Genomic DNA, 144179 nt, shown 5'->3' with positions numbered 1-144179 from the left:
TGACCGAGTGTGGCATCAAGGAGCCCTAGTAAAATTGAAGTCAATGGGAATCAGGTGGAAAACTCTTCGAGGGCTGGAGTCATACCTAGCACAAAGGAAGATGGTAGTGGTTGTTGGAGGCCAATCATCTCAGCCCCAGGACACCGCTGCAGGAGTTCCTCAGGGCAGTGTTATAGGCCCAACCATCTTCAGCTGCTTCATCAATGACCTTCCCTCTATCATAAGGTCAGAAGTGGGGGTGTTCACTGATGATTGCACAGTGTTCAGTTCCATTCGCAACCCCTCAGATAATGAAGCAGTCCGAGCCCACATGCAGCAAGACCTGGACAACATCCAGGCTTCGGCTGATAAGTGGCAAGTAACATTCGCGCCAGACAAGTGCCAGGCAATGACCATCTCCAACAAGAGAGAGTCTAACATTCAACGGCATTACCATCGCCGAATCCCCCACCATCAACATCCTGGGGGTCACCATTGACCAGAAACTTAACTGGATCAGCCACATGAATACTGTGGCTACAAGAGCAGGTCAGTGGCTGGGTATTCTGCGGCGAGTGACTCACCTTCTGACTCCCCAGAGCCTTTCCACCATCTACAAGGCACAAGTCAGGAGTGTGATGGAATACTCTCCACTTGCCTGGATGAGTGCAGCTCCAACAACACTCAAGAAGCTCGACACCATCCAGGACAAAGCAGCCCACTTGATTGGCACCCCATCCACCACCCATGAAAAGTGTGAGAAAGTGAGAAGGAGGTCATTGTAACTTGGTTATTATTGGAGGATGTCTCCCTACTTCTTTAAGACTGCTATTTGGCTCCCCCTATTGGTTGAGCAGATACCGGCGTGGTACTGAGCCCAACAGACCAGGAAATCCCCAGGCTGATCTGTGCTGAATTAGCTGATCTCAGACAGGCAAGGGCCTGTTCTCCTCAGCACTTCTTGAGGTAGGGAAAGCAAATTCCAGTCAGGGCTCCTGCTCCCGTTTGCCGCCCGATGAACCCTGCTGCAAGTGCGTGCGGTCCTGAACGTCGAGTGAGGATGGGATTGGCTTTCAATCGCGAGGCCTGCTATAGACCACCTACTCACCCATGGCAAAGTACGGCAAGGCAGCCCACCTACACTCACCATCAAGACTCATGGATGGATAATGGGGCCTCTTGGGTAAGGTAGGGCAAGGCAAACACCTCCCGAGGAACTGTACCCGAGCAAGGAGCTACAGCCTGCAGGACAGTAGGAGGGAAAAAAAAACAGCTGGGGAAAATTGACAAGGAAAAAAAATATATACAATAGCTCCAATTTTAACCTAACCCGCCCGACATGAACAGGACTTTGTCGGGCCCGATGTTAATGGAGCATAAAATCAGACAGGGTGTAAATCAGGCGATTGACCCGAACCCAGCCCCATTCTCTCCGGGCGGGTTAGGTTAAAACGGGGGGCTTATACAATTTTAAATGTCTGCCGTCTAATCCATTAAACAGTGTGCTTGTTTTCCAAAAGTGGCGGAGGGATGAAGTCTGTCCTGAGTGGTTTTAATTTTTTTGTTTCAAAATATACTTTATTCCATAAAATTTAAAGGTACACATGGTTTACACATGGTTCAGATAGAGGGCACAAAATGCAGCACAGCATTCAAAGCAATACAGTGCAGATCGAACACACTATGATCTCATTATTACAATTTTAAAACATATCTTCTAATACATTCTGCACAATGCAAGGTGGGGTGGCCTTACACGCTGGCCTTTCCCCATAGAGCCTTTGCGTAGGCCGTACCTCGCTTCGGTGCGTCCCGCAGCACGTACCCCTGGACCTTGGAGTGCGCCAGTCGGCAACACTCGGTCGCGGGCAGCTCCTTCAGCTGGAAGACCAGCAGGTTTCGGGCGGACCAAAGGGCCTCCTTCACCGAGTTGATGGTCTTCCAGCCACGGGTGATATCTGCCTCGGTGCGCGTCCTGGGGAACAGCCCGTTGAGCACAGCGTCCTGTGTTACCGAACTGTTGGGGATGAACCGGGACAGATACCAATGCATCTCTCTCCACACTCTCTGCGTGACGGGACAGCCCATCAGGAGGTAGATGACGGTCTCCTCCCCGCCGCAGCCTCGAGGGCAGCTCGCAGAGGCGCTGAGATTCCGTGCGGGTTGGAAGGACCTTTCTCACCACCATCCAGGCTACACCCTGAGTGGTTCCACCTCCTGCCCCTCACCATTCACTGTCTGGATGTATCGTGAAGCTTTGGTCTCTGCGGGCTCCTAGTGGCTTCTAAGATGTCTCTGTACAATCAACACAAGGAGCCTGGAAGGAATCAGTGGTGTCGAGTGTCGGTGCCTCAGTGACCCTCGCGCCTACCGGCACTCTGAGAGATCCAGGATCATATACAACACACCAGCCGAGCCTAAAAACCATGTAGCACTAGTTTGTAAATGCCAAATGGTTGGCTCTCAGCCAATAAATTATCCTGAAAGGATAATACCCCAATTCCCAGAGTCTCCTGTCACTGCTCCCACCCTCTGCTGCTGTATACCAGCTGCTGCCAGAACAAACACTCAGTTCACCTGAGACATTCTACTCAGAGTTGGGGTTGGGGGAGTCTGAGTGTGTGTATTTAGCAACAACAACTTGCATTTATATAGCACCTTTAACGGAGTAAAACGTCCCAAGGCGCTTCACAGGAGCGATTATTAAACAAAGTTTGACACTGAGCCACATAAGGAGACATTAGGACAGGTGACCAAACGATTGGTCAAAGAGGTAGGTTTGAAGGAGCCTCTCAAGGGATGAGAGAGAGGGAGAGAGGCGGAGAGGTTTAGGGAGGGAATTCCAGAGCTTAGGGCCCAGGCATCTGAAGGCACGGCCGTCAATGGTGGAGCGGTGAAAATTGGGGACGCGCAAGTGACCAGAATTGGAGGAGCGCAGAGATCTCGGAGGGTTGTAGGGCTGGAGGAGGTTACAGAGATAGGGACGGGCGAGGCCATGGAGGGATTTGAAAACTGGGATGAAAATTTTAAAATCGAGGTGTTGCCGGACAGGGAGCCAATATAAATCATCGAATACAGGGGTGATGGGTGAACGGGACTTGGTGCGAGTATTTAACCCTATTTTTAACTATCATTTGCCCAAGTAACAACGTTGACGACATTTCATTGGCTGTGAAGCGGTTTGGAGCGTCCTGAGGACATGAAAGGCGTTAAATAAATACAAATTCTTTTCTTTCTTCATTTGAGGAGGGTGTGGATTATGTTGGGATTTGTTGTACTGAATGGCCAGTTGGTTTATTTTAATCAGGGTGACCCTATAGTAATTGGTTTAATTGGCATTTTAATCATTATGTGGTTCAGTATCATGGCCGTGTTTAATCACAAACTTGCCATAATCATGCGAAAAGAAGGGTTAATCCTGAAAGAACCATTCCACTGTAAGTGAGAGAGAGGACAATCCTACCTACAGAGAATCTACAGCACAGAAACAGGCCATCAGGCCCAACCGCTCTATGCCAGTGTTTATACTCCACACGAGCCTCCTCCCACTCTTAATTACCTCGTCCCACCCTGCACCCACCCCCCCCAATATCCCTCTATTCCCTTCACCCTCATGTATGCATCAAGCCTCCTTGTAAATGCATCAATGCTCTCTGCTACACCCTCTCCATGTGGCAGCGAGTTTCACATCCTCACCACCCTCTGTGTAAAGAAATTCCTCCTAAATTCCTTATTTCATCTGTTGGTGGCTATCTTATATTTATTCCCCCTTGTTCTGTTAAATGAAGGAACTAAAAAAAATGAATTCTTTCCCTTTTTCCTTCTTCTCCCTCTCTCCATTCCTTTATTTATTCTTTCTTTAATTTATTTTTCTTCATTCTCAAATCTGAACATCACCCCCAAAGCTAAAGGTGGGGGGGCAGATATGTGGAGATCTTTTTTATGTCCTTTTATGAATGGATCAGCATGGGGGTTGCTGGTCCGTGAATAGTGCCTGTCCCGACGAATTTATTATTTTTACCTTAATTTAAAGCTAAGAATTTAAACCAGAACATTGGAAAAGCAGCTGTCTGCTCAAACACAAAGTCAGCACAGCATCCAAAAAGGGGGAAATTGAGAACAGGCGACAGACACATGGAGCTCAGTTTTAAAATTAAATTGCGGGTGCATTGGGGGCTCGAAAATAGCAAAAATACCCAGCCGGTTCGGAGTCCGGCTCCAACCCCCTCGACTTCCGAGTTTCCCACAGACGCACCTGTGTGCGCGGGCGCTTCCCAAATCCGGAAGTCCCGCCAGCAATTAAAGCCGGCGGGATGATAGTTAAAGAACCAAATGTATCCCATTGAGGTACTGAAGGTACTTTACTTCTGACATATTAGGTAGTTAAAACGATTTTAAACTTGCCTGAGCGGCTTTCCCACAGCTTCCGATTCACGCCTGGTGAAACCAGGGCCCGATCAGGCAAAAACAAACAAAATAAATTAAATAAAAAACCATTGCACAAAGTTAAAAAACAAAATAAACCTACCTTTCCACCCTGCTCCGATGTCTGATGACTCCCTCTCCGATGTCCTTCCCAGCCCCTTCGCAACCCCTCAGAAAATGAAGCTGTCCGAGCCCGCATGCAGCAAGACCTGGACAACATCCAGGCTTGGGCTGATAAGTGGCAAGTAACATTCGCGCCCGACAAGTGCCAGGCAATGACCATCTCCAACAAGAGAGAGTCTAAACACCTCCCATTGACATTCAACGGCATTACCATCGCCGAATCCCCCACTATCTACATCATGGGGGTCACCATTGACCAGAAACTTAACTGGACCAGCCATATAAATACTGTGGCTACAAGAGCAGGTCAGAGGTTGGGTATTCTGCAGCGAGTGACTCACCTCCTGACTCCCCAAAGCCTTTCCATCATCTACAAGGCACAAGTCAGGAGTGTGATGGAATACTCTCCACTTGCCTGGATGAGTGCAGCTCCAACAACACTCAAGAAGCTCAACACCATCCAGGACAAAGCAGCTCGCTTGATTGGCACCCCATCCACCACCCTAAACATTCACTCCCTTCACCACCGGCGCACTGTGGCTGCAGTGTGTACCATCCACAGGATGCACTGCAGCAAATCGCCAAGGCTTCTTCGACAGCACCTCCTAAACCCGCGACCTCTACCACCTAGAAGGAAAAGGGCAGCAGGCACATGGGAACAACACCACCTGCACGCTCCCCTCCAAGTCACACACCATCCCGACTTGGAAATATATCGCCGTTCCTTCATCGTCGCTGGGTCAAAATCCTGGAACTCCCTTCTTAACAGCACTGTGGGAGAACCTTCACCACACGGACTGCAGCGGTTCAAGAAAGCGGCTCACCACCACCTTCTCAAGGGCAATTAGGAATGGGTTATAAATGCCGGCCTCGCCAGCGACGCCCACATCCCATGAACGAATAAAAAAAATGCCCCCAATGTCCCTCTCAGCCCCCGATGTCCCTCTCCGATTTCCCCCTCTTCCCTCCCCCAGTCTTTCCCTCTTCCCCCCTTATCTTCCCCTGTCCCCTCCAATCTTGCTTTCTTCCCCCCCCACCCCCCGATCTTCCGTTCCAGCACCAGATGACGTTTCTCTCTCCTTTTCTCTTCCCCCCGCCCCCCCCCCCCCCACAGCCGTTGCAGCTCCTGTCGGCAGCCAGTCTGCCAATCAGGGGCTGCCGGGCGTGAAACCCAGAAAGAACTTTAATCACCATCAATTACATCGCGATCGCGTTGGGAAAGGTAAGTTTTTTTCATTTGGGTTTGCCAAACGCACTGTCACCCCCTCCGCTGCCAACTCACCGCCATTTCAAAATTGAGCCCATGGAATGAACTGGTTTTGTCCAAGAGCTCCCTCTTGAGGTGAAAATGGCACTTTACCAGTGAAAGGAAATAAGAAAGACTTCAATTCCAAAGCGCCTTTCATGACCTCAGGACGTCCCAAAGCGCTTTACAGTCAATGAAAGACGTTTCAAAATGTAGTCACTGTTTTAATGTAGGAAACATGGCAGCCAATTTGCGCACAGCAAGGTCCCACAAACAGCAATGTGGTAATGACCAGATTATCTGATGTTGGTTATGGGATAAATATTGGCCCAGGACACCGGGGAGAACTCCCCTGCTCTTGCTTTGAAATGGGATCTTCTACGTCCACCTGAGAGGGCAGATGGGGCCTCGATTTAACGTCTCACCCGAAAGGCGATACCTCCGAAAGTGCAGCACTCCCTCGGTACTGGCACAGGGAGTGTCGGGCTAGATTTTGTGCTCAAATGTCTGGAGTGGGACTTGAATTTACAACCTTCTGAGGCACGAGTGTTACCACTGAGCCAAAGCTGACACCCCTCGAGCTGAGTGAAAGTTCGGCACCAGACAGGGAGGGAGGAGAAACATCAGAGTCCCAGTGGCTGCTTTTACACCAGTGGCTTCTTTGAGGACAAACAGGTTGAACTCTAAGAATAGCTCACCTGACTTCTGTCTCATTTGGGGGTATCTTGTGAATGAGAACTGAGATATCGGATTACAACCAGACTGCCGATGGTGCAGAACTGGGTGCTAGAAGTGAAACTGGGACCAACATCCTTAACCTTGAGAGATCAAAAAAATCCTTGAGAGCTACTTTTCTGTTGATTATTGAGGAGAAAATCCCTGACTGGGACAGATGGAAAAGTTATTACAAATTCAGAGAGACCCAACAAATCCAACTGTCCAGGAACAAGAGACAGAGGTTCAGTTTTATAAATTGAGAAACTTTCGTGAAAGAACGAAGGGCGAACAAGGTCAAAGAGCGGAGATAAATGAGACAATAGAGGTTAGGCGACTCCAAGTTTGGGTTTTTAGAAGCCTGTAGATTGAAGTCTGAGGGAAGGGGGGAGTTCCGTGGTTTTGTGTTCCTGGAAAAAAATTAATTGAGAGTAAGAGAGTGAGCAATGAGTCTTGACTTCAGTTGAGTTTTTAATTGTAAACAATTTTACAACACCAAGTTATAGTCCAGCAATTTTATTTTAAATTCACAAGCTTTCGGAGGCTTCCTCCTTCCTCAGGTAAATGTTTAATTGGAAGAGTGTTGTCCTTTTACACTTTTACACACAGCCCTGAGGCAGCCTGCAGTTGTGCATCTTTAGTGATATGGTTGCCATGGTGAAATCACCTTCAGAGTGTGCAAAAAGTGTCTGCTCGCTGCCACCTAATGGTGATTGTTGGAAATGGTTCAGTTTTAGCAAAAATGGAATTAAGCCTGGAATCCTGTTCAGTGGCCCCGTTGGCAAAGTCGGGAATTGGTCTCCTTTCACCAGATTACATCCGTGATCAGTTAATAGGGCAAACCAATATTAGAGCCCATCATTATGTGATTGATATTTATCTGCTGGCTTTGTGCCAAAAGAAAGTTAGTCGACAAATTTTGGAACGTGACTTGTTCTGGAATGTTCCAATCTGTGCGGGGGAGGGGAGGGGGAATTCGCTGTAGTTGGCTGTACGTAGCGAGATTGTAATTATATTTAGGAAGGGTTTCTCTGGTCGGTATTTCCAGCAAAATTGTAAATTCGATCAAAAGGAAGTACCAACCAGATGAAATCGAGTTGAGTACACGTACGATGTGGCTGTGGGTAGCGTCCAGTGCTCGTCTGCCCCTCACCATGATATGAACATGAGGCAAGTAACCATTATTATCTTTCACAAGCAATATCTGGGAATTGACTTAATGACTGACTTGCAGCATGTGCTGTCACTTTAAATATGCAAATGCCTATTGTTGATTAATTTTAACAAGCGGTTAATTAACTAGTTTTTCAAACATCTTACGACACGCTTCTTTGTAAAAAATGAATGACTATTTTGCTAAATAATAAATAAGCACGAATGGTATTATCAGTGTGATTAATATAATTACATCAGAGCCTACACTTCAAAAGTACATAATTGGCTGTAAAGCGCTTTGGGACGTCTTGAGGTCATGAAAGGCGCTATATAAATGCAAGTTCTTTCTTTCCTTCTTCCTTTCTTTCCAAAACAATGGTTATGGGATGCCCAGCTTGTGTGCCTGTCACTTATGAAAGGGAAATGACATACAATCAGACCATGGTACAACAGGCTAAAACTACTTGGTCAAATTTATTTGCAGAAGAAATAATATACAGAAGCAGAAAGATACCAAATGGTACAATTGCCAGACTTCAACAACAACAACTTACATTCCTAAAGCGCCCATTACATACAAAGAGTCATCTCTGAGTGTTTTGCAGGCAGCTGAATGTCAAGCAGACACCTAGTAGGAGGGAGACGAGGGAAGGTTCTGGAAGGAGCAAAAGGATAGCCAAAGAGTAAGGTCTTAAGGAAGTTTTCTGAAAGCAGGGAGGAAGGTGACAAGGCAGAGATACAACAACAACTTGCATTTATATAGCGCTTGAAAGGTAGAAAAACGTCCCAAGGCGCTTCACAGAAACGTAACCAGGCGTAAATTGACACAAATCCAAAGAAGGAGCTGTATGGGAGGGATGAATAAAAGATGCTGAGAGGGAGGGGGGAGTTCCAGATGACAAGGTAAAAAGTTTGAAGGAGCAATGCTAGTGCGGAGGGAGCTGGAAACAAGAAGTGGGCCAGTGTCAGAGGTCCTGAATCGTACACAATATCTAAACTGTTTGAAAAGAAATCGTTGTAGTTCTGTCACCCCTGGGTGACAGTCTCTGATGGAACTTACATGAGGGATGACACATAAAAGCCTGCTTAGCCCTCACATTGCAGAGATTCAGCAAGGCAGGGAACCTAGGACTCTGAGACCATTCTGGGATTATATATGGTCTATCCCTTTGATGATCAAATGATTTCTTCTCAATGGGTTAGCTCCCTTTCAACACTTAGGTAGACCAGGCATCAACTAAGGTTTCCTGGTCATTTAATAGTCAATTCTGCTGCCCGTATCCTAACTCGCACCAAGTCCTGTTCACCCGTTACCCCCTGTGCTTGTTGACCTACATTGGCTCCCAGTCTGGCAATGCCTTGAATTTACAATTCTCATCCCTGTGTTCAAATCCCTCCATGGCCTCGCCCCTCCCTATTTCTGTAACCTCCTCCAGCCCCACAACCCTCCGAGATCTCTGCGCTCCTCCAATTCTGGCCTCTTGCGCATCCCCGATTTCCTTCGCCCCGCCATCGGTGGCCGTGGCTTCAGCCGTAGGCCCTAAGCTCTGAAATTCCCTCCCTCATCCTCCCCGCCTCTCTAACTCTTTCTCTCTCTCCTCCTTTAAGACGCTCCTTAAAATCTACCTCGTTGACCACGCTTTTGGTCCTAATGTTTCCTTATGTGGCTCGGTGTCAAACTTTGTTTGATAATCGCTCCTGTGAAGCGCCTTGGGGACGTTTCACTATGTTAAAGGCGCTGTATAAATGCAAGTTGTTGTTTATTTCCAATGCTCAGCATAAACCAGCGCCTTCAGGAGAAAACTGGCAAGGAAAGAAAAATGATGTGAAAAGACACCAAAGTTCTGGCCCGTGTTATAAATGCTACGGCTGTGGTGCATCTCTGCTCCTTGTGTATTCCTGAATACACGTTTGGAAAAAAGCGGTGGTGTTGCACTGTGGTTTAAACAGAATGATGTAGCACTTTGGAAAGAAATATCCCACAGTGATGGTGTATGAATTTATAAGGATGACAGCAGCTTTGACGGCAGATGTGTAGCCGTCAGAACTGGAGAGGAGCACCAAGGTGAGGAAGACCCAAGAAATCAGGACCAGTGCCATGCTGAAGGCTATATACTTAGCCTCGTTGTAGTTTTTCGGCAGATCTTTTCCCAAGTAGGCAAACACAAAGCAAAGGAGGCTGAGAGAGAAAAGCTCAGTGACTGACAGGACAGAGAACGGGAGATTTGTACAACTGCACATCAGAATGACTTCACTTTTGGAAATATCATAATTCCTCTCCAAAACTTGATGCTTTGAGAATATCCATACGAAGGATGCAGATAACTGAATGACACTGGATATAAGCACAAAAATATACTGCCCGTTGTATTTAACCCAGTAATCATAGGCCTTAGGCAACTTGGTGGCCATTTTGAATATGACCACTAGCTGAAAGGATCTGACCAGCACACATGAGAGGCAGGTCGTGTAGCTGACCATGAATATTAGCTGCCCTGCGATGCAGATCCCAGCATTTAGCTCCCCAATAAAGAAACACACACTGCTGCAGCTACAGGCTAATGCCAACAAAAGGATAAAGCACAGTTTCCCTCCCGCAGCCTTGACGACAGGAGTGTGGAGGTAAATGGCAAAGATGACGCTTATCAGCACATTCAGTAGGAGTCCGAGTCCCGTTATCAAGGCTAACACTATCGAAAGGCTCTCGTCCCACCTGAGATACATTACAGATCTGTTATGGCAAACAGTGCTCTTTGAAGGTGACCACTGGTTTAAGTCGCAAGGTGTGCACTCTGCAAGAGAAAAAAAAATACCCATGGGAATTAGGGCATTGGCTTGGCCTCTCCCATTGTCTTGATTACAATAACTCACTCTCATATAGGACCTTTAACATAGCAAAACATTCCCAAGTTATTTTTACACCAAGCAGGAATTGAGAGAAGAGTTAGGGGAGGTGATGGTAAGTTAGGTTAAAGAGGGATTTTTTTGAGAAGAATTTGGAAAGTGGAGAGCGAAGAAACAAGGTAGGCGGTTTAGGAAGAGAATTCCAGAGGTCAAGGCTATGTTGGCTGATGACTCTGTCACCCCTGTGGAGTGGGAACGAATGAGGGGATGTACCAGATTCCAGTCCCAGAAGAGCGAGACGGTGCAAGCTGCGATGTAGGTCTGGACCAGGTCACAGAGGTAGAGTGAGACAAGCGCGGAGGGGATTTTAAAACCAATATATTGGAGATGAGAAGTCAGACAGAATTGGTGTAGATATGGGGCAACTGGATGTGGGAGTCAGAGTTCTGGATGAGTTGGAATCTGTACAGACGGGAGATCGGGAAGCCTGTGAGAAGAGTGTTGGAGTAATTGAGCCTGGAGGTGACAAAGGTGAGTTAGACAGTATTAAAAAAATGTGTTTCCTCTCAGCTTCCATTATTAGGGAACTTCCCTGGTGGTGTTAGTTGGTAAATACACTGCAAGTGTGGAACAGAGGCTGGTTTTGGCTGAAGAAAATTGGATAAGTATTTGAAAAGGATACAGAAGAGGGCTGGGAAATTGGATTGCAGTGGATTGCTCCAGTTAAAGAGCTAGTACTAGCACAGGCAAGGTGGACTGAGTGGACTCCTTCTATGCTGTAATTTCTGTATGATTCTGTAATCTTTTAAATTGGCGCTGGACACATAACAGGGAAATTGTTGATATATTCTGTAAACTAGTCAATGATGAGTATGTAAATGGTTCTCCCATTCTTCCTTCTATCAAGAAAAATCCATTGCTTCTACTCACTGCCTTCCCCAGGGGGACTGGCCAAGATTGGGAACTTGTCCTTGAGGCAATTTGAAAGCAAGACTGTCTGTCATTAACGCAGATCACCACTAAACCATCCTCATATTGCTTGCCCCCTCCCGTAAACCCTTTATGATGGAAGCCACCTTTGCAGAGTCGGCTTTATACAAACCATTTTCATTCTGGAAAGTTCCTTCACCGCAGTCCTTGCATATAAAGCAACACGGTTGGAAACCAACAGTAATTTTTATCTGACCGGGTTCACATTCGCTGGAACAGTTAGAAGTAGGAATCTGTTTAGATAAAGAAAGTAATAATTATAACCTTTAAAAAAAATGTTCCTTTTTTATAAAAAGGATATAGAGGCATTGGCGAACGTGCGAGAAAGATTCACAAGGATGATACCAGAACTGAGAAGATATACTTATCAGGAAAGGCTGAACAGGCTGGGGCTCTTTTCTCTAGAAAAGAGAAGACTGGGTCACCTGATAGAGGTCGTTAAGATATTGATAGGGTTTGATAGGGTAAACGTAGAGAAAATGTTTCCATATAAGGGGGAGACCAGAACTAGAGGTAATAAATATAAGATAGTCACTAATAAATCCAATAGGGAATTCAGGAGAAACTTCTTTACCCAGAGAGTGGTTAGAATGTGGAACTCGCTCCCACAGGGAGTAGTTGAGGCGAATAACATAGATGCATTTAAGGGGAAGCTAGATAAACACATGAGGGAGAAAGGAATAGAAGGATATGCTGATAGGGTGAGATGAAGTAGGGAGGGAGGAGGCTCGTGTGGAGCATAAACACCGACATAGACTCGATGTAGGAGAATATTTACTCTTTAAGGAGATATCAGCTATCCCAAAGGGTCGGTTGGTAAGGACAACACCATAGGGGACAAGACGGCCCCAGATCCCATTCCTGCTCCGTGTTGAGTTACATGACCTCAACTGAGGTGGCTTTTGGGTGGCAACAATAGTTCTCAGTATCTGTGGGCTAGGGAAGGGGAGAACAATCAACCAAGGTTCCTTGGTCCTGATGGCTCGTTGCTGAAAAGTGCAATGGGTGAGGATAGGATCTGGCTTTGGCTCCGATCTCTTCACGATGAGATAATCTCATTGTCTAGGCTGACACATGAAGAACGGCAACTTGACAAGGTCCCTGAGGGTAGGCAATGCCTCTGAAATCATCCCCCAGCAAGAGTCAGCTTCTTCAGGAGAAAGGAAAGAAAACGGGAAAGGAAACGTTTTTTTAAAAAGGGCAGAAATCAATATATTAAATGATAATTCAGGTAATTTACCTTGCCATCTTGTGAATTCCATTTGATCAAGGATTCATCAATTTGAAGCTGCCCTGGGTTAGGCTTGTATGACCCAATCACTTTGAAGAAAACAGTTTCATCCTTCCAATCCCAATGTATGATGTCGTATCTTGTCGGAGGGTTCCCATTCTCGTCAAAATAAATTGGAATGCCGTTAAGAGAAAAATTGACTCTTCTCAAAGTCTTAAGAAGCTGAAAAAAATACAAGAGACAGGATCACTGAAAGGCCCCCGAGCAACTGCGCCGAAAGTTGTTCTAAATTACACCTTCACGGTCACGTGGCTCGTGGGCTGCTACATGGACCAGGAGGGGAGCAATGCACGAGCCCTGGTTTGTGCCGACATACCTGTTCTCGAGAGGGAGCTCCAATTGATCTCAGCACCCCTGGGCTAGCGAGGAGAGAAAAATAAACCAATGTTCCCCTTCCCGATTGCTTCCCAGTGGGCCCCATTGGAAAGTGGATGTATTTGGACATCAGGTGAGGACTCGATGTCAGCCCGTGGCTCAGAGGGAGCAGAACTAAAACGGCTAAAGTGACAAAAGTGCGGATGTGCTCTGGGTTACTAACATAGGAACAGAAGGAGGCCGTTCAGCCCCTCGAGCCTGTTCTGCCATTCAATTAGATCATAGACTGATCTGTATGTTAACTCCATCTACCCGCCCTGGTTCCATAACCCTTAATACCCCTACCTTAAAAAAAACCTATTAATCTCAGTTTTGACATTTTCAATTGACCCCCAGCCTCAACAGATTTTCGGAGGAGAGAGTTCCAGATTTCCACTACCCTATGTGTGAAGAAGTGCTTCCTGACATCACCCCTGAACAGCCTAGAAGTAATTTTAAGCTGTGCCCCTAGTTCTGGACTCCCCCCACCATAGGAAATAAATCCAATAGGGAATTCAGGAGAAACTTCTTTACCCAGAGAGTGGTTAGAATGTGGAACTCGCTACCACGAGGAGTGGTTGAGGCGAATGACATAGATGCATTTAAGGGGGAGCTAGATAAACACATGAGGGAGAAAGGGATAGAAGGATATGCTGATAGGGTGAGATGAAGAGGGGTGGGAGGAGGCTCATGTGGAGCATAAATGCCGGCATAGACCAGTTGAGCCAAATGGCCTGTTTCTGTGCTGTTGACTCGAGGTAGGAGAATATTTACTCTTTAAGGAAACATCAGCAATCCCAAAGGGATATTAATGATGCAAAAATACTGTTTCTTGGAAAGAGGGAGTGGGCGCGGATGGGACATGAATTTCTGACGGTGGAGTGGGGGGAGCCTCTGGTCTAGGCTAACGCACAAAGAATGGCCACTTGGGTGAGGTACCAGAGGGCAGGTGGACTTTGTGGAACTGTAGCCCAGCAGTGACGTTTCAGGGACTAGCCTTTCAGGAGAGGTGGAGAGAATTGTCGGGGGAAAATGAAAAATACGTTTCGAGAAAAGCTCATCATGTTGGCTTTAATTCACCATTGCTAATCTTTAGTTGGAACGGAAATATTGAAGTCAATGGAAATAAAAATACCAGGAGAGATGTGAAATGGACAGCCGACTCGCTATTACCAGAATATTGTCCAGATCAAGGTTGCATTTGGTACTTTCCTAACCTGCCAGGGATAGATGCTTTCCTTGTTGCACACTCCTGAATCACACTGAAGTAACTGATGTAGACCATGGGCTACAGCGTACACAGCCGAGTACGCGTTAAATTCAACACGCCATTCCGAATGTTGCAATAGTGACCTAACACCATCAGAAGTGCATGGGACATGCTTGATGCAGACAGCTGTGCAGCTGTTGTCTGGGCTGTCTTGCCTTTCCTCCTGAAGACCAGAATATTTTACACTTTGATGGCTACCTGTGTTCCAAGCAGTGATATCCCTTAATACAAACTCCTCGTATCCTGACATTTTGCCCTGTTTGGCAGCAATCCCTAAGATAGTGCCAATTCTCTTAATGTTGGGGATTTCTGAAAGCATTCTCCGGACAGATATGGCTTCACTTAAAATCCACACTTTCCCAGTGACGTTCATGTCAATCACCACCCGGAAGAAATATTCTGCGTACTGAGCGTCAGCAAACACAACGATGACATTGACCTCATTGGTGGCGATGTTGTCAATGATGTTGATGATTTTTTGCTTCGACTCCGATACTTGTACTGAGATTGTGCCCTCAGAGGCCACACAGATCCCCTCCCCTGTGGCAAATGAAATCACTTTGTGTTTTCCATTCTCTCCGTATTCGTTCTTGCTCCCAATGACTGTGATCCAATTCCACCAAAACTTCTGGATCAATAGAATGATCGCTTCAATCTGGCTCTCATCACTTGGGATGGTTCGCATAAACGATGGATATTGTGTCTTGTCGCTCAGCTTCTCACTCGTGGCTGCATAACTGATCTGTAAAGGGAAGGACACAGACACTCATTCTATATCTCACTTACCCTCCAGTACTTTTAACACAAGTAACTCTGCTGCCCATATCCTAACTTGCACCAAGTCCCGTTCACCCATCACCCCTGCGCTCTCTGACCTACATTGGCTCCCAGTCCGGCAACGCCTCGATTTTAAAATTCTCATCCTTGTTTTCAAATCCCTCCATGGCCTCGCCCCCTCCCTATCTCTGTAACCTCCTCCAGTCCCACAACCCTCCGAGATCTCTGCACTCCTCCAATTCTGGCATCATGCACATCCCCGATTTCCTTCGCTCCACCATTGGCGGCCGTGCCTTCAGCTGCCTGGGCCCTAAGCTCTGGAATTCCCTCCCTAAACCTCTCCACTTCTCTCTCTCCTCCTTTAAGTCCCTCCTTCAAAATTACCTCTTCGACCAAGCTTTTGGACACCTGTCTCTTTAAGTTGCTTGGTGTCAAATTTTGTCTGACAACACGCCTGTGAAGCGCCCTGGGATGTTTTATTACATTAAAGGTGTTTCTATAGGTTGTTGTTGTTGTTGTTGTTGTTGTTGTTGTTGTTGTTGTGAGAGACAATCGGAGAGAGAAAAAAGAACAAGAAAATAATTGGTGAAAAATTACCTGTGGAATACAGAACAAATTGAGAATGTTTGCTGTGACGATGGCAGCATCTGATTTTGTTGGACCAATTACAGCTGTAACTGCAGGATGGTATCTTGAGACAAAAGCAAAAGTTCCTTGGAGATCAATGAAGATATCACAGTCATCAAATATCTCATACCCCAGGGTAACATTCGGCAAAAGGGAGCTCGAGTTGTTTATCTCTTCGACTGCGAACTTCATGGCTTGAAAATACAGATATCCTTTATCTGAAAATCTAGTGAGATATTTAAAGGAAAGGTGTTTTATTGGCAAATATTGTCATGAATGTTTTCAGCTGGAGATAGAAATAAAAAGCCAAATCCTGTAGTCATCATTTTTAGTGATGTTGGTTGAGGGATAAATATTGGCCAGGACACTGGAGAGAACTCCCCTGCTCTCCTTCGAAATAGTGCCATGGGATCTTCTATGTCCACCTGAGAGGGCAGACGGGACCTTGGTTTAGCGTCTGATGGTGCAGCACTCCCTCAGTGCTGATACTGGGAGTGCCAGTAGAGATTTTGTACTCAAGTCTGTGGAGTGGGACTTGAACCTCATGATCATTCGAGCATCAAAGGCAAGAGTACTACCCACTGAGCCACGGCTGACACAGACAATGGGTGGAGGTGACAACCTCTTTGTTCCATCCTATCAAGCTGTGTGAGAGCGAAGTGAGTGAAGAGACTCCTCACATGTCACAACAATGCACAAATTCCCCTGAGATTAGCCCTTTAGTGCTGGGATCAATACAAGGGTCCTTTCCCTGATTGGGGTAACTTCCTTTACGATTCTCTGCTTCTGACCCACAAGCTTGTAATTTTGTTACAATTCCTATTTCTTGGTGTGTCAGCTAACTCTGAACGTCTAATTGCTCCTTACCTTTTACACATGGGGGCCTCTACCTTTGAGACACTGCGGTACGATTCAACGTGAATCGGGAACAATCCTCCAATGATGTAATCCCCAGGCAACTTAAACTGTATCCGGCAACTTTCTGCATCCCGTCCGTCGACAAAGGTACCGCCTCGCGCCGAAAAGCACATCGCAAGTAACACAAGGTGGAACATCATTAATGTTAAGAAACATACTGTCAGTGTGAGCCACCCACATACTCCAAATAATGATACCAGGAGTTTTGTACCTATGCCAACATCAGCAAAGTATGAAAATACAAGCACACAAGAGTGTTAACATAAGGAAACTAAATTTGCATTAATTTGATATGAGGATGTTTGTGTATCATAATGCACTACTTTGAATGAAAATGAAATGGCCAAACCTCCATCGAAACCACTCTTTCAATGGTTGGATAAAATCAATGCTTGAGGTGGGAGCGTGAAGGAGGTTATTTATCCTGAGCTGTGATGAGAAGAGCTGAATTTATTTTCCCTGGTGTCTGTGTTCCTCTATGCGACTCTGAAACTTTTTGGGCCACCATTTCTCCTTCTCATCGCCTCTTGCGCCCACTATCTTTTTTTAAATTCGTTCATGGGATGTGGGCGTCGCTGGCGAGGCCGGCATTTATTGCCCTTCCCTAATTGCCCTTGAGAAGGTGGTGGTGAGCCGCTTTCTTGAACCGCTGCAGTCCGTGTGGTGACGGTTCTCCCACAGCGCTGTTAGGAAGGGGGTTCCAGGATTTTGACCCAGCGACGATGAAGGAACGGCCGATATATTTCCAAGTCGGGATGGTGTGTGACTTGGAGGGGAGCGTGCAGGTGGTGTTCCCATGTGCCTGCTGCTCTTGTCCTTCTAGGTGGTAGAGGTCGCGGGTTTGGGAGGTGCTGTCGAAGAAGCCTTGGCGAGTTGCTGCAGTGCATCCTGTGGATGGTACACACTGCAGCCACAGTGCGCCGGTGGTGAAGGGAGTGAATGTTTAGGGTGGTGGATGGGGTGCCAATCAAGCGGGCTGCTTTATCTTGGATGGTGTCGAGCTTCTTGAGTGTTGTTGGAGCTGCACTCATCCAGGCAAGTGGAGAGTATTCCATCACACTCCTGACTTGTGCCTTGTAGATGGTGGAAAGGCTTTGGGGAGTCAGGATATGGTACCAGCAAGTCCATTAAAAAAACGCCTGTAACGCTCACATTGTCATTATTCTCACTCATCTCTTCATTTTGGTTTTCCTCTCATTCCTTCACTTCTACTTCTCTCTCCTCCTCTCCTATTTCTCAGAAAGTTGTTGGTTCAAGTTCCACTCCAGAGACTTGAGCACATAATCCAGGCCGACACTCCCGGTGCCAGTACTGAGGGAGTGCTGCACTGTCGGAGGTGCCGTCTTTCCAATGAGACATTAAACCGAGGCCCCGTCTGCCCTCTCGGGTGGACATAAAAGATCCCACGGCATTATTTCAAAGTGCAGGGGAGTTCTCTCCGGTGTCCTGGCCAATATTTATCCCTCAACCAACATCACTAAAAGGGAGAGAGAGAAACAGAAGTGAAGAAGTGAAAGAAGAAAGAGAAAGCGCTTGCATTTATACCTCAGGATGTCCCGAAGTGCTTTACAGCCAAAGAAGTACTTCTGTAAGGACTTGCACAACACCAGGTTATAGTCCAACAGTTTTATTTTAAATCACAAGCTTTCGGAGCTTACCTCCTTCGTCAGGTGAGTGAAGGGATTCTAAAAACGCATAGCATATATAGTCAGAGAACAATGCCTGGTGATTACAGATAATCTTTCCAACTGCCCCCTGTAACACCTCGCCTGGGAGATAGGTTAGTCTGAACACCAACGACACCTTTGATTGCTGTGATTGTCTCCCAGGCGAGGTGTTATAGGGGGCAGTTGGAAAGATTATCTGCAATCACCAGGCAATGTTCTCTGACTATATATGCTGTGCGTTTTTAGAATCCCTTCACTCACCTGACGAAGGAGGTAAGCTCCGAAAGCTTGTGATTTAAAATAAAACTGTTGGACTATAACCTGGTGTTGTGCAAGTCCTTACATTTGTCCACCCCAGTCCATCACCGGCATCTCCACATCAAAGAAATACTTCGAAAGTGTAGTCACTGTTGTAATGTAGAAAATGCGGCAGCCAATTTGCGCACAGCAAGATCCCACAAACAGTAATGTGATAATGACCAGATAATCTGTTTTAGTGAAAGAGGGTTTAAATATTGGCCAGGACACTGGGGAGAATGCCCCTGCTCTTCTTCGAATAGTGCCATGGGATCTTTTACATCCACCTGAGAGGGCAGCCGGGGCCTACTGGAAAATGTTGTGAGCATGTCGAGTGAGATCAGTATCAGGTTCGACTATAATGAATTCTGTGCTAGAACAGCTTCCCGATACTCACTGGGGGTAACTTCAACTTTCTGCAATAGCGTAAAGACAGGCGATATTGGATCAGCCACCCGTCATACATCCTTGTCTAGGCTCACACGCGAAGCATGGGTGACGTGCCAGAGAGTGCCCAGCGCCCATGCAACTGTACCACATCAGGGGTCAGGTCCTTCAGGAGAGGAGAGGAGAACATCGAAGAAAAGAAACGCATTACATGGCATTTTCTCGATAAAAAGCCCTGGCGGCAACGCAGCATTAAACGGCAGTGAGGTCCCCAGACTGTTTGTGCCACTGTGATAAAAAATGATTGGAGTTAAACACAGAAGGCAGCTACATTGCACAGATACTGCAGCAGAATGTCTGGGTGGGTGACATAAGAACATAAGGAAAATCCAAGGGCTGGTCAGCCCAAGGGATCTCATCCATCGAATAGTCTAACGTCCCAGCCCAAAGTCCAACTGATTACTGAACACCAACACTGGCCCAGACTTTTCAATGGGTTTAATTTTAACGCCAGTGATAACCAGTTGATTTTATGTTTTTTTAAATTCATTCCCTGCATGTGGGCATTGCTGGCATTTGTTGCCCATCCCTTGAGAAGGTGGTGGTGATGGGCCGTCTTCTTGAACCGCTGCAGTCCGTGTGGTGAAGGTTCTCCCACAGTGCTGTTAGGAAGGGAGTTCCAGGATTTTGACCCAGCGACGATGAAGGAACGGCCGATATATTCCCAAGTCAGGATGGTGTGTGACTTGGAGGGGAACTCGGAGGTGATGGTGTTCCTGTGCACCTGCTGCCCCTGTCCTTTTAGGTGGTGGGGGTCGCGGGTTTGGGAGGTCCTGCCGAAGAACGATTGGAAAATCTTGATTTATGCTCCTCGGCCTGTCGGATTGTTTCAGAATTTCTCACCTTTTGTGTGAAGAGATTCTTTCTGATATCTGACTCATGTAATTTTCTCTAATTTATACTTAACCTTTAGTTCACTGTCCTGCCTTTTTTTAAAAAGTAATATTTGGGATTTTCCATCACTAAGGTTCTGGTGAAAGGAATCTGGAATATTTCTTTAAAATAAACCATTTGATATTTTAAATACAAACAGAAAATGCTGGAAACATTCAGCCTCTGTGGAGAGAGGAACAGAGTTATCGTTTCAATCGCCTTTCAACACATTCGATTTGCTCACGAGCCCACTGCGGGTGAGTGGAGCTAGTTTACACTCCGAGTTCACACTCAGTCTGCGATTCAGAGGCCGGTTCACAGACCTGAAGCGTTCGCTCTGTTTCTCTCTCTCTCTCTGCAGAGGCTGCCTGACCTGCTGAGTGTTTTCCGGCATTTTCTGCTTTTATTTCAGATTTCCAGCGTCCACAGTATTTTGCATTTGATATTTTATATACTTTAGCAAGGTTCCCTCTTAACCATCTTCCCATCTAGGCTTTAGTGATCTATTCTTTCTTCGTAGCTCACGCCCAGTACACTTGGGAATCATTGCAGTTGACCTTTGAACCCTCTCCAGCGCCTACATTTTCATTCTGTAACATGACGACCAGAGACTCCTAACTGGGATGGTTGGACGATTCACACAACCTAACCGGAGGGGTAGGGAGAGTCGCAGTGGGATACTTGAAGCATTTAGGGAGGAAGGTGGAGTGTCACGAGAATCGCTGGAAAGGATGGCGAACTCATCAGAATAAAAGCCTGGAATCAGATTTGAATTTGAGTTTGTATAACACTTCCCGTCTGACCTGCGTTTACCTATGCAAAGCTGCACACCTGCCGGCCATTTCGTTTGGTTGATTATTTCCTTTCCCAAGGAACCATTAAAGGAGGCAGGTTGTGGGCAGGGATGGGGACTGTGCGTCACTCAGTCCCACCTTGCAACAGGGAGCAATAATTTCAGACTATTAGCACTATGCTCGTGAAGTACATTAAGAGAGTTGTTATGCACCTGTACCAAGTGACATAACATGGCAGACCTGACTCACATTGTCATTTCATGCACGGCTCCGTGCCTTCAGTTGTCCAGGCCCTGAGCTCTGGAATTCCCTCCCTAAACCTTTCCGCCTCTCCATCTCTCTCTCCTCCTTTAAGACGCTCCTTAAAACCTACCTCTTTGACCAAGTTTCTGGCCACCTGTCCTAATATCTCCTTATGTGGCTCGGTGTTAAATTTTGTTTGATAATCGCTCCTGTGAACCGCCTTGGGACATTTTACTATGTTAAAAGCGCTATATAAATGCAAGTAATTCTTGTTGTTCTCGGGTCAACAGAGCTCTCAATGTAGCAGTCCACTCACTAGTATTCGAATGCCAGCTAGATTTTAATGTTAGCAGAGAGCAACATGATATGAGAATAATCCAAACCCTACCAGCTGGAAACAAGTAGCCCATTCACTGTTTCGGGCTAGTGGGTTGTGTGTTCCTAATATCAGTCAGTACATTCCTTTCAATATCCCTCCATTCCCTGTCCATAATTCCATTGTTTTTGTTTTCTCCTAATCTTCTCTCTGAAGGAGCTGACTCCGACTGCGGCTCAGATCCACAGACATCGATGCCTTCTGATACCCAGACATTCTTCATACATGCATCCAGATGTTGAGTCTCGTTGACCACAGGGGTGGGACGGGGGCATCACAGCTGAACCCCCAATCCTGTTCTGAAATGAAGGATTGAAAAAAGGGAAACACAGCCTTGTTGAAACGGCAGTGCAATTCATGACTATCCTCTAGCCCTTGTATTGAAATGAGCAACCATAGCTTGAAGGAATCCAGCTGTGAACGGAGCATTTTTATCACCACCCAGGCCGTGATACTTTGCATCTTTTCTGCTCGTTGTGGAATGGTTTCCTAGCAACAATAATCAAAGTACCTGACTGCAGCCCAGTATGTTGGAGAAGATATTCCACCTGGCACCCTGTTTTGTTATTAGAATCCTGCCAAGGGTTTAGCTCCAAACTCTAAAGACTTGGCCTGTATCTCGTCTCTTATGGTTGAGACTTTGGTACAAGTTGTAAGAAGGGACAGGTCAAGGAAGATTCGAGCAAGAGTCCGTGAAGAAATGGTGTACGCCAGATTTGTAATAAATCCGACCCTGACACCTTATGGGTGGTGACGAGATTCTTCATTGAGATGATTAAACTAAGCACAAATTAAGACAATTACAATGCTCGAGTGATAGTTATAAGCAGAGAACGATATTACCCTGTTCCATTCTTGAGTAGAGTCGTAACCTGACCGCTAGTCTCTTCTCCTCTGTAGCTTTACCTCTCCTGCTAACCTCTTACAATCACCTTATACTGGTCTTGTAATCGGTACAAGCCAGACCCTTGCACCTGGAACCTCGAAATGTGATGTCATTTTTCCAACATAACAAGATCAGGGAAAAGGATGATAGGTTATTTTCAGCTGGATGAGTTTAGACTGGAGGGAGACGAGGTCAATCAGCCATGAGCGGCTTACCTCAACAGGCTAATTTCTTTAAGAGACAGGACATTGTCCAGAGCTACAGTGATTAAACTAAGGCTAGTCGACCATGAGCAGCTTATTTCAACAAAGCATTCTTACCAAATTCTTTTAAAGACATTACCTCGGACTACAGCATTTTAGTTTTAACTGTTTCATTGCCAGGCAGCGTAATTAAAATTATTGTACACCATATCTTCATGGGCTCTTGCTCGAATCGTCCTAGACTGGTCCATTCTTACCAAGTCCAATGTCCAACTCAATGCAAAAGTTAATTCATATGAACTCATCTGTTTATTTGAGTTAGCTGGCGTCAGTTACCGCTAAGAGTGCAGTTATACTGCGCAAAGGTGCGCTGAGAGCTATTTGCCCGCGAGCTTGCTGCGGGTGAGGAGAGCCCGTTTACACTTGGTCTGCGATTCAGAGGCCAGTCCACAGCGCTGCTCATGTTAGAAGAAGAAAGAAAGAACGTGCATCTACATAGAGTCTCAGGATGTCCCAAAGCACTTTACAACCAATGAAGTACTTTTTAAGTGTGGTCACATTTGTAATGTAGGAAATGTGGCAGCCAATTTGCACACAAGGTCCCACACACAGCAATGTGATAATGACCAGATAACCTGTTTTTAGTGATGTTGGTTGAGGGATTAATATTGTCCAGGACACTGGGGAGAACTCCCCTGCTCTTCTTCAAAATAATGCTGTGGGATCTTTTATGTCCACCTGAGAGGACAGACAGGTTCTTGGTTCAACATCGTATCTGAAAGACAGCACCTCTGGCAGTGCAGCACTCCCTCAGTACTGTACTGGAGTGTCAGCCTGGATTTTGTGCCCAACTCTCTAGAGTAGGTTTGAACCCACAGCCGTTCTAACCCAGAGGGGAGCATGCATCTCACTGAGCCACAGCTGATACTTGTGTTCCTGTGTGCTTGATGTTGGTGTGATGATGTCACAACACTGTGCATTGAGGCAACTTTGTGCTGGGCACCTGAGACATAATTCGCCTGTTCCTTCATTGTCGCTGGGTCAAAATCATGGAACTCTCCACCTAACAGCACTGTGGGAGCACCTTCACCACATGGACTGCAGCTGTTCAAGAAGAAGGCCCACCACCATCTTCTCAAGTGCAACTAGGGATGGGCAATAAATGCCGGCCTTGCCACATCCCGAGAATGAATTTTTTAAAATGGTGCAACTCACCGTGTGGAAAATCTAGGCCAATGTGATGGCTCTTGATTTCAACACAGTGGGTAGAGGTGGGAGTGGTCATCCTGCTCCAATTGGGCTGAAGAGCTGGGCAAATAAAAAATGTTCAAATTTCTCATTCTACCTTCAGGTCACCTCGTCCAAAGTAATCCTCTGGAATCGATTATCACTCTCTTATTTTGTTTCGCTGCTGGGTCCTTCCTTCGGCCCACAACGGGATCCAATCCCGCTCTCAGCAAGAGTAGGTTCTGCGGGGCCGGTCAGGGACAAGGTGGGTGGGATTCCTCGAGTGGCCCCTGCCAATGCCCCCCAAAACTGGCAGTCAACGTATCAGGGTTGGCCCTAATGAAGCACCTGCCTCCCTGGGGAAGATGTGAGAGGCGGACCCAGGTTCTGCCCCAAATTGCACCCACCCCACCCCACCCCCCTCCACCAGGATCGTAAAGGAGGATCCCCCCTCCCATAGGCTGGGATTTCTATCCTAAAATAGAAGCTTTCTTTCTTTCCTAAGATTCAAAATGGAAGACATCTGATGTCTATGGGAAAGAGCAAGTACCTGTGTTCAGAAACCAATTAACTTACAGTTACTTTGAGCATCTTATTTTTGTAATGTTAATATATGCAGATTGACAGACAGAGTTGTGGGTTTTAACCTTGATCTGGTGTGAAATCAAGTCTGGGAGTTAAAGGGGGGATTTCAGGCCCATCACCACCTCCTCAGGGCAACAAATATCGGCGTTGTTCACATCCTGAGGTCAAATAAAAACTCCAAGGTGAGGAGTTCAGATAGTTTTAATAATTGAGTATTAAACACCTCACCAGCTTGCTAGCTAATTGAGTCGCTATTAGAAAAAGCTTTAAATCATTTTTATTGATAAACAGAAAGGGTTAGAAACGGAACACAAAAAGTAAGCAATGGGCTGCATCAATTACTATGACGTATATCAGATACATGGTCCATTAAATCACACAGTTGGACTTGGACGTGTGGAGTTACTTTTAGATACTTTCTACATTTGTACACTTCTGACCTTAAACCCAGAAATGATCTTGAAATGATGGGAATCGTTTTATCATTAGAGCCTGTGGATTGTGGTTGGGTCGCAGTGCTGCTGGAGGTGTGGTAAGTGGGACACGGTGCTCTCTCTGGGACCAGGGACAGAGTCATTGGTATAAATGGCCTTTGCCATTAATGATGCTCCCTGTGTGTCCACCTCGCAGGGAGGGCTGGAGTTCCACGGTTGAAGTAGCTGAAGAAAAGAATTCCGTATCGTATTGTGTCCAATTCCGGGCGCCACACTTTAGGAAGGACGTCAAGGCCTTGGAGAGGCAGCAGAGGGGATTGACCAGAATGGTACCAAGGATGAGGGGCTTCAGTTACACGGAGAGACTTAGAGAAGCTGGGATTGTTCTCCTTAGAGTGGAGAAGATTAAGAGTAGATTTGATAGAGGCGTTCAAAATCATGAAGGGCTTTGATAGAGTAAATTAGGAGAAACTATTTCCAGAGGCAGAAGGGTCGGTAACCAGAGGACACAGATTTAAGGTGATCGGCAAAAGAGCCAGAGGGGAGATGAGGAGAATTTATTTTAGGCAGCGAGTTGTTATGATCTGGAATGTGCTGCCTGAAAGGGCGGTGGAAGCAGATTCAATAATAACTTTCAAAAGGGAATTGGATAAATACTTGAAGGGGAAAAATTTACAGGGCTATGGGGAAAGAGCAGAAGAATGGGATTAATTGATTAGCTCTTTCAAAGAGCCGGCACAGGCAAGATGAGCGATTCTATGGTTCTATGATTTATTGCCGGGCTGCTCCGTATTGATGTTTCTTGCCCAGCACTAATCGACCTGTCTGGACACACAGGCGGGCTTTACGTTGGCCGTACGCTCGGTGGAAGTAGCCGGACCTCAGGCGGGATGACCATGGCCTTCCCGTCCTGCCTCTTACTGTGACGTCACAATGGGCAGGGGGTCAGGCTAATGAAGTGCCCCCCTCCATCAATCGCAGTTTTTAAAAGGGACAGATACCCAGCAGAAACGGGTTCGAGCCCAAATTCCTGCCTCTGCCTAGATTTCATAAAATTTGCATCAAAAAATGGGCCAAAATGTCTAGGCTAGGAATCCAGGTGTAGAATTGTGTGAAATGGGAGAGAAGGCATTATCAGGGATTTGGGAATGGAGGCCCATTTTTCATTCCCGCTGGGTTCGTTAATTTATAAAATTCACCTTTATAGTGGGTCATGTACCCTGTGCCCAACAGTGAAATACAACGAGCATCTCGCTGACAGTCACTGTGACTGACTCACAATCTTCCCAAGGTAGAATTACATAGAATGTACAGTACAGAAACAGGCCATTCGGCCCAACTGGTCCCATGCCGGTGTATATGATCCACACGAGCCGCCTCCCACCCAACTTCAGCTCACCCTAGTTTGCACTGCTTTAAAACCCACCAGAATCCCAAGTTCAATTTCTGTGTCTGATCTTATGATTCACAATTCCAGGAGCAAACTCTGCTGGTTCTGCACTGGATGAAAATGAGGTGTAAGTCAAATTTACAGGGATGGGCACAATTAAAGGGCAGTGTCGCACGGAGAAAAATTTAGAAAGCTTCTGGGGAGCAATGAAAGACATCTTACAACAGTGTGAAGAGGGTTTACAGGAACAAAGAACCAATTCTTGTTGGAAACCCTGTTCCACGAGGTTAATTTTATATTGGATAAACATATTGCTCCATGTTGTGCGAATTTTACTTAATGGGGTATATTTCCTGATCACTGAAATGTAGGTACAAATATGCTTTCCTACTTGAACCTCGCTGACCAGAAAATATACCGCACGACTATATCCCTCTGTGCACCATTATGAATCAGTGCCCACCTAGGACTTTGACTTCCAACCATTTATAGACAATGGGAGAGATATCTTGCTTTTAGCATAAGCACAGTAAGGGGGTGAATTCTCATGGGGAGTCTCCCGTTGTGACCCCATTTATGCATAATATTAGGACTCTGCTCAACTTCCGCCCAGGTTACGGAGTGACGGAGCAGGACATCCCCAGAGGAAATTAACCCCCCCCTCTAAGTGTTTGTAGCTGAACTCTGCTTATCGGAACATATATGCCCAATTTGTTTGAACTTTTCTCTCTGCTGTTTTTCCCTGACTGATATTCCACAGTTAAGGAGATGCCGTCACTCTGTCGGGACAGTTCCCAGTAGGGTTTATTCCCCCTTAAACATGCAAACATGCTGCTGCCATTTATTTCCATGTGAAACTTGTACGTGACTTGTTACTTTTGTCTGGCCAATCTTCTCTGCTCCTCTCCTGGAAGTCTTGACTCCTTGTAGGGGCCGTGTCTCCACAAGCAACGGACACTCTCTGATCAAGGAGTATGGGGAAAAAGCGGGAATATGGTATTGAGGTACAGGATCAGCCATGATAATATCGAATGGCGGAGCAGGCTTGAGGGGCCGAATGGCCTACTCCTGCTCCTATTTTCTATGTTTCAATGTTTCTATCTCTTGTCCAAACGTCTATTAATTATGCAGGGAGCAGGATCCCAGGCTGATTTCCTTCCCCCCACCCCCCCCCCCCGATCTTTAGTGCCCTGCTTTCCTGGGTCAAGGGTCAGCCACTCATTGTAGAAACTCACTCGGCCACCAGGGGAACTGCGAGACATTGTCTTGCAGGGCAAGTTTTTTTCCGATGTGATATTTTGTTTTGGGTGGGGCCCACAATCTTTTTTAAATGGACTTTTTAAGCTGCCCCAATGGCTTAATGCACTGCCCACTGTGGAGCTGAGCCATATGGACCAGGAAAGTCCCAGGTTCAATAGCCCTCCCCGGCTGTGCTGAGTCAACTGATTTGAGCCAAAATAGCAGTTGTGGCTACAATTATCCTCAGCAAAACAAAATAGGTCACCCAGCAGTCCTGCTCCCAATTGCCACCCAGTAGCCTTCATTGGTCAGTGTTGTGTGGACATTGGTCAGTGTTGTGTGGACATTGGTCAGTGTTGTGTGGACATTGGTCAGTGTTGTGTGGACATAAGGAAAATGGGTTTCAGCTGCGTAGCCCTCTCCCCCATGGTTGAATAGCCTAACTCATGAGGATTGTGCTGGAAGATGTCTGGTATATACACACAGACACACACACACACACACACACACGCGGAGGTGGGGACACACACACGCATGGACACACACGCGGACACGGACACACACACAGACACACACACGGACACACACTCTGCTCCAGCACGAGTCTGCACTTTCAGGGGGGGAGAAGAGAATGGAATTTTTCCTTAAACAGAGACACGTGACCGGTGTAATTGTATGGCAGCACCAGGTGTACAAACACTTCTCTTGGACCCCGATTTCTTTTTGGGATCTCACGTGGGCACCTGTAGAACTCATTGCAGCATCTGTCACTCAGTTTATGAGAAAAAGAAAGACATGCGTTTATATAACGCTTTTCACAATCTTAAGACGTCCCAAAGCTCTTTACAGCCAATGAAGTACTTTTTTTGAAACGTAATCACTGTTGTAATGTGGGAAATACGACAGCCAATTTGCACACAGCAAGATCCCACAAACAGCAATGTGATAATGAACAAATCATCTGTTTGTTAGAAATGTTGGTTGAGGGATAAATATTGACCAGGACACCGGGGAGAACTGCCCTGCTCTACCTTGCAATAGCAGCTGTGGGATCTTTTACTTCCACCTGAGAGGGCAGACTTGGTTTTATGTCTCATCTGAAAGACGGCACCTCCGACAGTGCAGCGCTCCCTCAGAACTGCACTGGAGCGACAGCTTAGATTATGGGCTCAAGTCTTTGGAGTGGGATCTGGTTTGAACCCACGACCTATTGACTACAAAGATGAGAGTGCTTCCCACTGAGCCACAGCAGAAAGGAGAGAAAAGGGGAGATAATAGGGTAGAAGAAGGAAATTCTTGACAATCTCATCAACTACCATCACCAATCAGCTGTTTCCAAATAAACAAGACTCACTATTGGTGGAAAAGGTCATTTGCATAATTAGATTCTTCACATCGTTCATTAATGGCAAAGGGCTCATTTAATTATAAGGGTTCCACACGTCGCTTATTTACATATGGCGCCAGCGGGCATAACTCAGTCGCGTCAGTCGTAGCCATGGTGACGGTGGGTGACGAGGAAGCTGCAGTAACATTCTGTGAAGAACCAAAAATACAACTATTGTTAATCAGATGTGGTGGATTTGTACATTTCTACGACTCAACCACTTTCTGTAGAACGTCCAACAGTGACTACCAGCCTCAGCCTCTCTCTAATAAAGAAAGAAAGACTCGCATTTATATAGCGCCTTTCACGTCCTCAGGATGTCCCAAAACACTTCACAGCCAATGAACTGGCCATTATGCACAATGTGTCAACTAGTTGATTAAACATCAGCAACATGTAAAGGGATTGGAAAAGCTTTTCACCCCACTTGTCAACTCCGTTCCAAACATTCGGGGACACAGCACCAGACGCCAGTGAATTAGAAACACACGGGGCCTGGCCAATTCCCAGTGGTTACACAAGTTTCCGGGTGAAGGTCGCTTAGTACTTGAGAGCTGAATGGGTGGGAGGCACCGCTAGGAAAGGATATTTCGATAAAAGTGGAGAAGCCAGCGCATGTGGATGAGGCAAGTGAAAATTTTAAGATATTTATACAAAGGAGTTTGGGTAACTTTTGTTCTTTTGTCAACCTGGTTGAATGAAAGAAAGAAAAGACTTGCATTTATATAGCGCCTTTCACAACCTCAGAATGTTCCGCAGCGCTTTACAACCAATGAAGTACTTTTGAATTGTAGTCACTATTGTGATGCAGGAAACGCAGCAGCCAATTTGCGCACAGCAAGGTCCCACAAACAGCAATGCGATAAACGACCAGATAATCTGTTTTAGATGTAAATGGATGTAAAGGATCAGCTCTCCAGTTAATACTTGATACGGGGCTCTCAGTTCAAGCTGGCAATTGAACAGTAAATGCAAAATTGCCTCTAATTCATCTGAACCTAAGTTTCTGCTGTCGCAGCAAACATGAGTGGAGGACATGGTCCCTCACGAAACGACTGTTGTACACAGGTTGCGTTGTAGGGTCCACTCCTGAGAAGTTGACCATCTTGCCTTTTCCCTTTACAGACATTGACTGGCCTGCTGGTCATCTCCAATATTTTCTGCTTTTGTTTCAGATTTCCTGCATTTCCAGTATCTTTCTTTTTATTTGCTAAGTGCTCATTCTACACTGGGTTGGCTGACCCCCATCGGGCAGTGACTGGTCAAGCCTCTTCAGGGCCCAGCTGGTCACTTGTCACAAGGATGATTAAAAGGACCAATAGGTGTTGGCCGTGGCTCAGTGGGTAGTATGCTTGCCTCTCAGGTCAGAAGGCTGGGGGCTCAAGTCCCACGTCCAGCACAAAATCTAGGCTGACCATCATTGGGAGGCATCATGTGACCTTGCTACTGTCCTTATCTGACTGTATTGAGCAGGAACATTGCCTGGTGTTCCCTCTTCCTATCTCAGGATGCTGGGGCCAATCATATCACCATCCTATAAATCCCCCTGGCTGAGACCAGCTATCTCAGCACAGACTGATGATTCTGGATCTCAGTGTGGAATCCATTCAGCCATCGGAGGAGTATGCTAACTTTGAACGATGCCCCTCAATTACCTTTTCTTGGGTTCTTTGTCTCCTCTGTGCCGACCTTCGTTTCACTTCAAAAAGAAAATCAACAAGAAGCATCATCACACGCGGCAATAAATGAAACATTTGATTTTTGGTAATGTTGATGATTAAGAGAGTTTACTCTCCCTCTCCGCTGGTGCTTACCTCGGTAATATAATATGACACAGATTATCACCACCAACAGGGGCAGAAAAACCAAAAAGGACCATTTATAAGTGTTGTTAGCTCGTCCTACTGGAGTTACTGGAGTGACTGAAGCCACTGCAAAACACACACACGCAATGCATGAACAGCGACAGGTACAACACATGAATAACATATGACTTACTACCCTCAGTTTATTCTACATATTATTATATTCCGAACAGCACGATGGAGACTATTTCATTTAGATTATGAGCACAGAATAAGAACATAAGAAACAGGAGCAGGAGTAGGCCAATCGGCCCCTCGAGCCTGCTTCGCCATTTAATAAGATCATGGCTGATCTGATCCTAACCTCAAATCTAAATTCATGTCCAATTTCCTGCCCGCTCCCCGTAACCCCTAATTCCCTTCACAGATACACAGAGGACACAGATACTTAAAAGCATCAAGTAAGATGAGAGATTAGAAGAAACGTTTCTCTCCCAAGGAGCAATAGATGTAAGTCAGCCGCCCAGCAAAATGTAACAGAGGCTGAGTCAATGAATGTCAAATAGGAGCTGAGTACATATCTGGCTGGGATCGGGAGGGACTGACACACGCTGAGATGGACAAATTTTAAAATTTGTTTCCAGGATGTGCAAGATGCAATGATAACAAGGCCGCAGTCATCGTCCATCCCTGGTTGTCCCAGCTTTGTAGACAGTTTTTATTTTACAACTGAGGGGTCTAGAACAAGTGGACATAAATATCAGATTGAATGTTAAGAGATTTAGGACAAAGAGCAGGAGAACGTTCTGTACACAAAGGTTTTATAAATACATTAAGAGCAAGAGGATAACTAACGAAAGAGTAGGGCCTATTAGTGACCAAAAAGGTAACCTATGTTGGGGCATTGGGACCAGTTCTAGGGAAGGTGGGACATCGTACAGGCCAGACGGGTTGCACCTCAACGGAGCTGGGACCAATGTCCTCGCGGGGAGGTTCGCTAGTGCTGTGGCGGGGGGGGCTTAAACTAATTTGGCAGGGGGATGGGTACCAGGATGTAGCATTGGAAAGGAGAAACAAGGGGCACAAAGGAATGGAAGAGAAAGATAGCACTAGAGCAAGTAATAATACAGTATTAGATGGGATCAGACCAGGAGAGAGTACAAGAAAGTCTAAGACTGGTTTGCAGTGCATGTGTGTAAACACACGAAGTGTGGTAAACAAGGTTGGTGAGCTGCAGGCACAAATAGTCACATGGGAATATGATGTCGTGGCGATAACAGAGACCTGGCTCAAAAAAGGGCAGGATTGGGTACTAAATATTCCTGGGTACAAGGTATTCAGGAAAGATAGGAAAGGAAAGAAAGGAGGGGGGTGGCAGAATTGATTAAGGAGAATATTGTAGTACTGGAGAGAGAGGATGTCCTGGAATGGTCAAGGACAGAATCTATTTGGTTAGAGTTAAGAAATAAAAGAGGTGCCATTACACTACTGGGTGTATTCTGTAGGCCACCAACTAGTGGGAAGGATGTAGAAGAGCAAATTTGCAGGGAAATTACGGAGAGGTGCAAAAGCTATAGAGTAGTGATAACTGGAGACTTCAACAATCCTAATATGGTCTGGGATAACAATAATAATAATAATAATAAGGGGCAAAGAGGGGAAGTAATTTTTGAAATGTGTTCAAGATAACTTTCTTGACCAGTACGTTTCCAGTCTAATGAGGAACGACGCATTGCTGGACTTGGTTCTAGGGAATGAGGCAGGCCAAGAGAAGCACGTGTCAGTGGGGGAGCATTTAGGGAACAGCGATCATAGTATCATAAGGTTTAGAATAGCTATGGAAAAGGACACGGACCACTCTAAAGTAAAAATACACAAATGGAGGAGGGCCAATTTCAATGGGATGAGAACAGATCTGGCCCGGATAAATTGGAATCAAAGATTGGCAGGCAAAACTGTAATAGAACAGAGGGCGGCCTTTAAGGAGGAGATGGTTTGGGTACAGTCTAGACACGTTCCCATGAGGCAGAAAGGGCAACTAAAACCAGAGCTCCCTGGATGACAAAAGAGATAGTGAGCAAGATGAAATGGAAAAAAGGGGTGTATGACAGATGTCAGGTTGATAATACAAGTGAGAACCAGGCAGAATATAGAAAGTTCAGAGGGAAAGTGAAAAAGGAAATAAGAGGGGCAAAGAGAGAGTATGAGAATAGTCTGGTGGCCAACATAAAAGGGAATCCAAAAGTCTTCTACAGTCATTGAATATTTTTAAGGCTGAGTTAGATAGATTCCTGATTAACAAGGGAGTCAAAGGTTATTGTAGGTAGACGGGAAAGTAGGGTTGAGGTCACAATCAGATCAGCCATGATCTTATCAAATGGCAGAGCAGGTTCGAGGGGCCGAATGGCCTACCCCTGCTCTTAATTCATAGGTTCGTATGTACAAGCATGTAAACAGTAAACGGGTAGTAAGAGGAGGGGTGGGGCCGATTAGGGACCATAAAGGAGATCTACTCATGGAGGCAGAGGGGATGGCTGAAGTACTAAATGAGCAGTTTGCATCTTTCTTTACCAAGAAAGAAGATGCTGCCAGGGTCACAGTAAAGGAAGATGTAGTTGAGATACTGGATGGGCTAAAAATTGATAAAGAAGAGGTACTAGAAAGGATAGCTGTAGATAAGTCACCCGGTCTGGATGGGATGCATCCTAGGTTGCTGAGGGAAGTTAGGGTGGAAATTGCAGAGGTACTGGCCATAATCTTCCAAATTTCCGTAGATACAGGGGTGGTGCCAGAGGCCTGGAGAATTGCAAATGTTACACCCTTGTTCAAAAAAGGGTGTAAGGATAAACCCAGCATCTTTAAGCCAGTCAGTTTAACCTCGGTGGTGGGGAAACTTTTAGAAACGATAATCCGGGACAGAATTAACAGTCACTTGGACGAGTGTGGATTGATTAGGGAAAGCCAGCACGGATTTGTTAAAGCAAAATCGTGTTTAACTAACCTGATAGAGTTTTTTGATGAGGTAACAGAGAGGGTAGATGAGGGCAATGCAGTTGATGTGGTGTATATGGACTTTCAAAAGGCGTTTGATAAAGTGCCGCATGGTAGGCTTATCATCAAGATTGCGGCCCATGGAATAAAGGGGACAGTAGCAACATAGATAAAGAATTGGCTAAAGGACAGGAAACAGAGAGTAGTGGTGAAAGATTGTTTCTCGGACTGGAGGGAGGTATACAGTGGTGTTTCCCGGGGTTGGTGCTGGGACCGCTGCTTTTCTTGATATATATTAATGACTTGGACTTGGGTGTACAGGGCACAATTTCCAAATTTGCAGATGACACAAAACTTGGAAGGGTAGTAAACAGTGAGGAGGATAGTGATAGACTTCAAGACGATATAGACAGGCTGGTGGCATGGCGGACACGTGGCAGATGAAATTTAACGCAGACAAATGTGAAGTGATACATTTCGGTAGGAAGAACAAGGAGAGGCAATATAAACTAGAGAGCACAACTCTAAAAGGGGTACAGGAACAGAGAGATCTGAGGGTATATGTGCACAAATCATTGAAGGTGGCAGGCAGGTTGAGAAAGCGGTTAAAAAAGAATATGGGATCCTGGGCTTTATAAATAGAGGCATTGAGTACAAAGGTATGGAAGTCATGACGAACCTTTATAAAAAACTGGTTCGGCCACAATTGGAGTATTGTGTCCAGTTCTGGGCACTGCACTTTAGGAAAGATGTGAAGGCTTTAGAGAGGGTGCAGAAGAGATTTACTAGAATGATTCCAGGGATGAGGGACTTTAGTTACGTGGATATACTGGAGAAGCTGGGGTTGTTCTCCTTGGAACAGAGATGGTTGCAAGGAGATTTGATCGAGGTATTCAAAATCATGAGGGGTCTAGATGGAGTAGATAGAGAGAAACTGTTCCCATTGGCAGAAGGGTCAAGAACCAGAGGACATAGATTTAAGGTGATTGGCAAAAGAGCCAAAGGTGACATGAGGAAAAACCTTTTTACACAGTGAGTGGTTATGATCTGGAATGCACTGCCCGAGGGGGTGGTGGAGGCAGATTCAATCATGGCCTTCAAATGGGAACTGGATAAGTTCTTGAAAAGAAAAGATTTGCAGGGCTACGAGGATAGGGCGGGGCAGTGGAACTGCTAACATTGTACCGTTGTTTAAAAAGGGATAGATATATAGACCGTGTAATTACAGGCCAGTCAGTCTAATCTCGGTAGTGGGCAAATTATTGGAATCAATTCTGAGGGACAGGATAAACCGTCACTTAGAAAGGCACGGACTAATCAAGGACAGTCAGCATGGATTTGTTAAGGGAAGATTGTATCTGACTAACTTGATTGAATTTTTTGCAGAGGTAACAAGGAGGTCGGTGAGGGTAACGCATTTGATGTAATGTACATGGATTTTAGCAAGGCTTTTGACAAGGTCCCACATGACAGACTGGTCAAAAAAGTACAAGCCCGTGGGATCCAAGGGAAAGTGGCAAGTTAGATCCAAAATTGGCTCAGTGACAGGAAGCAAAGGGTAATGGTCGACGGGTGTTTTTGCGACTGGAAGGATGTTTCCAGTGGGGTTCCGCAGGGCTCAGTACTCGCTCCCTTGCTTTTTGTGGTATGATTTGGATTTAAATGTAGGGGGCATGATTAAGAAGTTTGCAGATGACACAAAAATTGGCCGTGTGGTTGATAGTGAGGAGGAAAGCTGTAGACTGCAGGAAGATATCAATGGACTGGTCAGATGGGCAGAAAAGTGGCAAATGGAATTCAATCCGGAGAAGTGTGAGGTAATGCATTTGGGGAAGGCAAACAAGGCAAGGGAATACACAATAAATGGGAGGATACTGAGAGGTGTAGAGGAACAGAGGGACCTCGGAGTGCATGTCCACAGATCCCTGAATGTAGCAGGATAGGTAGGTAAGGTGGTTAAGAAGGCATATGGAATACTTTCCTTTATTAGCCGAGGCATAGAATATAAGCCATGATGTGGAGATGCCGGTGATGGACTGGGGTGGACAAATGTAAGGAATCTTACAACACCAGGTTATAGTCCAACAAATTTATTTTAAAATCACAAGCTTTCAGAGATTATCCCCTTCGTCTGACGAAGGGGATAATCTCCGAAAGCTTGTGATTTTAAAATAAATTTGTTGGACTATAACCTGGTGTTGTAAGATTCCTTACATAGAATATAAGAGCAGGGAGGTTATGCTAGAACTGTATAAAACACTGGTTAGGCCACAGCTTGAGTACTGTGTACAGTTCTGTTCACCACATTACAGGAAGGATGTAATTGCATGAGAGAGGATACAGAGAAGATTAAGGAGGGTGTTGCCAGGACTGGAGAATTTTAGCTATGAGGAAAGATTGGATAGGCTGGGGTTTTTTTTCTTTGGAAGAGGAGGCTGAGGGATGATTTAATTGAGGTGTGTAAAATTATGAAGGGCCTAGATAGAGTGGATAGGAAGAGAGGGGGCATAGATTTAAAATGATTGATAGAAGGATTCGAGGGGAGCTGAGGAAAAGTTTTCTCACCCAGAGGGTGGGGGGGTCTGGAACTCACCGCCTGAAAGGGTGGTAGAGGCAGAAACCCTCAACTCATTTAAAAGGTACCTGGACATGGACCTAATTTGCCGTAACCTACAGGGCTACGGACCAAATGCTGGAAAGTGGGATTAGGTTGGGTGGCTCATTTTCCGCCGGCACAGACACGATGGGCCGAATGGCCTCCTTCTGTGCCGTAAATTTTCTCTGATTCCAGAGGGTTGTGAGCCTGTGAATTGCACTGTCTGAGTTATTGATTGAACCTGAGGCCATGGGATTGAATTTTCATGGGTTTTGAAGTTTAACAGACAGTTATTTAGATTTAGGTGGGAGGATACTGAGAGGTGTAGAGGAAGGGAGGGACCTGGGAGTGCATGTCCACAGATCCCTGAAGGTAGCAGGACAGGTAGGTAAGGTGGTTAAGAATCCAAATGTCATGAACCCAACCTGACATAATACTCAAGTGACTTTGTCAGCTGTGTGTTATGTGGTCAGATCCACTCTAAGTGTATTATTGCATGGGTGTCTCTCTGATGAGTACTCAGTGATAAGGGAGCCGAATGTCTAATCTTAGAAATTGACACTATCTAAACTGCCCTCTTGCTTTCATCAAGGTCAGGGATGTTGGTCCCAGGGAATAGAATAGTTCCCATTTCAGGCACCCCAGTGTCAACATTAAGCACATTAAGTCAGGTAGAGCATGGTTAGATGCAGAATAAGTTCCTTTTACTCTTCCCCAACAATGTGAACCTCTGAACTGATTCCCCATTCCTTTCACCCCTTCACCTCTCTGCATTCGATTGCCAATTAGTGTGGAATCATCGTCGCTGGGTCAAAATCCTGGAACTCCCTAACTAACAGCACTGTGGGAGAATTCTTCACCACACGGACTGCAGCGGTTCAAGAAGGCGGCTCACCACCACCTTCTCAAGGGCAATTAGGGATGGGCAATAAATGCCGGCCTCGCCAGCAACGCCCACATCCCATGAACGAATGAAAAAAAAGGCTAATTTTGCAGTGTGGGTCAATGGGCACGAAGAAGCTGATTTGATATTTTTTAAACTTGTTTCAGGGTCCCACATAAGGGAATCAGACGGCTTCAATGAACTGGGATTAACCACTAGAACTAGGGATACAGCAAATAGGAACAGCTGCTGCTGAAACTGTCTCTTGAACGGGCTGCTCTGCACTATGTACAAACACAGTGTTGCTGTGGGCTGGGCCAAAGCATTCATGAAACCAGGTTTAAGACAAAGTTAAAAATTATTAAACCAGTTCGGACAAGAAAAATAGAGAAAATGTATCGCGTGGAAAATGGGGAAATCTCGACATTAAAATCCGAAGGAAAACATCGAGAAAGGAACCAAGTTGAAGTAAAATTGAAAAATCTATAAAGAGGAATGGAAGATTATACGGGCATTGGGAGAAAGAGGAAAAACAAACATTTCAATTGAAGATTATGCAAAAAGTAAGATTAGTGAAAAAGAGCTGGTGGAAATCTGAGAGTGGAGAGAAAGTTATAGGTTTGGAGAGGAGAGATAAAAGTCTAATGAGGGAGTCTACAATGACTAAAATTATTTCTAGGGGGTACCAGTATTAAAACCATAACTTCAGTTGGGTGCCCTCACTTTTCCAGAAGATTGTCATGTTGGTTTTGGGTTTAATGGGTTACATCAACAGAATTGCATCCAATTCACACACACTATTAGCACAGAGCACTGTCTGGGCCTAACTCACTCCTCAGGCAAAATGCCCTGAGCCTATTCACACTTTTGATCAATGTGCCGTCAGATTATCCCCAGGAACTTGTGCTCACAGCTGAACCCAGGATTAGGCCCCTTCCACTTCTTGGAGTTTTCTCCGTCAATAGCAACCAGCCTGGCGGAGGAGGAGGACGATGTCTGACGTGTGTGTTTGCAGGTTTATAGGTGAGGAGCGTTCAATAATTACCGGTCACGTTCACAACGATCGAGTGACCCATTGTCGTCAAAGCTCCTTGAGAAGCATGGCACCGGAATGTGCCACTGTCACTGAAGTTGAGAAAGGCAATCGTGTGAGTGACAAATATTTGTTTTTCCTTCCCATTACCAGAATGTATCAAGTTTCCAGTCACAGGCTGGCAACTACTTGCCTCCATTATGCACCAATGTGCCTCAACATCTTGTGCTTGGTCAGAACAGTATTTAATGGTACAGTTCAATGTTAGACTGTCTCCCACCGTACGTGTCAACATAGCTCGAGGGTACATTGCGGCCAGCGGACAGGCACGATTTCCATTTCCTGAAAAAGAGAACCTGTAGGTCAGTCTACATACCATCCCTAAACTGTCCCACACCCACCTCCCTGTAGGTCAGTCTACATACCATCCCTAAACTGTCCCACACCCACCTCCCTGTAGGTCAGTCTACATACCATCCCTAAACTGTACCCCCCCACACCTCCCTGTAGGTCAGTCTACATACCATCCCTAAACTGTACCCCCCCACACCTCCCTGTAGGTCAGTCTACATACCATCCCTAAACTGTACCCCCCCACACCTCCCTGTAGGTCAGTCTACATACCATCCCTAAACTGTCCCCCCACCTCCCTGTAGGTCAGTCTACATACCATCCCTAAACTGTCCCCCCACCTCCCTGTAGGTCAGTCTACATACCATCCCTAAACTGTCCCCCCACCTCCCTGTAGGTCAGTCTACATACCATCCCTAAACTGTCCCCCCACCTCCCTGTAGGTCAGTCTACATACCATCTCTACACTGTACCCCCACCCACCTCCCTGTAGGTCAGTCTACATACCATCTCTACACTGTCCCCCCCCCGACCTCACCACCCCCACACATTGTCTTAACGCTTGTACAATGATCCACACCCAAATGGCTATTCTCCATGTGTAGGTCTGGGCCATGAACCCTAAAGTTTCTGATATGAGCGGAATTTTACATCCAAATGGTTGAAAAGAATCTCCCCCCAGTCATTGTCAGGTAAGTGTGCCATGCCTGCAGATACACATCGAGGTACAGTCGCCCTGACATGCCTTCTTTCATGCGGTGCTTCTGGAAGCATAATTGTGAATGGAGGATACTTCCAAGAATTATGGTTAGTGAGTCTTTAAATGGCGGCGGCAGTGCCATCCGGTCCCCTTCCTCAGGGTGCGGTCGGCTAGTGCTGACAGTTTGTTTCCATATTTGTTCTTGGGATGTGGGTGACATTGGTGAGGGAGCATTTAATGCCCATCTGAGGGCATTAAAAGTCTACTATTTAGTGTGAAACTGTGAGACTGGAGTTAGGCATGGATGGCAAGTTGTATTTTTGTGACAATCCAGGCAGGTTATTTTTCTGATGCTGGCCCGCGAATTGCCAGATTTATTGAATTCAATTCAAGGGAATTGGTTATATACTTGAAAAGGAAAAATTGTGCAGGGCTATAAGGAAAGAGCAGGGGAGTGGGACTAATTGGATCGTTCTTTCAAAGAGCCAGCACAGGCACGATGGGCTAAATGGCCTCCTTCTGTGCTGTATGATTTTATGAAATTCCCAACTTGCCACAAGTGGGATTATGAACTCACAATATCTGCGTTGTTACCCCAGTACCATAACCATTACACTACCGTGGTGTTGCACTAGCAATGCAGAGGTAATTGTAGACCCAGTTTTTCACGTGTCTGTCGCTGGGAATAAGGGTGCTGGATTTAGCAGCATAAATGCCGGAAGCCTGGTTCACAGTTGTGGTCTCCTGTAGAATCCACATTAAAAGAAGGACAATATGAAAGCTACTTTTACACTGGGTTTAGCGGCAGGCTCAGGTCACCAGCTCTGACACTTGGATTGTCGTCCAACCAGCAATATCCCCAAAGTAAACGTGCCGGATTTACTAAACAGCCGGCTGCTGAAAAGACCCAGATAAAAAAATTTGGTCTTCTCTGCCGGCTGAGCCTCACGGACCCAGCTAGGTTATGGCTGGGGTTTACAGGAGCTGTACGAGAGCCGTACGTTGAGAGCTGGCTGCCCCTGACATGGCAGCAAGAATGCAGCATTCAGGTTTCTTTCCTCACCCCTCGGACCGGAATATGATGCCAACATCCAATCTTAAGCAGCAACGGCCGCTCAAAAATAGTTCCTACTTTAGCACGTAGGCGCAAACACAAATAAAGGGTTTGGACATGTCCCTGCCACTCTGGGATTTGGAGCAGAGTGAGAAGGGAGACGTAGCTCATGTAAAAACAAAATGGAGTGAACGCATCACTCTCACCATAATAGTTACGCTGTAAGCTTTTGTATGGTTCGAGGTATATGCCTGGCCCCTGCCCATTGTGCGTGCATTTTAGCAATGATTTTTGTTTCCAAAGCTGCCATTTAAGTTTATAGTATCGTAGGAGCAAAAAACGAATTTAGATTTATTACACTTTAAAAATTCACACTGAGTTTAATTTCCCCCCCTCCCCTTGAAAATGTTCAACAAAAAGAACTTTAATTGTTTGATACAATCCATTAATACCCTTAAGTGCCAGTGTTAATGGGTATTAAAACCAAACATACTGCTTCATCCTCCAAACACTTTTAAGCTGAAAATCAGCGTGATGAAATAATATGTGGTTATTTCTGAGGCAGCGTCTTACACTCAAAACACTAACTTGGCTTTTCTCTTTACAGATTTATAAATTTATAACAACATTTGTGTGACCCAGCCAGCGGTACAGTAATTTGTTTAATTGGGGTGTGAACTGATGTGTTTATAGGAGACAGCTCAATGACAGATCAGAGCAGTTTACATTCACCTTATCGAACCCCTGCAGAATTTTAAAGACCTCCATCAGGACTCCTCTTAGTCTTCTCTTTTCCAGCCTGCTCAATCTTTCCGATTAGCTGTAGTCTCTCAATTCTGGTAACACCCTTGTTAATCTTTTTTTGTACTTTCTCCAGTGCTTCAATATCCTTTATAGTAGTGTGGTGACCAGAGTAGCGCACAGTACTCAGAGCTTGGTCTGACCAAGTTGCTATATAAATTTAACATTACATCCCCGCTTCTGTATTCTATTCCTCCGGAAATGAGCCTCATTAGTGTACTTACCCACTGAGCCATTGGGGGGGAGAGCTTTTTGTAAAATGTTCTTAACAGATATTGCTGTTAAAAGCATTTTACAAATCCCCATCCTGGCACCCCCCCAACACATCCTGACGAATGGAACATTTCCATTTCAGGCACCCGATACACCACAGGAGCGTCCAGGGAACGTTCCCCTCTTTGTGTGGAGTTAGCGGATCTTAGCTGGGGCTACAGTAGAGCGATACAATTGGCCTTTGGGTTAAGGAGAGGAAAGCCAGTCAATGTTCTTGCTAAAAACGGCCATGGTTCCTGATTCTGATTCCTATCTAGTGACAGTTTTGCTGGAAGGGCATGCGTCTGGGGGCGAGGTTGGGGGGTTGAATGGGTTCAGTATTGAGGTCAGTTCTTTTTGTTTTCCTCTCACCCTCTCAGTCAATTAGTCCACCTCGCTCACCATCGCTGTCTGGGGTGACACATGAAGAAGGGCCCCTTAGTTGAGTAACTGGGGAAGAGATGGAAGAAGAGTTTCTATCTGGAGCCTGTGTCATTAATCCATCATCACTATCAGGAGGAGGGAGTGAGGGAAAAAAAATCAGATGGAAAATCTTCACACATGTGCCAATGCAGCTGATCAAATCAACAATAAAAATATGAAATACTTTACTATTTTCATCTGCTGCTGAAACCCTCATCCGTGCCTTTGCTACCTCTAGACTTGACTATTCCAATGCTCTCCTGGACGGCCTCCCATCTTCCACCCTCCGTAAACTTGAGCTCATCCAAAACTCTGCTGCCCGTATCCGAACTCGCATCAAATCCCGTTCACCCATCACCCCCTGTGCTCGCTGACCTACATTGGCTCCCGGTCCGGGAACACCTCGATTTAAAAATTCTCATCCTTGTTTTCAAATCCCTCCATGGCCTCGCCCCTCCCTATCTCTGTAACCTCCTCCAGCCCTACAACCCTCAGAGATCTCTGCGCTCCTCCAATTCTGGCCTCTTGCGCATCCCTGATTTTAATCGCTCCACCATTGGCGGCCGTGCCTTCAGCTGCCTAGGCCCTAAGCTCTGGAATTCCCTCCCTAAACCTCTCCACCTCTCTCGCCTCTCTCCTCTCCTTTATGATGCTCCTTAAAACCTACTTCTGTGACCAAGCACCAGTCCTAATATCTCCTTGTGTGGCTCGGTGTCAATTTTTGTTTGATAATCGCTCCTGTGAAGCGCCTTGGGACGTTTCTATTACATTAAATGCACTGTATAAATGCAAGTTGTTGCTTGACACTCTCACTATAAAGCAGCGAGGGGTTCCAATGTTACTTTAAAGACCACGGATACCCTCTTTAAAATAGTAGGGAACCCTGTCATTGAAGGTAAGTCTTTCAAGGCTGTGCTGCTGGTGTGGAGATTCAATCGACAGGAACGCAGATCCGAGAAACAGACGTGAAGCCGATTCAAAATGCTCCCTATTTTACGGTCATTAACATTAATCACTAAAACCATTAATCGTTAAAATTGGGAGCCTTGCTTCACCAAAATGTTCCGTTAGAATCAGACAGGTAATTTGAAATAGTACAAACTGTAAATGTTTAACAAGAAACGCTAAGTTATTCAAAACCGTCAAAAAATAAAAGTATTGAAATTAAAAAGGGGGAAGTTGCTTATATGGCCGAAGTAAGTTATTCTTATCTCCTACCTTGTATCAGCCAGATTAGTAAGAGACAGTGAAAATGAGCCTGCTGACTTCTGTCCAACCACATAGTTCGGTAGAAATTCAAGAGTTTGACAAAAGAGTAATTTAGAGACCGGCTGCTGCCTGAGAAGAGAAACCACAACTTGATGTTGAAACACGCTGTGAGACAAACCGAGCACTCGTCAACACAGAATGACCCAGTTCGTCCTCCGCTTGTCATTTCAAGTCCTGCATCACTCTGCAGCTACGTCAACTTTTGGACAGCACAAACCAGAGACCTCTGGTAGCTGGTGGAAATATACCTTATCCATTCTCATCTTACATCCCCACGCAGGCACCAGTATTATTTCTCTAGACATCAAAAGAACAAAGAACCACTGAAAACGTGAAATATAAAAACAGTACAAGAACAGGCCGGTCCGCATTTGAAAGCGAGAAAGACAGGGCAACAATTTGGACAAAGACCCTTGGTCATAACTGGCTTTGTGCCTCTCCCAGGGGATTACATGAGTGAGTGGGTGAGGTGAGGGGGTGAGGGGGCGAGGTGGGGAGGTGGGGGGATGGTGCTGTTGAGAATCATGATGCTAAAGACAACGAGACAGCGTGGGGCAGGCTAGATGGTCTCTTCCTGTCCATCTTTTTTTATATGTTCGTATGTAACTGGCACGATCCCTACAGCTTATAGTGGGCCTGTTGATGCTGATGCCATTTGCCTGCTAAAAGTGTTGGACGGTTTTATACTCCAAAGTGTTCCGTTTAACAGAAACAATAACCTGCATTTATATAGCATCTTTAACTAGCAAAAACGTCCCAAGGCGCTTCACAGGAGCGATTATCAAACAAAATTTGACACTGAGCCACATAAGGAGATATTAGGACAGGTGACCAAAAGCTTGGTCAAAGAGGTAGGTTTTAAGGAACGTCTTATAGGAGGAGAGAGAGGTGGAGAGGTTTAGGGAGGGAATTCCAGAGCTTAGGGCCTAGGCAGCTGAAGGCACGGCCGCCAATGGTGGAGCGATTAGGATCGGGGATGGGCAAGAGGCCCCCCTCCTCTGTCACGGACTACACCCAGACTATCCTGAGACAGCGGAGATGTTGCTGGAACTCAACGGTCTATAATTCTGACCCGCTCATACTTTTCTCAGGTGCGATGTACACCGTAGCTATCACGTAACGCTCTGCCCGATTCTCGCACTGACCGGGACGCGGCAAAGATCCACGGACCCCTCACCGACACCGTCCGCAGAGATCAATCAACCTCGGCCAGCTTCTCTTCAGCTGAATTGGCCCCGCGTGGCTCCAGAACCCCAGAAGTGTAAATGGGTGACCGCGCCTTACCGAGGTGCAATGTGCTCGCCGGACGCCCCGTTTCTGCCTCCAAATAGCCGGCAAGCTTTAACGCGCCCAGAAGCGACGACTTTGTAATTGACAGCAACGGCAACGGCAAATGGTTCAGGTTCAGCTGTGATGCCGCCCCCAGATGAATAACCTGCCGACACCCACCAGCTAGGCTCACGCATGAAGAGCATCCGGTTGAAGGGGCCTCTGAGAGGCTGTTGATACCACAATGTGAATCATTAGTTTGCATTAGTTTGTGGATCATAGGGAGCTAAATCATGGAGGGAAACGGACAAGTGGTTAGAATGGGAAAAACATGCAGCCTGACTAATGAAACAAGAGATAGAGGTACAAGCAGGTAAAGTTCACAATCAGGCTAGGTACCAACCACAAGGTGACATAGAACTCGAAGGAGAGTTGCAAAATGTGTTGGCCGCAACCTGTCTGTCTTTCCTTTGTGCTGAGGCATTGTGGCCAATACCCCAGACCGTGCGAGGACCCAATTATCATTCATTTTCAATGCTACCGTTCCAAAACTGCACCGAGCTATGTGCCCCACTGGGAATCAGACAGTCGGTACGTGTTTCATCCTCATGCTACTGATACAAGGTAAGAATGGTCAGGAATTATCACTTACAACTGAGCCATGAGATGTTTTCATGTTTAAATATAAATTTGTAATTTAAGTGAAAAGATACTTTTTTTTCCTGCACTGTCCTCACTGGAGAATTGCAGGGTCGAGTACAGACCAGCACCCACTGGACTGAATGCACTGATACTTTATTCTACAAAAGGCAATTGGACATGTACTTGAAGGGGACTAATTTGCAGGGTTACGGGGGAGAAGGCTGGGGCGTGGGACTAAATTGGACAGCTCTTTCAGAGAGCCGGTACAGGCATGAAGGGCCGAATGGCCTCCTTCTGTGCTCTTAGATTCTATGATTCTACAAGCGAGGCATTAAACTGAGGTCCACTCTCCCTGTTCAGGTGGACCTCACTGATCCCACAGCGCCGTTCGAAGAAGAGTAGAGAGTTCTCCCAGGGTCCTGGCCAACATTTATCCCTTAACCAAAACCATCTGAAAAAACCCCCAGATTATCTGGTTCTACATCTCACTGCTCGTAGCTAGTGCAGGACGGCTGCTGTATTTATCTATGTAACGGTGCAATTCACTGTGTGAAGTGCTTTGAGACATTTTGACACGATAATGCACCGTGTAAGCACAAGTTCTTTTTTACACTGGACCCAATCATTCTTTACAATGTTCCCTGAGACCTCACATAATGGCTCGGCTGATAGATGCATTGTCCAGTGTAGGAACTTAAGCCAGATAAGAGCAGGGTTGGTCCAAGGTTCAATTCCCCAGTCTGCGCTGCGTCAGGTAGCAGTAATGCTACTACCATTGCCACAGCTTCCTGGGCTAGAGAGGACAATTCGTCAGGACTCCTGTTAGGAACATAGGAATTGCTGGATAATAAACGGCCAAGGTCCATCTAGTTTGCCTTTTACCACCCTGGGAGTCGCAAGATACAACGATAATGGAGTTGTTTAACTAATCGTAGCAATCATATTCCTGATTGCTGCCCAGTGAGCTCTACTGAAAAGTTTGTCTGTCAGGTAAGGGCAGGATTGGGCTCAGCTGCGATGCCCCCATAGCTGAATAGCCTGTCACACCCACTCTAGGCTCACACATGAAGAATGGCGGAGAGCAGCCAGTGGCCGTTGGAGCCCAAACTTAAGGAAGGAGTTAGAGCTTTCAAAAGAGAAGAAGGAGAAATAAAGCCTTTCCCTAAATATGGAAGTGGGTTTTGGAATTTGCTTGGAGCTCAGGAAAACAACTCTCTTTCCACAATTTGTGCCAAAATGGAAGCTCAGACTGATAATATAACTTGTTCGGGCAGTTTGTCCTGAGAAAATGACTTTGGATGGAATTCAGCACTAATTATAGAATCATTTTGGGGCCAGGTGAATGGTTCTGTAGATTCCTATGTTTCCATATTGTAGAATTTAGAGCACAGAAGGAGGCCATTCACCCCATCACAACTGTGCCAGTGCTAGCTCTTCATCTGCAGCAGTCCACTCTCACCCTACTTTCCTGCAACATTCCCTGCATCTTTTTATGTTTTTTTAATTCTTCCTTTTCAAACCTCTAAATTATGATACAGTCTCTGCAGCAAGAGCCACTCGTGGTAAGGAACTCCATGTTCCAATAATCCTCAGTGTGTAAAAAAAATTCTTCTAACCTCTCTCTCCGTCCATCCAGCGGAGATCCCAAGCCTATGCCCCGTGTTACTGATTCACCAACCAGTGGGAACCATCTTACACTGCCTACCCTCTCAAAACCTTTCATGATTTTGGAAACTTCTCGTACATTCCATCTTTAACCTCTAATCTTCTCTGTTCCAGTGACAAAAGCCTCAAACTTTTTTTCAGAACTAGAACTTAAATGTATTGATGTTATTGAGGATAAAAATACAGTGAATTTTTCACAGGACACAATGGCACCAGCAGGTGTGCAAACATTTCTACAATATTGTTCCTTGCCTTTAATACAGATTTTTCAAACTGGGAGTGGAACCAGTGTTTTGGGACAAGTGTTGTGAAGGAGGCTGGTAGCAGTTACTGCCAGCTTGATTTATTTGCTCTGGATTGTGAAAGTGCCCAATACAAGGCCCAGCAAGTGACTAATTCAAATATTGTCGTTAGGTGACACCAAGCTTACATTTCAAAAAACTTGAGTTCGAGTGCTAAAGCACAGGCTTACCAATGTGTCAATGCCTGTCAGCTACCTTCAAGCTCGCCTCTCTCTCTCCTTGCTAAGGCACTCTCTCTCTCCCTTTCACAATCTCTCCATCCCTACTTTAGGCTCTCTCTCCCCAGTTCAGGCTGACTCTGCACTTTAGGCTTGATCTGTGCTTGTATAAGGCTCCCAGTCTTATATGGGTTAGATACAGAGTAAAGCTCCCTCTACACTGTCCCATCAAACACTCCCAGGGCAGGTACAGCACGGGTTAGATACAGAGTAAAGCTCCCTCTACACTGTCCCATCAAACACTCCCAGGGCAGGTACAGCACGAGTTAGATACAGAGTAAAGCTCCCTCTACACTGTCCCAAATCACCTCAGTTCCAACCCATGTTTTTTCTGAAAAGTACAGTTGTAAATGTTGGTAGCTACAGTACAGTAGATACAACGAACAAGCTGCTCTCACTGCTTCGGGGAGAGACTATTCTTTCAATAACCTTTCCCGAGGTTACGGATCGCAATGATGTCATGTTGGGCTGTTTACACCTTTTACTAACATAGAATGGACACACACAGCTCTCCCTGACACGTTTAGAATGCAAGGGTGAGAAAGGTAACGGAAAGTATTAGTCTGCAAACACATATGTGTTACTTAAAAGTTTAAAGAATAATAATGATAAAGTGACAGCTTACAAAAGTGTCTCAGACCAATGCAGGCCCGTGTGCTGAAATCTAATAGTGAATGATCGGATTAGTAGCTGCCCTAATTAATCTACTAAATTATTATGCTAATCATCATGTATAGTTTAGAAAGCTTTAAATCGTGTTGCGAACAAAAAAAAGTTAAACATCAGCCATAAAGAGCTCTATAGGCATTGACCAGTGTAGTGGTTTCAATCTGCTGTGTGTGGGCGATCATTGTAAATGTTAACACACTCTCAGGGACCCCCTGTAAATACTAACAATTTCCCAAGGACCTCCTGTAAATATTAACACACTCCCAGGGGTCCCTATCCCAACTTCTAAATGAAAGTATCAGCTACACAAAGGAAAACAGTGCTATTACTGCAGAAGATGGTTTTTATTAATATACAGCAACGGAAGTAATTCATGTGTTGGAAAGTCACCAAATACAGAAATCTGATTGCAGATGAATGTAATCCACTGAGGTCATTTTATTTTTGATATGTTTGAATTCTTGGTCTGTTTTCAAGCACTTTCCACGCCCGGGGTGGGGTCAGAGGGTAGAATCAGTGTAAATTTAACTTACCTAAACTATAGTAAAATTAAATCATCTAGAGATGCAGGTTTAGAAAATTTCTTTGCGTGTAAAAAATCCTTGGCAGAGACGAAGGGGTTTCTGTGTTCATTCGAACAGAGGAGATTACGGGCTGATTTGAGGGAGGTGTTTAAAATTATGAAGGGATGGGACAGAGTAGATAGAAACAGAATCTTTCCAGTGATTGAGGGATCGAGACTGAGAGGATGCGGATATATAAGGTTAAATGTAAGCGATTTAGGGCAGAGGACAGGAGAAACATTTTTACACAGAGGATTGGGAGGCTGCGGAAATGCATTATCAAAGTTAGTGAGTGAAACAGAAGCTGTGTCAACTTTTAAGAATAAGTTAGATACTTGGTTGAGAGAACGGGAAATAAAGGGACTTGGAACAGGGCAGGCACATGGGATTAGGACCACAGCTCATGTGGAGGATAGGCCGAATGGCCTGTTTCTGTGTTGTAATTTCTAGGTAAGTGGCAGAGTTTCCTTTTCATGTGCTGGGACCGTAAGAGCTCGATGGGCCAGGAGCCCTTAGCAAAAAAGCAGACACTAGCTGTTCATGATTTCCTGTCAATTTGTTTTAACGGAAAGAAAGAACTTGCCCAAGAAAAAGATCTAGAAACCGAAAATATAATCAAGACTAGTCAGTGTGGATTTCAAAAGGGAAGGTCATGCTTGACCAAACTTATTGAATTCTTTGAAGAAGTAACAGAAAGGGTAGACAAGAGTAACGTAGTAGATGTAATATATTTGGATTTTCAAAAGGCCTTCGATATAGAACCACGTAGTAGACTCATGACTAAGGTCAGAGCATGTGGAGTCAGGGGACAAGTAGCAGAATGGAGAGCAAGCTGGCTACAAAACAGAAAACAGAGAGTTAAAGGTAGTTACTCAGACTGGCAAGAAGTGGTGTTCCACAAGGATTGGTGCTGGGACCACTGTTGTTCACTATTTACACAAACGATTTGGATTCGGGAATCAGAAGTACAATTTCAAGACTTGCGGACAACACCAAATTGGAGGGTATAGTTAATACTGAGGAGGACTGCGACAAAATACAGGAAGACATTAATAAACTTGCAGAATGGGCGTGTAATTGGCAAATTAATTTCAATATAGATAAGTGTGAGGTGGTACATTTTGGTAGGAAGAATAAGGAGGCCACATACTGCTTGGAAAATAAGAGTCTAAATGGGATAGAGGAGCAGAGGGATTTGGAGGTTACAGATACACAAATCACTAAAAGTAGCGACGCAGCTTAATAAGGCCATAAAAAAGCAAACAAAGCACTGGGGTTCATTTCTAGAGGGATAGAATTGAAAAGCAGAGAAGTTATGTTAAACTTGTATAGAACCTTGGTGAGACCACACTTGGAGTACTGTGCACAGTTCTGGTCTCCATGTTATAAAAAGGATATAGAGGCACTGGAGAAGGTGCAAAAAAGATTTACAAGGATGATACCAGAACTGAGAGGTTAGAACTATCAGGAAAGATTGAACAGGCAGGGGCTCTTTTCTCTAGAAAAGTGAAGATTGAGGGGTGACCTGATAGAGGTCTTTAAAATTACGAAAGGGTTTGTCAGGGTAGACGTAGAAAAGATGTTTCCACTTGCGTTTCCACTTTATTAGTCACTAATAAATCCAATAGGGAATTCAGGAGAAACTTCTTTACCCAGAGAGTGGTTAAAATGTGGAACTCGCTACCACAAGGAGTAGTTGAGGCGAATAGCATGGATGCATTTAAGGGGAAGCTAGATAAACACATGAGAGAAAAAGGAATAGAAGGATATGTTGATGGGGTGAGATGAAGAAGGGTGGGAGGAGGCTCGTGTGGAGCATAAACACCGGCATGGACCTGTTGGGCCGAATGGCCTGTTTCTGTGCTGTACATTCTATGTATTTTTATGTAATACAACACCTTTCATGACCTCAGGACGTCTCACAGTCAATGAAGTACTTTTTTGAAGTGTAGTCACTGTTGTTATGTAGGAAACGCAGAAGCCCATTTGTGCACAACAAGATCCCACAAACAGCAATGAGATAAATAAGTGATGTTGGTTGAGGGATAAATATTGCCCAGGACACCAGGGAGAATTCCCCCGTTCTTCTTCGAATAGTGCCATGGGATCTTTTACGTCCCCTGAGAGGACATCTCATCCGAAAGATGGCACCTCTGACAGTGCAGCACTCCCTCAGTACTGTGCTGGAGTTTCAGCCCAGTTGACATGATCTCCGGTGTGGGATTTGAACCCATGACCTCTGACTCAGTGGTGAGAATGCTACCCACTGAAAACACATACTACCGGTGTAGAAATACAATAAGTACTGTACCTTTTAAAGAATATTGAGTAGAGGAAACTGGAGTTTTGTCTTGTTTGCTGCAATGTATACTTTCATACATGGACAAAGTGACTCTTTCTCTTTCTCTTCTGTGCCGAGTGGCACCTGGGACAACCCATTCCTTCCACTGCGCTCCTCCAACTCCGGCCCCTTGTGCACCCCCGATTTCCTTCGCCCCACCATTGGTGGCCGTGCCTCCAGCTGCCTGGGCCCTAAGCTCTGAGAATTCCCTCCCTAAACCTTTCCGCCTCTCTACCTCTCTCCTCCTTTAAGACGCTCCTTAAAACCCATCTCTTTGACTGAGCTTTTGGTCACTTGTCCTAATATCTCCTTATGTAGCTCGGTGTCAAATTTTGCTTGACAATCACTCCTGCGAAGCGCCTTGGGACGTTAAAGGCGCAAGTTGTTGTTCTTACACTCCAAAAAAAATTGTATCGTTTCAAAGTGCAAACTGCATCACATCCTAAAAACATCTATGCTCGCTGCTGTTCCTAAAATAGCAGAACTATGCCCACTATCAGTCACAAAGCTCTAAAAGAGAACACACAGAGTGCATGGTGCATACAATGGGTGGGCGGAGTGGACTGATGGGTCAAATATTTCCTGCTATCATTCTCAGTCACAAGCCACCAAAAAAAAAATCAAAAGACACTCAGCAGGAAGGTTTTCTTTTCAAGTTCAGTACGAAAGGTAATGGAAATTCAAACTGGTCACCCAACCAGTACTGTTAATTGTATCCGTGTGATCAATTAGTGTTAATTGTATTCAGGTGGTGGGTATCAATTGGGGACTCTCTTGTATCCACGTATAAGAGAGCTTATCCAGGGTGTGATGTGGGTGTAATGTGGAGCTCTGTGAATAAAGGCTTGGAAGCAACTGAAGACCAGGCTCTAGTATTCTATCCAGTTTTATTACAAGTGCCAGCAGAACAACCATTGCAGCAGACCTTTGCTGGGCACCTCACTACCCGCTCTGAGTGACAGGCTCCACTCTGTAAGTGGGTCGGACCCAAAGATTAGAAAGTCGGTGACTTTCCACAGAAACATGTCCACAATCACGGACACAACTGGTAATTAGGCCGGTACAGTGTAACTCACAATCAATGGGTCCATTCCAATTTTCCAGCAGGTAATTATGCCTGAAGGGAGCAGAGATTGGAGATACGGCTACAACACTGCAGGCCTGATTCTATGACCCATACTCTTTGCTTTTCTTGATTTAAATGCTAAGGGGGCAGTGTCATCAAACAAACAAAAACTAACAAAAGTGCCCCCCCTTTTAGAGGGGCACAAACAATAAACACCCAAATCGCACCAAAGAAAAAGGAAACTTATCAAATTAAATAATAATATTATCACCCGTGTCCAATATGCCCTCCAGTCCCTGCAGTGCCCATCAGCAGCGGAAGGCCTCAAGCGTATCGGCGGACACTGTGTGCTCCTTCTCCAGGGCCACCCGGGCACGGACAGGACCGCAGAAGAGAGGCAGGCAGAGCCCACAGGCCGTGTCCACACTGGACCTGTGGATGGCCACCTTGGCCAGGCCCAGGAGCAGACCCACAAGGAGGTCCTCGGACTTGCCCGCCCCACTCCGTACCAGGCGGTCAAATATCAGGAGCGTGGGACTGAAGTGCAGCCAGAAGTTGAGGATCAGCCCCTTCAAATAGTGAAACAGGGGCTACAACCTCTCACACCCCCTGTAAATGTGGAACACGGACTCATCCAGGCCTGGGAGTCCGTGAAGTGGCTTAAAAATCTGTTTGATGGAACTGTTCCATGCAGCACTCCCATGCTCTTTGCAAGCACAGCTTTCCACCGGGAATATGGAATTAGCCAACAAATCTCACCAATAACTCTAGTAATGTCCTGAACTCATCATTTGCATCCTTTCTAATTCTCCTATTCGGCTGAACTCAAGATGTGCAAATTTGGAAGGGACGTTTTGCTACGTTAAAGGTGCTATATACGTTGTTGTAAAGAAAGGGTTGAGTCCTTTGTTAAAATACGGCATAGCCTCAAAAGGAAGTAGGAGGATGAAAGGACATTTAACTACTTTACAGAGGGTGGTGAATGTATGGAATGTACCACTCAGGGAGATAGTAGACCTGATTGTATCCACAAATTCAATAAAAGGTCGGATAAGTATCTCTAGACAACTTTGATAAAGTGCAAGAGGTGTGGGATATGATATTTCCTACACACTGGGACTGGACAGTTGGCTTTCAATGGTCTTTTCTGACCCTGTATGTTCCTGTGTTCCTATAAATGGTGGATAACGGGGTTTTATGTTAGTGTGTTAAAGCGTTTGTCACTAACGCTCGACAGTGTGACCTCAACCCACGTGGATATTGCTGGCACATGATCTGAGCTGGATACAATGCTCCAAGGTACAGTCCCACTAGCGTATTATTGAATGCCAATATTATCATAGAATCATAGAATGATACAGCACAGAAGGAGACCAATCGGCCCATCCTGCCTATGCCAGCTCTTTGAAAGAGCTATCCAGTAAGTCCCATTTCCCTTGCCCTTACCCCACAGCCCTGCAAATTTTCCCCTTCATCATACATCCAATTCTTTTTTGAAAGTTATTATTGAATCTGCTTCCACCGCCCTTTCAAGCAGCGCATTCCGGATCAGAACATCTCTCTGCGTAGAAACATTTCTCCTCATCCCCCCTCTGGTTCTTTTGACAATTACCTTAAATCTGTGTCCCCTGGTTACCGACCCTCCCACCACTGGAAACAGTTTCTCCATATTTACTTCCGTAGCTTTATATGGGCAGAGCTTCCTGTTATTTAGGAATTTCCTCAGCCCCGTTTATGCCAAAATTACACCAAACATCTATCCACGATCTTGCCGATGGGAACTTAGGTATAAATTATCTGTGGAGCGCATTTGCCTACGTGGGAACAGTAAAACTGGTGCAAAAACAAGTGAAAGTGCTAAGGCAGCAACAGGCCACCAATAGCGAATGGGCTCCTGCCTTCTGTCATGGTGCCCCACTCTCTGAGCCTCTTGCCTGTGTTGCTTTTCTTCCTCTTCCGCTGTTATGCAAAACAGGGGTATGCCCATTGGGAAGGCCATTCCAGGAGAAGTGTGGAACTCTCTTCCCACAAAAAGCAGCAGGCGCCAGCTCAATTAATAATGTTAAACCTGAGGTCGGTAGATTTTTGCGAGCCAGGGGTACTGTGGGATATGGAGCCAAGGCGGGCAGACGGAGTTAGGATGCAGATCGGCCATGATTTCGTTGGATGGCGGAACAGGCTTGAGGGGCTGAATGGCCTACTCCTGCTCCTATGTTCCTATTAGTCCTTTTGAACAAGTGGGGAAGGGACGTGGGCGTACCGAAAAATTCCGGATAGGCTGAGACTGACAGCACTTTGCCCAAACAACTCATCTTAATTGACATGTTTAAGATGATTAAAGGATTTGATAGGGTGGTGCAACAGATTCGGAGGTGGCACCAACTGGTAATCAATGTTTCATTTATTAATAGTCAAATCAAACATGTAAAGCTATCAAATATTTAGACAACAAAGATCAAAACAACATTGCCCCTGCTCTCTGGGCAGAGGTCGTAATTAAATTGGCGACGAGATCATGTCGACCTTTCCCACAGTGAGGCATCCTTCTGACAGTCAGGCATCCTTCTGACTGCGGTGTCGTCTTCACACAGCGAAGTGTTCTTTCGACAGCTGGTGGTTTTCACTGATTCCTCTGCCCTGAGCTCAAAAGACGTTGGGTTTCTATGTCCCCCTTGGCAGGAAACTCACACCAAATGTGGAACAACACTCATAAGGCCCTTATAGATTAACAAAGTTGTTTTTCAAAGAATTCCAGATGGTCAGCTTGTTTTAATATTACTCATTTAACCACAAGATCCTTTGCAAGGTAACACTGTCTAGCTAGCTCGTCAAGGTCCTGGTCTGGTTGCTATCTTTGGATTATTGTTCCACTTTTTGTGTCGCTGTTACTCTTATATCACATGGCTGCTGTGTCTAGCAAGGAGGGTGGCATGGGTCAGTCACTGGTCAAAAGTTAACAGTTTGCAATTCAGCAAAATAAGCCGCACCCTCAGCAAAATAAGCCACACATAAGAAAAAGATGTCAATTTCTCCCTATTTCCAATATTCTTACAGTAGATCGAGAGAAACTATTTCCTCTGGTGGGGGGGAGCCCAGAACAAGGGGGCATAACCTTAAAATTAGAATTAGGCCGTTCAGGGGTGATGTCAGGAAGCGTTTCTTCACACAAAGGGGAGTGGAAATCTGGAACTCTCTCCCCCAAAAAGCTGTTGAGGCTGGGGGTCAATTGAAAATTTCAAAACTAAGATTGGTAGATTTTTGTTAGGGGCGAGGGTATTAAGGGTTATGGAACCGAGATAGAGTTAAGATACATATCGGCCATGATCTAGCTGAATGGCATAACAGGCTGAAGGGCTGAATGGCCTATGCCTGTTCCTATGTTCCTTCCTCGTACGTACAGTGAATGTCTCACTAAGAAAAATTCAAAAAAACAAACGGCAAAGAAAATCACTATCAAACTCCAGGAATCTCACTCACACCGATATCAGGTGATGTCGGGCTGCACTGTGCCAAGTATATGGGTGTAAATCCACGCTGGTGCATTGCTGATGTGGATGCAGGAAACTTGCTTGAGCTGCTATTTTGCATATGGGGCGGAGCTATGTTAATGAGCAGCAGAGGTTTTGGCTGATGCATCACGGAAATGGCACAAAAAGATTGAGGAAACTTGCGCGTCGTGATGTTTCGGGAAAATAAAATCGGCTCTTGCGTTGCACTTATCCCGAAAATCACACAGAAATTCCAGGTTTAAGCTTGCTCGTAAAGGATCACCTGGGCGGAGCGTGTAGAAGAAAGCTGGGGAGATCGGATGCCCATGACGGAGCCAGGCCGATTTAAAATACGGGCAGCGTAGTCTCCGGCAGATTTCCGTCTCTGTGCTCAGGTGATCCGTGCCACACAAAGGAAAAGCTGCCCGCTATCCCGACCAACATGTCTACACATTTTAACATTCTGCTGTGGTGAAGGGCCTCCGACCAAAACTTTAACCTTCTTCTTTCAGATGCTGGCTGACCCGCTGAGAATTTCCATCATTTTCTGCTTTCACTGAACATTCCTTTCGTCTTGGTTTCAAATCGCCTCCATGGCCTCGCTCCCTCCCTGTCTCTGTGAACCTCCTCCAACCCTACAACTCTCCCGAGATCCTCCAATTCTGGCCTCTTGCGCGTCCCCGATTTTCATCGCTCCACCATTGGCGGCCGTGCCTTCAGCTGCCTGGGTCCTAAGCTCTGGAATTCCCTCCCTAAGCCTCTCCGCCTCTCTCTCCTCCTTTAATATGCTCCTTAAACCTACCTCTTTAACCAATCTTTTGGTCACCTGTCCTAATATCTCCTTATGTGGCTTTGTGTCAAATTTTGTCTGATAACGCTCTTGTGAAGCACCTTGGGACGTTTTCCTATGTTAAAGGCGCTATATAAATGCAGGTTATTTTTGCTGTTAGTGAGCAGTGAGCTGGGAACCACAGCCCTCTGTAGTGGTGTTCGCTGCCATAGGCGCATTGCATGTACAACACCGATAGCCGTTGTTTAGAAGTGTGAGTTAATGTATGGTCATACCGCCCCCTCACACTAGACTAGGCGCAGAGGGGAAGCACAGAGCTTCATGCAAATGTTCTCAAACTCACGGGCAGAGTGTGGTTCACTGGTCCTAGTCGACTGCAGGCGATTTTTTAAAATGTTTTTTCTTGAATTGCAAAGCGATAGCTACAATGAACTTGCAAAGTAAAAACGCAATGCTGCCTACGTTCTGCTTGGTGGTAGAGGGCAGGGGGAGGGAAGGTGCTGCCACAGTGACCTTTGCTGCATTGCATCCTGTGGATTGTACATGCTAAAACCACAGTGTGTGGTGGTGGAGGGGGTGTGTATTGAGTCCAGTGGCAGGGGCACCAATCAAGAGAATTGCTTTGCCCTGGATGGTGTCAAGCTTCTTTGAGTGTTGTGGCTGCTCCCATCCAGGAGAGCGGTGAGTGTTCCATCACACCCCCTGACATAAGAACATAAGAAATAGGAGCAGGAGTAGGCCGTATGGTCCCTCGAGCCTGCTCCGCCATTCATTAAGATCATGACTGATCTTTGGCCTCAACTCCACTTTCCCGCCCTATCCCCATATCCCCTGATTCCCCTAGAGTCCAAAACTCTATCGATCTCAGCCTTGAATATATTCGAGACACACGACAACGCAAAATCGTCGAGCAGAAATTGATAGCCAAGTTCCGCACCCATGAGGACGGCCTCAACCGGGATCTTGGGTTCATGTCACGCTACACGTTACCCCACCAGCGAACAAATGTTATCTGTTTTTAATATAACGGGTCAGTTGCTGTCTTTTCTATGTTTCTACCTCTCTATCTCTGTTTTTTTTTGTTTGTTGTTTTTTTTGGTGATTTGTATATTCTGAGACCTGGCAGGTAACACCTGTCTGTCTGCACACTGATTGCCTTGGCAACGGGCAGTTGAAAAAACTGTCTGTAATCACCAGCATTGTTCTGTGAATTATAAATGCGACTTCATTTCGAGGACTTCATTTCCGCATCGTTCACCTGAGGAAGGAGGTAGCCTCTGAAAGCTTGTGAATTTAAAATAAAATTGCTGGACTATAACTTGGTGTTGTAAAATTGTTTACAATTGTCAACCCCAGTCCATCACCGGCATCTCCACATCATGACTACCATCGACACCACAAACTGCCGGCTCACAGTGGAAAGGATATCCAAGAAGATCGCGCATTTAGACACAGACATCAAGTTTTTACAGAGCTGCAAGAAAGCAGACAAGATCCCGAAAGGACTCCAGATCACGAACCCACTCAGGTCCACATACAACTCGGATTATGCTGAGAGACTCTGCCGCCGTACCTCTCGCACACTCCGCAACCATCTCATACACCAACTCTACAGCAGACGCCACAACCTTCAAACCAAGATAGAGTCCATACTCTCAACCTGTACTCAGGACACAGCAGACCAGCTACGTTATACCGCCAAACAGACGAGGCAACGGAACTACGCTGCCTACATGAAAACCAAGAGCAGGAAGCTTGAGAAACTCGGCATCACCACCAGCATCGACCAAGCTTCCCCTGGTACCACGGTTGCAACCACAGGGAAGTCTATCGTCAATTTGTCCGACCACACCCTTCAACCAGACGAAATCGAAGTTCTCAGCCGAGGGCTCAATTTCTGCCCCACTACCAAAATGGACCCCACGAGTCTCGCGGCGGACACAGAGGAATTCATCAGGAGAATGAGGCTCCGGGAATTCTACCACAAACCACAACATTTCAGCAGCGAACCCAATGAGACAATTGACGATCCGGAACAGCAGACAGAGGGATCCGCGGTACAGCAACCGAAGAGGAAAGAGTCAAACTGGACTCCTCCAGAGGGTCACTGCCCTCAGCTGGACATGTATGCTCAAGCTGTCAGGAAATGCGTCAATGCCAGATTCATCAGCCGCACTCAGAAGACAGTCCAGAATGTCACCCGAGCACAACGCAACGCCATCAACGCTCTCAAGAACAACCGCAACATCGTCATCAAACCAGCGGACAAAGGAGGAGCCATAGTCATACAGAACAGAACGGACTATTGCAAAGAAGCATACCGACAACTGGACAACCAGGAACACTACAGACGGTTACCCGCAGACCCGACCAAAGAACACACCCACCAGCTCAACAAACTGATCAAGACCTTCGATCCAGACCTTCAAAGCATCCTACGCACTCTCATCCCACGTAATCCCCGCGTGGGAGACTTCTACTGCCTCCCAAAGATACACAAAGCCAACACACCTGGACGTCCTATCGTATCAGGCAACGGAACCCTGTGTGAGAACCTCTCTGGATACATCGAGGGCATCCTGAAACCCATCGTACAGGGAACCCCCAGCTTCTGTCGCGACACTACAGACTTCCTACAAAAACTCAGTACCCACGGACCAGTTGAACCAGGAACACTTCTCACCACGATGGACGTCTCGGCACTCTACACCAGTATCCCCCACGATGACGGCATCGCTGCGACAGCATCAATACTCAACACCAACAACAGCCAATCTCCGGACGCCATCCTACAACTCATCCGCTTCATCCTGGATCACAATGTCTTCACCTTCGATAACCAGTTCTTTACCCAAACACACGGAACAGCCATGGGGACCAAATTCGCACCCCAATACGCCAACATTTTCATGCACAAGTTCGAGCAGGACTTCTTCACTGCACAAGACCTCCAACCAACACTATACACCAGATACATCGACGACATTTTCTTTCTATGGACCCACGGCAAGGAATCACTAAAGAGACTACACGATAACATCAACAAGTTCCATCCCACCATCAAGCTCACCATGGACTACTCCTCAGAATCAGTTTCTTTCTTGGACACACGAATCTCCATCAAAGACGGGCACCTCAGCACCTCACTCTACCGCAAGCCCACGGACAACCTCACGATGCTCCACTTTTCCAGCTTCCACCCTAACCACGTCAAAGAGGCCATCCCCTATGGACAGGCCCTGCGAATACACAGGGTCTGCTCAGACGAGGAGGAACGCGATGGACACCTACAGACGCTGAAAGACGCCCTAGTAAGAACGGGATATGACGCTCGACTCATCGATCGACAGTTCCGACGGGCCACAGCAAAAAATCGCATAGACCTCCTCAGGAGACTAACACGGGACGCAACCAACAGAGTACCCTTTGTCGTCCAGTACTTCCCCGGAGCGGAGAAACTACGCCATGTTCTCCGCAGCCTTCAACATGTCATCAATGACGACGAACACCTCGCTATGGCCATCCCCACACCTCCACTACTCGCCTTTAAACAGCCACCCAACCTCAAACAGACCATCGTTCGCAGCAAATTACCCAGCTTTCAAGAGAACAGCGTCCACGACACCACACAACCCTGCCGCGGTAACCTCTGCAAGACATGCCAGATCATCGACACAGATACCACCATCACACGAGAGGACACCACCCACCAGGTGCATGGTTCATACTCCTGTGACTCGGCCAACGTTGTCTACCTCATACGTTGCAGGAAAGGATGCCCCGGAGCATGGTACATTGGCGAGACCATGCAGACACTGCGACAACGGATGAACGGACACCGCGCAACAATCGCCAAACAGGAGGGTTCCCTCCCAGTCGGGGAACACTTCAGCAGTCAAGGACATTCAGCCACCGACCTTCGGGTAAGCGTACTCCAAGGCGGCCTTCGAGACACACGACAACGCAAAATCGTCGAGCAGAAATTGATAGCCAAGTTCCGCACCCATGAGGACGGCCTCAACCGGGATCTTGGGTTCATGTCACGCTACACGTTACCCCACCAGCGAACAAATGTTATCTGTTTTTAATATAACGGGTCAGTTGCTGTCTTTTCTATGTTTCTACCTCTCTATCTCTGTTTTTTTTTGTTTGTTGTTTTTTTTGGTGATTTGTATATTCTGAGACCTGGCAGGTAACACCTGTCTGTCTGCACACTGATTGCCTTGGCAACGGGCAGTTGAAAAAACTGTCTGTTATCACCAGCATTGTTCTGTGAATTATAAATGCGACTTCATTTCGAGGACTTCATTTCCGCATCGTTCACCTGAGGAAGGAGGTAGCCTCCGAAAGCTTGTGAATTTAAAATAAAATTGCTGGACTATAACTTGGTGTTGTAAAATTGTTTACAATTGAATATATTCAATGACTCAGCATCCATAGCCCTCTGTGGTAGAGATTTCCAAAGATTCACAACCCTCTGAGTAAAGAAATTTCACCTCATCTCAGTCTTAACTGGCTGACCCCTTATCCTGAGACTATGCCCTCTAGTTCCAAACTCTCCAGCCAGGGGAACCAGCCTCTCAGCATCTACCCCGTCAAGCCCAGTCAGAATCTTATATGTTTCAATGAGATCACCTCTCATTCTTCTAAACTCCAGAGAGTATAGGCCCATTCTACTCAATCTCTCCTCAAAGTACAACCCTCTCACCCAGGAATCAATCTAGTGGACCTTTGTTGCACCGCCTCTAAGGCAAGTATATCCTTCCTTAGGTAAGGAGACCAAAATGTACACAGTTACTCCAGGTGTGATCTCACCAAAGCCCTGTACAATTGCAGCAAGACTTCCTTACTCTTGTACTCCAACCCCCTTGCAATAAAGGCCAAAATGCCATTTGCTTTCCTAATTGCCTGCTGCACCTGCATGTTAACTTTCTGACTTGAGCCTTGTGGATGGTGATAGGCTTTGAGGAGTTAGAAGGTGTCCCACTTATCACAGAGTACCAAGCCTCTGCCCTGCTCTTTTGGTCACGGTGCTGATATGGCTGATCCAGTTCAGATTCTGGTCAATGGTGACCTCCCCCCTCCCCTTGCCACCATCAAGGATGTTGATGGTGGGGCTCTCAGTGATGGTGGTACCATTGAAGGGCAAGGTGAGGTGACTGGGCTGTCTCTTATTCAAGATTCTCATTACCTAGCAATTACGTGTTAGCTGTGGCTCAGTTGGTAGCACTCTTACTCAGACAACCATGGGTTCGAAGCCCCACTCCAGAGACTTGAGTGCATAATGTAGGCTGACACTACAGTGCAGTACTGAGGAACAGCTGCACTGTCAGAGGTGCCACCTTTCAGATGAGATGTTAAACTGATGTCCTGTCTGCCCTCTCAGGTGGCCATAAAAGATGCCAAGATTGATTAAAAAGCAGTGGAGTTCCCCCCAGTGTCCTGGCCAACATTTGTGCCTCAATCAACATCACATCTAGTGAAGCTGTGCACTGGAAGCATGGGATCACTGAACTTGCCTCAGGTTCTGTCCCCTAACTCCCCTCAAATGGTGCTATCAATACCTTGATAATCCTCAATCTCCCTTCTCAACAGTTCTTGGTCCAACTCCATTTTAAAGCTGTCGATTGAATCAACTCCATTCCCTGGGAGTTTGCTCTTCATGTCCACAATTCCAAGTCCACTTTCATATTTAGATCCCTGCCTGATTCGCTCTCAAACAGGATTAAATGTTATGTTTAAAATTCTGTGCTACCTTTTTTGTATATACGTCAATATCCCGGCCTACTGACGTACTTCTGCCTAAAAGAAAATAAAATTAATTTTACAGAGTATTGGGAAATATATGGGTTAATCTGCTTGTTCTCTCTTCCAGGAAATACCCACGATGCCTGTCCGCTGACTGTAAGATACCGCAGGGCTGTGTTAAACTACAGTGTCGGACACAGTCTAACACTGAACTGTACAATCGAGTTCTGTGGGTCCCAAAATCCTGAGGTCGACTGGTGTAAGCTCCATTCAAATAGTTGTCAGCCACTGAATGGATCAATTCATTATCAACTTGGAACATATTCTCCTAATAACCCAGAAGGAAAGTTACTCCTGGTTTACGTGGTTCCTTCCCTTACCTTAGCCGACAGTGGCACATTTCAGTGTCGAGCTAGACGAGGAAATACGGGAGCACTGGGTAACTCCATTACTGTAAATGTATTCGGTAAGGACTGCTTTTTTTCCTGTGAATTTTGTACTGATCAAGGTGAGGGAGGTCAGTACTGGGAAATGAATTTCGGACTCCAGTGTTGGCGTTAAGCACTCCCAAATCAGGTGCAACATGGATGGATGCAGAGTAAAGCTCTTTCTACTCTGCTTCAATGAAATGCCTCAACCCCAACCTCATAAAAGAGCCCACCATTGCAGCAATGTGAGTTTTCTGTTTGCCACACAGTGGCCATTCATCGTAAAGGGACTGTACCAGTAGGGGTCGGTACTTTGTCGTAAAGTGATGGTGGCTGTAGGGGTCGGTACTTTGTCGTAAAGTGATGGTACCCGTAGGGGTCGGTACTTTGTCGTAAGGCGATGGTACCTGTAGGGGTCGGTACTTTGTCGTAAGGCGATGGTACCTGTAGGGGTCGGGACTTTGTCGTAAGGCAATGGTATCTCTAGGGGTCGGTTTTTCAACATAAAGGGATGATACCTGTAGAGATTGGAAGGCGTTGCCTCCCTCTTACTTACTTGGTGTCAGCTGTGGCTCAGTGGGTAGCTCTCTGAGTCTGAAGGTCATGGGTTTAATTCCCATTCCAGAGACTTGAGTTCGTAATCCAGAGTGACACTCCAGCGCAGTACTGAAGGAGTGCTGCACTATTAGAGGTGCCATTTTTCAGATGAGATGTTAAACCGAGGTCCCGTCTACCCTCTCAGGTGGACGTAAAAGATCCCAAGATCAAAGAAGAGAAGGGGAGTTATCCTCAGTGTCCTAGCCAACAAACATCACTAAAACAGATGATCTCATCATTTATTTCATTGCTGTTTGTGGGATCTTGCTGTGCGCAAATTGGCTGCCGTGTTTCCTACATTACAACAGTGACTACTCTTCAAAAGTACTTCATTGGCTGTAAAGCACTTTGGGACGTCTTGAGGTCATGAAAGGCGCTATATAAATGCAAGTTCTTTCTTTAAGCGGCGCAAAGAACATAAGAAAGGTGAAAGATCGAAAGCATTCGTCCCATCAAATCCTAAGCTCAGTGGGTCAGTCCGTGAGTGTAAATGGAGGTCAGTCCGTGAGTGTAAATGGAGGTCAGTCCGTGAGTGTAAATGGAGGTCAGTCCGTGAGTGTAAACGGAGGTCAGTCCGTGAGTGTAAACGGGGGTCAGTCCGTGAGTGTAAATGGAGGTCAGTCCGTGAGTGTCAACGGGGTTCAGTCCGTGAGTGTAAACGGGGGTCAGTCCGTGAGTGTAAACGGGGGTCAGTCCGTGAGTGTAAACGGGGGTCAGTCCGTGAGTGTAAATGGAGGTCAGTCCGTGAGTGTAAACGGGGGTCAGTCCGTGAGTGTAAACGGGGGTCAGTCCGTGAGTGTAAATGGAGGTCAGTCCGTGAGTGTAAACGGGGGTCAGTCCGTGAGTGTAAATGGAGGTCAGTCCATGAGTGTAAATGGAGGTCAGTCCGTGAGTGTAAACGGGGGTCAGTCCGTGAGTGTAAACGGGGGTCAGTCCGTGAGTGTAAACGGGGTTCAGTCCGTGAGTGTAAACGGGGGTCAGGCCGTGAGTGTAAACAGGGGTCAGGCCGTGAGTGTAAACGGGGGTCAGGCCGTGAGTGTAAACGGGGTTCAGTCCGTGAGTGTAAACGGGGGTCAGTCCGTGAGTGTAAACGGGGGTCAGGCCGTGAGTGTAAACGGGGGTCAGTCCGTGAGTGTAAACATGGTCAGTAAGCATTGATTTCCTTCTTTACATTATAAAGGTCACTCATACCACCTTTATATGGCTGTCTAGCGAATATTTCCTCAAGTCTTGTGCTGTTGCTAAACTTGACATCTACTTTGGGTTGATTTGCTATCTACAGCTTTGTGGGCCATCTTCTGTCCTATCAGGAACAAGGTAGAGGGATCCTAAACTATCTTTAGTCTGCTTTTTCCAATAAGTTTTACCATGCTTGGAAAGTTGATCAGAGAATGTCTGTTCTTATTTTCCTTGTTCCTTATTAACCCAGTTTGGTTTGTGTTTAGTTGAGTTATAGTTAAGAAAATGACAGTGCCTGTGACAGGTCCTAAATCCATTCAGTTTTGTAAATCAGAGAAGTTATGTTAAACTTGTATAGAACCTTGGTGAGACCACACTTGGAGTACTGTGCACAGTGCTGGTCTCCATTTTATGAAAAGACTATAGAGGCAGTGGAGAAGGTGCAAAAAAGATTTACAAGATAATACCAGGGCTGAGAGCTTAGAACTATCAGGAAAGACAGAACAGGCTGGGGCTGTTTTCTCTCGAAAAAAAGACTGAGGGGTGACCTGATTGAGGTCTTTAAAATTATTAAGGGGTAGAAGTAGAGAAGATGTTTCCACTTGTGGGGGAGTCCAAAACTAAGGGTCATAAGTAAAAGATAGTCACTAATAAATCCAAAGTAGGGTGGGAGAAGGCTTGTGTGGAGCATAAACGGCATAGACCTGTTGGGCCGAATGGCCTGCTACTGTGCTGTAAATTCTATATATTTCTTTCCATTTCATTTGTAGTTATGCCTTGTACTGTAGCAATTTTAAATAGCTTCTGTTGACTGATTTCTAGAACAGATGCCTTTGTGGGTCTATGAAGGGTGGGCTGGGATTGAGTGAAATTGTCTTGTTTGTGGAATATGGGCGTCGCTAGCATGGCCACATTTATTGCCCATCACTAGTTGCCCTAAGGTGGTGGCGGGCCTTCTTGAACCCCAGACGTCCTTGTGGTAAAGGTGCTCCCACAGTGGTGTTAGGTGGGGAGCCCCAGGATTCTGACCCAGTGACGATGAAAGAATGGCGATATATGGCTGGTTTGGGACTGCAATAATCTTTGGACTATGGTTAATCACTGTTAGCTTAACTCAGTTGGCTCTGGGTCAGTAGGTTGTGGTTGAAGCCCAACTCTAGGACATCGGTGCAATACTGCTTTGTTGGAGGTACCATCTTTTAGATGAAACATTAAACCGAGGCCCCATGTGCCTGTTTCGGTGGATGTAACGGATCCTATGGCACGATACAATTAAGAGCATTGAGCTCTCCCGGTGTCCTGGCCCCCATTCCTCCCTCAGCCACCGCCACCAAAATAAATGAACAGGCCATTTATCTCATTTGGCATTGGTGGGATTTTGCTGTGTGCAAATTAGCTGCTGTGTTTGCCTACACAACACGAACTGCACTTCAAAACAGCTCTTCATTGGCTGTGCAGTGCGTTGCGCTATCCTATGATATCAATGCAAGTTCTTTCTCTCTATCAATGTCATTATGTGTGCATGTTTTTCAGAAGTTCCATCAGTACATTCAGTGTGGAGATGGTACAGCATCTGCAGATGGATCACGTTGGCTTTGCTGGCCGTGATACCCATATCGTTTTGCATCCTACAGTGTGTCCAAGGTAGCGACCGTCACACAAGCTGCCATTTTAATTCTTCCATTATTCAACAGTAAATTTGTAATAGAGTGGTGGGGGTAGAAATTAATCAAGGCGGCCGAGAATCGGCAGGAATTAGTCCCCCAAACCTCATCTACATATTCAAGATGAGCTGCCGACAACCTTCGTGCCCCCAGAAAAAAACCCATTTCAGCCCGCCCTTCCTCACCAGCAGTGCCCTCTGGTAAGTTCCGAGAGCGGGTTGGAGTGGGCAATAGGTAACAAATTTTGTAGAGGGGACCTTTGATCGGCGTTAGGCCCCTCATTAACATGTTCAAGGGGCCTAACATCTGTTTAAGGCGACCGCCTGTGACGCCAAAAAACATGGGCCCGACGAATTTAGCGGTGGGTCTAATGCCTGTGCACATTAGGCACAGACCGTCCCACTGCTAAATTGGTATGCTTTGCACCTGTTTTCCGCCCGAAAAATAGATGCCACGCATATCAATTTCTACCCCTTAGAATCTACAGCAAGGAGGAAGCCATTCAGCCCATCCTGCCTACACTCTTCAACTGGTGCTATCTACTCCAACACTACTTCCCTGCTCTTTCACTGTATCCATTTGTATTCTTCCTATTCAATGATTTATCCAATTCCCTTGTAGCCTGTTGTGGCAAAGCATTCCAAGTTCTAACAACCCTCTGTGTGAAAAACATTCTTATAACTTTCCCAAATATTCTTCTAATGTTAATCCTGAGTCTATGCTCCCTTCATTTATAACAGTTTCTGAAGTCCCTTCTGCCCTCTCGAGTAGACTCTCAAGATCCCATGACACTGTTCAAAGAACAGCATGAGCGTTCTCCTGGTGCCTTGGCTAATCCTTCAACCAATATCACTAAAACAGTTTATCTGGTCAGTTAACCCCTTGGGATTGATAGTTCAGTAGCAATGCTGCACTCCCGTGCCCATAGTGATTCCTGGTGTGCATTGCATTAGTTGATTTCAATCAGCTCGGTAATGGGAATGCCTCAAGAGGCCTCTGTCAGTGAACTAGGGAGTAGGGTGTAAAACAAAAATCAGCCAGTGGTCCCATTCTTGATTGCTATCCATTGACTCTTGCTGGAAAGTAAATGTGTGCGGCTCTCAGGTGATCACAGGATGCTGCAGTGCCGCCAAAGTCAAATAGCCAGCCCAACCCCACACACACAAATAATGGCCACTTGGGCGGGGGGAAGAGAGCTGGCACCCAGCCAAAACCTACTGCACCCCAGCAAGAGTTATGAAGGGAGGAAATAATAAAGGAAGAGAGTTGGGAATCTTTCTACAGTGTTTTCAAAGGGGTCTAATGACACAACAGGCATCTACTGGAGACAAGCTCTCCATTACTGGTGATCATTATGGACAGTGTTCATTCAAAGCGGGAGTCAGATTACCTTGCAATTGGAAACACTTTGGCTATTCCTATGCCACGTGTCACCCAATAGTTGGACCTTCAAAAGCACTAGGCAGAGGTGTAGAAAGGTGCTGATTATTGTCTCCTTGCTTGTGATTCCCTCCCCAACTGGAGGTGTAATGGTATTAACTTTGTGGCTGTGCAATAATAAATGTCGTCTTGCTCCTTTGCAGGATAATGCTGCAGTTTCCGCTTGTCTAGACATCACCACTGATCCCCGTTCTTCTCTGAATGCAACTCATAACCACTGGAAGGAACAATATCTGGATTACAGAGGAACATGGGATCAGGAGTAGGCCATTCAGCCCCCTCGAGCCTGTTCCGCCATTGAATGAAACCATGGCTGATCTGTTTCCCAACTCCATTTACCCGCCTTGGCTCCATATCCCTTCATACCCTTGACTGGCAAAAATTTATTGATCTCAGATTTAAAATGATTAATTGAGCTAGCGTCTTCTGCTTTTTGTGGGAGAGAGTTCCACACTTCCACCACCCTTTGCGTGAAGAAATGTTTCCTAACTTCTCTCCTGATTGGCCTGGCTCTGATTTTAAGGTTATGTCCCCTTTTCCTAGACTCCCCCCACCAGCAGAAAAATCTTCTCTCTCTCTCTACACTATCAATTCCTTTCAAAATCTTAACAACCTCAATCAAATCACTCCTGAACCTTCTACATTCCAGGGAACACAAGCCTGGTTGTATTGGATTCTCAGTGCAAGCGAGCTATATTCCACTTGTATGACCATCTCTGTTTCAGGGCAAAGGTCGTTCAGGGGTGACTATCTTGTCTTTAAACAATCAAAGTTGGATCTGGAGTAATCTCTCATTAAGCCATCCACGCATTAAACTGCGCCAGTGTTAAAGGATGGATTTTATTTATGATTAGATGTTCTATCTATTTCTCAAAATCAAGAAGATTCTCGAAATGTTGAGGTCATGCACTGATAGATTTATTGAGGATACAGCGCAATGCAACAGTACTTAGGCAGACCCTGAATAGATAATATTTACCTCATGGCTGGGGATCCAAATGCATCACAGTTCTGAGCTCAGTATTCAGGCTCATCATACCCTTCAAATCCCAAATTTTCGTCACTTTTATACCTTTCTCTTACCCCCATTACATGACTCTCTGCTTACCTCCACTGTACATAACCACATCAAAAGGTAAGAACAACTCCATAGAAGGAGAAACCAATCAGCACCAATGCTCAGTTAATCAGCTGCTTTCCTCACTAACAACATGGAACTAAAAAGATTAGTGTAACTGCCTATTTGTTATCTTATGCACATTCCAAGTGCAACTACCAGTTATAAGTCTGTCCTTGATTATGTATCATTCAACACTGATTTGATTTTAAACTCTATTTAGAAAGATAATGTTTTACGCAGACATTCTGTCCTCGCAGCTACAATGATTAACATAGGTGAAAATAACTCAGCTTTCATATATCTTTGTTTCTAACTTCCTTAACTTGGCTAAAGTAGGGACATTCTCCCTATGTTTCTCGCTCGTGGTCATCAGTTAAATTCTCATGAGGCTAGAGCCAAACAACCTCGCTCTCTCTCCCCCCACCCCCCTTCCCCCATTAAGCAGGTGGTTACTTCATATTGGAACCTGGTGGTGCCTGTAAGGGTCAGTCTCAGTTCAAACGTTCACTGGTCACTACCTTGGAATTGCTGTACACTTATAGCTATTTTAAAATATTACAATTTAAGAATCACACTTCCCTACTTGTAAGGAATCTTACAACACCAGGTTATAGTCCAACAATTTTATTTTAAAATCACAAGCTTTCGGAGACTATCTCCTTCGTCAGGTGAGTAGTGAACATTCACTCACTCACCTGACGAAGGAGATAGTCTCCGAAAGCTTGTGATTTTAAAATAAAACTGTTGGACTATAACCTGGTGTTGTAAGATTCCTTACATTTGTCCACCCCAGTCCATCACCGGCATCTCCACATCACTTCCCTACTTAACAAAGGCTAAAAGCCAACATTACAACAATATGAAGAAAAAATAGCGGTACTACATTATCACACTGCAAGTCCGTCTGATTAACCCTTTTCTAGCACCAGTACAGAGGAGAATTAGAAGTTAGAACTAAGCTGGTTAAAAGCAAAACCAGGAACAGTTTGCTCATACAAAGGAGGATTGGAAAATGCACTGACCTAGAAAGCCATAGATGCAGAATCAGTTCAGACTTTTAAAAGGGAGACAGATACTTACTTGGAAAGGAAGAGTAGGGATACGGAGAAGGAGCAAGGAATTGGGAGTGAAGAAATAAACAGCTGCCACGGCTAACAAAAGTTGGAGGGAAGTCTCGATTGGCCTGCTCCTGTTCCTAAATTATACCCCAAAGAAGATTAAGATCAATCCTGTCAGTTTTGTTCCCTTATTGTTCCGAATTAACATGAATAAAATTGAGCATTTTAAAATCAGTGATATCAGTTTAAGAAACATTGGTAGTTATACTAAAGATTTACAAAGCACTGGGCAGTCCACATACAGGGCATGTTTCCAATACACATACATGCCAACCGGGAAAACTAACAAAAGCTGACTCAAGGCTGCAAAAATAAAAAAAGTGACATGTTTCTTCAAAATCAGGAACAGCCCTGGTTATAAGCCGATCCATAATATAATAAATTTACTGGGATAGAGTTTCCGTTAGATTTGCGCCCAGATTCCAGTGCAATCGGCCAAACCAGCGCAAAAGTTCAGGGATTATTAAACTTAAGTGCGTTACGCCCGAAACCACTTATTTTTGGGTTTTCCGCGACCTTTTGCATTGGTTCAAGATTCAATTCGCCCGAATCAGGTCCCGCCCACAAAACTGGCACAGCCGCCAATGGTGGGGCGATGAAAATCAGGGATGCGCGAGAGGCCAGAATTGGAGGAGCGCAGAGATCTCGGAGGGTTGGAGGGGCTGGAGGAGGTTACAGAGATAGGGAGCGGGCGAGGCCATGGAGGGATCTGAAAACAAGGATGAGAATTTTAAAATCGAGGTGTTGCCAGACCAGGAACTGTAAACAAAAAACACAGCAGCCAGTTTAAAATGTCAAAATTATTTTATAAAAGCAAAACATACCAGTTTTGTGATTTAAAACTTTTAGTTGGACTTTTTTTTTTAAAAAAAAGCACAATTCAGTATCATGTAAAATCATTCCAACAGACCTTTAGGTTTGACCAATCAAATTTACTTTGTAAAACAGTACACAAAGGAGCTTTCATTCCAGTGGGACGAGTCAGAACATAAACGGTTAACAGTCACGGGTCGCCCGGCTCCTTCATTGACTCATCCGGCGGTGAAGACACCATTTTTGCCGGTATTTGGTTGCGAGACCCAGGAAGTTGCAAACTGGCCTCACTGAATCTGTGAATCGATAAAGCGATTCAGATCGGTCCAGCTCTGCTGAATGAAGGAGTTCAGCATCATTTTCACTTCAAAAAGTATATTTCTCACCTGTCAGTTCTGGGTCAAAGATCGAGAGCTCACGGTGAGGCATTAAGAGGAAAAAATCTTAGGTCCTTCCAATACATTGTTGGATCGTTACATTCACCGTTACTTCTCTATGAGATCATTCCCTTCACTCTGGTTTTGCATAAGGTTACAAAAAAATTCTTTGGCCTTAAAAATGCTGCATGCTTTCAAGAGAAGTTGACGGCAAATAATCTCCAGAAAACTGTTTCGAGCGTAGTGAATTCTACTTTACGCCATCAAATCTAAAGTCAAGGCTGGGGAAAAAAATAACACTGAGATTTCAAAGGAGTACCTGACTTCCACATGGCCCCACCATCCCTCAGAGGTTCCACTTTTAACAATGCCCATGAGTGTCACCCTCAGTTAATTTGTGTTTTCTCACTAACTTCATACGGACCTTGGGCATTGATATCTAAACCAGGCCTGGACCTTCAACCAGTGTAAACAGAATTGGTTTAGGACACAGGCCAAAGCCCTGACGCTTGTCTCAAAAGATGCAATTAGCATTGAATTCAAAATAAAATATGCATGTCAAAAAATAAATAAATACACATCAGTCATAGCTAAGGTTGTAAAGGGAGTCAAACTCTGACCTGCATTGTTATGTTAGAGAGGTTGAGATGTCAATTGGAATGAATGCCAGAACAAGGCTATACATTGTCAAGCAGTGTGCTCAGGGACCTGTGCACATCATGACGAGATAAAGCTCAATGTTGCCATGGACAAATTGGTGATGGTGGCAAATGTCACATATTCACAATCCTTATCAACACTGTTTCTAAACGCGTTGAGTTATGTAACAAGTAGTCTACTGGTCATGGTTGTGAGCTTCCCAAGCTGTCAATCACTGGACTCCTCCCAGTTTGGGCAGTATGAGTTTGGGTGAAGCAGAAAGAATGGACAATGCCTATCCAACCCTGGCAGAAGTCTATCTTTAGTTGGCCAGTTTTAGTGGTAGCGGTGGAAGAGCCTTGGTGACATGTTGCTCCCCTTCTGCCCAACTAAAGGAGCTTCTCTAGATTCTTCATATAACTGAAGTCTTTCATCCCTGGCACCATTCTAGCAAATCTCCTCTGCACCCTCACCAAGGCCTTGACATCCTAAAGTGTGGTGCCCAGAATTGGACACAATACTCCAGCTGAGGCCTAACCAGTGATTTAGCATAACTTCTTTGCTTTTTTACTCTTATCTCAGGACGTGCAGTGCAAAGGGGAAGGGGTCTATTTTTTTTTTTTTTTTAAAAGTCTTGGCCTGATATCTATTTGAAAGTTTCTCCAGGAAGGGTGTGGAAGGTCGTCAAAGTGCCAGTAATGATGATGAGTACCTACAGTATTAAAACCAAACAATCGAGGAGAGTCAAAGGTTTGATTGCTACACACCTCACCGCTGGTCTTTCATGACCCAAACCACTTTCTTCAGCTAATACTGAATTGAGGAGCAGCTTTCAACAGCATCGCAAGTAACATTAAGAGTTTGCCCGAGAGGGTTTACTTTGGCTGCTTTTCCTGAACAAGTTAAAATTAGTCCATCAAACGTTCCGCTTCCTCTCCTCTTAGGTTCTAGATGTCCCTCTCTCCACTAGTCAATCTTCTTCCGATGGTTTTGGTTGTTGTCCACATGCGCCCGTCCATTCTGTTGCCCATTGCAGTGGTGTATTATCTCAGTGTTCTTAGTCTCTGGGCGACTCTGTCGTTCCTTCAATGTACACCTTGGTTTCTTTGGCAACACCAGGATGAGAACAATGGCAATGATATGGAAACTGAAGTACCAGGTCCTGAGGGGACAAAATACAGAAACTGAATTCATAGGATCACAAAACCTTACAGCGCAGAAGGAGGCCATTCGGCCCATTGTGCCTGTGCTGGCTCTTTGAAAGAGCTGTCCAATTAGTCCCACTCTCCTGCTCCTTCCCCATAGCCCTGCAAATTTTTCCTTTTCAAATACTTATCCAATTCCCTTTTGAAAGTTACAATTGAATCTGCTTCCACCGCCCTTTCAGGCAGCGCATTCCAGATCATAACAACTCGCTGAGTAAAAAAAATTCTCCTCATCTCCCCTCTGGTTCTTTTGCCAATTACAGTACTTTGTAATTATAGCTAAAGAAGCAAAGAAGGGTCTTTCATTCACATTGACTGGCTGGTCACCAAATGAAATGACCAGGGAGCACCCTACAGACACATTAAGGCAAGTTGGTTGTCATCTTGCTCACTTTCTTAGTAGCCCAGTTGCCATTTTAAGATGCGCAATGACCATTTGAAAAATGAAATCCAGAATGAAGTGTCTACAGACTAACCAGGTGAAGCAATGCCTTTCTCTCACATCGCGGGGTAAATCCTTTCCAATGGAAATCCACGTAGGGGTAGATGGAAGGGTGGAAAGACCTATCGTGGAGTGCTTGGGTTACGCACCAGTGATCGCAGATAGATGCGTTCATTGCTAGCTACTTTACCAGCTATGAATAACATGGCCTTCAGTTACTAATATTACATTCTGCTGTCTCCGATAGCAATGTGAGGGGCATAAATGGCAAATCACTTTGATCGACTAATGGTCTTCGTTAGTTTGACGCATCTCCTCACCTGTAAAACTCGAGTGATGGATCCACAAACGGAAGGACGAATGGCGTTACTGTGTAGCTCACCACCACCTGCGTCGTCGCCCACGTCACTATGTCGTAGAACGCCTTGCGTGTTGGCGAAACAAGGAAATGGGGCCTCAAGTTGTTTCTAACCTGGTTAAAACCACACACACACAAAATTAAACTTGTTTGAGAGGCAGGTAAATGGACTTAAGATACAGATCAGCCATGATCTAATTGAATGGCGGAATCGGCTTGTGGGGATGAATGGCCTCCTCCTGCTCCTATGTTCCGAGATCTCTGCGCCTCTCCAATTCTGGCCTCTTTTGCGCATCCCCGATTTTCGTCGCCCCACCATCAGCCGTGCCTTCAGCTGCCTGGGCCCCAAGCTCTGGAATTCCCTCCCTAAACCCAGTGATAGACGAAGGTTTCTTGCCATGGGTTGTGCTCAAATTGGGAGCAATGTGGGTTTCAGGGTTGAGGCAGTTTGCTTGTTCTTGGTTCATTTTCTATTTTTTATTTCCAACGTTCCTGGTTTTTGTTTTTAATCTCCGCAAAGCTCCTAAATTTGTCTGAAGTCAGACCTCCATCTTGTGGAATGTGCGCCTGCTCTGTAGACGTACATCCCAAAAAGTAACTATACTTTGCTGATGTACACATCTGCCCGACTGCCAGAAGTTCTGCTCGGACATTTTGTTTGTCCAGTCCTCCAATCTAGAAAGCTAATGAAGTGGAACAGAACCATGAAGGACCGTGCCTTCAGTGCCCAGGCCCTAAGCTCTGGAATTCCCTCCCTAAACCTCTCTCTCCTCCTTTAAGACACTCCTTAAAACCTACCTCTTTGACCAAGCTTTTGGTCACCTGTCCTAATATCTCACGTGGCTCAGTGTCAAATTTAGTTTGATAATCGCTCCTGTGAAGCACCTCGGGACTTTTTACTACGTTAAAGGCGCTATATAAACGCAAGTTGTTGTTGTTATAATCAATCTCAGGGGACACCCCACCTTACACGGCCAGATTGGTACAAGCGTCGCTGCTGTGCCCTTGCAGTAGGGTTGCCAACTCTGGTTGGCCGTATTCCTGGAGGTTTCATCACATGACCTCCCACCTCCAACTGTCCCGCCCACTCATTTCTCTCCCCCACCGCACCCCACCCCACCCCCACATCTCCAATATTTTTATAACTAATAAATGAAAAAGACATACAATCTTTTTTTAATGCCCCTATGACTTTTCTCCCGGGCGATGCCCGCAGCATTTTCCAAAAGACTCCAGGATAATCCTGGAGGGTTGGCAACCCATCCCTGGCCATGCAAATGACCCAGTCCCCAGAGTCTGAGATTGGAAGTTGGCGGGGGGGGGGGGGGGGGGGGGGGCTGGGAAACAGATCTCCATCCTGGGGGGGGGGGGGTGGGGGGCGGTGGGGGGGTTCTTGCGATGGTCGAGCGGTCGGACCCCCAGGAATTTTGGGTCCCACATCCCTTTACGTGCAACCGCGTAACTGAAAACCAGACAAAACTGTCCAGGTTTACTTACTGCTCTGGCCGCTAGTGTCATAAACATGCCTGCGATGAAGGTGAAGTAATAGCCTGGGTAAACTCCATGCCATATTGCAGATAGAAGGAATGTCACCAACGTGGGATTGAAAGGACATCGATCATAGCAGACTCTAACGGGAGACAACAGCAGCATGGGTTATTAACACTTAGTGTCCAACTAGTGAAATCCATCCCCATACGCCCCCCCACCCACCTTCCATCCCCATATGCCCCCCCACCCACCTTCCATCCCCATACGCCCCCCCACCCACCTTCCATCCCCATACGCCCCCCCACCCACCTTCCATCCCCATACGCCCCCCACCCACCTTCCATCCACATTTCCAGGGAAACGAAAGTAGAGTAGACACCTCCAGTTGAAGAGCTAGTACCAGCACAGGGCCAACGGGATGAACGACCTCGTCTGCTGTAATCTTTACGGTTCTGTAACCCTCAACCACCTACCCATTTCCAGGATGGATTCACCAGTTTCCAAAACCGAGTGCAGTTCAGCAGTGAACGCAAAGTAAAAAGCACCAGAAACTCTACTTGTAGCAACCAATGATAAGCTTTTTATTGTTTAGTTGGTAAATACAATGGCCAGTGTGATAAAGACCAGGAAATTCCCAGGTTGAATCACCAGTTTGTGCTGAGTGAGTGGGTTTCGACCATGTTGGAAACAACAACAGGGCTCAGGACCTTTGGGGTAAGAAGTGAGGAAAGTTAAAATTAGCCAGTATTCCTACCGCCAATTGCTTTCCGATGACCCTGACAGACACTGGGTGGAGAAGCATTGGGCTTGGCTCTGAGGCCTCACTCAGCTGGTTAGCCCGATAACACTCACTGTCACATGAAGAATGACAACTTGGGTGAGGAGCCAAGTTGATGCCGGTGTCTGTGTAACTGTACCCGACTTGGTGCCTTCAGAAAAGTAGGGGAGCAACGGAAATATCGGACAATATATAACTTGGTCTGAAGCAGGCTGTGAGCTGGCACTGCGCTGTAGACTAGAACTACTTACTGTTTGAGCCACAGAGCAGTCTGTATGTTCCAATTGTCAATAAACATCTTCATGCTCGTTGCAAACTGAAAAATAAAAGCAGCAGTGAATTACAGTCCATCCATTTTGTGATAAAGGTGTGTGGGCGCGGGCCCGCAGGGGCGGGCGCGGGCCCGCAGGGGCGGGCATGAGTGTACACTTTCAGTTCTTACCTCTATCTTGACGATGTTGAGATTGGAGACCAGGTCCCAGCGAGGTTTGCCACGACTGTCGTAACCGGTGAACCCAAACCCTGCGGCATTATTGACGGCATCAGCTGTGTGGAAAACAAACAAATTCACAATCCAGTGGTGAAAGGACAGTTTGCTACCAATTCCTGTTGTATGTATTAGGTCTAACATCGTGCTTACCAATAGTCCAAGCAAAATAATACTTGGGTCTGCAGGCCAGGAGGGAAATGTAGAGATAGAACAAGCGTCCGGGGATCGATCCTGTGAGAATAAAGGTTTCGTCTGTGTTGTAGGAGATGGGAAATACTTCCAACAGCGTCAGGTGCATAAACGCACACACGGCACAGATCAGTACCTTGCATCCCACAGCACGCTGCAGAAAGAATCGATTTAACCCCAGTCAATGAACAGATTCCATAGCAAGAGACGATTCACCCTCAGCTTTGTAAAATCCCTGGTACACGAGACCATCCCCAACACCCCTTTCCCCAAATGCAAATTCCTCAGCACGTCCGAATGCTTATAAACTTGCTCTGTTGCGAGAACAACCCAATCTGGCAAAAGAACCAGGAAATTAGGAGACTTTTTTTTATACACATGATCTGGAATGCGCTGCCTGAAAGGGCGGTGGAAGCAGATTCAATAGCAGGGAATTGGATACACACTTAGAATCATAGAATGATACCACACAGGAGGAGGCCATTTGGCCCATTGCGCCAGTGCAGGCTCTTTGAAAGAGCTATCCAATTAGTCCCACTCCCCTTGCCCTTTCCCCACAGCCCTGCAAATTTCTCCTTTTCAAGTATTTATCCAATTCCCTTTTGAAAGTTACTATCGAATCTGCTTCCACCGCCCTTTCAGGCAGCGCATTCCAGATCATCATAACTCGTTGTGTAAAGCAAAGGAAAAATTTGCAGGGCTACGGGGAAAAGATCAGAGGGAGTGGGACTAATTGGATAGCTCTTTCAAAGAGCCTGCACTGGCAAGATGGGCCGAGTGGCCTCCTTCAGTGCTGTATGATTCTATGCTTGACATTGGTCTCCCTGGATTATGTATCAACTGCAACCAAGAGATTAATTGGCCAAGACTGACCTCAGGCATGTGTCACACTGAGCCAGCACGAGAAGGCCTGAGAGCGCAGTTCAGGGTTACTCTTCCTCCAGCCACGAGGAGTGATGGAGTCACTGGACGTGGGCTGTAACTCCAATGCGTTATCCTCTACAGGTGCTAATGATGGCTCCCAATGTGAAGAACAAACAAACTTGCATTCATATAGCACCTTCCTCATCCCCAGGACGTCCCAAAGTGCTTCACAGCCGAGGAAGTACCTTTGAAGTGTAGTCACTGTTGTAATGTAGGAAATGCGGCAGCCAATTTACGCACAGCAAGATCCCACAAACAGCAACGAGATGAATGAGCGGATAATCTGTTTTTAGTGATGTTGGTTGAGGGATAAATATTGGCCAGAACACCGGGGAGAACTCCCCCTGCTCTTCTTTAAATAATGCCACGGGATCTTTCACATCTGTCTGAAAAGGCAGATGGGACCTTGGTTTAACATCTCAGCCGAAAGACGGCACCTCTGACCATGCAGCACTCTCTCAGTACCGCACTGGGAGCGTCAGCCTAAATTTTTGTGCTCAAATCTCTGGAGTGGGACTATGAACCTACAATCTTCTGACTCAGAGACAAGAGTGCTACCCACTTAGCCAGGGCTGACGCCTAACTCCAGTAAAGAGGAGTTAACCGTGGTGACATCCAGTTACACAACTGAAACTATCTGTTAAGTTGTAATGCTGATCTCGATGAGGTGCCCCCCACTCTGTCACTTAGCAACAAACCATCACCTCACGTGCAAGAGGGTGCAGTGAGCAAACACAGCCACAATGTGGAGCTCTTTACATGGAAAAGAGCCACTGAGTCCGTCTCACACCGAGCAACGTGTTCAGCAGGGCACTACTTTCAAAAGGTCCGTATTATTGTGTAAAAGTAATGCGGTTTTAGACATATCACGCAGCACTGGTGGAAAGCTGAAACCACACCGTTATTCTGACAGAACTATCACAGGAAAAAATCAAACACTTCGCCAGCTGGGTTTGGACAAAGGCCCTTTGATCTCATCGTTTCCCCAATTCCATCCCCACCATCTGCCCCAATACTGCGCCTGGCTGTTCACTTAAAAGGAATCCAGAGTCCGGGCAACGTGCTCCCACTGTTGATCAGTGCATAAAAAATACTTCCCTGTGTCTGTCCTAAACTTGCCTTTCACAGGCCCCGGAACTGCCGATTTAGCGGACTTTGTCCGGTTTAACGGTTTATTTTCTTTATCCCGTTGAGCACTTGCTTACAAACCAACATCGCCAAATCAGAGGGAGCTTGCTGTGCGCAAATTGGCTGCTGCGTTTCCTACATTACAACAGTGGCTGCACTTCAAAAGTACTGCATTGGCTGTAAGGAGCTTTGGGACGTCCTGAGGTTGTGAAAGATGCTATATAAATGCAAGTTCTTCTTTCTTTCTTAATAGAAGGATGTGCTGATAGGATGAGATGAAGCAGGGTGGGAGGAGGCTCGCATGGATTGTAAATGCTAGCATAGAACAGTTGGGCTGAATGGCCCATTTCTATGCTGTAGGCTCTATGTAACTATGTAACAGTCTTTTTGTACTTCTGTACTGTAACTGTATTTGATTCCTGACCGTTTATGTTACCTTATTCTTTACCTTGGTCTGATCTTTCTTCTTATCTCCTGTTGCTTTTATCTTCAGGCTTATGTTATTGCTACCAGATCCATCTCCCCGTCTTAGAATCATAGAATCATAGAAGTTACAACATGGAAACAGGCCCTTCGGCCCAACATGTCCATGTCGCCCAGTTTATACCACTAAGCTAGTCCCAATTGCCTGCACTTGGCCCATATCCCTCTATACCCATCTTACCCATGTAACTGTCCAAATGCTTTTTAAAAGACAAAATTGTACCCACCTCTACTACTGCCTCTGGCAGCTCGTTCCAGACACTCACCACCCTTTGAGTGAAAAAATTGCCCCTCTGGACCCTTTTGTATCTCTCCCCTCTCACCTTAAATCTATGCCCCCTCGTTATAGACTCCCCTACCTTTGGGAAAAGATTTTGACTATCTACCTTATCTATGCCCCTCATTATTTTATAGCCTTCTATAAGATCACCCCTTAACCTCCTACTCTCCAGGGAAAAAAGTCCCAGTCTGTCTAACCTCTCCCTGTAAGTCAAACCATCAAGTCCCGGTAGCATCCTAGTAAATCTTTTCTGCACTCTTTCTAGTTTAATAATATCCTTTCTATAATAGGGTGACCAGAACTGTACACAGTATTCCAAGTGTGGCCTCACCAATGCCCTGTACAACTTCAACAAGACATCCCAACTCCTGCATTCAATGTTCTGACCAACTTACCAGTTTAACTCCTATCTGCTGCCCTATTTGTCCCTCCTGCTCGGACTCTGGGCCCATTCCAGTTCAGGTGGAGCCCGTCCCAGCGGTACAGCTCTTCCTGTCCCAGTACTGGTGCCAGAGTCCCATGAAATGGACCCCCTCCTTCCCACACCAGGCCAAGCAGTCACCTTCCTGATCTGCCTATCCCTATGCCAATTAGCATGTGGCTCGAGGAGCAATCCTGAGGTTCCCACCTGTGAAATTACATACTTGCTCTCTCGGGAACCACAAGCATCATTTTGTTTAGCTCTGGGCAGGAGAGAGAACATTTAAACCTCTCACAATCTTGTGAGAAAAATAATGAGAATGGAGGTTGGTTGGTCGATCGCTCCCCCTCTTAACGATCGTGCTTTGAGCTGAGATTTACCTCTTGTACATTGGTCTCTTCCTCCAAAATTATATATATTTTACATATAGTGCTTCCCACCTTCTCCCTCCCATTTATACCAAGGACTATACTGGCCATTTAATATAACTGCAAGTAGGCTCAGCCATCGAGATGCCTTGGAGGGAGGTTTTGAAATTTCACCCACAAAGAGAGAATTAAAAAGGCTAATGGAATGTGGAAGTCATGTTACAGTTCTCTGGTTAGACCGCATTTAGAGTACTGCGTTGAGTTCTGGGCACCTCTGGAAGGATATATTGGCATTGGAGGGGGTGCAGTGCAAATTCACCAGAATGATACTGGGGCTAAAGGGTTAAATTATCAGGACAGGTTGCATAGACTGGGCTTGTATTCCCTTGAGTATAGAAGATTAAGGGGTGATCTGATTGAGGTGTTTAAGATGATCAAAGCCGTTAATAAGGTAGAGAGAAACTATTCCCTCTGGTGGGGGGAGTCCAGAACAAGGGGGCAAAACCTTAAAATTAGAGCTAGTCCGTTCAGGGGGTGATGTCAGGAAGCACTTCTTCACACAAAGGGGAGTGGAAATCTGGAACACTCTCCCCCAAAAAGCTGTTGAGGCTGGGGGTCAAACGAGTGAACCAAAAGGCAGCAGTAAAAGCGGGAGAACGGGCGGAGGGCCTGCCTATCAGCTGGCAGTGGGCCGGGGCACAGTGGAGCCTAGAGGAACATCCCTGCTCCCTCCCAGTCTCACAAAAATTACCCTCCCCAACAACGTTCCAGGCCTTATCGTTTTAAAGTGGGCTCGCTCGATCCCTATAGGTCTCTCACCGCTTGGTACAAATGGGCGGAGAGTGCACAGCGCACGCTCCACCCATTTGTGTGTGAAAATTGCAATCGGGGTCCTAGGAGCCATGGCTCGATGGGTAACATGACCTCCCGCCTCCCGCCCCCGCAACATTCCCAGCATTGTCACCCCCATCACCAGTATTTCTGTAACTAATAAACAAAAGTGTTCAAAGCAAATTATTTTAAGCCCCTATGATTTTTCTCCCTGGGTTTTTGCTTGCAGATGCATCCAGGGCGTTCAGCTTTAATTCCTGGAGGCTCCAGGACAATCCTGGAGGGTTGGCAACCCCTGGTCAAGAGAACCAAGGTGGCCGCTTTGTTTCTACCCATTAAAAGTCAAAGGTTTTCTTTTTTTTAAAAAAAAAGTGTCAGTTCATCAGCATACCAGAGGTGAAGGATCATGCTGCCCAGGTTTGTTGCTCTTCTGCCCGTTAGCAAGATGGTTTGTTCGGATCTCAAAATTTCTGCCCTCTATGAAGGTGATGTAATCGTTGAAGGAGTTCAGAGGCCCTGCAAGGATTCCCATGAAGTTGAGGTTGTAGCTGAAGTACTCAAGCAGACTTGGTATTCGCCTGCAAGCCCCAATAAAAAAAGAGTCTTAGTCCAAAAGAACATTGTAGAGAAAGCAACCCGTACATAAGATATTGCATCACAATGCGTTAACATAAGGCACCGGCCTGAGGGGGACACGGCATCGGCCTGAGGGGGACACTCCACTCCTGGGAGGGGGACACTGACTGTACTTTATATTTTTCCTTTTTTGAAAGCTCCCTTCTGTCGTCTCCCCTCTTCTCCTGGGATACAGTTCCACAGGCCTCAGGTACCTTTAGGTATCTCACCCAAGGCCATTTTCCACGTCCAATCCTAGTGAGTGTCATCAGCCTATTTGACTGCAAGGGGCATCACAGTCAAATGTCAACTCTTGAACACTTTCCAACAGAGGCCACTCTACTGTAATCAGGAGTGGGACTGGCTGATTTTTCACCCTCCTAACCCAGGGATGTAAAATCCATACAGCACAGAAGGAGGCCATACTGCCTCTTTGAAAGAGCTATCCATTCCCTCCCAGTCTTTTCCACATGGTCCTGCAAATTTTTCCTCTTCAAGTATTTTTCCAATTCCCTTTTGAAAGTTACTATTGAATCTACTTCCACCGCCCTTTCAGGCAGTGCATTCCAGATCATAACAGCTCGCTGAGTAAAAAAAAATTCTGCTCATCTCTCCTCTAGTTCTTTAGACAAATATATTAAATCTGTGTCCTCTGGTTACCGACCCTTCTGCCACTGGAAACAGTGTCTCATTATTTACTCTATCAAAACCCCTCATGATTTCGAGCACCTCTATTAAATCTCCCCTTCTCCTTCTCTGCTCTACGGAGAACAATCCCAGTTTCTCCAGTCTCTGGTGGTGTCGAGCCCATTTGTGATGTTCTTTCCTCTGCCTCGATACTTACCATTCTAGTCCGTGATCTTTCTAGTCTGTGTCGGTAAAGTTACACAACAGGTGGTGCATTTACCAACTGAGCCATTACAGACTTCATTTGCATTTTCATGCATAGTAAAAATGGCTCACAAGAGTCCATTTCAATTAAATCACATCATCCAGGTGCAACACCAGCTACGGTACATGGCCTTATTGATCCAACATAAGCAGATACCACTAGTCTGTGAGACTTAAGATGTTAACTTAGTAACACTGCAACAGTAACTACAAGTCAAAAGTACTTCATTGGCTGGAAAGCTCTTTGGGACGTCCTGAGGTCTTTCCCTTTTTAAATGCAGAGGATTTTGAATCGCCTGGAAATGCACGTGTGTGAACGTTGAGTGAGGATCGGCTCAGGCTCAGTTGAGGCGCCTTCTGCAGTCAAATAGCCAGCTGGCACTCGCCATCTAGGCTCCCACAAAAAGAATGGCTACTTGAGCCAGGTATCTAGGGGCAACCAGCAAGGGGTCCTGACCTTTAGGAAAGGATGAGAGCGGAGCAAAGAAAAGGGGAAAAATAAAACGACAGATTGGGAAAGAGGGAAAATAGAGAAATGGGGAAAGAGTGGGGGAAAGAAAGAAAGGGGAGAATAAAGAGACAGATAAAGAGGGTAAGAGACCAAGGGGGAAAGAGAGAAAGTGGAGAGGGGGGTGGGAAACGGGGAAACGAGAGAAACGGGGGTGATAATTTATTTCTGATAGTCCTTTCTTGTTTTTACTTCAAAGTATGGTTTAAATGTATATTTTAATTTTATAGAGTTCATTCTTTGTCTCTGGATATTACTGTAATATTAGTGTGGTTTCTTCAGTGTCATAGGGTGTGAGTTTAAAACAAATAAAGTCAGTCAGAGTCATATCTTTGTATTATTGCAAAACTGCAGCACAAGATCAGAGTCAATTATTGAATCGTCGTTTTTTTCAGAGAGATGAAAGTGTTGATGGTTAATGAATAATCCTCAAGGATAGTCACCCGAGCTGCCAGTGCTCTTCCTACAATCAGCGTGTGTTCAAACTGCGCACGGCAAACACGGTGAATTGCTCTCCGCTTCACCGGGGGATCGCGCTGCGCCATAGGATCGAAACCCTTCTCCAACCTCACTTTTGAGTTTCCAGTGTGATGGGGAGTCTGATCACTGATCTCATTCTGTTTACACACAAACTTTAGGGGAAATCACAGTGCTGCGACACTATGGTTGATGTGTAAATACACTTCATGGTGTGTGAACATACCCCAATGGCTGGTGTGTAAACAGACTCCACGGTGTGTAAACATAACACTAAGGGTGTTGTGTAAAATCACTTCACGGTGTGCAAACATACCCTATCGCTGGTGTGTAAACACACTTCACGGTGTACAAACATACCCATGGCTGGTGTGTAAACACACTTCACGGTGTACAAACATACCCGTGGCTGGTGTGTAAAATCACTTCACAGTGTACAAACATACCCTATCGCTGGTGTATAAACACACTTCACGGTGTACAAACATACCCATGGCTGGTGTGTAAAATCACTTCACGGTGTACAAACATATCCATGGCTGGTGTGTAAACACACTTCACGGTGTACAAACATACCGCTATGGCTGCACACTTCATGGTGTGTAAACATACCCCTGTGGCTGGTGTGTAAATACACTTCATGGTGTGTACACATAACCCAATGAAACCAAAGCTTGAGAAGGTCAAAAGCCTGAACCTATACTTTTCCCTTCCTCTCTCTTTGACTCTTTCCCCTTTCCGATACCAGTGTGTGAACCCTGGATCAAACCATGGATAGATCCAACTGTGTTGATGGTAAAGGGATACTGGTTAAGACCAGTAATCTTATCAAAATCCTGGAACTCCCTTCCTAACAGCACTGTGGGAGAACCTTCACCACACGGACTGCAGCGGTTCAAGAAGGCGGCTCACCACCACCTTCTCAAGGGCAATTAGGGATGGGCAATAAATGCCGGCCTCGCCAGCGACGCCCACATCCCATGCATGAATTAAAAAAACAAAATCTTATTGGTCCATCAATTCTATTAGGGCTGTTTCAACAATCGATCAATATTGGTGCAACTTTGCATCACAGTTTAAATTAATGGGCAGCTTCCTGTGTGAACAAGAGGAAAATCTGTCCCTCCGTGTACTGAAGCTCTGAAGTCTTTTCCAGTAATATTCTCATCCTCGTTTTCAAATCCCTCCACGGCCTCACCCCTCCCTATCTCTGTAACCTCCTCCAGCCCTACAACCCTCCGAGATCTCTGCGCTCCTCCAATTCTGGCCTCTTGCGCATCCCCGATTTCCTTCGCTCCACCATTGGCGGCCGTGCCTTCAGCTGCCTAGGCCCTGAGCTCTGGAATTCCCTCCCTAAACCTCTCCGCCTCTCTCTCCCTCTCTCTCTCTCCTCCTTTAAGACACTCCTTAAAACCTCTTTGACCGAGCTTTTGGTCACCTGTCCTAATATCTCCTTATGCGGCTGGGTGTTAAATTTTGTTTGATAATCGCTCCTGTGAAGCGCCTTGGGACATTTTACTACGTTAAAGGTGCTACATAAATGCAAGTAGATTTTGTTTGTTACTTAACTAAAATTAATAACAAATGCTAAAATAAGTACGGTTCCAGTCACTAGAGTTGAAATCACATTGTACGATATTAGGAATGAAACCCATTCATAAGGAATTCCCTTGCCGTCTATTCTAACGGATTGCAGATGAAGGGATTACACACAAACACAGTAATCTGACTCTTTTCGCAGATATCACACTTTGCAATTTTGACCTATTTCTTCCCCGATGCGTGTTCCATACCTACCTCACTGCTAAACGTTTCTGAGATGGAGTCAGTTCATTTTCATCTCGGGCCAGACCTAAATAGAAAGAAGTCAAACAAGTTTGTCATTGTTTAGACACACAAAATAAATTCATTGTTTTACCTGGAGCCAAAGAAAGAAGAGAGGGGAAAGGCTTGCCTCAATCCTGCACCTCATCACATCTCAAAACACGGAACTACTTCAAAGTGGAGTCACAGGTGTTACTCAGCTAAACACAGCAGACAATAGGCGCACAGAAAGATCCCACAAGTTGTAATTCATCTGTTTAGGACCATGTTTTGTTGGGGGAGGAACGTTGGACAGGAAACTATGGAGGTGCTGTCCTTTGGATGAGAGTTAAACCGAGGCCCCGTCTGCCCTCTCAGGTGGACGCAAAAGATCCAATGGCACTATTTTGAAAAAGAGCAGGGGGTTTTCTCCCCGGGGTCCTGGCCAATATTCATCCCTCAACCAACATCACTGGAACAGATTATCTGACCATTACCTCCTGGCTGTGTGCGGGAGCTTGCTATCCGCAAATCGGCTGCCGTGTTTCCTACATTACCACAGTGACTAGACTTCAAAAGCACTTAATTGGCCGTAAAGCACTTTGAAACGTCCTGAGGTCGTGAAAGGCGCTATATAAATGCAAGTCTTTCTTTCTTTCTTTAACATCTAACTTAAAGGTCGCCCCATAGCCCTGCAAATTTTTCCTTTTCAAGTATCCATCCCATCTCTTTTTGAAAGTTACTATTGAATCTGCTTCCACCGCCCTTTCAGGCAGCGCATTCCAGATCATAACAACTCGCTGCGTAAAAAAATTTCACCTCACCTCCCCTCTGATTCTTTTGCCAATTACCTTAAATCTGTGACCTCTGGTTACCGACCCTCCTGCCAGTGGAAACCGTTTCTCCCTATTTACTCTACCGAAACCCTTCATGATTTTGAACACAACATTATGAAGGCCACACTTAATACAGCATCTGGTAGCTGTGTGTTTGTTGGGACCTTTACAATAGAGTCAGGTCCCAATCTCTCACTCTCAGCATCCATGGATACTTACCAGCAGAGGGCAGAAGGAAACAAACAGCAGCGGGAACCCTGACTGACTCGATCCGCCCTCGGGCCTAGAATTGGCTGAGGCCAATTATAATGGTCACATCTCCACCCCAGCCGGGATCAGCTAACTCTGGACCGATGGGGAAATCAAACCATGGTCCTTCCTGTATGTATAGTTCAGTGCCGTACTGTGCAGTGCATTTGCCCATAGCACCAGGAGTGGGCGTTGCGGCCTCTTGAGCCTGTTCCACTATCCTAATAGATTGTAAACAATTTTACAACACCAAGTTATAGTCCAACGATTTTTATTTGAAATCTAATAGATTGTGGCTGATCTAAAACCTCAGCTACCCATCAAGCTATCAGTTGGAACTCACTTCTTCCAGTTCAGGTTTCAGTTCAAGTCTCTTACCATCATGAAGCTCGAATGCCAACTTTGTTACTTTTTGAGTGATCACCATCAACGGCCTGTGAACAAAGGGAAGACACTTTAGTGGGCACCACACAACGAGCAAGGAGGGGTTTAACTCAAAATCCCGGGCCCCGATATTAACTTGGAGCCAGAAAAGAGAGCGGGGAGAGGGGAGGTAGGTTTGCGGGCAGGAAACCCAGAATTATGCGTTGCCCCGCAGGTCCGACCGAATTTAACGGTAGAACCTGTTTTTGAAGTTTTTCTAAAGGCTTCCTGCCCGATAGCCGGCACGAATGAGAGGCTGCTGCTTGTTGGGCAGGAAAGCAGCCAGGGAGCGGGTGGGAGGTAAGTCGGAGTTTGCATTGGGGGAGGGGGGGGGGTGGGTAGGGGCCGATCGTGGAGGGAGTCGGACATCGCGGAACGGTGGGGGGTTGGTGAGCAGTCTTTAAACAGAAAGTGCTGATGAAATCAGTAGTGGTTGGTGAAAATCCCTGGGCTGGACTCTGTGGTTAAACTGAATGAACAGATGCCAATGACTCTGACGCACATTTCAGGCTTCCCTCCCAGTGTCAATAACTTGTTGAACCTCATACCTGGATGATGTCACCATCAGTCACAACTTAAACAACGTCTAAAAGCAACATCAACGGAAAATAGATGGAACGAAAAGGGCTTTCATTAATTTCAAGTCCTAATACTTTATAACCATTTGCTAACTAGTGATGTGAGTCTGCCGTTAATACAGTTAATGACAGTGGTAGTCATTTTCATTAGAGTGGAGAAACTCAAGAGAGAGAGTCAATAGAGGCGTACAAAATTATGAGAAGCTTTGATAAGGTAAATAGAAAAAAAATCTCTACTTCTACTGAGTCAAGTAACTAGAGCGGACAAATTTATCATCACCTCAAGAACAAAAGGGAGGAGTTAGAAAAATACAAAGGGGAGTAGAAATCTGGAACTCTCTCCCCTAAAAAGCTGTTGAGGCTGGGGGTCAATTGAAAATTCCAAAACTCAGATTGATAGATTTTTGTTGGGTAAGGGTATTAAGGGTTACGGAACTAAGGCGGGTAAATGGAGTTAAGATACAGATCAGCCATGATCTAACTGAATGGTCGAACAGGCTCAAGGGGCTGAATGGCCTCCTCCTGTTCCCATGTTCCTATGGGGAAAAATTAAAAAGGTTATGGGAAAAGGGCAGGGGAATGGGACTAAGTGGATAGCTCTTTCAGAGAGCCAGCACAGACGGAATGGGCCGAATAGCCTCCTTCTGTTCAATAAGATTGTATGGATCTCTATGGACCTGAATCTGAAGTATCATTAGCATCATGAAGGACAAAGCAGCCTGCTTGATTGGCACCCCATCCACCACCCTAAACATTCACTCCCTTCACCACCGGTGCACTGTGGCTGCAGTGTGTACCATCCACAGGATGCACTGCAGCAACTCGCCAAGGCTTCTTCGACAGCACCTCCCAAACCCACGACCTCTACCACCGAGAAGGACAAGGGCAGCAGGCACATGGGAACAACACCACCTGCACATTCCCCTCCAATCACACACCATCCCAACTTGGAAATATATCGCCGTTCCTTCATCGTCGCTGGGTCAAAATCCTGGAACTCCCTTCCTAACAGCACTGTGGGAGAACCATCACCACACGGACTGCAGCGGTTCAAGGCGGCGGCTCACCACCACCTTCTCAAGGGCAATTAGGGATGGGCAATAAATGCTGGCCTCGCCAGCGACGCCCACATCCCGTGAACGAATAAAAAAAAGTATTTTGATATTTCACCCTCCCCCACACACAAACTAATGCAGTCCATTTCATGGGCCTTTTACACAGAGCCCACCCATTTACTCTCGGCCAGTCTTGGTTTAGTAGTTATTCTGTTGGACATCATGAGGCAGTGGCAGAGGATGGTTTATTGACAACTGGTTATTTATATGTAGTTACCAATTCACAGATAATCTTGCCAATCAGATTGACAGCAAACCGTTGCTGACATTCACACGGTGGCGACAGATACTGGAAACCGGTTGCTAAAATAAGTGAGTTGCCGACCCCATACCCACTCCATCACCACCACCGTAACACCTCCTGTCTCCATCCCTGCCTCAGCTCATCTGCTGCTGAAACCCTCATCCATGCCTTTGTTACCTCTAGTTTATGCTATTTTAATGCTCTCCTGGCCGGCCTCCCATCTTCCACCCTCCATAAACTTGAGCTCATCCAAAACACTGCTGCCAGTTTCCTAACTCGCACTAAGTCCCGTTCATTCATCATCACTGCTCGCTAATCTACATTGGCTCTCAGTCTGGCAACGCCTCAATTAAAAAATTATCATCCTTGCTTTCAAATCCCTCCGTGGCCTCATACCTCCCTATCTCTGTAACCTCCTCCAGCCCTACAACCCTCCGAGATCTCTGCGCATCCCCGATTTTCATCGCTCCACCATTTGCGGCCGTGCCTTGAGCTGCCTGGGCCCTAAGCTCTGGAATTCCCTCCCTAAACCTCTCCGCCTCTCTCTCCTCCTTTAAGACGCTCCTTAAAATCGACCTCTTTGACCTCACCTGTCCTAATATCTCCTTATGTGGCTCGGTGTCATATATTGTTTGATAATCGCTCCTGTGAAGCGTCTTGGAACGTTTTACTATGTTAAAGGTGCTATATAAAAGCAAGTTATTGATGTGGTTGATTTTGATAGAGGAAAGCACCAGTTCCTGGAGTTTTCCCAGCTTCACCTGTACACCAGATGTTTGGAACTAGCCATTATTCCGCAACTTGTCGACTAAACATCGGCTACATGTGAAAGGGATTGGAAAAGCCTTTCACCCTACTTGTCAACTCAGTTCCAAATGTTCTGGGACACAGCACCAGACGCCAGCGAATTAGCCTCACCAGGCACACGCGGGGCCTGGCCAATTCCCAGTGGTTACACAAGTTTCCGGGTGGAGGTCGCTTAGTACTTGGGAGCTGAATGGGTGGGAGGCACCGCTAGGAAAGGATATTTCGATAAAAGTGGAGAAGCCAGCGCATGTGGATGAGGCAAATGAAAAATTTAAGATATTTATACAAAGGAGTTTGGGTAACCTTTTTTCTTTCGTCAACCTGACTGAAAGAAGGAAAAGAGAGACGAAAGGATGAAGAAAGGGGAACGAAAGCCTTGCATTTATATAGTGACTCTCACGATCTCAGATGTCCCTAAGCACTTTACAGCCAATTAAGTACTTTTGAAGTGTAGTCACTGTTGTAATGTAGGAAACGTGGCAGCCAATTTGCATACAGCAAGGTCCACAAAGAGCAGAATCAGCACAGGTAAAACTTTGGGGTGCCCTGGGGCTGTGATAAGGCACGACATAAATGCACGTTTTTTTTTTCTTTCCTTCTTTCTAAGGAGAGACAACTTTGCAATATATCCCTGACTACCTACCCTCAATCAAGTATCTATTTTATCAATGCTGCAATGGTCAGTGCTTCTATAAACTTCCCTCTTTTGTTCCTTCCAAATCCCAAAATACATGACGCTACACAGGACGAGTGCACAACCTGCCACTCCAGCTCATTCTTTGCCTGGAGCTTGAAGCTCGAGCTCTCAGCCCTCCCTCAGTCCTCATTTCCTCCTACAATCTTCAGGCTTGAGAAACCCAACCTCAATGTCACCTAACCAGTATTTCTCGATTCACCTCATTTTCAAACTTTGTGGTATTCTACATTTTGACCTTTCACCTCGATTTCTCAGAAAGCAAAAGAAAAAAAAACGGTGACAACTCCAAATCTATTTATTCCCATTGACATTAGTCTATCCCCTAACGGAACCATTTCACAGATGACATTCCCAAGGTCCCAAAGTACTGCATCCTCCGGAGTATTTCAACATCTTTTAACCTTCCATCCTGTTTTGAGACAGACACACCTAGAACACTGGAAGAAAGGGCCATATGACCCATCAAACTCCTCTTCCTGCCTCTTATTCCCACTTTATCACGGACACACGTGGTGTGCACACATGAAGCTGGAAAAACTCCAGGAACTGATGCTTTCCTCAAACAAAATCAACCACAACAATAACTTTTCCCGGAGAAAAAGTTGGGCAAAGTTCCTTTCTATCTTCACCCAAAATTAAGTCAGATATTGCATTTTGTATCTTACATTGCATATCCTAGACCAGTTAGCATCCTCAGGACAACAAGTCCATGGTCCCAGCAGTTCAGGTACCATTATGTTCCATGCAACAACAACTTGCATTCATATAGTGCCTTTAAAGTAGTAAAACGTCCCAAGACACTTTACAGGAGCGATTATCAAACAAAATTTGACACTGAGCGACATTAAGAGTTTTTAGGACAGGTGACCAAAAGCTAGGTTAAAGAGGTAAGTTTAAAGGAACGCCTTAAAGGAGGACAGGGGGGTAGAGAGGTGGAGAGGTTTAGAGAGGGAATTCTAGAGCTTAGGGCCTTGGCAGCTGAAGGCACGGCCGCCAATGGTGCAGTGATGAAAATTGGGGATGCGCCAGAGGCCAGAATTGAAGGAGCTGAGAGGTCTCGGAGGGTTGTAGGGCTGGAGGAGATAGGAAGGGTTCCATATGATGGCATACAACTTTTTAAAATAATTCTTAAATAATTCCAGGGCTGGTGCTCTCTCACTGCTCTATCAGGAAATCTATTCCATGTGTCTTTGTTTGAAGAGCTTCCTGGCACCAGCCATTGCTTCATGTCCCCTTGCTCTTATCTCACTGTGAAGTAATTCTCTGAATCTTGCTTTTCCATATCAGTTACTATCGTATATACCTCAATAAGGTCACCTTTCAGTCATCACCTCCTCGGGGAGCACATGATCTGTTCAAACATTCCAATTTCCCATCGCACATTGAGGGTTGGGGTGGGGGGGTAGAAAGAAGAGCAGTAATTGTCAGTCACCAAAATGAACGCGATCATCGCTGAGATTTAAAGAGGGAATCCAAATGGGGGATGATTTTAATCTAATGCGCCCATCTGGGAAACTGTCGGGATTGGGTGGAGCACCGGTTTTACACTCTGCCCGATATTACTCTCCGTCGGCTATCTGGAATTCGTCCCCTCAGCGGCCTTTTTACATCCAGAAAACAGGCGAGACATGGTCCAATTTCTGGATCATAACAACTCGCTGCGTATAAGAAAATGTCTCATTAAGTCCATTAATACCTTGGTCAAGTGGATGTTATTGATAAGTGAGGCTAGTGAGTACAGCTGCTTTTATAGAGCCACACGTTGAATTGGCTCACATATTACAGGTCCAAGCGTCACACGGTGCCAACCTGAGAATAACCATTTCAAATCAGTAGCATGAAGGTGTCTTTCTCCCCTACTCACCCCGAGAAGTCAGCAGAACGTTCTTTGCCATCAAACACGTAGACTCGGATGATCTGACAGATGGTCAGGTAGGTCATTGCTACCAGGAAACTGTACCTGAAACAACACATTAAATAGTGGGTCAGATGAGAACAGGGTACATACACCATAGGTGCAGGGCCAATAGACGCGTGCTGCTCTAGTGCCTCACCCCGCCCCTCCCCCACACTCTCCTCTCCTGAACGAACAACTCTTTCTAGGGCATGGTACCACAGGTGCCAAACTGCCCACCATTACCTTTCCCCAAGTGGCCATTCTTCACGGGTGAGACTAGGTGAAGTCAGTCGGCATTTTGACCTTGGAGAGCATTGCAATCGTATTCTTCCTCCCAAACGTCCACGCTAGTGCATTTTCCAGCACTAGATAGTGAGCAGAAGAAGGAAACGGGGCTGATTTCTTCCCCCTGTCTAGCCCAGGGGCTATTATGGTACCACAACTCACGCCCATGTTAAGATCAGATAAACCTGCATGGACCAGGAATCAAACCTGGGACCTACATGGCCAGCCATGCACTTCCTACACGTGAAGGAAGGCTCCTTTAGAGAGAATCATTTCCAGTCTCTCTTGCGCATCCTGATTTCCATCGCTTCACCATTAACGGACGTGCCTTCAGCTGCCTAGGCCCTAAGCTTTGGAATTCCCTCCCTAAACCTCTCCGCCCTCTCTCTCCTCCTTTAAGACAGCTCCTTATAGCCTACCTCTTTGACCAAGCTTTTGGGGGTCACCTGTCTTAATTTCTCCTTAAATGGTTCAGTGTCAAATTTTGTTTGATAATCGCTCCTGCGAAGTGCCTTGGACGTTTTACTACGTTAAAGGCGCTATATAAATGCAAGCTGCTGTTGTGTTTGTACGATTAGTAAAAGGACAGGTTCATTGGGCCTAAAAATATACAGAACCCTTCACTTTTAACATCACAGTTCAGATGCATCCCAGACAGATGGGATGAAAATCCTTTCTGATGACCAGCTTTGTCACACCCACTGCCCAGTCCTGATCCTGACATCTTTGCAAACGTTATGACTCACCCGCCTTCCTGGAAATAAATCATTAAGAACAGGCCTTGACCCTAGAGCCAACGAGATCCTGCTCATTAAAAGCAGCAGTGCAAGAGAACATCTGGTCTCCACACAACCTGCTGCCTCTGCCTGGAAAATTGAGTGTCCTGACTAAGATTGCAAGTGGAAAGGAGGTAAAGCAAGTTATGAGCTTCTTCGGCCATGGCTCAGTTGGTAGCTCCCTCGCCTCCGAGTCAGAAGGAATTCACCCCCTCAGTGCTCTTTTTTACACCCAGAAAATGGGTGAGACAATGTCCAATTCCCTCCCACCCACCCCCGTTTGTGTGCTGTACCTTAGGCTGTTCAAACAAACCCAGAGCTCCCAGGAAGTTCACAGACACCATTCTAGCAGAATCCAAATTAAGAGAGCATTAAATCGGCCTTACTGACGGTGTACAGTGGGGTGTTGACAATACACCTCCGGGGCCTGCGCCCAAACCCAGCTCAGGCTGACGGGATGGATGTGTCCTTTTACTTATTCATTCTCGGGATGTGGGCGTCACTGGCAAGGCTGGCGTTTATTACCCATCCCCTAGTTGCCCTGCAGCAGTCTGATAAAACCAACGGCTTGCTCAGCTACTTCAGAGGGCAGTTAAGAGTCGACCACGTTGATGTGGGACTGGAGTCACATATAGGCCCAGGCCGGGTAAGGACGGCAGGTTTCCTTCCCTAAAGGACATTAGTGAACAGACCATTCTCTTTCCATTATCAGGTTTTTTTTTCAAATTCTCAAACTAGTGGGATTTGAACTCAGGGTCGAGAACCAGAGGACATAGATTTAAGGTAAAGAACCAAAGGCGATGTAAGGAAAAACTTTTTTACGCAGCGAGCAGTTATGATCTGGAATGCGCTGCCTGAAAGGGCGGTGGAAGCAGATTCAATCGTGGCTTTCAGAAAGGAACTGGATAAATACTTGAAGGGAAAAAATTTGCACGGCTACGGGGAAAGAGCGGGGAAATGGGACTAACTGGATTGCTCTTCCAAAGAGCCGGCACGGGCTTGATGGGCTGAATGGCCTCCTTCTGTGCATTCTATGATTCATTCTCTGGATTTTGAGTCCAATAATATGACCACTACACACTGCACCCCTCTCTCTGCTGTTGGTTGTAAGGGTCCAGTGTGAAATGGGTTATAAACAGCTTCAACCCAGTTTTTAAGTAGAAGTGCCTGAGATTCTGCAGAGAGGGACATTAAGGTACTAATCTCACCCAGGAAACAAGAATCATAGAAAAGATAAAAGGGAAAATCAACAAGCACCAGAAACCTGAAATGAATCCAAAAAATGCAGGTTCATCGGTATCTCAAAGGGAACATTTCGTGTCATGAAAAGTCCCACCCAGATCCTGATCGACCTGCTGAGCAGTTCTGGAATTTTCTATTTTCAATTCACAGGCACGACCGGTGTGCGAGATAGAAATGTCACACTGGTGCCACCATTTGGGAGTGAGCGAGTGAAGAGTGATCGCCCCAAAGGTGGGGTTCAGTCACGCTGCAGAACCAAACCCACATCTGCGCCGTCACCTCAGTCAGACAAGAACTTTGGATTTATTTGTGCAGAAGGAGAAGGAAACCAATGAAGGAATTCTCCAGACACCCTGCTAGATTGTCAACGCTGCTCTCCACTCCCCACATCGACACACCGAGGCTGCACACTGTCCAAACACCACCCACACCCGCTTCCTAGCGAGTTCCTCCTTCCTCGAGCCATCCTAATGAATCTTTTTTGCACCTTCTCCAGTGCCTCTATATCCTTTTTTTTATAACAGAGAGCAGAACTGTGCACAGTGCTGCAAGTGTGGTCTAACCCAAGGTTATATACAAGTTTAACATAACTTCTCTGCTTTTCAATTCTATCCCTCTAGAAATGAACCCTTTTCTGCAGGTCATTAAATCTCTAAGAGTTCCTACAGTAGGTAAATATTAATATTAGTTGCTGCAGCAGCATTCTGCTTACTGTAAATTTGCTGTCGTATTTACTAAACATAAGCTGCAATGTGCTACGAAACAGAGAGTTACAAGTTGGGCTTTCATCCAACATTGCTTTCAACAAAACCTATACAGCTCGTCCACGGAGTGGGTAGGTAAGGCATGCGCCAGGATTAACAATTATCCTTTTATTTATTTTGAGCTGGAAGACATACAGCATTTCCACTGTGTACTTTTGCAGAAGAAAATACCACACAGGTCAAACATATGCTTCGGGCTAAAGTCACTAATCGAATTTATGGTAAGCTGTGAATTTATATAAAAACAAGATAATAACAACAATAACTTGCATTTATATTGCGTCTTTAACGTAGTAAAAATGTCCCAAGGCGCTTCGCTAAAAGGTTATCAAACAAAATTTGACACTGAACCACACAAGGAGATATCAGGATTGGTGACCAAAAGCTCGGTCAAAGAGGTAGATTTTTTAAGAAGCTTCTTAAAGGAGGAGAGAGAGGTGGAGACGTTTAGGGAGGGAATTCCAAGCTCAGGGTGAGAAAAGACGAGGTTCCAGTTTCTGACCATTATCCAGTCACCCCATGCTGGAAGGTACGCAGGTATTGACATTGAGCAAGGATGGGATGGGCTTGACTGTGATGCCCCTACAGTGGAATATCCTTCTGCTGGTTGGGATCTAGGCTGACACATGAAGAACGGGCACTAGAGTGAGGTACTGGAGAGGAGCCAGTGCCCATGGAAATGTCCCCCTAAATTGAGTTAGTGCCTTCAGGAGAGGAGAGAGGGGGAAAGAAAAATAACGGCCTTAGAAAGGGTGCAGAGGAGATTTACTAGAATGGTACCTGGGATGCGGGACTTCAATTGTGTGGAGAGACTGGAGAAGCTGAGATTGTTCTCCTTAGAGTAGAGAAGAATAAGGGGAGATTTAATAGAGGTACACAAAATCATGAAGGGCTTTGATAGAGTAAATAAGGAGAAACTATTTCCAGTGACAGAAGGGTCGGTAACCAGAGGACACAGGTTTAAGATAATTGATAGAAGAACCAGAGGGGAGATGAGGAGAAATATTTTTACGCAGCGAGTTGTTGTGATCTGGAATGCACTGCCTGAAAGGGCGGTGAAAGCAGATTCAATAATAACTTTCAAAAGGGAATTGGATAAATACTTGAAGAGGAAAAATTTGCAGAGCTCAAGGGAAAGGGCAGGGGAGTGGGGCTAATTGGATGGCTCTTTCAAAGGGCCGGCACAGGTACAATGGGCCAAATGGCCCCCTTCTGTACTGTATGATGCTATGATTCTATAAATAAAATGGGCACAAACGCATTATCAATTCAGGAAGAATAATAATCTGAACCAACCCAGAAACACTTCCTGGTAAAGTGGCTGTGCATTTCTCTCAGGATGTGACATTATAACAGAGCATTCTGCAACCAGTGTCTAACCTGCAGCTGTGTCGGTCAGAGGGTTGCCAACTCTGGTTGGACGTATTCCTGGAGGTTTCATCACATGACCCCTGCCTCCAACCATCCCGCCCCCACATGCCCGCCATTGGTTGTCCGACATGTCCATCCACGGCCAATCTGAAATTGAATTGACTCGACATTACCTGTTTGGATGATTCTTGATGGTCGGTCAAACAGCCTTTTCTCCACCCACCCCACCCAACCCCATGTCTGATATTTTTATAACTAATAAACAAATTAATTTTTAATTCCCCTTACAATTTTTCTCCCTGGGTGTAGCTCTTAGCCGGATCCTGGAGATTAATCTTTAATTCCTGGAGACTCCAGAGAGAAAAAAATCATAGGGGCGTTAGAAATAAATTGTGTGGTTTTTTTTGTCATTATCTTTGAACACGTTTGTCATAAAAATATTAGAAATGGGGCAAAAAATGGCTGGTTGACCAGGCAGGGAGATTGGAGGTCATGTGATGAAACCTCCAGGAATACGTCCAACCACAGTCGGTAAGCCAAGACCCCCAAACAGTCACAAGAGTCGACGAGATTAACTGAGGCCGCAGATGTAGTGACTTGGCCGGCCTCTGAACATCAGGCCGTCCCACTGGAATGCGGGCAGCCTTCCAGGGGGCGTGGTTTGGACCCAACTCCGCCTAATCTTTACAGGCAAAGCCTTAAAAAAAACAAGGCCGGGCTATCAATCCATTGAAGATGACAGCTGTTAATCACCACTTGAACCCATAAGCTAATTGTGTCCAATCAAACAAAGAACATTGATTCACTCCAGTCAAACACCCACCACAACCCCGAGAGTTTGAACACAGGCAACTAAGACCGACAGTGTCTGTTAGATTTAGATGCCTGTCGCTGTTCCTGTACAGTTGTCAACCTACGTTATTTTTCTAGGAATGTCATTTTTTTTTAAATGTCAAATTCCTCCCTCCTAAATTTAAACACTTTCAGTTATGTGGAGAGACTAGAAAAGATGGGATTGTTCTCCTTAGAGCAGAGAAGGTTAAGGAGAAATTTAATAGAGGTGTTCAAAATTAAAAAGGGTTTTGATAAGAATAAAATAAGGAGAAACTATTTACACTGGCAGGAGGGTCGGTAACCAGAGGACACAGAGTTAAGGTAATTGGCAAAAGAACCAGAGGGGAGATGAAGAGAATTTTTTTTTTTTTACGCAGCGAGTTGTTCTGATCTGGAATGCGCTGCCTGAAAGGGCGGTGGAAGCAGATTCAATAATAACTTTCAAAAGGGAACTGGATAAATACTTGAAAAGGGAAAATCTGCAGGGCTATGGGGAAAGGGGCTAATTGGATAGCTCTTTCAAAGAGCCGGAACAGGCATGATGGGCTGAATGGCCTCCTTCTGTGCTGTAGGATTCTTTGAATTTAATCAATAATTTATTTATATCTTTCATTTTCACAATATCAAAATTTGCAAATGACACCAAATTGGGGGGTATAATTAATACTGAGGAGGACTGCAACAAAAGTCAAGACAGTAATAAACTTGCAGAATGGGCGTGTAATTGGCAAATGAACTTCAATATAGGTAAGTGTGAGGTAGTGCATTTTGGCAGGAGGAATAAGGAGGCCACATACTGCTTGGAAAATAAGATTCTAAATGGATAGAGGAGTAGAGGGATCATGGGGGTACGGATACACAAATCACTAAAAGTAGCGACGCAGATTAACAAAGCCTTAAAAAATGCAAACATAGCACTGGGGTTCATTTCTAGAGGAATTTTTTTTTTTTTTTATTCGTTCATGGGATGTGGGCAGCGCTGGCGAGAATTCAAAAGCAGAGAAGTTATGTTAAACTTATATAGAAACTTGGTTACTTAGAGTGCTGTGCTCAGTTCCGTTCTCCATTTTACAAAAAGGATATAGAGGCACTGGAGAAGGTGCAAAAAGGATTTACAAGGATGAAACCAGAACTGAGAGGTTTTAACTATCAGGAAAGACTGAAGAAGTTCTTTTCTCTAGAAAAGAGAAGGCTGAGAGGTGACCTGATAGAGGTCTTTAAAATTATGAAAGGGTTTGAAAGGGTAGATGTGGAGAAGATGTTTCCACTTGTGGGGGAGACCAGAACTAGGGGTCATAAATATAGTCACCAATAAATCCAATAAGGAATTCAGGAGAAACTTCTTTACCCAGAGAGTGGTTAGAATGTGGAACTCACTACCACAAGAAGTAGTTGAGGCGAATAGCACAGATGCATTTAAGGGGAGGCTAGATAAACACATGAAGAAGAAAGGAACAGAAGGATACGCTGATAGTGTTAGATGACGTAGGGAGGGAGGAGGCTAATGCGGAGCATAAACACCGGCATGGGCCTGTTGGGCTGACGTCCTGGTTCTGTGCTGGAATTACTATGTATCCAAAAATCTTCTCCTCTGAGTCATGAGCCATTTTTCACATATGAAGAGATACTGGCAGGTTGCCAGTGTCTGTGGATCCTTATCATGGAGAAAATGGCATCATGACTCACAGAAGAAGATTTTGTGCAAAAGGAAAGGTATAAATAAACCCAATATCCAAGGTTCTACTCTGGATCGCTGGTTGAGAACAGCATCTATTTCGGTGCGATGCCTTTCTTGCCAACACTTACAATCCAGTGCATAACAATGTAAGAATGGCCACTCGGATAAGGAACCAGACACCTACCAGCAAGTCACATGGACCTGTACCCCAGCAAGAGTCAGCACTAGGGTTGCCAACCCCTCCAGGATTGCCCTGGAGTCTCCAGGAATTAAAGATTAATCTCCTGGACTCTGCTGTGGGCAACACCCGGGAGAAAAATCATAGGGGCAACAAAAAAATTGTGTTTTTAAAAAAAAATGTTCTTTGAACATTTTTGATAAAAATATCAGACATGGGGGAAAAAAAAAAGACTGACAGTCATGAATCATCCAATCGGGTAGCGAAGAGGCTATTCGTTTTCCGATTGGCTACAGGAAGGCGGGGCACACGCTGGACGTCGGCCGACCAGTGGCGGGGGTGTGGGGGCGGGGCAGTTGGCAGCAGGAGGTCATGTGATAACACCTCCAGGAATATATCCAACCAGAGTTGGCAACCCTAGTCAGCACCTACAGGAGAACGACTAAAGAAACAAGAAAAGCCTGAAGGAAAGACATGGTCATTGATAGTGTGCATTCCTCGCAAGGGTGAAATGGTAGCAGCCTTGTGATGTTTACACTGGCTAGGCCCCAGTAAATAAATGAACAGTTAGCTGATTAGCATTTATAGAGGGTGGAGGTGTGGTTATGTATTGAAAAACCAAAGCCTTCAACGAAGGTAACCTTTGTTACTCTCTAGGAGTCTATTTTTATATAACACATTTGTTTTCTCAGTAGTCAAGTGCCCTTCACCAATAGTTTACTGTTTCCAAACGCCTTTAAGTACAATGCACAGTACGTTTGGACCTTGTGCAAATAGCTTTGGTTGCTTAAGAATAACTTGATTGCAAACATGTATTGCATCAAAGCTCGACAACAGTAAGGAGCAATAGAGGTGGGTGTTGCAAATCACGTCAGTCCTGTGTAGAGATGCTCCGTGAACTTGTGCTCATCCAAAAGCTCTGCTGTCTGCATCCTAACTCGCGCCAAGTCCCATTCACTCATCACCCACTGTGCTCGCCGAGCTACACCGGCTCCCGGACCAGCAAAGCCTCGATTTTAAATGTTCTCGTCCTTGTTTTCAAATCCCTCCATGGCTTCGCCCCCTCCCTATCTCTGTAACCACCTACAGCCCTACAACCCTCCGAGAACTCTGACCTCTTGCGCATCCCTGATCCCCTTCACCCCTCCATTGGCGGCCGTGCCTTCAGCTGCCTAGGCCCTAAGCTCTGGAATTCCTTCCCTAAACCTCTCCGCCTCTCACTCTCACTCTCCCCTCCTTTGAGATGCTACTTAAAACCTACCTCTTTGACGAAGCTTATTGGTCATCTGTCCCAATATCTCCTTATGTGGCTCAGTGTCAAATTTTGTCTGATAATCGCTCTTGTGAAGCGCCTTGGGATGTTTTACTACGTTAAAGGCGCTATATAAATGCAAGTTGTTATTGTTGTCTCATTAACCTCTGACCAATTCTAGGACAAATCCAATCCCAATTCATGAGTCAAATCCAAAGTTATTGAAAGTCACCGCTACATCCTACTCAAGAGAACATTGGGTTAACTTCAAAAGTCCATGCCTGAAAGGCAAGATAGTTCTCCAGGTCGGCACTATCACTGACCCCTACTAATCCTTCATTGTCTGGATGTACGGGATCCTCTATGGAATCCTGTAAGAGTCCATTTTAGGGCATCTCTCAATGCAAGACATAGTAGCGTCACATCAATCAGATTGGTGTCCTTCAATTTGCCTGCTCCAAAGGAATATTTTTTGCTATTCTACAAAAAAAAACACTTGTTGACTCACAAATCCCAAGTCACAAGAGAGCCTTAAGCAGCTTTCAATGTTATTATTCTGTTGTGGAGTCTTCTGCAGCCAAAGGTGCCCCAAAACTAATCAGACTGTATTTCTTAAGGTCAATGGCAAAGGAGACCTATTTTTAATTGTCGGTGACATTGGGAGGTCATCACCTTCACGGGCGGTGATTCCCGTCATGACGTAGCTTTCCGCTGACGTTATGACACCAGCGCGTTATCCAAGCAGCATGTCCACACTGTCATGGCCAGTCTGCACGTAAGCAAAAAAAGCAACTGGTTCACAGCAAGATTGGCTGCATCATAAATGAGGGAGAGCAGTGCACTTGGACTTTTCTCCCAATATCCAGGCTGCAACATAAAAACAACGTTAAAGTCTTCTGCATATTCACACAGTTCCTGGTATTCCATTTATACAAAAAATATTTTATATAGAACTTTCTTAGTGAGGAATGTGGATCATGGCCTCAAGTTACCAGCTCTCTAAGACCTCTTGCAGCCCGTGAAGTGGGCAGTAGGTGGGTTTGTGGCAGGGGGTGCCCCTTCATAAGTTCTAAGGGCCACAGGGAGGGTAGTCTATGGTCTCCCTATTACTTTAAACTTAAATTAACAGCAGTTCTTTCTTACGTGCCTAATCTTAGGTGGATGCACTCCATAATGATGTTGAACGTTTATCCGATGCTAATGAACATGGGCTAAAAAAAAATAAAACTCATCCCAAGTTGGACTCCAGTTTTAACATTGGGGGAAACAGCCACCCCCGTCACCAATCACCAACATCATCATCAATCACAACAACCTGCATTTATATGGCACCTTTAATGTAGGAAATGACACACCACAGATGAGAATACAGGCAGCAAACAGTAGATTAAGAGTTCTGAGGGGTGCAGCCAGGGAGATAGGATTTAAGGCAGGCTTTGAAGGTGGGGAGAGATAATGAGAAGGAGGAATTTAGGGAGGGAGTTCCAGATTGGGGACCGGACAGCTGGAGGCCCTGCCACCAATAGTGGAATGGAGAGGGGAGCAGATGGCACAGGAGGGGGAAGTCATGGACACTACCAGTGTCCCTGGCAACCATGTGTGCAGGAAGTGTGTCCAGCTGCAGCTACTGGCTAACTGCATTTCGGAGCTGGAGCCGCGGGTGGATTCAATTTGGAGCATCCGCGATGCTGAGATTATCATGGACAGCACGTTCAGTGAGGTGGTCACACCGCAGGTAAAGATTACGCAGGCAGAATGGAAATGGGTGACCGCCAGGCAGAGTAAAAGGACTAGGCAGGTAGAGCAGGAGTCCCCCGGGGCCACCTCCCTCTCAAACAGATATTCTGCTTTGGATACTGTTGGGGGGATGGCTTATCAGGGGAAAGCAGCAAGAGCCAAATTCGTGGCACCACGGGTGGCTCTGCTGCACAGGAGGGGAGGAAGAAGAGTGGCAGGGCTATAGTGATAGGGGATTCAATTGTAAGGGGAACAGATTGGCGTTTCTGCGGCCGCAAACGTGACTCCAGGATGGTATGTTGCCTCCCTGGTGCTAGGGTCAAGGATGTCACGGAGCGGCTGCAGGGCATTCTGGAGGGGGAGGGTGAACAGCCAGTAGTCGTGGTCCATATTGGTACCAACAACATAGGTAAAAAAAAAAGGGATGAGGTCCTGCAAGGTGAATTTAAGGAGTTAGGAGATAAATTAAAAAGCAGGACCTCAAAGTTAGTGATCTCAGGATTACTACCAGTGCCACGTGCTGGTGAGTATAGGAACAGGAGAATAGACCAGATGAATGTGTGGCTGCAGGGATGGTGTAGGAGGGAGGGATTTAGATTCTTGGGACATTGAGACCGGTTCTGGGGAAGGTGGGACCTGTACAAGCGAGATGGGTTACACCCGAGCAGGACCGGGACCAATGTCCTCGCGGGGGTGTTTGCTAGTGCTGTTGGGGAAAATTTAAACTAGAATGGCAGGGGGATGGGAACCTGAGCAGGGAGACAGAGGAGGGGGAAACAAGGATAGAAACAAAAGACAGAAAGGGAAGAAGGCAGAGAAAACAAGGGCGAAAAACAAATAGGGCCATAGTGCAAAATAAAACTAAGATGACTAGCAATCTTAAAAAGACAAGTCTAAAGGCATTGTGTCTTAATGCGCGGAGCATTCGCAATAAGGTAGATGAATTAACGGCGCAGATAGATATTAACGGTAATGATATAGTTGCGATTACGGAGACTTGGCTGCAGGGTGACCAAGGATGGGAACTGAACATCCAGGGGTATTCAATATTTAGGAAGGTCAGGCAAAAAGGGAAAGGAGGTGGGGTAGCATTGTCAGTAACGGAGGAAATCAATGCAATAGTGAGGAAGGATATTGGCTCGGAAAATCACGATGTATGGGTGGAGCTAAGAAACACCAAGGGGTAAAAAAGGTTGGTGGGGGTTGTCTATAGGCCCCCAAACAGTAGTGGAGATATAGGGGAGGGCATTAAACAAGAAATTAGAGACGCTGCAAGAAGGGTACAACTATAATCATGGGTAACTTCAATCTACATATAGATTGGTCAAACCAAATAAGCAATAATACTGCGGGGGAGGAATTCCTGGAGTGTGTACGTGATGGTTTTCTAGACCAATTCGTTGAGGAACCAACTGGAGAACAGGCAATCCTAGACTGGGTATTGTGCAATGAGAAAGGATTAATTAACAATCTTGTTGTGCGGGGTCCCTTAGGGAAGAGCGACCATAACAAGATAGAATTCCTCATTAAGATGGAGAGTGAAGTAGTTGAATCTGAAACTAGGGTCCTGAATCTAAATAAAGGAAATTACGAAAGTATGAGGTGCGAGTTGGCTATGATAGATTGGGGAACTTTACTAAAAGGGATGACAGTGGATAGGCAATGGCTAATATTCAAAGAACGTGTGCAGGAATTACAACAATTATTCATTCCTGTCTGGCGCAAAAATAAAACAGGAAAGGTGGCTCAACCTTGGCTTACAAAAGAAATTAGGGATAGTATTAGATCCAAAGAGGAGACATATAAAATTGCCAGAAAAAGCAGCAAGCCTGAGGATTGGGAGCAGTTCAGAATTCAGCAAAGGAGGACAAAGAGATTGATTAAGAGGGGAAAAATAGAGTATGAGAGAAAACTAGCAGGGAACATAAAAACTGACTGTAAAAGCTTCTATAAATATGTCAAGAGAAAAAGATTAGGGAAGACAAATGTAGGTCCCTTACAGTCAGAAATGTGGGAAATTATAATGGGGAACAAAGAAATGGCAGAACAATTAAACACATACTTTGGTTCTATCTTCACAAAGGAGGACACAAATAACCTGCCAAAAATGTTAGGGAACCAAGGGTCTAGTGAGAGAGAGGAACTGAAGAAAACTAGTATTAGTAAAAAAATAGTGCTAGGGAAATTAATGGGGCTAAAGGCTGACAAATCCCCTGGGCCTGATAATCTAGGTCCCAGAGCACGAAAGGAAGTGGCCCTGGAAATAGTGGATGCATTGGTGATCATCTTCCAAAATTCTATAGACTCTGGAACAGTTCCTACAGATTGGAGGGAGGCAAATGTAACCCCACTGTTTAAAAAAGGAGAGAGAAAAAACAGGGAATTACAGACCAGTTAGCCTAACATCAGTAGTGGGGAAAATGCTAGAGTCTATTATAAAGGCTGTGATAACAGAACACTTGGAGGGCATTAACTGGATTGGACAAAGTCAGCATGGGTTTATGAAAGGGAAATCATGCTTAACAAATCTACTGGAGTTTTTTGAGGAGGTAACTAGTAGAATAGATAGGGGAGAACCAGTGGATGTGGTGTATTTGGAGTTTCAGAAGGCTTTTGATAAGGTCCCACGCAAGAGGTCAGTGTGCAAAATTAAAGCACATGGGATTGGGGGGAATATACTGGCATGGATTGAAAATTGGTTGACAGACAGGAAACAGAGAGTAGGAATAAACGGGTCTTTTTCTGGGTGGCAGGCAGTGACTAATGGGGTACCGCAGGGATCAGTGCTTGGGCCCCAGCTATTCACAATATATATCAGTGATTTGGATGAGGGAACTAAATGTAACATTTCCAAGTTTGCAGACGACACAAAGCTGGGGTGGAATGTGAGCAGTGAGGAGGATGCAAAGAGGCTCCAATGTGATTTAGACAAGTTGGGTGAGTGAGCAAGAACATGGCAGATGCAGTATAACGTGGATAAATGTGAGGTTATCCACTTTGGTTATAAAAACAGAAAGGCAGATTATTATCTGAATGGTGATAGATTGGGAAAAGGGGAGGTGCAACGAGACCTGGGTGTCCTTGTACACCAGTCGCTGAAAGCGAGCATTCAGGTGCAGCAAGCAGTTAGGAAGGCGAATGGTATGTTGGCCTTCATTGCAAGAGGATTTGAGTACAGGAACAGGGATGTCTTACTGCAGTTGTACAGGGCCTTGGTGAGACCACATCTGGAGCAGTGTGTGCAGTTTTGGTCTCCTTATCTGAGGAAAGATGTCCTTGCTATGGAGGGAGTGCAACGAAGGTTTACCAGACTGATTCCTGGGATGGCAGGACTGAGATCTGAGGAGAGATTGGGTTGACTAGGCCTATATTCACTAGAGTTTCGAAGAATGACAGGTGATCTCATCGAAACATATAAAATTCCAACAGGACTAGACAGACTAGATGCAGGGAGGATGTTCCCGATGGCTGGGGAGTCCAGAACCAGGGGTCACAGTCTCAGGATACGGGGTATGCCATTTAGAATCGAGATGAGGAGAAATTTCTTCACTCAGAGAGTGGTGAAAACTGTGGAATTCTCTACCACAGAAGGCAGTGGAGGCCAAGTCATTAAATGTATTCAAGAAGGAGATAGATTTTTTTCTTAATGCTAAAGGGATCAAGGGATATGGGGAAAAAGCGGGAACAGGGTACTGAGTTAGACGATCAGCCATGATTATTTTGAATGGCGGAGCAGGCCTGAAGGGCCGAATGGCCTACTCTTGCTCCTATTTTCTATGTTACAGAACCAAGCAGCAAGCGGTGGGAGGCAGGGCTGAGGTAGAGTGGGGCAGGGCCATGGAGGGATTAGTAGAAGAGCAGACTGGCAAGGAAAGCATTGGAGAAAATGAATCCAGAGGTAAAAGTATAGATTCCGCTTCACAAGTGAGTGAAGTTTTGGACGTTCGAAAGGCAAATCCAAGGCTCCATTCCAATTTAATTCTCATCATTAGCAGCCAGTGGAAATATATCTGTGGTTTTCCAAATATGTCTGCTGGCCTCCTCAGTCACTAATATCACTTCCCGAATAAACAAAGCACTGCTCCTTCTCCAACAGCTTTCCATTCAGTATTGTAGGACTACCACAGGCAACAGGCACCACTCTAACTCGCTGAGAGCAATTAGGGATGGGTAATAATGGCCGGCCTCGCCAGCGGCGCCCACATCCCATGAACGAATAAAAAAAAAAGTTCCCATAGCAGAACTTGATGGACCTCTCAAAACACTTGCTCTACCAGTTAACATCAGTCTCAAACTAAATCCATTCTGGGAAGACATCAGAGACACATCATCGCCCAAGACTACAAGTGATATAAAGAGGCCTCCCAACAGATCACTTGGTAAATCCAATGTGAATACAAGCAGGCCACAAGGTCCGAGGTTTCACCCATGGACTGTGTGGAGATAGCGAACCTCAGCTGCAGCGGCAATAAGAAAGAAATTAAAGAAAGAACTTGCATTTAGATCGTGCTTTTCATGACCGCAGGATGTCCCAAAACACTTTGCAGCCAATGAAGTACTTTTGAAATGTTGGGGTCAATTTTCGGATGGCCGAGGGGGTGCGTTCGTGGCGGGGGGTCTCCTAAAATTGGGGATTCCCGGAGCGGGTCCGGAGCCCGGCTCCAACCCGCCCACTTCCGGGTTCCCCAATGACGCGAATCGGTGCGCGCGCAGCCCCCGCATGCGGGACTCCCAGCGGTAATCAAAGCCGGCGGGATCCCACTTAAGATCATTATCTGGGCACTTGAGGTCGTTTACAGACCTCATTAGTTGGAGATTTTAGGAGGATTTGGATTTTGGACGACCCAGAGCGTGTTTCCCATGCTGGGGGAAACACTCCCTGTTTAAACAGACGTGTTGCAGCCAGCGGCAGCTGCAAAGGTCCATTTAACAGGTGCGGGGTAAACCCTCATTCATTGCAGCAGGGCACTCTGTCACCTCAGACAATGTTTTGCCTGTCACACCGTTGTCTCCACACTCCAAATTATTAATTCTTACCCTAAACTCTGCTGTCCAAACACATTTACCTACTTTGTGGACCCCCTCACACTCACACTGTCAGGATTGGGGGGAGGGGGGGTCCATTGCTGCATTCATCACTCCATTGGAGGACGAGCAACATCACCAGCCTCGCCAGGCATGCCGTCCACCTCCGCCACGTGGAGCTACACAACACAGTGCTGCGCAACAGGCACCTGCACAAAGTAGTCGTGCAACTACACATACACCCACTGTAGGGTGAGCCAATGGGTGGCATCAAGGGTGTTCATGGAGAACCTCATGAAAGGGCATTATTGCACAAGCCAGTCAAGAATGGCCAAGACGTGGCAGTAGTGGTGACAATATAATATTTAATGTGAGTTGATCAGAAATCAAATATAAGTAAAAACCATGACAAACCCTCAAACACCCTTGTGCATCCCCTTCATGCTCATGACACGTTTGCCTTACGCTTCCTACTACACATACATGATGCATGCCCTGTGGCTGCAGCACAGGTAGTGGCAGGTGGAGTGAGGCTGACTGTGAAAGAGATGCACGAGAGGGTGAGTATGAGATAAAGCCATGAGATTGTATGAGGATTGGGTTGAGTGGTAGTGGTGGGATGAGTACTGGCGAGGTGAGTCAGTGCAGGTAAGATGAGGATGAGCTTTGAGTGGGTGTGAGGAGTGATGTGATAGAGTAGTGTTGGCAGTGCAGAAGGAGATGTGGGGTGGGGGCGGTGATGTGGCAGACGGGGTGTAGGGGAATGAGTAAGCGTACTCACTTCGGCTGACCTACTTAGGTCATTGAAGCGCCTCCTGCACTGTACGCAGGTGCGTGATATGTTGGCGGTGCTGGTGACCTCCTCTGCCACCTCGAGCCAGGCCTTCATGTTGGCAAAGGCAGGCCACTTCCTCCCGTCCGCCGGGGAGAAGGTCTCTGTCCTCCCCCTCCTCCTCACCCCATCCAATAGGACCTGGAGTGAGTCATCATTAAACCTGGGAGCAGCCTTCCCCCTGGGCTGCTCCATGCTGTAACTTCGGCTCCTTTCTGCAGCATCAGTCAGTGGAGGACTGCCCCTTTAAATAGGGCTCCTCCAGCTGACAGCCTATGATGCGGGTGCGCAGTCTGCCCACTGCGCAGCTTTCCAGCGCGAAACCCGGAAGCCAAGGTAAGTGGCTTCAATTTACTTACGATCGCGTGGGGAACCCACCGATATTACTGGGCGGGTTACCCACACGCCCAGTCGACCCCCCGCTGGCAGCCCACCTCCCTCCTAATATCGGGCCCGTAGTCACTGTTGTAATGTAGGAAACACTGCAGCCAATTTGCGCACAGCAAGGTCCCACAAACAGCAATGAGATAAATGGCCAGATAATCTGTTACATACAATTACATTTAGCGATATTGGTGGAGGGATAAATATTGGCCAGGACACCAGGGAGAACTCCCCTGCTCTTCTTCAAAATAGTACCATGGGATCTTTTATGTCCACCCGAGGGGGCAGAGGGGGCAGACGGGGCCTCGGTTTAATGTCTTATCGGAAAGACGGCACCTCCGACAGTGCAGCGCAGTGCTCCCTCAGTACTGGCACTGGGAGTGTCTGCCTGGATTTTGCACTCAAGTCTCTGGAGTGGGACTTAAACCCACAAGCTTCTGATTCAGAGGCGAGAGTGCTACCCACTGAGCCACGGCTGATAGGGGTGTTATTGGCCTCAGTACCTTTGGTTAAGGAGGAGAGAGGGCGGGATCCCCATTACTGATCACTACACAGTCCTGGAATTGGGTGAGTATGGACAGGACCAGGCTCAGCTCTGATTCCCCCTCCCCCCCCTCACCCACCCTAGTTGAATGGCCTGCTCGCACGCACTGTCAAGGCTGAGATATGAATAACGGCTGATAATGACACCAGTGGATCTAAATCCCGGTGAAAGTCGGGGCCTTCAGGAGAAAAGCACATCGACAATGAAAATAAAATCAAACCAGGTTTAATAGTAAGAGATTAACAACAATTTTAATTCAACAGCAAAAAGGAAGATGGTAGTGGTTGTTGGAGGCCAATCATCTCAGCCCCAGGGCATTGCTGCAGGAGTTCCTCAGGGCAGTGTCCTAGGCCCAACCATCTTCAGCTGCTTCATCAATGACCTTCCCTCCATCATAAGGTCAGAAGTGGGGATGTTCGCTGATGATTGCAGAGTTCAGTTCCATTCGGAACCCCTCAGATAATGAAGCAGTTCGTGCTCACATGCAGCAAGACCTGGACAACATCCAGGCTTGGGCTGATAAGTGGCAAGTAACATTCGCGCCAGACAAGTGCCAGGCAATGACCATCTCCAACAAGAGAGAGTCTAACCACCTCCCCTTGACATTTAACGGCATAACCATCGCCAAATCCCCCACCATCAACATCCTGGGGGTCACCATTGACCAGAAACTTAACTGGACCAGCCACATAAATACTGTGGCTACAAGAGCAGGTCAGAGGTTGGGTATTCTGCGGCGAGTGACTCACCTCCTGACTCCCCAAAGCCTTTCCACCATCTACAAGGCACAAGTCAGGAGTGTGATGGAATACTCTCCACTTGCTTGGATGAGTGCAGCTCCAGCAACACTCAAGAAGCTTGACACGATCCAGGACAAAGCAGCCCGTTTGATTGGCACCCCATCCACCACCCTAAACATTCACTCCCTTCACCACCGGCGCACTGTGGCTGCAGTGTGTACCATCCACAGGATGCACTGCAGCAAATCGCCAAGGCTTCTTCAACAGCACCTCCCAAACCCGCGACCTCGACCACCTAGAAGGACAAGAGCAGCAGGCACATGGGAACAACACCACCTGCACGTTCCCCTCCAAGTCACACACCATCCCGACTTGAAAATATAATCGTCATTCTTTTATCGTTGCTGGGTCAAAATCCTGGAACTCCCTTCCTAACAGCACTGTGGGAGAACCTTCACCACACAGACTGCAGCGGTTCAAGAAGGCGGCTCATCACCACCTTCTCAAGGGCAGTTAGGGATGGGCAATAAATGCTGGCCTTGTCAGCGACGCCCACATCTCAGGAATGAATAAAAAAAAAATTCAATGGCCAACACGTATCACGAACGAACATTAGCAGTTGCATTACCTTGGAGAGAATGAAATGCTTTACTCACTTGTGAATGCTCTTCACGTGTACAGTCACCATAACACAATACAGTAGGGTTACCTCTCCCAGAAAGTGAATAGCATATCTGAAATGGTAAAATCACATTCAATACAGGCCACTGAATCGCTCTGTGTAATGCAGTCAAACAAGGCGAAATTACAGCACAGAAACAGGCCATTTGGCCCAACTGGTGTTTATGCTCCACACGAGCCTCCTCCCGCCCTACTTCATCTCACCCTATCAGCATATCCTCCTATTCCTTTCTCCCTCATGTGTTTATCCAGCTTCCCCTTAAATGCATCTATGTTATTCGCCTCAACTACTCCTTGTGGTAGTGAGTTCCACATTATAACCACTCTCTGGGTAATGAAGATGCTCCTGAATTCCCTATTGGATTTATTAGTGACTATCTTATATTTATGGCCCCCAGTCTCAGTCTCCCCCACAAGCGGAAGCATTTTCTCTACGTCTACCCTATCAAACCCTTTCATAATCTTAAAGACCTCCATCAGGTCACCTCTCAGACTTCTCTTTTCTAGAGAAAACAGCCCCAGCCTGTTCAGCCTTTCCTGATAGTTCTGGTGTCATCCTAGCAAATCTTTTTTGTACCTTCTCCTGTGCTGCTAGATCCTTTTTATAATATGGAGACCAGAATGTCCAAGATGGTTTCTGCTAGAGAGATACAAGAGGTATTATGGGATAGGATAGTTCTTCGACACTGGAGGGTGGGGGGAGGGTAGAAACTGGTCCTCGTTGTGCCAGTATTTTCAGGTGGAAAACAGGGGCAAAAACAGGACCAATTTTGGGGGCAACCCCCGATCCGCGTCTGCGTTACGGATGCTGCCCATATTGGTAAAGGTGGCTTTGCAGGCGTCCCAGGTGGCCACCTAAAACAGGCAATAGGCCCTTACATATGTTAATGAGGGGCCTACGGCCTGTTTTAAGCCCCTTGCGGAAATTGGTCTGGGTTGGCCAGGTGCCGGGGTTGCAACACTCCGGATTCTTCGACGGCCACCGACACCAATATGGAACCAGGCAGAGGAAGGGTGCTCTCCCAACTCCAGAGTCCTCACCATCACCCCCCCCGCCCCACCCCATTAACCTTCGGGTCAGTGCCGGCAAAGCAGCCTGATATTCACCGTTACGTGGAGGTGAGCCAGGCGCCGGCAGCTCCCGCAACAAGTGATAGAGGCCCAAGGACCAATTTCAGGTTGGCCTTGGGCCTCTGGTTATCGGGCCGTAACCAACTGCCACCCCTGGGATTGGCCAGGCGGACCAGAATGGGCAGTTCCAAGCCTGTACATTCCTAAGTTCCCAATTCACTACTGTTTGGGCTTCCACTGCCATTAGCCATTGACTTGTGCGCTGAATTCACACTGGTAATAGTCTACACACATAGCACGACATCTCAACTGTACAACAACTGAATAACATCCCAATTTGGGCTTCCCAGACTCCAGTGAATCTCACTCAAGTAGTTTGGTCAATACTTACATAGGAACAGGGGGAGGCCATTCAGCCCCTCGAGCCTGTACCGCAATTCAATTAGATCATGGTTGATCTGTTAATCAACACCTTTGCTCCATATCCCTTGATACCCTTACCCAACAAAAGTCTATCGATCTCAGTCTTGAAAGCTTCAATTGAGGGCTGCCATATCCAAAACTGGGTAGAGGCGAGTACTGGGGGTGGGGGTTAGCAACTGATGTGCAGAGGGCACCTTAATTTCAATGCTCCCTGCTGCCCCTCCCTCCCTCTCTCCTGCCCCTCCCTCCCTCCCTCCCTCCCTCCCTCCCTCTCTCCTGCCCCTCCCTTGTTTAGTTGCTGCGGATTAGATGCAGTATTCAGATTTTATTCGGTTAATAATTTTTTTTCCATTGTTTTATTAGTTTCGATATACAGTTGGGATATCCCCCAGTTCTAGCGTAAGATATTTGTTTCAGCTCTTCTCTTTCTCGGTTTATTTTTTTTTTTTAAAGCTCCTCTTGATGATGTTGCCAAACTTCATCTCGAGGCCCTGCTGGAATAGCTTGACTCAGTCCAGTTTGAGATTTTACTGGAATGCATAAATAGCTGAGAAAAGAAAATCTGCCACAGAAACTGGACAAACAAAAAAGCTCCGAAAAGCGGACTTTCCACTGTCTGGTTTACATTAACAGTGAAATCATTCAACTTGCCCAAAATAAAACCAGTAAGTGCTAACCCTATCAAGCGCTGGATTCACGCTGGGTCAGTTCTTACTGGTACAATCTTCCAACGGGCTAATAGACTTCAGACTTCACGTCATGTAGCGAAGGGCCTTGTGAAACTGACCCATCTACTAACCAGTGTAACCTACTCCTCGCTGACCGACATTGGCTCCCGGTCCAGCAACACCTCCATTTTAAAATTCTCATCCTTGTCTTCAAATCCCTCCATGGCCTCGCCCCCTCCCTATCTCTGTAACCTCCTCCGGCCCCATAACCCTCCGAGATCTCTGCACTCCTCCAATTCTGGCCTCTTGCACATCCCCGATTTCCATCGATCCACCATTGGCGGCCGTGCCTTCAGCTGCCTAGGCCCTAAGCTCTGGAATTCCCTCCCTAAACCTCTCCGCCTCTCTCTCCTCCTTTAAGACGTTCCTTAAAACCTACCTTTAACCAAGCTTTTGGTCACCTGTCCTAATATCTCCTTATTGTGGCTCGGTGTCAAATTTTGTTTGATAATCGTTCCTGTGAAGCGCCTTGGGATGTTTTACTACGTTAAAAGGCACTGTATAAATGAAAGTTGTTGCTGTTCTGTTCATAGCAGTCATCTTTATCTCCGCTAAGCTACTTTAAAAAGGGATATTACCCTTATTAAAGATGTTATGCACATTTTCTTTTAGGCTGGTAGTCGAACACACAACATCCTGTAATGCCTCATCGTGTCACACGGGCATAAAATCATAGTGGGAAAGATACATAGCCTTCCACCATCAAAGAAATTAAAGTTTTGCCGAACATTTTTTTTCCCCCCCCATCTAGATAGTACAGTACCCCTTTAAGTAGTGCAGTACCACTTTAAGTACAGTCAATCAGCTGGAGGACTGTACCAACTGCTTATCAAGATGGGGAAACATCTTGATGAAATTTTAATAGCTTGTTAGAATAACTATAAAACACATAGGGGGGCGGGGAGTGGGTGGGGTGGAGAAGATTTGGTCGTCCTCTCTTCCTCCGTCTTTCAAGGACGCTTCCTGGAGGATTAGCTAAGTACCCGCCATGGAGGTCTGCAGATTAGACAACCCATCACTCTCCCCTCCCCTGCCATAAAGAGGATGCCAGACAGCAAGCACAGGTAATAGTGGCTCATTAAACGTCGGGGGGGGCAGGGGCTAGGGTTACCAACACTGATTGGACGTATTCTTTGAGGTTCCATCACATGACCTCCAGCCTCCAACCGCCCCGCCCAAAAGAAAATGAAAAAAATTTTTTTTTTTTAAAAAAGCCTCTATGATTTTTCTTTCAGCAGTGTCCTGGAGATTCATCTTTAATTCCTGGAGACTCCAGGGCAATCCTGGAGAGTTGGCAACCCTAGGGAGGGGAAATCCTAAAGGCATTATAATGGCACAACCCACTAATGCCCTCTGCCACAGATTGAAAGATATGCGATTCCCCAGGGAAGTCTCGACTGGAGAACTATTGAACTGCTTGAAAGAAGGAACTTGCATTTATATGGCGCCTTTCACAACCTCAGGAGGTCCTGAAGCACTTTACATCTCTATCAAGTACTTTGGGAGCAAAGTGGTGTGTGACAACATTTGGGGGGGGGGGGGGGGGGGGGGGGAGGATCTGGAAAGATGGAGATCGGGATGAAAAAATATATTTCAAGTAGTTCAAAAAAAAGCTGCTTCAGCAGCTGTTTCCATTGAGCAAGATGACAGATGTTGGGAACCACAGCCCGACCCACACAATGATGTCAGCTAAAAATATGTAACCAAGTAACCAAGCAAATAAGCACCAACCATTACAAGGCTCGAAGCCTGTAATACATTTAAACCAATACTGAAACTCAATCTCCTTGACCACGCAAATACATGCGCACGCACACGTGTACACACACATACACGCCCACATGCGTATGCGCACACACACACACGCGTGCACATATGCACACACCACGCGCGCGTGCGTGCGCACACATACGTGCTTATACATATGCGTGCGCGAACGAAGACCCACACAAACATACAAGCGTGATGAGTCCAAATTTTACATTGCTTGTTTATTTTGTAATTTTGTTCTGAGTGGTTTAAGGTGGTTGAATCTCTTATTTCCGTGGACCCATGTGTATCAGAAAACAAGAACAGCAAAGAAAGGGTTAAAGGAGGGAATTCCTGAAAGGTCATTATTCAAAGGCAAAATTTTACAATAAATATGATTGTACTTCACTACATTTTTTTAAAACTAACTTTTCAAGTTAAATCTTCCCTTCACTTCACTTAGGTTCTCCTTCAATTTAACATTAATTCCACCCATGTCTGTAGTTATTTTTAAATCAAATGCAGTTATTTTGAGGCAACAGCACAACATCTGGACTCAGAGAGTGAAGATCAGAACAACCTCGGAGCCCAGGATCAGTAAAATGAAAGACTTGCATTTATACAGCACCTTTCACGACCTCAAGATGTCCCAAAGCGCTTCACAGCCAATTAAGTATTTTTTGAAGTGTAGTCGCTGTTGCAACGTAGGAAACGCGGCAGCCAATTTGCGCACAGCAAGATCCCACAAACAGCAATGTGATAACGGCCAGATAATCTACTTTAGTGACATTGGTTGAGGGATAAATATTGGTCAGGACACCGGGGAGAACTCCCTGCTCGTCTTCAAAATAGTGCCATGAGATCTTTTACATCCACCGGAGAACGTTTCATCCGAAAGATGGCATTTCCGGCAGTGCAGCACTTCTTCAGTACCGGCACTGGGAGTGTCGGCCTGGAATTGGATATAAACTTGAAAAGGTAAAATTTGCATGGCTATGGGGAAAGAGCAGGGGCAGTGGGACTAATTGGAAAGCTCTTTCAAAGAGCTGGCATAGGCATGATGGGCCGAATGGCCTCCTTCTGTGCTGTATTATTCTATGATTGTATGAGCTAGAGGGGATTAAAAATCAAGCACAGCGTGGGAATCCGTGAAGGGCTTTAGTGAACCGCTTGGGATTTACAGCAACCTGGCAGTTTTCACAGTTATATATATTTTTTGTGAGTGCTCAGAAATGACCAAGTTCATTAAATTCAGTTTCGCAACTTGTCATATTTGGGAATGGAATTCACAACCTCTGATCCAGGACCACATCCAGTGCACGGCCATCTGTGTGGGATCGGAGTTTGAATCCAGGCCAAAGGTGAAGCGGGCAGCGCACGAACCCAACATCAAAAGTACGTACAAAAAAAAGCAAATGCTAAAAACTTTTTAAAATTTACTGGCCTTTTAAGAAAAGGGATGAATGATGGTTTTGTGCATCCAGTAGCTAAGAGAAGGTTTGGTAAACCAGGGCTTTGGATGACTCAGGGTACAGTTGCAGCTTTCTGAGTGGTGAAAATTCCTGTCGAGTTTCTTGATAAGTCTTGCGGTATAAGAGAGAGGCCGGAACTCGTGATCGAGTGACAAGTGTATCACCGCTGATTAACTGGATTGCCCTTACAAAGAGCCGGCACGGGCTCGATGGGCCGAATCGCCTCCTTCTGTGCTGTAATGATTCTATGATTCGAATTAGACAAGGATCTATCTCGTTGGATCTTATGAAGTAATGTAGCTTAAAATAGACAGAAATAACTACAGGAAACGAGTGTCTTTCCAATTGCAGACTCCGGCAATGTGCTAAAGGTGCCAAGTGTGACATATGATCTCATGTGTCACCTGCAATATTCTGTGGGCTGGGAGAGGTTTCAAACATTTCAAACTTTAGCGCCGGGCGAATGGAATTCTTGAAATATTCCAGTGCTTCCTCACATCCAGATTGCAGAAACAGAAAAAACAAAATATTTCTCAGTAGTCAGGGTGACAGAATATTTGTGTTTAACAGATCAATTCAATGACTGTTTCCTGTTGAAGATTTCCGATTCATTTCTCTTCACTTTTTGAGAATTGTGTTGCTACTGGCAGGACAAGTTGAGAAGACTGTTAAAAAAGCATATGGGATCCCAGGCTTTATTAACAGAGGCATAGGGTACAAAAGCAAGGAAGTTATGCTCGACCTTTATAAAACACTGGTTAAGCCTCAGCTGGAGTATTGTGTCCAATTCTGGGCACCGCACTTTAGGAAGGATGTCATGGCCTTAGAGAGGGTGCGGAGGTTATTTACTAGAATGGTACCAGGGGTGAGGGGCTTCAGTTATGTGGAGAGACTGGAGAAGCTGGGATTGTTCTCCTTAGAACAGAGAAGGTTAAAGGGGAGATTTGACAGAGGTGTTCAAAAGCACACACAGTTTTAATGGAGTAAATAAGGAGAAACTGTTTCCAATGGCAGAAGAGTCGGTAACCAGAGGACACGGATTTAAGGTGATCGGCAAAAGATCCAGCGACGACATGAGGGAACATTTTTTTTTACGCAGCGAGTTGTTATGATCTGGAATGCGCTGCCTGGAAGGGCGGTGGAAGCAGATTCAATAATAACTTTCAAAAGGGAATTGGATAAATACTTGAAGGGAGAAAATTTACAGGGCCATGGGGAAAGAGCAGGGGAGTGGGACTAATTGGATAGCTCTTTCAAAGAGCCGGCACAGGCACGATGGGCCGAATGGCCTCCTCCTGTGCTGTGATACTATGATGCTTAAACTCCAACAGTGTTGTTTTCAGGCTCGTTACTGGAGAGCTCGAAAAGGAACATTGAAATGAAGGGCCGAGAGTTCACTCGATTGATACACTATTGTACATATTTTTTGCTTCTTTTTCCCCCTCTGTCCTTTCGTGAAGTCTCTTGGGTGCTCGTCACTCTCTAGAACCTTCCTGCCCTCACTGCGCACACACAAATACACGCGCACAAACAAATACACGCGCACCACATGCGCACAAACAAATACACGCGCACCACATGCGCACAAACAAATACACGCGCACCACATGCGCACAAACAAATACACACGCACCACATGCGCACAAACAAATACACACGCACCACGTGTGCACAAACAAATACACGGGCACAAACAAATACACGGGCACACATGCGCACAAACAAATACACGTGCACCACATGCGCAAGCACAAACAAACGTGCGCATGCTCAAACACACATTTCAACAGGGACCATATCCTGGCTGATTTTTTCATGCATTCTCTGCCTATCACCCAGGAGATGGAGTCACTGGCAGGGGTCTACTAACAAGTTACCTGCTTGTCTCTCTGTTCAGGGTATGGTGCATAGCCTGAGCAGCTTTGAAAGAGGGAGGCGGTGGGGGTTATGTGAGGGATGGGGAAATAGGAAATAGTTTACCAAGAATGGAGGGTATTGGATTCAATAGGATTTCTAACGATCAACCAAATAAAATCAGGCAAGTAATCAGGACTGAAGAATCATGGAATGATATATTACAAAAGGAGGCCATTCACCCCATTGTGCCTGTGCCGGCCCTTTGAAAGAGCTACCCAATTAGTCCCACTCCCCTGCTGTTTCCCCATAGCCCTGCAAATTTTTCCACTTCAAGTAGTTATCCAATTCCCTTTTGAAAGTTATTACTGAATCTGCTTCCACCACCGCAGTGCATTCCAGATCATAACAACTCGCTGCGTAAAAAAAATTCTCCTCACCTCCCATCTGGTTCATTTGCCAATTACCTTAAATCTGTGTCCTCTGGTTACCGACCCTCCTGCCACTGGAAACAGTTTCTCCCTATCTACTTTATCAAAGCCCCTCATGATTTTGAACGCTTCTATTAGATCTCCCCTTAACCTTCTCTGCTCTAAGGAGAACAATCCCAGCTTCTCTAGTCTCTCCACATAACTGAAGTCCCTCATCCCTGCTACTGTTCTGGTAAATCTCCTCTGCACCCAACTCCAAGGCCTGCTGTGAATACACTTACCGTGCCTGCTATGAATTGCTGGTCAAGTATGTCAATTAGTTGCTTGAAGCAGCGAATAATGCTGGTTTCCCAGCAGATGCAAGCGATGACAAGTCTCTTGACCTAGCTAGGAAGCCCCAAATACCAGCTCCTGGTTTTAATCAGCACGCCTGGAAATGGAAAAGTTTGGTTTACGAGTGAGAATCTGCAGAGCAGCTTACCTTCCAAAGCAGAAGAAGGCAAAGTGAAGACCCAAAAAGGTGACCACCACATGCCTGATGACGTGGCTGGTCCTGCTGGGGTGAAGATAACTCCGAAATAAAAAAGCTGCGAATATCCCAAAGAGTTGGCACATGCCAAAATTTACCTGTGGGAAAAAAAAATTACAAGAAAAACACGATCTGTAACTTTTAAATGTTGCGGATTGGAACTGAACTGTGTAACAACAACAATTTGCATTTATACAGCGCCTTTAATGTAGTAAAACACCCCAAGGCATTTCGCAGCAGCGATTATCAAACAAAATTTGACACCAAGCCATGTAAGGAGATATTAGAACAGGTGACCAAAAGCTTGGTCAAAGAGGTAGGTTTTAAGGAGCATCTTAAAGGAGGAGAGAGAGGTAGAGAGGTGGAGAGATTTAGGGAGGGAATTCCAGAGCTTCGGGTCCAGGCAGCTGAAGGCACGGCCGCCAATGGTGGGGCGATGGAAATCGGGGATGCACAAGAGGCCGGAATTGGAGGAGCGCAGAGATCTCGGAGGTTTATAGGGCTGGAGGAGTTCAGAAATAGGGAGGGGGAAAGGTCATATAGTATAAAATATTAAGACCCAATAAAAATAGTCCTAGAACAGATGGTTTGAGTGTCAATGTCTGACACTAGTTAGAGTAGTAAGGTGCCAATCTCAAGTGGGTTGCAGAAAACAGGGGATGCATACCCAATTGGGCATGGAATTAGTCGGCAGTTAAACTTAACGAAGGTGATACAGCATGTTGGCATGTTATCATGCCGTGGTGGAACATGGGTTACACCTGTAATTTCCAATAGTGCGTTTCTCATTTTGTGAATGGCAGCTGTGAGTTACAGATGAGGCACTTCCACAGGAATGAAAGAGACTCACCCTGGTCTGTGGTCGCACATCACATGAGGGTTAGTGGTTGAGGTAGAGATTGTGTCAACATTCAAGATCACAGAACTTCATACGTAGAATTACATAGTGTCTTCAGCACAGAAACTTGTCCATGTCGGCTTTTATGCTCCACACGAGCCTCCTCCCATCCCTCTTCGTCTAACCCTATCAGCATATCCTTCTATTCCTTTCTCCCTCATGTGTTTATCTAGCTTCCCCTTAAATCCATCTATACTATTCGCCTCAACTACTGCTTGTGGTAGCGAGTTCCACATTCAGTGTGATCAGATTAGATAGTTGGATGGAAGACAAAGGGAATAGACAGAGATGGGAACAGGGCGGGTAAACGTGATTAGGATTATTTGCTCACACAAAGGGTAAAAGGCAACATGGACTGGTTAGGCTGAATGGCCTGTTTCTTTGTCGTAACTCCTAAGGCTAGTTTCGGAACAGAACTGGCATTTGTTAATCCAAGTGGCAGTAGTTCATCTTAGAACCCAAAAACTGCTGTCAATATTTAATCGTAATCTTTCATATGTTTTGAAGATGTAGTGGATCAGGACTAGGAGCTGTCACTGACTCCCCTGTCCTTCAAAGCATTAAGTTTAAAACCTTCCTTCCGGTTTATGAAACCATCCACTGCTTTGACTTCCCTATCTCAGCAAGCTCCTCCAGCTCTGTAATCCCTCCTGAATGCTCCGTTCCTCTGATTCTGGCTTTCCATACATCCTGCTGACTCCATTCGCTCCACCATTGGTGGTGGGACCGTTAGTTGATCCAGTCCTGCTTGTAATAAATTGGATCGCCCAGTGGTGAAGGATTGAATACTAGAGCCTGGTCTTCAGTTGCTTCCAAGCCTTTATTCACAGAGATCAACATTACCCACTGTGCACCCCCTAGATAAACTCTCATATAAATGGACACAAGAGTCCCCAATTGATACGTATCACCTGAATGCAATTAACACTAATTGATATAAATCACATGGATACAATTAACACTACTCTCTGGAACTCTCTCCCTAGGCCCCCACCTCTAAAAAAAATCTCCACAAAACCCATCTCTTCAGCCAAGCATTCTGCCCCATTCCCTAATCTCACCCTTGCTGGATCAATGTCCCTTCCCTGTCGAAATGTCCGAGGAAGTTTTCCATGTTAAAAGGTGCTATATAAATTCAAGTTCTTGTTTGTGCCATACCAAGTGAGTTTCCAATCTCAGTCACGCTGCTGCTGTGGGGTATTGCAAACACAGGAAGGCAAAACCAGTACATAAGTCTTTCTCATCTACCTCCTAGCAATTGAAGATATTGGCAAAGGCCAATAATTATGGCATCTCAGTACGGTCTGGCAAGTTTCCTGCAAAAGGTAGGCATAGAGATGATAGCAACCGAGAAATGGGGAACAAGGACTGGTGCTGAGGTACATCAGCAAACCTTCTCGACACTTTTCATAGAATCAGAGCACAGAAAGAGGCCATTCGGCCCATCATGCCTGTGCCGGCTCTTTGAAAGAGCTATCCAATTAGTCCCACTACCCCCTGACTCTTTCCCCATAGCCCTGCAAAATTTTTCCTTTTCAAGTATTTATCCATTTCCCTTTTGAAAGTTACTATTGAATCTGCTTCCACCGCCCTTTCAGGCAGCGCATTCCAGATCATAACAACCGGCTGCGTAAAAAAAAAAATCCTCGTGTCACCTCTGGTTCTTTTGCCAATTACCTTGTGTAATCTGTGCCTTATGAGGTCCGTTCTACTGCCTGCTGACATCTCATCAAAAGGTTCTTGCGCCATAATTAAAGTAAGAGATTTATGGCAGTACCACATATCCCACAGATACCTCCACGTAGAGCATGCTCTGAGAATCGAGGCCCGAGTAGCACGATTTTAGTTGAGATATCCTGGAGGTGTGTAGTAATCACTGAGTTAGGGTTGAGGGCAGCATCGACAAGCATGACATCAGGGGCTGAGGATGGGGCTGAGAGTTGGGGGGGGAGCAATTAAGAATAACAGAGAATGACGAGGGGAGACACCGGACTTGTTGCGATTGGCGCCTGCTGTTTTCAGCAACTTCTTGCTGCATCAACCCACTTGCTTTATTAATAGTGTCAGTTTGCAGAGAAACAGCGAACACGCATCACCTTCATACACCCAGCCCATGCTGGGCACCTCGTCAGTTCATAGAAATTTACAATAAAAGTTTGGCCTTAAAGATGACAACTGAAGGAATAAAAAAAATCCAACCTCCCCCCACCCCCCCAATAGCTCAGTGAATAAGTGCCCCTCCACCGTCCTGTGTGGTACTGACTCACACAGGCTAAGAAAGTTGTTAAAAAAGTCAGGTCTGCCTTAGATATTCTCTCAGATTAGCGTCAATAGTCCCCCCCCCTGTAAGCATTCCAAACAATCAGAGTTTATTTTCACTTCCCACTATTTGCAACAACAATAACTTCTTGCATTTATATAGCACCTTTAACGTAGTAAAACATCCCAAGGCGCTTCACAGGAGCGATTATCAAACAAAATTTGACACCGAGCCACATAAGGAGATATTACGACAGGAGTTTGGTCACGGAGGTAGGTTTTAAGAAGCGTCTCAAAGCTGGAGAGAGGGGTAGAGAGGCGGAGAGGTTTAGGGAGGGAATTCCGGAGCTCAGGGCCTAGACAGCTGAAGGCACGGCCGCCAATGGTGGAGCGAAGAAAATCAGGAATGTGCAAGAAGCCAGAATTGGAGGAGCGCAGAGATCTCGGAGGGTTGTAGGGCTGGAGGAGGTTTCAGAGATAGGGAGGGGGCGAGGCCATGGAGGGATTTGAAAACAAGGATGAGAATTTTAAAAATCGAGGTGTTGCTGCTCCAGGAGCCAACGTAGGTCAGCGAGCACAGGGGTGATGGGTGAACAGGACTTGGTGCAAGTTAGGATACGGGCGGCAGAGTTTTGGATGAGTTCAAGTTTACAGAGGGTGCAAGGTGGGAGGCCAGCCAGGAGAGCATTGGAATAGTCAAGTCTGGAGGTAACAAAGTATGGATGAGAGTTTCAGCAGCAGATGAGCTGAGGCAGAGGCGGAGACGGGCGATGTTACGGAGTTGGAAGTAATTGGAGCAGATATGGGGTCGGAATCTCAGCTCAAGGTCAAATAGGACACCAAGTTTGCAAACAGTCTGGTTCAGCCTCAGACAGTGGCCAGGCGGAGGGATGGAGTCAGTGGCTAGGGAATGGAGTTCGTGGCAGGAATTGAAGACAATGGCTTCGGTCTTCCTAATATTTAATTGGAGGACATTTCTGCTCATCCAGTACTAGATGTCGGGCAAGCAGCGTCAGGAGTGTGATGGAACACTCTCCACTTGCCTGGATAAGTGCAGCTCCAACAACACTCAAGAAGCTCGACACCATCCAGGACAAAACAGCCCGCTTGATTGGAACCCCATCCACCACCCTAAACATTCACTCCCTTCACCACCGGCGCACTGTGGCCGCAGTGTGTACCATCCACAGGATGCACTGCAGCAACTCGCCAAGGATTCTTTGACAGCACCTCCCAAACCCGCGACCTCTACCACCTAGAAGGACAAGAGCAGCAGGCACATGGGAACAACACCACCTGCACGTTCCCCTCCAAGTCACACAATATCCCGACTTGGAAATATATCGCCGTTCCTTCATCGTCGCTGGGTCAAAATCCTGGAACTCCCTTCCTAACAGCACTGTGGGAGAACCTTCACCACACGGACTGCAGCGGTTCAAGGCGGCGGCTCACCACCACCTTCTCAAGGGCAATTAGGGATGGGCAATAAATGCCGGCCTCGCCAGCGACGCCCACATCCCGTGAACGAATAATAAAAAAATCAGAGACAGTGGAGGGGTCAAGGGAGGTGGTGGCTCTTGAATATTGCTCTTATAATTTGTGGTGCCATCCCATTAATATGGCGCAGTTCCAGGATACACCCCAGACTCCCCGCTATTCTACAAAGAGCACACTTCAATCCACATGGGGCATCCTGCACGGATATCTAATGGGCCTTGAACCAATTGCTTGGGTTTCCCTACGTTGACTCACATCATCGTGAACTGAAGTAACCTAACAGGAACTGCTCAGGGTCACGCACAGCCTGATCAACAAAAGAATGCATGTCTTTGGATAAAATGAAAATAAAGCAATTGAAGTTCCCAGCAGGAAGTTAAAATTGACCTTGGTGATTGGTGACACAAATTCATCCAGAAAAATACATTCCTCTAATAGTTATAACCTCCTCTTTCCAATTTCAAAAAGTTTATTCTACAAAAACAAGGAAAATTAATTCTGAGCCGTTTATTAACATTAGAACTGGCTAATTCAATAAGCAAAAAATACTTTGAATGAACAGGAGTAGACTGCCCATTAGTCATTTGATCATCCAATTTAAATTCTTTTAGAAATTTGTGCATGAAAGTAAAATTAAATTTATCATTCTCATCATGCAGTCGCTGGAGTGCAGTTTGAACCCACAACCTTCTGACTCAAAAAGAGTTAAAAGAAAAGAAAGACTTGCATTTATATAGCACCTTTCACAACCTCAGGACGACCCAAAGTGCTTTACAACCTTTTGAACTGTAGGAAACTTGGCAGCCATTTGCACACAGCAAAATCCCACAAACAGCAGAGAGATAATGATCAGATAATCTCTTTTAGTGATGTGGTTTGAGGGATAAATATTGGCCAGGACACCAGGGAGAACTCCCCTGCTCTTCTTGGCAAAAGTGCTACGGGATCTTTTACATCCCCGAGGGGACAGGCGTTGGTTTAACGTTTCCTTGGAAAGACTGCACCCTCTGACAATGCAGCACTCTGTCAGTGCTGCTCTGGGAATGATAGAAGTTACAACATGGAAACAGGCCCTTCGGCCCAACATGTCCATGTCGCCCAGTTTATACCACTAAGCTAGTCCCAATTGCCTGCACTTGGCCCATATCCCTCTATACCCATCTTACCCATGTAACTGTCCAAATGCTTTTTAAAAGACAAAATTGTACCCGCCTCTACTACTGCCTCTGGCAGCTCGTTCCAGACACTCACCACCCTTTGAGTGAAAAAATTGCCCCTCTGGACCCTTTTGTATCTCTCCCCTCTCACCTTAAATCTATGCCCCCTCGTTATAGACTCCCCTACCTTTGGGAAAAGATTTTGACCATCTACCTTATCTATGCCCCTCATTATTTTATAGACTTCTATAAGATCACCCCTAAACCTCCTACTCTCCAGGGAAAAAAGTCCCAGTCTGTCTAACCTCTCCCTGTAAGTCAAACCATCAAGTCCCGGTAGCATCCTAGTAAATCTTTTCTGCACTCTTTCTAGTTTAATAATATCCTTTCTATAATAGGGTGACCAGAACTGTACACAACCCCAGTCCATCACCGGCATCTCCACATTATTTATCACCACCAGGCTGATGCAGAACATCGCTGAGATAAACACAAAAGTTTCATTCAGGCACAGAGGATTAACCAGAGCAATTCGCCTTATCCTGCTCATCTAAAGATGTATAAAGTTTAGTACCTGTTCGATGGGTAGGCGGAGTAGCTCGCTGAGAGGCAGCAGCAGCTCCGACCCACAGCTGCTCGATCCCATTCTTGCCCCGGATCCTCTCTCTCTCTCTCTCCTTCACCTGAAACTTTCCAGATTCGCACCTGAAACTTTCCAAACTTGCTTACGCGGGCACAAACTTGTTACTCCGCCCTTGACTGGCGGGAGCCCCGGGAACTAACGTCATCTGCTCGAACTTTCCGAGTGAATGTGTTCAGCTGGCGAGAGTCATCGTTTCCAACACATGGGAGGCTTAACGTACTCGGAGGAGTTAAGAGATTCCCCCCTAACAACAGCAAAACAAAAAGAAAAGGATTCAGAGCAGGGTGTTCCCCCCGCAGATCCACACTGTGGAAGGCTGGACCTTTGAGAGAAGTTCTTGGTGTGTAGCACACCCTGTCGGCTGGGTATTCATAGCATCGTTGGTCAAATCCTCTGGCTGGGTTTCTGTTCTGAAGGTTGGGTGAATTCTCCACTGTGTAAATTGAGGACAAATCCCTTTCACTAAACTCCCATTGCAAACCCAAGGATATTCAGTGACTGAATTGGTGTCCAATGGTATACACAGGGCAAATTGTCCCCAAATTGACTCATTTCTTTCAATGGGATTTTTTTGTGTGTGTGTGTGTGTGTGTGTGCAGAAGACAGGTAAATACCAACGGTAACAACTTAGTAGAACTTCCCAAAGGTGCTTCACAGGAGCGATTATCAAACAAAATTTGACACCGAGCCGCAAAAAGGAGATATTCGGACAGGTGACCAAAAGCTTGGTCAAAGAGGTAGGTTTTAAGGAACGTCTTAAATGAGGAGAGAGAGGCGGAGAGGTTTAGGGAGGGAATTCCAGAGCTTAGAGCCGAAGGCACGGCCGCCAATGGTGGAGCGATTAAAATCGGGGATGCGCAAGAAGCCAGAATTGGAGGAGCGCAGAGATTTCAGAGGGTTGTAGGGCCGGAGGAGGGTTACAGAGATAGGGAGATACAGAGAGGTTGGGACCTGCAGATTAGAACGATGTCAATAAATACCATTCATCATTCCAACAAAACTGAGCCTCAGGTTAGTCTGTCGGTTTCCAACTTTTTGGATCTCTGCAAAACCCCACTGTAAGGAGATACTCTACATAAATACCATCCAACAACTGTTACAGACAGTCTAGTGGATCTCCTGTGGAGTTGTGTGGGCATACTGCGTTTTATAAGGAACATTATACCATGAAATGTATATTATTCACAGTGCATAATTACAAGCAGATTCTCAAGTCAATTAGAGGTCAGAAGAAATGAGCAACAACTAACTGGTTTTCTTTTCTTTTATACTTTTTAAAGTCTGAGCATCTGTTGTGTTCTGCCCCTGGGGCAGGTCCTAACTCAAATCACACACACACGCACACAAGATTCTTGAGCCACTTACTAGGGAAGAGTAACTGAGGTGGTTTCCCATTGCCTTCCTCACTGTTTATATCTTAGGAGTATCTTCTCCTAGGTGGGCTGCAACCAAGACCAAAGAACCCCACCTACCCTTCCAATGGGGGTGGGGGGGCACCCACACCAATCGGACGTGAGTACCCCCTCCCCCCCTAAACACCAACCCAATGTTCAGATTTACCTTAAATCTGTGTCCTCTGGTTACCGACCCTTCCGCCACTGGAAACAGTTTCTCCTTATTTACTCTGTCAAAACCCTTCATGATTTTGAACACCTCTATCAAATCTCCCCGTAACCATCTCTTCTCTAAGGAGAACAACACCAGCTTCTCCAGCCTCCCCAGATAAGTGAAGTCCCTCATCCCTGGTGCCATTCTAGTGAATCTCCTCTGCATCTTTTCTAAGGCTTTGACATCCTTCCTAAAGTGCGGTACCCAGAATTGGACACAATACTCCAGTTGAGGCCTAACCAGGGATTATTAATGGTTTAGCATCAACTTCGTCTCTACTATCAAACACAACAATACGTCAGTCTGTCACAATCCTTTCCACATCACTCCTCAGGAATGTAGTTTTCAGATAAGGTCTGTGTGGCGATCGCACCATTTGGACCAACTCTTTCACGTCAAGCGTCAGGTTTTGTAAAGTCTAAGGTCAAGTGTTGTGTGATTTGATAAGAAGCTGGCGAGTGTGGCCTGAGCCAAGGATTTGATTCCTGTTATGACTCTGTATAAGGATGTTACGGAACATGTAACATGGTCGAGGAACTAAAGAAGAGTTATCTGTAGAGAAAGAATCATAGTATGATACTGCACAGAAGGAGGCCATTCGGCCCATCGTGTTTGTGCTAGCTCTTTGAAAGAGCTATCCAATTAGTCCCACTCCCCTGCTCTTTCCCCATAGCCCTGCAAATGTTTCCCCTTCAAGTATTTATCCAATTCCCTTTTGAAAGTTACTATTGAATCTGCTTCCACCGCCCTTTCAGGCAGCGCATTCCAGATCAGAACAACTCGCTGCGTAAAAAAAAAATTCTCCTCATCTCCCCTCTGGTTCTTTTGTCAATTATCTTAAATCTGTGTCCTCTGGTTACCGACCCTCCTGCCAGTGGAAACAGTTTCTCCCTATTCACTCTATCAAAACCCTTTGTGATCTTGAACACCTGCTCTAGGGAGAACAATCCCAGCTTCTCCAGTCTCTCCAGGTAACTGAAGTTCCTCATCCCTGTTACCATTTTGGTAAATGTCCTGTGCACCCTCTCCAAGGCCTTGGCATCCTTGACATTCTGTGCGGAGAGAAGCGAAAAAGATGCAGCCAAGCTGAGGCTGCATGTGGATAAATTCTCAATGGAGAATGAGAATGTTCCAGGACCAAGTAGAATCCTGCTGGAAGGAGGTTGATCAGGTGCCATTGAGGGCTGCTATTGCCTCTGTGCATGGTCTTGAGTTTGCTAAAGGATGAGATGCTTTTACATTATTAAAGTGCAGCAAGTGAGCGATGCCCTGTTCCCTGCTGATCAGTTGCGCCCATGAATGTGAATGAGCTGACACCTACTGTGGCAGGTGCAGGCCGGGAATCCATTGGGTGAAGTGTCCCGTCCACTGAACGCACAGAACCTGTTTAAGTGCGCCTGGTATCATGATGTCAGCAGCCTCGAAAGCAGCCCAATTAACGTGGTCAGGTTGAAATGGAGACCCACATTGTACCGCGTCAACATGCGGGAAAATGGATCTCCCGAATTCCCCACCAGCGCTCTTTGGGGCTACAGCCAGTGTGCCGTGTGTGTGATAGGATGAACAGAGTGAGAGAAGCAGATAGAGGCAGTAGCATTGCCAACACCCCAGGATTGTCCCGGCGTCTCCAGGAATTAAAGATTGACCTCCCGAACACTGTTGCACGCGACCCGGGAGAGAAAAATCATCAGAGAGGCTATTTCCTTTGGCTGGGGGAAATTAAGAGCGAGAGGACAGAATCTTAAAATTAGAAGCAAAATCCTGCAGGTGCTGGAAATCTGAAATAGAAACAGAAAATGCTGGAGATGCTCAGCAAGTCAGGCAGCATCTGCGGAGAAAGAAACAGAGTTTCTGCTGCCTGACTTTTCCAACATTTTCTGTTTTTAATCTTAAAATTAGAGTTTAGGAGGGAAATCAGGAGGCAGTTCTTCACACAAAGGTTAGTGGAAATCTGGAATTCTCTCCCTCAAAAGGCTGTGGATGCTGGGGGTCAATTGGAGGTTTCAAGATTGAGATCGATAGATTTTTGTTGGGTAAGGGTATCGCGGGATATGGACCAAAGACGGGTTAATGGAGTTGAGATACAGATCAGCCATGATCTAATTGAATGGCGGAACAGGCTCAAGGGGCTGAATGGCCTCCTCCTGTTCCTATGTTCCTGTGTATCTACACTGATACTAAACAAGTTCCCTTCTGGTGTTGGGCTCAGTAACTCATTCCAATCAGCTTGACTGTATTTGCACTGATGTTAATTCTGCCCCCTCACACTGCCAAGTTCAGTTAGCCCTCCCTACGGGTTTCTCCAAACGATCTCATCTGCAATCACCACTTGAACCAAAATGGGGACCCGCTCCTGATTGCCAATCATTGACCCCTGATGGGAAGTCCATTCGTGGGCCTAAGGGAAGAATCGTAGTTGGTTGGGATGCTCCCCCCATGGTTGAATACCCACCAACGTTCACGATCAAGGATTGGCCAGCTCGGTGCAGTTGTACCTGTGGAACTGTCCCCCCAGCAAGGAGTCAGGAAAGGAGGAGAAAACAGTCTCATTCCACGAGCTATGTTTATCTTTCCAGTGTAGCGAGCCAGTGCCTTAATGGGGAGAGCACAGACCATCCTTGTCTCCAGTAAAATCACATTCCTTAGGTTTCCCTCGCAGTTTAGCATGATTGAGGTTCTAATTGAAACCATCTCCGCAGAGCCGCAGCACATTCTGATGGTCTGGTATGAATCAAGGTCTCCCCCCTTTCTAATGAATGGGGCAAAGAGTGGAACCATCTGGCTATGTGCTTCTAATTATTTCAGAGGCTGCTGCGAGTGGCTTTTCCCACCAGTTGATGAGACGTTCAGTCAGTGCGAGTCCCGTTCTGCAACGTTGCAGCAGGAATATATGAAGGCAGCTTACGACCTTGATCATCTCCCCAATTTGCTCCGTCCCCTCTTCTGAAGGCATTGATTTGAGAGCACAATCCAAGACGGCCCTTCAGGCCAGCGCTGAGGGAGTGCTGCATTGTTGAAGGTGCCGACTTTTGGATAAGCTGTTAAGCCAGGGCTCTGTTTACCCGCCGTGGTGGGCTGTGAAAGATCCCAAGGCACCAGGTGAAGAAGAGCAGGGAGTTCTCCCGACGTCCTGGTCAACATTCCTCCCTCAACTTGAGCGCAGTTCTGGTCTCCATATTACAAAAATGATATAGAGGCACTGGAGAAGGTGCAAAAAAGACTTACAGGAATGATCCCAGAACTGAGAAGATATACTTAACAGGAAAGGCTGAACAGGCTGGGGATCTTTTCTCTAGAAAAGAGAAGGCTGAGGGGTGACCTGATAGAGGTCTTTAAAATTATGAAAGGGTTTGAAAGGGCAGACATGGAGAAGATATTTCCATTTGCGGGGGAGACCAAAACTAGGGGCCATAAATATGAGATAGTCACCAATAAATCCAATAGGGAATTCAGGAGAAACTTCTTTACCCAGAGAGTGGTGAGAATGGGGAACTCGCTCCCACAAGGAATATTTGAGGTGAATAATATAGATGCATTTAAGGGGAAGCTTGATAAGTACACGAGGGAGAAAGGAATAGAAGGATATGCTGATAGAGGTAGATGAAGTAGGGTGGGAGGAGGCTCATGTGGAGCATAAACACCAGCATAGACCTGTTGGGCTGAATGGCCTGTTTCTGTGCTGTAAATTCTATGTTTGTAACCAACACCACCAAGAACAGATTAACTGATCTTTCACCTTACATGCCACTTGTGTGCAATTGGCTGGCACCTTTTCCTGAATAAATCAATGACTGTACTTTAAATGTAATCAATTGGCCGTGAAGCTCTTTGGGATGTCCTGATAAGGGATATATCGGTGCAAATAATTTCTTTCTGATTGTTTATAAACCTTTACAAATCATTGATTGGGCCTCACCTGGAGTATTGTGTCCAATTCTGGGCACCACACTTTAGGAAGGATGTCAAGGCCTTAGAGAGGGTGCAGAGGAGATTTACTAGAATGGTGACAGGGATGAGGGACTTCAGTTATGTGGAGAGACTGGAGATTCTGGGATTGTTCTCCTTAGAGAAGAGAAGGTTAAGGGGAGATTTGATAGAGACGTTCAAAATCATGAAGGGTTTTGATAGAGTAAATAAGGAGAAACTGTTTCCACTGGCTGAAGGGTTGGTAACCAGAGGACACAGATTTAAGATAATTGGCAAAAGTGAGATGAGGAGAATTTTTTTATTATGATCTGGAATGCACTGCCTGAAAAGGCGGTGGAAGCAGATTCAATAATAACTTTCAAAAGGGAATTGGAGAAAATTGCAGGACTATGGGGAAAGAGCAGGGGAATGAGATTGATTGGAGAGCTCTTTCAAAGAGCCAGCACAGACACGATGGGCCAAATGGCCTCCTTCTGTGCTGTATGATTCTATTCTTGGCTCCTTGGCACTACCAGGCCTGGAAGTGGATTCACAAAACGAATAGAGCTTAACTGTTCAGAAGAGGTAGCAAGGATCAAAGCTGGGACCTTCATGTTCTGTATGGCTCAGCCCCACACCCATGAAACTGTTGCTACTTCTTAGGTCAATGGCATTCACAGAGAGCGCATGTTTCAAAGCTGTCTCTTCCCAATGGGAGTCGTTACTTACAGAGAAAAAAAATGTTTTGGTTTCCATTTACAAAGGAATTGAACAAATTGAGAAGGAAAATTTGCGCACTACATGCTGCCACCACCAGGGGCCCCCAGAGAGCCTTTGGTAACTCAACAGGATCGAACAGCGACATTTCCTGCAAATTGCAAACCAAGTATAAAGAACACGTTTAATATTCCACTACAAATAGTGAGCAGAGGAAATCTTTGCTAACTTCTCACGTCTCTCTCTTCTTAACTTTAACCCCTCATCCCTGGAAACATCCCGGTGAATCTACACTGCACCTTTTCCATTACTTTTAGCTCCGTCTTTCGGATGAGATGTTAAACCGAGGGCCCCGTCTGCCCTCTCAGGTAAATGATCCCAAGGTACTGTTCGAAGAAGAGTAGGAGGGTTATCCTCATTGATCCCCACCTGTATCCATCACCTCAGTGCCTGGTTCTACTAGTCCAGTTAAACGTGATCTACCATTCATTAAACCATGTTCACTCCCCCTTTTCCAAGTTCTGTTGCTGATGACGTATTTTAGCAATTTTCCTACTCCTGCTGTTAGACTCACTGTCGTTTGCCCTTTCACCCTTCTCTGAATAACGAAGAAACCCTTATTAATTTCCAATCCTCTGATTTTATTCCCAAATCCAGTGAGATTTAGAAGATTCCAACTAAAGCATCCTTAAAATCCTTGCCTATGTCTTTTAATTCCCTCAGATAGAAACCATCTGTTCCTGGGGATTTACCTGAATTAAATCTCACTAGTTTATCCATTCTAATTTTTCTGGTGTTTGATAATCCCGGTTAGTCTCTCCCTCTCACTAATCTTTAGCCTCCCCTGTGCCTCGTCCACTGTGAAAACTGGAACAAAACAGAGCTCTGCAATATCCTTATCCATTACTACTGTCATAATTAAATCTGTTTTGAATGGACCCACCCACCTCCCCCTCTCCCTTGATACCATCTGCGTGTTTTTTTCATGCTCCTCTTTCCCCTCCTTTTTATTTTCTAGGTCTCCTTTAGTTGCTTTATATAATCCCTCCGATCCTCATTCTGGTCACTTTTTTTTGCCTTCACATAAGCATTTTCTTTTCTCAGATCCCTGCACAGTGACCTGTGTTCTCCCCCAGGGATCAGTGGTGGGACCCCCCCTCCCCCCTTTAATTCCAAAGAAAGAAAGAACTTGCATTTATAAAGTGCCTTTCACAACCTCAGGACGTCCCAAAGCGCTTTACAGCCAATTAAGTACTTTTTGAAGTGTAGTCACTGTTGTAATGTTGGAAACGCAGCAGCCAATTTGCACACAGCAAGGTCCCACAAACAGCAATGAGATAATGTCCAGATAATCTGCTTTAGTGATGTTGGTTGAGGGATAAATATTGGCCAGGACACCGGGGAGAACTCCCCTGCTCTTCTTCGAAATAGTGCCATGGGATATTTTATGTCCACCTGAGAGAGCAGACGGGGCCTTGGTTCAACATCGCATCAGAAAGACTGCACCTCTGACAGTGCAGCACTCCCTCAGTACTGGCACTGGAGAATCAGCCTGGATTTTGTGCTCAATTCTCTGGAGTGGGTCTTGAACCCACAACCATCTATATATATATCTATCTATATGTGTATGTGCCAACTGTTCTGGCAGACCATTGTTGCATCACCCCAGAAGTACCCCTTTTGCCATGCAGGGGTACCTGCCTGTTTGGTAATCTACTAAGTAATTTCTTAAATAGATTGCACTGTTGGGATGTGGATTTACCAAATAACAATCTCTCCCACCCTTTCACGGTCAGTTTTTTCCTTGTCCATTCCAAGGTAGCCTTGTTAGAGTCCAAAACCTTGGTTTGTGACCTTTCTTTTTCCCTACAATGCCTGATAGTGAATTCTGATCTTCGTACTATTTCTGGTTTGGTGCTCATAACTAAACCCAGGATCACCTGCCCCCTTGTTGAGTTGGAGTCACGACACTTTAGGAAACTACCTTAAATACATTCAATAAACCTAGCCTCTTTCCAACCTGAGCTGCTATTTATTTCTCATTCAATATGCAGCTTAAAATCTCCCATTATTACCACATGTTTCTTCTTAAAGGCCTCCCTGAACTGCAAATAGAAACATTTCTGTGTTAAATCATCAAAGATACTCTCACCAGTGTTTTGGTTCCTTTCCCTTTCCTTAGTTCTACCCACAGTGATTCCACCTGCCGATTTCACACACGTTTAGATCCCTCCTTTCTATCTTCATGATGGTTTATTTTCTTTTATTAACACTGCCACGCCCCTCTCCTGTCCTACTTTCCCAATCCTTCCTGAAAATTTCCATGCCCTATTATTATTTAGCTCCCACTCGTTCCCAGACTGCAGCCAGCTCTCTATGGTTGGTTCCTCTATGTTGCGTCCTTGCCCGGTCTGGTCCTATATGTGACTCCAGTCCCACACCAATGTGGTTGAAACTCGATTGCCTTCTGAAGTGGCCCAGCAAGCCCCTCGGATGTCCACACGGACTGCAGCGGTTCGAGAAGGCGGCTCACCACCACCTTCTCAAGGCAACTAGGGACGGGCAATAAACGCTGGCCTCGCCAGTGACGCCCACATCCTGAGAATAAATATATAAAATAAACGGAATCAATATTGACACCGCCGGAGTGCATGTGACATTACTCAAGCCTGGCGCTGTGCTGTTTCACCTGATTTACGTTGTTGAGTGTTCTGCCCTTAGCCATGTAGAGAACTTCAATGCAGTTACTGTCAGTCTACAGCCCGACTGCATCAAATTACACATTACATGTCTTCATCAATTGTACCGACGGTGCGACTACAAATCTAATTAAAACACCGGGTGGCGTCCCTAGATGTAGCCTTTAAAAAAAAGGTGACTGCCCTTTGAAGGCCTAATCCACTGTTTATAAATTAACAATGGGAGCTCAGAGCTCAAACTTTCACTCCATGCACCTTAACATTTTGGAAGCAGGGAGATTGGGTACGTGGAGGGCAAAACTAAAGACATGTACCTGCACTCTTGTCTTGTGTTTATACTGCACCTTTATCCTGTGTTTATACTGCACCTTTATCCTGTGTTTATAGGACAGCCTTATCCTGTGTTTATACTGCGGCCTTGTCCTGTGTTTATACTGCGGCCTTGTTCCAGTCTCTGTCAAAGGACCAGTTCAGGTGGCAGGCTGGGAAACCTGGTGCCAAGACTCAACTGCCTGCAATGGGTGAGCTCGGATATTTGATGCTGAGCGGCTGCCACTTGTCAGAGTGTTTGCTGAGTGCTGATACTGGATCAGCGGAAGGCCGGTCGCTTATGTTCAGCAATGCAAGGCCTGAATATTGGCACCGTAGTAAGGGTAAAAAAAAAATGGTCCTTATAAGCGGGCATTATTTCTCTTTGTCACCGTCTATCCTGAAAGTGCTGACTCGGGCCCAAGCTTTGGTCCTACCCTCCCCTGACATGTTGCATCGGTACACTGAGCTGCCTGGTGCTACGTTGCAAGATGATAATGGACTTCTTCCATCTCGATAGATGGATGCACTGGGCAATAGAACGGGAGGTAGGAACATAGAAACAGTAGTAGGCCATTCAGCCCCTCGAGCCTGTCCTGCCATTCAATGAGATCACGGCTGGCCTGTATCCTAACTCTGTCCACCCACCTTGGCTCCATATCCCTCAATACCCTTGACTAGCAGAAATCTGTCGATCTCAGATTTAAAATTATTAATTGAGCTAGCCTCCACTGCTTTTTTGTAGCAGAGAGTCCCACCCTTTGTGTGAAGAAGTGTTTCCTGACTTCTCTCCTGAATGGCCAGGCTCTGATTTTAAGGTTTTGTCCCCTTGTCCTAGACTCCCCCACCAGCAGAAAAAGTTTCTCTCTATCTACCCTATCAATTCCTTTCAAAATACTAAAAATCTCAATTAAATCACCCCTTAACCTTTTATATTCAAGGGAATACAAGTCTAGTTTATGTAATCTCTCCTCATGATTTAACCCTTGGAGCCCTGGTAACATTCTGGTGAATCTGCACTGCACTCCTTCCAAGGCCAACATATCCTTTCCAAGGTGCGGTGCCCGTAGGGACACACCAACAACAGCCCAGATTCCAACCGTGCTCTGCGCTGGGCAAGAGTTGGGATGCCACAACAATTGGCTTCAACACCCTTGTGCTAGAGAAGGGACAAAAAAATCAGCCAGGGGTCCCACTCCTTATCCCTATACGGTTAACCCCTTCTAGAAAGCATGAGTGGGCTTGAGTGTGTGTACAGACGAGGACTGGATCGAGCTCAGCTGTGATGCCTCTCATGGTAAAATAGCCTGTCTAGTCCCTATCTAGTCTCATGGATTTACAACGGCCACTGGGGCATGCTACTGGGAAACGTATGGAAGTGTCCCCCCAGCGAGAGTCATGAGGGGGCAAACAACAAGGCAAAAAATGTTAACCGAAAAAAAAAACACTTTTCTGTCAGGATACACACGCTCTTCCTCCCCCCCACCCCCTCCCGAATCACATATGCTTTATCATTAGTTAATTCCGTGTCTGACATTTCTTACAGACAGGAGACAACGACAGACGCCTGTGCCGGGGGGAAGGGGGAACCAAACCTCCTTCCCTGCGCAGAGGGGTTGCCAACTCTGGTTGGACATATTCCTGGAGGTTTCCCCACTCCCACCATTGGTCACCCAACACGTCCGTCCTCACGGTAACCCCCCCACCACACCTGCCATTGGTCGCCCGACATGTCCATCCTCGTGGTGCCCCGCCTTCCCACGGCCAATCGGAAAGCAAACAGACTCTTCATTACCTGATTGGATGATTCTTGACTATCAGTCAAACAGCCTTTTTTTTCCCATGTCCAACATTTGTATAATTAATAAACTAAAATGTTCAAAGAAAATGGTTTTTGAAAACACCATTTTTTTTTTAATGCCCCTGTGATTTTTCCCTGGGTGTTTGCTCATAGCAGTGTCCTGGGGATTAATCTTTAATTCCTGGAAACTCCAGGGCAATCCTGGAGGGTTGGCAACCCCTAATGACCTTCTGAACCGGAATGATTCAGGAGAGAGACTCCTGAGATGGGTCTTTAGCAATGCGGAGGAGGAGGTGCTCAGGAACATAATCATTCAGCCCCTTGAGCTTGCTCCGCCATTCAATTAGATCATGGCTGATCTATATCTCAACTCTATCTACTTGTCTGTGTTCCATATCCCTTGATGCCTTCACCTCGCAAATGCCTTGCAGAGAATAGCAGCAGGACAGGCAGGATTGTAAGGGTCTCTCTCCATTCAAAGTTCAAACAATCCCAGGCTCAGAGTATTGTAGGCCCATGAAACTGTGAAGTTGAACAAAGGGAGTTATATAGCGTCTTCAATGTAGTTAAAAAGTCCCAAGGCGCTTCATTGGAGCAATAATCAAACAAAATTTGACACCAAGAAGATATTAGGACAGGTGACCAAAAGCTTGGTCAAAGAGGTAGGTTTTGAGAAGCGTCTTAAAGGAGGAGAGAGAGGTTGAAAGGCAGAGAGGTTTAGGGAGGAAATTCCAGAGCTTAGGGCCTAGGCAGCTGAAGGCACGGCCGCCAATGGTGGAGCGATAAAAATCGGAGATGCGCAAGAGGCCAGAATCGGAGGAGCGTAGAGATCTCGGAGGGTTGTGGGCTGGAGGAGGTGACGGAGATAGGGAGGGGCAAGACCATGGAGGGATTTGAAAATGAGGATGAGAATTTTAAATTCGGGGCTTTGCCGGACCGGGAGCCAATGTAGGTCAGCGAGCACTGGGGTGATGGGTGAACGGGACTTGGTGTGTGTTACGATACAGGCAGCAGAGTTTGGGATGAGCTCAAGTTTACAGAGGGTGGAAGATGGGAGGAAGATTCCCCAGGATTGGAATAGCCTGCCGACACTCATGGTCTCGACTTGTACATGAAGAGTGACCAGTTGGACAAGGTAACGGAGGGTGACCCGTATCCAATGGCGCTTTCGGGGGATGGGAGGGCAGAATATTAAAAAATTGGAGAAGAGAAAAAAAACTTCTCACCAACCCTGTGACTTTGAGATCCTGTTTGCTTTGCTGTCGAACATATATAAAGATCTCACTAACCCAGTTCTGTGAGAAACAACAGTAAAAACAAGCTGTCACATACATGCAACCTCGCTCCCCACACTGTAAATCCAAAGCAAAGCAAAGCTGCCTCCCCAACAAGTTCAGTCAGGGAAAAATCAACTGTATTCTTTAAAGGGGCAGTGTCTGTATTTAAAGCAAAAGACGGCGTTTAGGAGACCTTTGCTTCGCGATGTGGTGATGCAAATTGGTCCAAAATACATTATTGTTTCACTGGGTTGTCGGTACGTAATGTCACATTGATGATTGATGTGTGGGTGAACTGTGTTTCTCTCTGTTCAGTGACTAAGGCAATGGTCCCTTTAAGCATCATAGAAGGGTGGGCCACTGGGTGGTTCAGTGGGTTACACAGTGACCTTTCACCTCTGGGTTCACATCCAGCCCAGACTATGGGATAAGAGGTTCTTCTTTTTTTTTATTCGTTCATGGGATGTGGGCGTCGCTGGCGAGGCCGGCATTTATTGCCCATCCCTAATTGCCCTTGAGAAGGTGGTGGTGGGCTGCCGCCTTGAACCGCTGCAGTCCGTGTGGTGACGGTTCTCCCACAGTGCTGTTAGGAAGGGAGTTCCAGGATTTTGACCCAGCGACGATGAAGGAACAGCGATATATTTCCAAGTCGGGATGGTGTGTGATTTGGAGGGGAATGTGCAGGTGGTGTTGTTCCCATGTGCCTGTGGCTCTTGTCCTTCTAGGTGGTAGAGGTTGCGGGTTTGGGAGGTGCTGTCGAAGAAGCCTTGGCGAGTTGCTGCAGTGCATCCTGTGGATGGTACACACTGCAGCCACAGTGCGCCGGTGGTGAAGGGAGTGAATGTTTAGGGTGGTGGATGGGGTGCCAATCAAGCGGGCTGCTTTGTCCTGGATGGTGTCGAGCTTCTTGAGTGTTGTTGGAGCTGCACTCATCCAGGCAAGTGGAGAGTATTCCATCACACTCCTGACTTGTGCCTTGTAGATGGTGGAAAGGCTTTGTGGAGTCAGGAGGTGAGTCACTCACTGCAGAATACCCAGCCTCTAACCTGCTCTTGTAGCCACAGTATTTATGTGGCTGGTCCAGTTAAGTTTCTGGTCAATGGTGACCCCCAGGATATTGTTGGTGGGGGATTCGGCGATGGTAATGCCATTGAATGTCAAGGGGAGGTGGTTAGACTCTCTCTTGTTGGAGATGGTCATTGCCTGGCACTTGTCTGGCGCGAATGTTACTTGCCACTTATGAGCCCAAGCCTGGATGTTGTCCAGGTCTTGCTGCATGCGGGCACGGACTGCTTCATTATCTGAGGGGTTGCGAATGGAACTGAACACTGTGTAATCATCAGTGAACATCCCCATTTCTGACTTTATGATGGAGGGAAGGTCATTGATGAAGCAGCTGAAGATGGTTGGGCCTAGGACACTGCCCTGAGGAACTCCTGCAGCAATGCCCTGGGGCTGAGATGATTGGCCTCCAACAACCACCACCATCTTCCTTTGTGCTAGGTATGACTCCAGCCATTGGAAAGTTTTCCCCCTGATTCCCATTGACTTCAATTTTACTCGGGCTCCTTGGTGCCACACTCGGTCAAATGCTGTCTTGATGTCAAGGGCAGTCACTCTCACCTCACCTCTGGAATTAAGCTCTTTTGTCCATGTTTGGACCAAGGCTGTAATGAGGTCTGGAGCCGAGTGGTCCTGGCAGAACCCAAACTGTGCATCGGTGAGCCGGTTATTGTTGAGTAAGTGCCGCTTGATAGCACTGTCGACGACACCTTCCATCACTTTGCTGATGATTGAGAGTTGACTGATGGGGCGGTAATTGGCCGGATTGGATTCTACCTATTAGCTGTAAGAATCCTACCAGAAATGAGTTGGGGCAGTCTCGGTCCAGTTCTCTATCGCACAAAACTATCCCTGAGTTCCCCAGCAATGGGTGTGAAAATTGGGTGGGGATAGGGGAATATACTGAGAAATAAGTGTAAAACCACTACAGTTAGCCTTTGGGCTGGGGAGTGGAAAAATTAGCCAGGATTCCTGCTCCTGACTGTTATGCAGGCAGATCATGGAAAGAAAGACTTGCATTTATATAGCTTCTTTCACAACCTCAGGACGCCCCAAACGCTTTACAGCCAGTGAAGTACTTTTGAAGTGTAGTCACTGTTGTAATGTAGGGAACATGGCAGCCAAATTGCTCACAGAAAGGTCCCACAAACAGCAATGTGATAATGACCAGATAATCTGTTTTTTAGTGATGTTGGTTGAGGGATAAATATTGGTCAGGACGCCAGGGAGAACTCCCCTGCTCTTCTGCACAATAATGGCCGTGGGATCTTTTACGCCCTGAGAGGACAGACGGGGCCTCCGTTTAATGTCTCACCCAGAAGACATCACCTCCGACACTGCAGCACTCCCTCAGTAATGCACTAGGAGTGTCGGCCGAGCATTTGTGCTCAAGAGTGGGGCTTGAAGCTACAACCTTCTGACTTAGAGGCGAGAGTGGTACCCATTAAGCCATGGTTGACACCTGAGGGCCCAGTTCTTGTGCTAGATCCATGTTGTGATAGCAGGTCACAGCTTGCCAGGGTGCTACAATGCTTCTGAGCCAATCTCAGCCTAGAAAGGGGAAGGGAGGGCTCCCAGTGCTATTACTATCCAGTGACCCCTGCTGAAAGGGTATGTGTTGGGGATCAGGTGATGACAGGATTGGACTTGCCTGTGATGCCCTCCCACGGTTGAATACCCTGCGGAAACTCACTCGTTGTCAAGGCTTGCCCATGAACAATGGCCAGTTGGGCAAAGTACCGGAAAATCACCAGCATTGTTGGAATCATTCAGCTGTTGAGGGGTTAGTGCCTGAGGAAGGAAGAGAACATTGACAGAAAAATTATGCTGTGCTCGCTGACCCACACTGGCTCCCGGTCTGGCAGCACCTCGATTTTAAAATTCTCGTCCTTGTTTTCAAATCCCTCCATGGCCTCACTCCCTCCCTATCTCTGTAACCTCCTCCAGCCCTACAACCCTCCGAGATCTTTCTGCACTCCTCCAATTCTTGTCTCTTGCGCATCCCCTCGATTTCCTTCGCTCCACCATTGGCGGCCGTGCCTTCAGCTGCCTGGGCCCTAAGCTCTGGAATTCTTTCCCCATTCCTTTCTGCCTCTCTGCCTCTCCTCATTTACGATGCTCCTTAAAACCTATCTCCTATACCGAGCTTTAGGTCGCCTGTCCTAATCTCTCTGTATGTGGCTTAGTGTCAAATTTTGTCTGATAATACTCCCATGAAGTGTTTTGGAACATTTTACTACATTAAAGGCACTATATAAATGCAACTTTTTGTTGTACAATTGTAAAAAAAAGCCCAATAACTGTAGTTCTTGTTTCCCCTCTCTGTTCCGAAAAGTACAGTTCTCCTGGCACCAGATGTCTTGCTGAAATGGCTGTTCTTCATGTTAATGTTGGCAGGTTTTTTTGTTCATGAAAGCCTGGGCTGAGCCCCTCCAAATTTGCCCACATTTGGGGGTCAATTTTCGGATGGGCGAGCGGGTGGGTTCGTGGCGGGGGGTCTCCTAATATTGGGGATTCCCGGAGCGGGTCCGGAGCCTGGCTCCAACCTGCCCACTTCCGGGTTCCCCAATGACGCGAATCGGTGCGCGCGCAGCCCCCGCATGCGGGACTCCCACCGGTAATCAAAGCCGGCGGGATCCCACTTACGATCATTATCTGGGTACTTGAGGTCGTTTACAGACCTCATTAGTTGGAGATTTTAGGAGGATTTGGATTTTGGACTACCCAGAGCGTGTTTCCCATGCTGGGGGAAACACTCCCTGTTTAAACAGACGTGTTGCAGCCAGCAGCAGCTGCAAAGGTCCATTTAACAGGTGCGGGGTAAACCCTCATTCATTGCAGCAGGGCACTCTGTCACCTCAGACAATGTTTTGCCTGTCACACTGTTATCTCCACACTCCAAATTATTAAATCATACCCTAAACTCTGCTGTCCAAACACATTTACCTACTTTGTGGACCCCCTCACACTCACACTGTCAGGATTGGGGGATGGGGGGGGGTCCATTGCTGCATTCATCAATTCCATTGGAGGACGAGCAACATCACCAGCCTCGCCAGGCATGCCGTCCACCTCCGCCACGTGGAGCTACACAACACAGTGCTGCGCAACAGGCACCTGCACAAAGTAGTCGTGCAACTACACATACACCCACTGTAGGGTGAGCCAATGGGTGGCATCAAGAGTGTTCATGGAGAACCTCATGAAAGGGCATTATTGCACAAGCCAGTCAAGAATGGCCAAGACGTGGCAGTAGTGGTGACAATATAATATGTAATGTGAGTTGATCAGAAATCAAATATAAGTAAAAACCATGACAAACCTTCCAACACCCTTGAGCATCCCCTTCATGCTCATGACATGTTTGCCTTACGCTTCCTACTACACATACATGATGCATGCCCTGTGGCTGCAGCACAGGTAGTGGCAGGTTGAGTGAGGCTGACCGTGAAAGAGATGCATGAGAGGGTGAGAGTATGAGATAGAGCCATGAGATTGTATGAGGATTGGGTTGAGTGGTAGTGGTGGGATGAGTACTGGCGAGGTGAGTCAGTGCAGGTAAGATGAGGATGAGCTTTGAGTGGGTGTGAGGAGTGATGTGATAGAGTAGTGTTGTCTGTGCAGAAGGAGATATGGGGTGGGGGCGGTGATGTGGCAGACGGAGTGTAGGGGAATGAGTAAGTGTACTCACTTCGGCTGACCTACTGAGGTCATTGCAGCGCCTCCTGCACTGTATGCAGGTGCGTGATATGTTGGTGGTGCTGGTGACCTCCTCTGCCACCTCGAGCCAGGCCTTCGTGGTGGCAAAGGCAGGCCACATCCTCCCGTCCGCCGGGGAGAAGATCTCTGTCTTCCCCCTCCTCCTCACCCCATCCTGTAGGACCTGGAGTGAGGCATCATTAAACCTGGGAGCAGCCTTCCCCCTGGGCTGCTCCATGCTGTAATTTTGGCTCCTTTCTGCAGTATCAGTCAGTGGAGGACTGCCCCTTTAAATAGGGCTCCTCCAGCTGACAGCCTATGATGCGGGTGCGCAGTCCGCCCGCTGCGCAGCTTCCCGGAAGCCAAGGTAAGTGGCTTCAATTTACTTACGATCACGTGGGGAACCCACCGATTTTACTGGGCGGGTTACCCACGTGCCCAGTCGACCCCCCGCTGGCAGCCCACCTCCCTCCTAATATCGGGCCCTTGATGTCTGACCATACTTTCCAGCAGGAGCCACTGGGTGGCGATGAGGAGTGGGGATACCCTCTGATTTGTTTTCAATCCTTATCCCAGAGGCCAATTGTAAGACCCCAACCACGGACATGGTTGAGATCAGCTGATTAAGCACTGACCGAGGATCAAACCTGGGATTTTCTAGCCTAATGCTGTACTGGGCAGTGCCACCCTGGGGAGTTCCTGGTGCCTTTACCCACTCGGCCTGCAAGTATCACCCTGGTTTAGGAACATAGGAATTGCTGGATGATACGAGACCAAAGGTCCACCTAGTTTGCCTTCTACCATCCTGGTAGTCACAGGATACAACAATAATGGAGTTGTTGACTAATGATAGCAATCAATCTCTATCAATTAGTTTACAACAGACACAGACACGAGATGAGGAAACCTCCCAGTAATGAAGGACTTTGGGAACCATAGGTCCAAAGTCACCTGTTTCTTTAAAGCATGATACACTTACCTCATGAAAATAGTGCGATAGTCTAGTGGTTATAGAACTGGACTAGAAACTCCAAAGCCTTGTGTTCAAATCCTCCCGTGACAAGTTATGAAATTCAAGTCATGGTTCAAATTATGGAAGTATTGTATCCCAAATATTATTTTCTGAAAGAAATCTATCTAATTTGCATTTGAATGAACCAATACTAACTCCTTCCACCGTCTCCCTAGGGAGCCTGATCCAGACAGCGACCACTCGCTCACTGAAATATTGTTTCCGCAGATTGGTTTTGAATTCACCCCTTTCTCAAGGGCAATTAGGGAGGGGCAATAAACGCTGGCCTTGCCAGTGACTCCCACATCCCATAAACGAATTTTTAAAAAGTCCGTGTTCTCTGGTTCTACTGTTCTGGACAAGGTGAAATAGCTTGTCATGGTTGACATTATCCAGTCCCTTTGGAATGGTTTACACGTGAGTTAGTTGGAGCAGTGGTAGGGAGACTAGAACTGGCTTAGGTGCCCCTGGACTAGGGAGGTGAAAAATCAGTTTAGTTTCCTGTTCCTGGTTACCCTCCAGTGAACCCTGCTGGAAAATGCATGTGTGTGTAGATATCAAGTAAGGACAAGGCTGTGGTTATTCGACCATGGAAGGCTCCACTGTGAAGCCTTCCATGGTCAAATAACCCGCAGGCACTCACTGTCCAGGTAGTTCAATGATGTGGAGATGCCGGTGATGGACTGGGGTGGACAAATGTAAGGAGTCTTACAACACCAGGTTATAGTCCAACAGCTTTATTTGAAAATCACAAGCTTACGGAGGCTTCCTCCTTCGTCAGGTGAGTGTGGGATTCCATTAAAGTACAGCATATATAGTCAGAGAACAATGCCTGGAGATAATCTGTAATCACCAGGCATTGTTCTCTGACTATATATGCTGTACTTTAATGGAATCCCACACTCACCTGACGAAGGAGGAAAGCTCCGAAAGCTTGTGATTTTCAAATAAAGCTGTTGGACTATAACCTGGTGTTGTAAGACTCCTTACAGGTAGTTCAACACCAGTCAGCACTTTCAGGAGCCGAGGGGAGAAAATTAGCAAAAAATAATAATAATAATTTTGCAGTAACAGGAATTAAATTCAGGTGGAATCAATTTTATTTGTTTCTATTAAATGATTTGCACTGTATCTAAAAACGGAAACTTCTAATAGCAAAGAAATAAAACCTGTGAAGATTTCTAAGGATATGCATGAGCTGGGAGTTTTCAGTGTCTGTCCTGTGCCTGTCGCTTTAAGAAGCCGGCCCGGGCGCTGTGATTGGCCGCTGCCGCATGTATCTTACATGTAGCCGAGTCAGTCGCCGACCAATCAGCGGCGGGCATTTCCAGCAGATGGCGGGAAATATGAATTTCGCGGCACAGGCTTTGGCGCCAGAGGCTGAGTCTCAGAGTCTGTGTATTCGGCTGCATTCAGGAGCTGGTACAGTTTCTGCAGCCATTTTTCCCCTCTGATTCAGAGGGGAACTTCTC

General features: G+C 46.1%; 3 protein-coding genes across 3 annotated transcripts; all 3 read right to left on the bottom strand.

Annotated features, from left to right (window-relative positions):
• Positions 1-9505: 9505 nt before the first annotated feature.
• LOC137342772 (taste receptor type 1 member 1-like) lies at positions 9506-16826 on the bottom strand. The gene is made up of 6 exons (XM_068006949.1): positions 16663-16826; positions 15766-16021; positions 14339-15133; positions 12717-12929; positions 11589-11709; positions 9506-10434 (listed from the first exon to the last, which is right to left on the bottom strand). The coding sequence occupies exons 1-6, from the start codon at positions 16824-16826 to the stop codon at positions 9506-9508; spliced, it is 2478 nt and encodes an 825-aa protein (XP_067863050.1).
• An 11471-nt stretch (positions 16827-28297) lies between these two features.
• On the bottom strand, positions 28298-43039 carry LOC137342873 (uncharacterized). Its single transcript, XM_068007048.1, has 5 exons — positions 42869-43039; positions 38082-38411; positions 30576-30692; positions 30417-30460; positions 28298-28910 (listed from the first exon to the last, which is right to left on the bottom strand). The coding sequence occupies exons 1-5, from the start codon at positions 42930-42932 to the stop codon at positions 28800-28802; spliced, it is 666 nt and encodes a 221-aa protein (XP_067863149.1). The 5' UTR covers positions 42933-43039; the 3' UTR covers positions 28298-28799.
• Positions 43040-70011: 26972 nt separating this feature from the next.
• Positions 70012-124919, bottom strand: LOC137342726 (lysophospholipid acyltransferase 2-like). Its single transcript, XM_068006881.1, has 13 exons — positions 124549-124919; positions 118116-118261; positions 109882-109959; positions 91551-91646; positions 86201-86256; positions 84732-84786; positions 80835-81021; positions 75970-76162; positions 75772-75875; positions 75581-75645; positions 74558-74690; positions 73023-73174; positions 70012-72217 (listed from the first exon to the last, which is right to left on the bottom strand). Exons 1-13 carry the CDS (start codon positions 124618-124620, stop codon positions 72022-72024), a joined length of 1533 nt encoding a protein of 510 aa, XP_067862982.1. The 5' UTR covers positions 124621-124919; the 3' UTR covers positions 70012-72021.
• Between the last annotated feature and the right edge of the window lie 19260 nt (positions 124920-144179).

This window comes from Heptranchias perlo, chromosome 26, assembly GCF_035084215.1.
Source record: "Heptranchias perlo isolate sHepPer1 chromosome 26, sHepPer1.hap1, whole genome shotgun sequence".
Taxonomy (NCBI): Eukaryota; Metazoa; Chordata; class Chondrichthyes; order Hexanchiformes; family Hexanchidae; genus Heptranchias; species Heptranchias perlo.
Note: the sequence above shows the minus strand (reverse complement) of the source record. Positions and strands in the feature narration are given on the sequence as shown.

What these genes read in the sequence shown, in the direction of transcription:
- LOC137342726 (XM_068006881.1), bottom strand. Translation starts at nt 124,620, where the DNA reads ATGGGATCGAGCAGCTGTGGGTCGGAGCTGCTGCTGCCTCTCAGCGAG. An exon ending in CGTTCTGCTGACTTCTCGGG is followed by an intron (nt 86,257 to 91,550) that starts GTGAGTAGGGGA and finishes CTTTGTTCACAG; the next exon opens with GCCGTTGATGGTGATCACTC. An exon ending in TGACACTAGCGGCCAGAGCA is followed by an intron (nt 73,175 to 74,557) that starts GTAAGTAAACCT and finishes GGTTTTAACCAG; the next exon opens with GTTAGAAACAACTTGAGGCC.
- LOC137342873 (XM_068007048.1), bottom strand. Translation starts at nt 42,932, where the DNA reads ATGTGGTTGGACAGAAGTCAGCAGGCTCATTTTCACTGTCTCTTACTA. An exon ending in ACTAATCTGGCTGATACAAG is followed by an intron (nt 38,412 to 42,868) that starts GTAGGAGATAAG and finishes TCTCTTTTTCAG; the next exon opens with GAAATGGAAATCGTGCCTGT. An exon ending in GACAAAGAACCCAAGAAAAG is followed by an intron (nt 28,911 to 30,416) that starts GTAATTGAGGGG and finishes GGTTCTTCACAG; the next exon opens with AATGTTACTGCAGCTTCCTC.
- LOC137342772 (XM_068006949.1), bottom strand. Translation starts at nt 16,826, where the DNA reads ATGTGCTTTTCGGCGCGAGGCGGTACCTTTGTCGACGGACGGGATGCA. An exon ending in GAGGCCCCCATGTGTAAAAG is followed by an intron (nt 16,022 to 16,662) that starts GTAAGGAGCAAT and finishes ATATCTCACTAG; the next exon opens with ATTTTCAGATAAAGGATATC. An exon ending in GGAATTCACAAGATGGCAAG is followed by an intron (nt 11,710 to 12,716) that starts GTAAATTACCTG and finishes TTATCTAAACAG; the next exon opens with ATTCCTACTTCTAACTGTTC.